This window comes from Corvus hawaiiensis, chromosome 10 (assembly GCF_020740725.1).
Source record: "Corvus hawaiiensis isolate bCorHaw1 chromosome 10, bCorHaw1.pri.cur, whole genome shotgun sequence".
In the NCBI taxonomy this organism is placed as follows: domain Eukaryota; kingdom Metazoa; phylum Chordata; class Aves; order Passeriformes; family Corvidae; genus Corvus; species Corvus hawaiiensis.
The window spans coordinates 4,978,553-5,116,006 of NC_063222.1; the positions used below are offsets into that span (position 1 = coordinate 4,978,553).

Genomic DNA, 137,454 nt, shown 5'->3' on the forward strand with positions numbered 1-137,454 from the left:
ACAGATCCCAACCCCCCCTGGCTGCCCCCTCCTGTCAGGGAGTTGTGGACAGCGAGAAGGTCCCCCCTGAGCCTCCTTTTCTCCAGGCCAAGCCCCCCAGCTCCCTCAGCCATTCCTTGTAAGGCTTGTGCTCCAGACCCTTCACATCTCTGTTTCCTTCTGTGGACACCACTCTCTTCTCCAGCAAGAGCCAGGGGGTGTCTGGGCCTGGTGCTGCAGGACCCTCAGCTCGCTCAGAGCCGCAGTTGCCTGGGCTCCCCAGTGAGCTGCTGCTGAAGCCAAATCACTGCTGCAGCATCCACTGCCTTGGCTGCTGTCCTGGCCTGGCTTTGCTGCTCAGCACATTTCCCAAGGAAAATGGATGCTGGGTTTGTTAACTGAATGTTGTGGCAAATGTGAGTTATGTGGCTGCAAATCCACTGGAGAAGCCCATTCAGGGCACAGAGCATAATGGGAGGAGGAGAGCACCTGGAATGGGGAGGTGGGAAGCACCATCCAAAAGGCTTTTGTTGCCTCTGGTGGGACATGAATGAAATAAAAATTCCTCAATAAAAAGTTCCCCGATTAAAATTCACATGCGGCCCGTGCTGACCCAGGTGCCAGGTTGGGATGTGAAGCATGGAGTTACAAGTGTAAATATTTATTCATGGGCATGAGATGTCCCAGCCAAATCAGGGCACACAGATACGGTTCTTTATGAGGTTCTTACATCCAGCAAGCACTCAGGTGCAACACAATTTCACTGAGCACTGACTCCCACACTAACACATCTCCAACCACAGTAAAACTTGGCAACAGCGCCCTGTTTCTGCTTGTCTATCGATCCAGGTGTCCTTGAGTTCCTCTGGCTGCAGTGACTGACCTGTGACACCAGATGAGGCTGGCAGTGTCTCAGAGCCTGGGATGCTGTGGTACCTTGGTCATGCCAGGGATAAAGCTGTTCTTTACCCCCCAGGGACCGCTCTAAGCCTCCCAAAAGCAAAGCCCTTCTCTCCAGGGCCGGGCTGTCCTTTTGTTTGTTTTACTTCAGCACGAACAATACCAAAGTCTGCAATAAAACTCCACTGCTTCTTTACATCACAGTGTTTAATTAACACATATATAGTATATATATACACAAATTCTGTATACTTGTGTAATAAAAAGGATGCTTGACAGTTAGGGAAGGGATTTTTCACCACATTTACCAAGCCTGCCGCACACCCGGGCCTCCATCAGCGCTGCCGGGCTGCCGCTCCTTCCCGGCAGCATCCAGCCCTGAGCAGCCCCTGCCCGTCACCTCCGCCCGCAGCGGTTCGGGTGCGAGTGTCTCGCCCCTCGTGGGGCTGACGGACTGCGGGCAGTGCGAGAGTGACTCAGCCACTACAGCAAACTCGGGACTTGCCTGGGCGCTGCAGCTCCTCGGCGGGGATTCGCTTCTGCAGCCTGATTTGCTGGGAAGCTGCCAGCCGACTGCCACCTCCTCCTCCTCTCTGCAGGCAGCTCTGCCCTGTTCTCCGCTCGTCGCCTGTGTTTCCAGTGACAAAATGACCCACCGGACTAGAGGGACGCGGGGCTGAATCCCTCCGGCAGGGCACGGAGCGGAGGAGCCGGGGATGCGGCCGGAGGATGCGGCGGGGAAGGTACGGGCAGCCTCGCTGCGGTCGTGCCGGCGGAGGGGAGGCGGGGCGGGCAGGTTCACGGGCAGGATTCAGCCTTGCACCCCGTCCTGGTGGGTGCTGTGACCACCCCGTGCGACCGAGGGACGACCTGACCCCCTCAAACTGGGGGGGGCGGGGAAGGCAGAGCGTGCCGCGGGAGAGGTTCTGTCCTTGTCCCCGAGCCCTTAAGGACAGGTATTCCAGGTGTTGGAGGACCTGGCGTGGGAGCCCTTCCTGCATGGGCTTATGAGCTGCTTGTGGCCATGCCCCAAGCCCCCACGAGCCTGTCTGCCTTGTGGGGCCACGAACAGGAATTAAGAGTGCATTTGACCTTCTTTCAACTGCTCTTTCTCCAAAAATCAGATCTGCTGGGGGTTGTGCTGATGTGGAAAGCCAGTCCGACAAAATCTGCCTCCCAAGGTCAGTGGGGCTGTGTAGATCCTTGAAGGGAGGCTGATAAAATAGCTTTTCCTTGCTGCTCCATGATTTTGCATCAGCACTCCTTGTCCCCACAAGGACTCCCCACCCTTGGGTGAAATGCAGAATTTGGCTCGAAGAAAGCAGACAAAATGCTCCTTAGCACAGACCGCACAGCTTGGCCAGAGCATCACCTGAGCCCGGTGCTTCCTCCATTACCTAATCCCAGCTCTCCTGAGAGGACACCATCCCCCTTCAGGCTCCAGAGACACCCAGGAGCATTTCCACCTTTGCTCCAGCAGCTCTCCCATCTCAGCAAAGGGGGCTGTGAGTGTTTGCAGCCCCTACTTGCAGCAAGCCCATGTGCCTCTTGGGGCTCTCAGGGCACCTTTGCAGGGGACAGAGGACCCCTCCACAGAGGACCACCCGGTCTCTGCAGCCAGCGTGTCCATATTCCCAGATTTTCCATGCAGGGCCATGCTCAGGCTGCTCACATAAGAGACCTAGTTTCTGCTCTCCCTGCTGCCAGAAATATCCCAGCTGCCTGCAGTGGAGAGCAGGTGAGGAGAGGTACAGGCTGGCAGGCTGCAAGTGGTGGGGCCACTTTGTGGACATTGATGGGCTTCCCTGGGGAAGCGTGGTGCATGCTGAGGCTGGTCACCACACACATGGCCCCTGTGTCAGGATTGTGGTGAGGGGATGGCAGGTTTCCCATGGACCAATCTCCACCCAGGGAACAATGGATGGGGCACCTCAGTGCTCTTGGTTCGTGGGCATCCTTTTTGGTTGAAGCCCAGGTTGCTCGGGGCTGGGAGCAACCTGGTCTAGGGGAAGGTGTCCCTGCCCATGGCAGGGAGGTGGAATGAGATGAACTTTAAGGCCCTTCCCAATCCAGACCGTTCTGGGATTCTCTGATTCTCTTCCACTGCCCTCAGGATGGGGATGTTCAGGGGCTCCCAGCCTAGGAACAGGAGAGAGGAGGCTGAGAAGCACAAGACACAGGAGCCATGTCCGCGCGTGGCCGGTGCGCCAAGGTGCTCCCCTCCGAACTGAACAAGGTGTGCCCCAAGAGAGGAGATGAGCCTGCCACACAGCCCAGGAAGATGAGCGACTTTGAGGTGGTGCCCAACCTGCAGCAGAGCAGTAGCAGCGTCTCGAAGAGCAGGCGGAAGGCTCATTTCCCCACTGGCAGCAATGAAAAGGCAAGTTCAGGAGGTGCTGGAAGAGGGCACGGTTGGGCACACACACGAAATAGTGTTCATGAGTGTCTCACTAACAGGAGCATTAATAACCGATCAGGTTAGTTTTAGGGACAGACAGAAAACCTCCAAACATCTGAGGTACGTGGCCAGCACCCATATCCCCTCTCCTTGGAGTACATCTTTGTCCTTGCAGACAGCAATGGAGCTTTCATCCATCACACCCAAAGAAGCACCTATCACCACGGTGTCTGGCCCCTGGCATAACTTCTGGCTCTTTCCAGAAACCCTGACCCCTTGCTGCTTTTCTTGCTCTGTCAGGAAAATCTCATCTCCTGGATTCCTGAAAACATCCGGAAGAAGGAATGCACCTATTTTGTAGAAAGTTCCCAGACATCAGATTCTGGGTAAGTGAGACAGTCCCTCCTTCCCTACCCTGCCAGAAGAGCAGAAGTGAGGGTTGGTGACAAAGTTACAGCACCAGAAAATCCCACCTTTCTGTCACAGGGATTTAAAACCCCTCTTTTAACTGGTTCTCCACCACGTGGTGAGTCATCACACAGCTGAGATTCTGTGTGCAGAGAAAAACCTTTCCAATGCTTTTGCAGGCAGTCATTTCCATCCTAAATATTTCTCTCCCAAATCTCTACCAGTGGAGGGGGTTTTTTCCCCCTTAATTTCCCCCCAAACAATGCCTTTGTTTCTGCACAAGTTCTGAGCTGGAGGAGCAGCTGGGTGGGAGATGTGGACGCCTGTGCTTTGCTTTTCGGGTTTCAACTGTCATCAACCAAGTTGTTGGGGTGTGTTTCAGGAGGATCGTTTGTGAGTGTGGCTATCTCAGGGAACAGCACCTGGACGATGCTGCCAAACTTCCCATCTTCCTGGGGAAGGAATGGGATCCCCGCAGGCACATCCAGGAAATGCCAACGGATGCCTTCGGCGATATCCGCTTCACAGGCCTGGGACAGAAGACAGGGAAGGTGATCTGTTTGTCCCATCTGTGGGTGCGTGGGGAGCCAGTGGTTGGGTCTTGTCACGGCAGATGGCGTGGGAGTATTTACCTCCTGAGTGAGAGGAGGTTGGGAAAGCGTGGAATTGCCCCAAAGGCAATTCAAGCAATGGAAGGGTTGAAACAGGACCCCTTCTCTCAGCCTTAGACCCTTTCTGAAACCACAGGACTCATGATTCAAGGAGTGGCTGTTGCCTGTCCTCATCCTTAGCTTTGTCTGGGGAACGTTTGTTCGAAGGGAAGAGAATGGGAATAGGGTCATGGACAAAGACCTGGACCAGCAGCAGCAGCAAGACTCTGCTGTGGAATGGTGTTGGGAAGCCTCTGGTTCTTTGGTGGGACAGGAGGAATTGTGGTGGGGGTGTCCTGTTACCCTGACCCCGTTGTTCATGCCCAAAACGTGTGCACATCCCTTTTTTCGCAGTATGTGCGTGTCTCCTCGGATACCCCTCCACGGGTCATCTACCACCTCATGACACAGCACTGGGGCCTCGATGCACCCAACCTGCTCATCTCAGTCACCGGGGGAGCCAAAAACTTCATCATGAAGCCAAGGCTGAAGAACATCTTCCGGCAAGGGCTAGTCAAGGTGGCCCAGACCACAGGTAAGAGATCATAGGATAATAAATCACAGAATCACGGAATAGTTTGGGTTGAAAGGGACTTTTAAAGGTCATCTGGGTGCAGAGGGTCTCCCTGCGATTGTACCTGGCCATGCCAGGTTCAGTAAGTTGGGCTGTGCTGGTGATGCTGAGCTGTTTCAGGAGACCTGTAGGTCCCTTACCTGGACCACAATCACCAGGGATGGGCTGCTCCTGCTCAGTCTCTGCCAAGAGGCTCAAAAGGAGCTGGACTCAGAGATGTGCTGAAGAAGGCATTGCATGTGCTGCTAGGGCAGGGAGGAGACATCTTCTGGGGGATGGAGCATCCCCAAGGACACACAGCCATATGGGGGAGGCTGGGAGATCGCTGTGGGCAGAGCCTCTCCCTTCCCATGCCCCTCTGTGACCCCCAGGAGCCTGGATCATCACGGGGGGGTCCCACACTGGTGTGATGAAACAGGTGGGAGAGGCAGTGCGAGACTTCATCCTGAGCTGCAGCCACAAGGAGGGCGACATCGTCACCATCGGCATTGCCACCTGGGGGACCGTGTACAACCGGGACAGCCTCGTCTGCCCCATGGTGAGCCACGCAAGGCTGGAGAGGGGATTGCTTTGCCTGTGCCTGGGCTGTCAGGGACGTCCTGCCAGGCACTGTGGTGGGAACAGGTGCTTCTAGATGTCACTGGGGCTGGCAGCCCTGGAAAACCCAACTCCAGAATGGTTTGGGTTGGAAGGAACCTTAAGGCTCACCTTGTTCCACCCCCTGTCATGGGCAGGGAACCTTTCATTAGACCAGGCTGCTCCAAGCTCCTTCCAGCCTGGCCTCGAACTCTTCCAGGGATGGTCCCAGGCTGGTATTTGCTGAGAAGCCCCTCCACCCTACCCAGTGTCTTGAGTAGGTTCTGTGCTCCTGGGAGGACTCTGGTGGGTGTGAGGGCCAGTGGAGCACGGGTCAAGGCTGATGTGAGCACTGTAGGGGCACAGGGACTGTTTGGCCCCACATGCTGACCCGTTCCTGTCCCCACGTGCTGTTGGCTGTCTGGTGCTCCTCTGCCAGGCTTCTCCCAGAGTGTCTCCTCCTGCACCTTACAGGGGGGCTTTCCTGCTGAGTATGTGCTGGATGAGGAGAACCAAGGCAGCCTGTCATGCCTGGACAGCAACCATTCCCACTTCATCCTGGTGGATGATGGCACCCACGGGAGGTATGGGGTGGAAATCCCCCTGAGGACCAGGCTGGAGAAGTTCATTTCAGAGCAGACCAAGGTGAAAGGAGGTAATGGCAACGCACAGCCCAGCCTGAGGCAGGGATGGCCCCTCCCCCTGGAATGGTGTCCTTCCTGGGCTCCAGCAAGAGGCTGTGGCTTCCCCAGAGGATCCAGGCACAGGGTCTGAGAGGATTGCCATGATAAATGTGGAACCTGGTTCCTCAGCGACACAGATCAAAGAACCTTTCTCTGCCAGACTTACGGGATCACTAAAGGAGTCCCCAAACCTCGTGATGCTGAGCTGATCGGGGAGAGTAATTTCTCCCAAAGGGTCCCAAAGGAGCTTCCAGGCATCATCTTCTCACTGTGCAAAGGATATCCTGTTATAACACATGCACACGTGTGCTCACAGAACCCCAGAATCCCCTGAGCTGGAAGAGACCCATAAGGATCCCCAAGTCCAACTCCTGTCCCTGCACAAAACACCCCCAAAAATCCCACCACGTCTCTGACCTGCCCTGCCAGACAATCCCTGGGCATGGTTCTCCTCCCCTCTCCTGAAGCCTGACACTTCAGGGACAGTGCTCCCACCTTGCCTTTCGCACCCCACCACTCAGAGGAGACCGTGTGGGGGGGATCAGCCCTATGAGAAGGTGACCCTGGATTTTGCTTCCCTGCAGGCGTGGCCATCAAGATCCCCATCGTGTGTGTGGTGCTGGAAGGAGGCCCTGGGACTCTTGATGTAAGGAACCGCTTGTGGCAAGCTGAGGAGGGGGTGGAGGAGGGACAGCTCCTTCCCAGGGTGCTGCTCTCAGTGGTGCCACACTGACAGGAGTGCTGGGAGCAGCGCTGGTGACCCAAGCTCAGAGAGGGTCTGCTGGTGTCTGGGTGGGATCAGGACCAACCTCCCTGCTCTGTTGCAGACCATCTACAACGCCATCACCAACGGGACCCCCTGTGTGATTGTGGAAGGGTCCGGCCGTGTGGCCGATGTCATCGCCCAGGTGGCCAATCTGCCCGTGGCCAAGATAACCATCGCCTTGATCCAGAAGAAACTGAGCATCCTCTTCCATGACACCTATGAGCTCTTCACCGAGAGCAAACTGGTGGAGTGGACCAAGAAGGTGAGTCCCTTGCAGGCTCCTCTGAGCTTTGGGACACCAAAGGGGTCCCAGGGGTCCTGGCCCATGAGCAGCAAGGGTCCCAGCAGGACGTTTAAGGCTCATCTGCCTCCAGCCATCCTCATCATTGTCCTGGTGGGCACCCCAAGGGCTCAAGCTCTGCTCCTCCACTGCCTGCTGCCTTTGGGCACAGAGGGAGTGTTTGTGACCAGCCCTCTCCATGAAGAGGACACAGCACAGGGTTTCTGCAGGCGACGGAGGAATTGCCCTGCACAGTGCAGGGGCCTGTGGGAAGCAGCAGGGAGGAGCTGCTGCTGCTCATTGCTTGCCCACGGCTCTCCTTGTAGATCCAAGACATAGTGCGGAGCCGGCAGCTCCTGACCATCTTCAGAGAGGGCAAATACGGCCAGCAGGACGTGGATGTGGCCATCCTCCAGGCCCTCTTCAAAGGTGAGGCGGGGGAGCCTTCCGGTGAGGATGGGACAAGGTGCACAGGATGGGGGTCAAGTCACCTCCTACTGCTACTGGACTTATGGGGTGACCAAAGAACTGCCCAAACCTTGTTACTGGGGAGAGATGATTATCCAAAGGGCCACACCTCCAAGGAGGCTTCCATGTGGTGTCTTCTCACCGGATGATCCTCTGTTCTGACCCGTGCCCTTTGCATGCAGCATCCCGAAACCAGGACCACTTTGGTCGTGAGAACTGGGACCACCAGCTGAAGTTGGCTGTGGCCTGGAACAGGGTGGACATTGCCCGAAGCGAGATCTTCACAGATGACCACGACTGGAAGGTAAGGCCGTACCTGTGCTGCTTGTCTGGTCAGGCTTACAGCTTGTCAGGCCTGTGGATATGGAGGGCACTTCTCACCTTGGCCATGCCTGGGGAGAATTTTAAAGGGATTTCTCTTGGATCCTGAACTCCCAGTGCATTAACTGGGGCTGTTCTTCAAAAATGCTCTCAAAACCCCGAAGCAGAGCTAAACACACACAAAGACAATTGGTATTTGGTTCAAACCCAGTGTTTTTAGCTAAACACACACAAACGCAATTGGTATTTTGTTCAAAACCAGTGTTTTTAAAGACCCATGTAGAACTTAAAATACCTCTTGACAACTCTGCCCTGTGGTCACTGCTCAAATAGCAATTTGTCTCTAAAATCTCACCCAGCCTGGCGCTTCCCTGTTCACACCTTACTACAGAGTGGGGCAGGGGCCAGCTCTGCCATCCCATGCCTGATCCTGCTGTTGGGAAGTCGAGGCTGAGCAAGGTTGTCTGTCCTTTCTGTTGGGGCTGTGGGACTTGGAAGGGATTTTCCTGTTTCAGTCAACAGTTTGGGTTCCCCCAGCCCACATACCTTTGATAGGACTGGGAATGGCTGGTGGGAACCAGGAACCCAAAAGTGAAGCATTTGAGGATATGTGCCCCATCCCTGGAGAAGTTTAAGGTCAGGCTGGCAACCTGGACACCTGCAAGGTGTCCCTGCCCCTGGCCATGGATTGGAATGAGATGAGCTTCCATCCCAAACCATCCTGTGATTTTGTGATATTCATAAACTTGGGCTACTCTACCCATCCCTCTGCCCAGCAGCCAAGGGGGCAGAGGGCTCCACTGCCAGAGAAGAGTGCCCTCTTCTAACTCCCTGGGAATGTCCCACGAGTTTTAATGCATCCCAGATACTCTTCCACATCCAGGGACTCCTCGTGTGCTCAGGGATAAAATCCTCCCCCCAAGTGAGGAGCAGGGTAGGGTCCTGCTCTGAGACCACAGAGCCCCTCACCTCTGCCTCCGGCCTGCCAGCCCTCAGATCTCCACCCCGTGATGGCAGCTGCCCTGATTTCCAACAAGCCAGAGTTTGTGAAGCTGTTCCTGGAGCAGGGAGTGCGTCTCAAGGAGTTTGTCACCTGGGACACCCTGGTTTACCTCTACGACAACCTGGCCCCATCCTGCCTGTTCCACAGCAAGCTGCAGAAGGTGCTGCTGGAGGAGAGAGAGCACACAGCCGGCTCCAAAATGCCAAGGCTCCAGATGCACCACGTCTCCCAGGTGCTGCGGGAGCTGCTGGGCTGCTCCACACAGCCGCTGTACCCCAAGCCCAAGCACACGGAGCGGCCCCGGCTCTCCATCCCCGTGCCGCACATCAAGCTGAACGTACGCATCTCCAGGTTACCTGGCGGCAGGGGCGCGGCAGGGAGGGGACACTGGCTCAAGGAGCAGTCCTGGGGGTTGCAGCTGGGTCTCTGTCCTCTCGTCTGCTCAATAATCCTGTTTAAAGTGCCTTAAAGCCCCGCCCAAGTCATCTGCCCTGCATTCCAGGTGCAATACCCACCTTCCTACAGCTGTAGCACTGTGTGGTTGTGTGATGCTGGTGCGCGGGACCCAGTGGGGTGGGTGCACAGCTCCACATGATCCCAGCCCTAGAAAAATTACCAGGATGAGTCCAGTCTTGGCCACCCCTCTATCTGGGCAAAGTCCTTTCCATGGGTGGTGGAGGCAGCACCCAGGGTTTGAGTGGCTCTGTGCTGAGGGAGCAGGTCTGAGCACTGCACACCTTGCAGGTGCAGGGGTCAAGTCTCCGGTCCCTCTGCAAGCGCTCTGCTGGCCGAGTCACCTTCACCATGGACCCCGTCCGGGACCTGCTCATCTGGGCCGTGGTCCAGAACCGCAAGGAGCTGGCAGAAATCATCTGGGCCCAGGTATCACAGCTCAGAGCTCCTCTCATGGCTGAGGGGCTCATATGAAGCCACACCTCCCAGCCCCGAGGGGAACAGTGGAAACTGCTGGGATTTGGGATAGTGGGAGAGCTGCCCTGAGCCTGACCTCAGCCAAACAGGAGCCAGCCTGAGGGCACTTGGTGTCCATCCCCTGCCACACCATGAGGCCAGATCCCCCCCTCCCTTCCCAGCCAAAAGGTAGAGGGGATGTGTTGGGCCAGAAGTGGGCTAGTCAGGCTGAGAGAGCACACAGGGACGCGGCAGCTGAGGTGGAGAAGGCTTCCACCCATGAACAGCATTCCGGGACAAGAGACAGTGTAGCTGGTGGCACAGTGAACATGCCAAGGAGTCACTCTGTCCCATCAGCCAAGACATCCCACAAATTCCCCGTGGCAGTGGGTTATCCAGAGGCGAGCTTGGCTTAGCCCTTGTCATGGCAAGCTGTCCATCCTGAGCACCCTTCTGCTTGGGACACCCTCCTTCCCTCCTGTGGGAGCTGGGGAGGGCTTGTCAGGACTTCTGGGACTTGACAGACAGAGTGTCCATGCTTTCCTTATCCTCTTCTGTGCCAGAGCCAGGACTGCATGGCAGCTGCGCTGGCCTGCAGCAAAATCCTGAAGGAGCTGGCCAAGGAGGAGGAGGACACGGACACCACCGATGACATGCTGGCCCTGGCTGAGGAATACGAGCACAAGGCAATTGGTGAGTGGGAGGGCACCAGCACCCCAGAGCTGCTCCTGCACCCCATAGGGCTGGTGAGCTTTACCCAGGAGATGGCTGGGGGGTGATAAATGAGGGTCCCATCCTCACAGTCAGGGCCATGATGCTCCAAAGGCTGTGCCTGCATGGTGGTGGGAGTGCAGCGAGTACCACTGTGTGGTGCAATGTCCCGATCCTGCTCGAAGGGTGACTCTGTGGGTGCTTGGCCCCAGAGCTCAGCCTCATCTTCCTGGTACCGGCCCCTCCAGGCGTGTTCACAGACTGCTACCGCAAGGATGAAGAGAGAGCCCAGAAGCTTCTCACCCGTGTCTCTGAAGCCTGGGGGAAGACAACCTGTCTGCAGCTGGCGTTGGAGGCCAAGAACATGAATTTTGTGTCCCATGGGGGTGTCCAGGTGGGCTCCCAGCAGCGGCCCTTGGAGGGAATGTGCGCAAGTGCCCCCAAGATCCAGAGTTCCTCGTGGGCAGCAGTGGGACTCTGCCCTGCAGCCTCTGTAACCAGCACTCCTCTTGCTCCCTCTTCACAGGCTTTTCTAACCAAGGTCTGGTGGGGGAAGCTGTGTGTGGACAACGGGCTTTGGCGGGTGATTACGTGCATGCTGTTCTTCCCCCTGCTCTACACCAACCTCATCACCTTCAGGTACTCCTGGCAGCAGGGATTTCCTCTGGCTGGGGGAAGCTGCTGCGGCATCCCCTGGGCAGCCGAGCCCACATCCCTCCCTGCTCTCAGCAGGGAGAAGAGGCTGCAGCCCATGGGCTGCCTGACACGTCTCCGAGCCTTCTTCACAGCACCCATCGTCATCTTCCTCATGAACATCCTCTCCTACTTCACCTTCCTCCTGCTCTTCGCATACGTCCTGATGGTTGACTTCCAGCCGATGCCAACCTGGCGGGAATACCTCATCTACTTCTGGCTCTTCTCCCTGGTGTGCGAGGAGACCCGCCAGGTGTGGGCAGGCAGAGCTGAGGCTGGGAGGTGGCAGAGGAGGAGAGACACCCCTCTGGGTGCTCCTGGGAGGTCCCACACAGCTCATGTTCCCATGCTGCTTCTCATGTCACCACCTATTCAGAGAGGTCCCAGCACGTGGGACCACCAGATCCCCCAGCTCTGAGGCCAGGGATTCTCCTTAGCTGCATCTGGCTTGGCCCTGTATATTTGCAGAAGAAAATGCTGTAGGTCTGGTGGGCTTTGCCCAGGAGGTGTCTGGTGTCTGTTTTGGGAACGTCAGGAGATGGAGGGAGCACTTCCTTTGGGTGAATTCCCAGCAGGATTTCCAGGCTTTGCTTGACATTTGAGATTTTTCAGCTTTTGCTTCAACATCTCAGTGCCTTCCTCCTCCAGCCTGAAGAGCCCCAATGTCCCAGGTGTCCCCATGCTCCTTCCCAGGTGTCCCCATGCTCCTCCCATGCCCGTAAAGAAAACCTCATAAGTTCAGGTTACCTTTGGGTCAGCGAGAGTGTCCAGAGATGGCCAGATGATCTGTGTGGTCTCTCTCCTCTCTGAGGCACATGAATATCTTACACCCAGCCCTTCCTCTCTTCCCGACAGCTGTTGTATGACCCAGACGGACTCGGGGTAGTGAAAATGGCTTCCCTGTACATCAAGGACTTCTGGAATAAGCTGGACATCTGCGCCATTCTGGTCTTTATCGCAGGGCTGACTTGCAGGTGAGCTGCAGAGCTCAGTAGTATTTTCATAGAATCCCGGAATCCCAGAATGGGTTGGGTTGGAAGGGACCTTAAAGCTCACCCAGTCCCACCCCCTGCCATGGGCAGGGACACCTTCCACTATCCCAGGTTGCTCCAAGCCGCGTCCAACCTGGCCTTGGACACTGCCAGGGATGGGGCAGCCACAGCTTCTCTGGGCAACCTGTGCCAGGGCCTCCACACCCTCACAGTGATTCCAACCCAAATGATCCTATATGGTTCTATGGTGGCACTGAGGTGTTTCCTTTCCTCTCTCCCGTGTCCAGGCTGATCCCATCAACATTATATCCTGGGCGCATCATACTGTCCCTGGCTTTTATCATTTTCTGCCTGCGCCTGATGCACATTTTCACAGTCAGTAAAACACTGGGGCCCAAGATCATCATTGTGAAGCGCATGGTGAGAGCTCCCCTCTGTCATGCCAGGGTGATGCTGGACCATCCTGCTAGAGCAGCTGGATATGCCACCCATGTTATCCCATCCTGGAGAGGGGCTTGCTCCAGCACACAGCTATCCTTCCCCTCTGTCTTTGCAGATGAAGGATGTCTTCTTCTTTCTCTTCCTGCTGGCAGTGTGGGTGGTGTCCTTTGGGGTGGCCAAGCAGGCTATCCTGATCCACAACGAGGAACGCGTGGAGTGGCTTTTCCGTGGCGTGGTCTATCACTCCTACCTGACCATCTTCGGGCAGATTCCCTCCTACATCGATGGTAAGGGACTCTGGCCTGTGACAGAGCATGGCACGAGCAGGGTGGCTGTGACAAAGCTGATGTACCGAACTTAATGCCCTGTTGGCCCATGGAAGTCCCACACAGTGAACAGAGCACCTGGGATGACGCAGATGGAGGTCAAATCCCTGCCTGGTGCTAAGCTCCCTGGATGCTGGCTACTTTCTGAGAGCAGAATGTGCTCCCCAAGACGCTTGAGGTTTGGCCACCACAGAGTCACGCTGTGCTCTCCCACAGGGGTCAACTTCAACATCGACCAGTGCAGCCCCAATGGGACCGACCCCTACAAGCCCAAGTGTCCAGAGACAAACGCGGACAACAAGAAACCCATCTTCCCAGAATGGCTGACGGTCATCTTGCTGTGCCTGTACCTGCTCTTCACCAACATCCTCCTCCTCAACCTCCTCATCGCCATGTTCAAGTGAGTCTGGGGGGCTCTAGATGTGGTGGAAGTAGTGGGATCCCACTTGGGAATTATGGATGTGGTGGAGGTCATGGCAGGTCAGGGCTGATCAGGGAGGTGGGTGGAACTGGGACACCATTCAGACACGATGTGCCCCCTCATCCCCACGGCATGCCTGACACCTGGGCTCTGCCCCAGCTACACCTTCCAGCAGGTGCAGGAGCACACGGACCAGATCTGGAAGTTCCAGCGGCACGACCTGATCGAGGAGTACCACGGCCGCCCACCCGCGCCCCCACCCCTCATCCTGCTCAACCACCTGCAGCTCCTGGTCCGGCGGGGCTTGCTCCGCCGGCCGGCCACGCACCACAAGCTCAGTGAGGACCAGCATCCCCCTCCTTCCCTTTGCCCCCGCCTCAGGGCATGGTGCCATGTGCCGAGGCACAAGGCTGGGCATACGGGCTGTGGTCCTGGGGTTTGAGATGCCCAGAGATGTGACAGCACTGCCATCCCCTTCCTTCGGCAGAGGAGAAGCTGGAGAAGAACGAAGAAGCTGCCCTTCTCTCATGGGAGATGTACCTGAAGGAGAACTACCTGCAGCACCAGCAGTGCCAGGAGAAGCAGAACACGGAGCAGATGATCCGGGACATTGCACAGAGGTACTGATGCTCCTGAGAAAGGATGTTCTTTCTGTCCTTCCATGTCCTGGGCAGGGAAGAGTTGGGATCAGTGGCTGTCGAGGGTGTTCGAACCAGCCCTGTCCCTCCAGGGTTGATGTACTGGCAGAGCTGCTGGACTTGGACCGGGTGAAGAGGACAGGGGTAGTGGAGCAAAGACTGGGCTCTCTGGAGGACCAGGTGAGGCAAAACGAAGGCAACTACCCAAGAAAGGTGAAATTTTTCCAGGGCCTGAGTCAATCGAACCAGAGCACAAAATCTCTCTGAATCAATACCCTCTGAGACAGTTCGAGTTTCATTGCCATCAGCATCTGAGGGGAAAAGGTTTATAGGAATACTTCTGTTTGACCCCAAAGTAAACAAGATGCAGATGGGATGTGGTGGGATGGGCCACTGCCTCCACTAGCCACCCAAACAGTTAGAGCTGACCCAGCTCTTCTCCTTGGCCTGAGAGGACCCTCCAGACCTCCTGGGGACACAGACTCTCTGTCCCCTCCCTTTGGAGCTGCATGAGCAGTGGGATGCCCAGGGAGCTGGCCCAGCCCTGCCATATCCTGTTTCCATTTCCCTTTCCACCTGCTTTGTAAAAATGTTTCCCTGGAGAAGGTTTTCCAAGGCAAACATCAGGACCCAGCCAGGACCACTGCTGCCCGCAGGGTGCAGCAGGCAGTGCCAAGGGCAGCATTCTCTGCCCGCTGACAGGGCTGAATCCCATGGTATTCGGGGGGCAGTGGGGCCGGGGTGACCCTCTCCTGTGCCCTGCAGGTGCAGCAGAGTGCCCAGGCCCTGAGGTGGATGATGCAGGCGCTGAGGGGCAATGGCTTCAGCTCAGGCGAGGATGTGCCGCCCGTGGGTAAGCGGGGCCCGACTCCTCCCCAGCAGCACCGGGGAAGCCTTGGGCCCTGGACAGGGGCTGAGCAGCCCCTCACACCCCTCTGTCAAGCAGTGAGGCAGAGGTTCCTTTGGTTCTGGGAGGTTTGGTGTCTCCGTGAGGTCATCCAGCCCCTTCTGAGTGCATTCTCACCCTCCCTGGGGTTTCTTCCAGGGCCTGCCAGAAGGGGAGCCAAGGTCCACGTCCCCAGGGGACATCAGCATCCCCATGGAGACACCCAGCCAGCCCCCTCAGCAGAGCCCCGGTCCACAGTGCTGGACTTGGTGCCCTGCTTTGTGGCACCCTGCTGTCTGTGTCTGCCTCACAGGCTCCTCCAAAGCCTTGGACACCAAGGAGATTGACCTGGAGGGGAGACCCGAGGAGAGCCAGCCCCCGTACCACGTGCTTGCCCGAAACCTCCTGTACCCTGGGTCTCACACTCTCCGCTTCCCTGTGCCAGATGAGAAGGTGCCCTGGGAGGTAGGAGCTGTGACGCTGGGCAGTGGGGCTGGGAGGAGGAGGCTTGAGGCATATCCTGACAGTGGTGGGAAGAGGAACCCATCATCCCATTTGAGAACTTTTGTTCTTCCCAGCCCTGGAACCTTTGGCTTCCTGGAGTCACTGCTTGAGGCTCCCCCAGAGAAAATAGCATCATTCCTGCTAGGATCTGCAGTGCTAGGAATGCCTGGGGATGCTTGGTTGGACACAGAGGGTACAACCACCCACCTCTGCATTTCCTGAAGCACAGCTGCCTCAGGGTCAGGGTCCAGGACAGGATCTGGCACTGCCTTCCATGGGGGTGTGAGCCCTCCAGCCAAGGCCCTGAGCTCAGCCCCCAGCAGAGCCTGGAGCATCACTTGGGGAGTGATGCCACAAACTGGGCAGAGGAAGAGACTGGGGCATAAGGTGTTCCCGGGGTCCCAGAACCTGTCTGCTGTGAGAGCAGGGGCACAAGCTGGGGGCTCACACAGCCATGTGTTGTGCAGGTGGATTTCCCACTCTACGACCCCCCTGCCTACTCAGCCGACCACAAGGACATGGCTGTGCAGGACCCCTTCAGCCTGTGAGTCTCCCCCCACGGCTCCGCAGCCCTCCACCCCTTCCCTGGGTGGCACAGCCAGCCCTCCCTGCCGGGCTGCCTCCCATCCTCCAGCTCCTTGGAGTCTCTCCTGAAGATCAACTACAACACCATGGACGGGCTGATCGACCGGCAGAGCTTCCACGGGCTCTACGCTGTGCAGGATGGGCTGCCACTGTGAGTGCCACCGCCACGGGCTCGCTGGGAGCCAGGGGGGAGGCAAAGCACTGGGACACGGAGAGGCCAGGGGTGCCTGGGCACATCCATCCTGTTCCCACTTTCCTACGGCTAATGGTGGGGCAGGGATAATTGCATGCATTGTCCTTAGGGCTGACCCCAAAGGAAACACCCCAAAAGACATGGGGTGCAGCGGCAGGGAAGTGTTATAGGGGTGCACAGAGGGAGTCTGGCGCTGCCCCAGCCCCCTCACTCTCACTCTGGCAGGAACCCCATGGGCAGGACGGGGCTGCGAGGCCGTGGGAGGCTGCACTGCTTTGGGCCCAACCATGCCCTGCACCCTGTTGTGACCCGGTGAGTGTGTCCTGCTCCAGCACGGGGCTGAGGACGTGGCGTGGAAAAGGGGGCATGGGGTCACCTCAGAGACCTGGCCAAACCCCGCACAGCCAGTGTGACCACTGCTGGGCAGAGGGGAGCCAAGTCCAGCTGCAGCATGGCAGGGGCCTCTCTCACAGCTGGAGGAGGAATTTGGATGGGTCCATTATAAGGAAGAGCCTGAAGAAGATGCTGGAAGTCCTGGTGGCCCAATATCCATTGTCAGATGTCTGGGCTCTGCCTGGGGTAAGAGCTGGTGGAAACCAGAGCTGGTGCAGAGGGAGCTGAGGAGATGGGAGAGAGAGAGGGAGAGAGGGAGGGAGGGAGAGAGGGAGGGAGGGAGGGAGGGAGGAAGGAAGTCCCACAGAAAGGGGGAACCACAGGCATGTGGCAGCTGTGGCTGAGGAGGTACCTCTGCCCCTCCTGCAGAGCCTCTGCATGCCAGGGGTGCTCCCTACACACACTCCCCCACCCTGACCTGCTGCCTCCTGCCTCTCCCTGCTCCCCCTCCGCGGCTTCAATCCTTACATGTCCTTCATGTGAGCCTGTTAAGCCAGTGGCAAAACATCCTTTGGCAGACATTGGATCAGGCAAACTCAGACATCCGCTTGGGCAGAGCTGAGGACTTTGGGCAGGAGAGGGAGGATGGGAGGCACCAGCAGACCTCGTGGTATCTTCTGCAGTGGTGGCAGGCCACTGCCTGATGGCCAAGCTGGTGGCAGGGAGGGAGGCTGGGCTGTGCTGATGGCAGGCCCCATAGCTGACATCTGCTTTGGCACAGGGGTCACTGGAGCCGGGTGAGACACTGCCACTGAAGCTCAAGTGGATCCTGCGCCGGGAGTTCTGGCCCCAGTTCCAGAACCTGCTGAAACAAGGCACTGAGGTGGGTGGCACACAGGTGTCTCCGTGGTATCGGGCCACAGGAGGGTTCAGGGCTACAGGGGAATGTGGGCATCACCCCAGCACAGGGACACGCAGGTGTCATGGTGGTACAGGCACATGGGGACATCACCACAGCACGGGGACGTGGACATCGTGGTGTGACCCAGGGTACAGGAGCAGGGTGCGTCACCTCTTGGCAGCAGCTCCCACCAGAGAGGAAGGGCTAGGGGAGGTGAAGACATGCCATAATGCACGTGTGGGGGTCAGGGAGCAGCCCAGAGACCCCGGGGGAAGGCTGCCCACACCAGTGTCTGTGCCTGCCGCAGTGACTCCCCATGGCTCCAGCTGTAGTGGGAACAGGGCTCTGGTCTCCAGCAGGGCAGAAGAGCTGCAGGACAATGCCCCACCCACCCCCAGGGCCCCCAGGGTGCCTTCAGAGAGGTGATGAGGGCTCTGCTTGTGTGGCATCTCCATGCACAGGTACACAAGGGGTACCTCGACGACCCACGCAACACAGATAACGCCTGGGTGGAGACGGTCGCCATCAGCGTGCACTTCGACACCCAGAACGACGTGGAGATGAAGCGGCTGAATTCGGTACAGGGCTGTCACCCCTGAGGGCTCCCTGACCTGGCCCACAGCGGGCCTGGGGTGCAGGAGCCAGATCTCCAGACCCAGATCTCCACAGAACTGGGATTCTCTGGCTGCATGCAGTGGGGGAAGAACATGGGGATGAACGTGGGTGGCACCTCAGTGTGTGCCCTGAAAAGAAAGGGCAGGAGGCTGGGGACTAGAGGTGCTGTTGAGCGTGGCTGGCATGGCCCCTTGCTGGCAGCACGTGCCTGACATCTGTCCCCTTCCAGTTCCTCCAGGGCTGCGACCCAGAGCTGTGCATCCGCTGGCAGGTGCTGGACAAGAGGATCCCCCTGCACGCCAACCACAAGGAGCTCCTGCACAAGGTCTCAACCCTCCTTGGTGCCTACTACTGAGGCCTCATGCACAGGCCAGGGCTCCTGCTGCCCCAGACCAGGGTCTGGCTGGGACCTGCAGCTCCACCCCAGCTCACCTGTGAGAACATGGGAGCTGCTGGAGTTGAGGTACTCTAGGTGCCTCTGTGAATGTATGCTGCAGGTGGCTGGGAGGAAAAGTGTCCCCTCCCTGGGGGCAGGGGCTGCCTGGGCAGTGCATCCCAGTCACCTGAGCCACCAAGCTCAGCCCCAGCTTGTGTCTTGGTGCTTCCACATCAGCCCACAGCACTGGCCCGAAGCTTGGGCCACACAGAGCCACAGGGCTTTTGCTGTGAGATGGTCCTTCTGTCCACTCCAACCTGCTCTTGGCTTTGGGATGGGCACTGAGGGCTCACCCATCCCAGCTATCCCTCTGCCAGAATATCCATCATTGCTCCCTGCTCCTTCTCTGAGCCCTGGCAGCCCCACTGCCACAGATCCCAAAGCATTGCTCTGGACAAGGCTTGGAGTCACTCCTGTGGTCGCTGTACCCATATCTCTGGTTGCCTCAGACCCAACAACATGGTCCTGAGCTGTGATCCAGCACTTCTGAAAGTGTGGGCAGCTCTTGACTCATATACCTATGGTTTCATAGCTCTGCACAGGCCCACCTGCCATGCCCCAAACTGATACGTGATCCTGCGTGTGTATGCTGAGCACTGGCTTGTAGCTAAACTTCCTTCCTCCCTCTGAGCCAAGGCCCCAGCTAAACGTCACCTGCCTGTCCCCATCTCCTCGTGCACATGGATGGAAAGGGGCAGCTTGCTGGGACACGGGTGATCCATGCCCTGTGGTTCCTTGGGCAGGCAGGGACAGGAGAGGGGACATCCCTGTCTATCCCTGCTTTAAAGGGTCTTTCATTCACATTTTCTGTTGCCTGCCATGGGGGGAACAAGGCACAGTGGACACATTTTTTGATCATCCAGAAGAGCCTCACGGTGGCATGTTATGCCTGGGACTGCTCAGGAAGGGATTTCAGGTCCCCCACCTTCTCCCAGTGGATCAGACACTGGCAGCCAAGGCTGCTCATCCCACACTGGTGGCCACCACAGCACAACTGCAGTTTCACCAGTGACGCATTGGGGTTTGGCAAGGGGAGGAGGCTCAGTCTGGCAATGTATTCAACCCAGCTCAATAAACCATGTATTAAACAATTGCAGGCTGGTGGTGTCTTATGGCTGTTGAACCAGGGGCTGTTCCTGGAGGCCATGCAGGCTGTTTGTGGAGGCCACACTTGGAGCTCACTTCCAGGATAAGCCCAATTCCCACCCCAATCTTGTTGTACAAACTCACTTTGCCTGTAGACTGACCCCCAGTGATGGATGAATCACAGAATGGTTCGGGTTGGAAGGGACTTTAATGATCATTTCATTCCAAGCCCCCTGCCTTGGGCAGGAACACCCTGCAGCAGACCAGGGTGATGGAGACGACTTGATCCGTTTAGAGCTGGTATGGGAGCTGTGCTCCAAAGTGATGGCACAGCACCTTCTCCCATTGCTCCTGGACTGTTCCATGCCTGCTCCTGGCCTCCTGTCACCGAGGGAGACAGGAGACCATCTGCTGAGAGCCCACGTGCCCCGGGGAGGTGCAGGCCGGGGCACGGCCGGGGAGGGAAGATCGTGCGGTGCAGCAGCTGATGAAGCTTCCAGACGCGCAGCCCGGACCGCAGCCTCCGAAAAATAGCTGAACTCTCATTAGCAGCACTTAATTTCTGCACATCGGGGCTCCACGCGGCCACTCTCCCGCAGCCCCGAGGGGGTGCTGCCTGGCTGTCCCACCACCCTGGTCCCCTCATCCCCCCGCCCCCTGCCCCCGCACCGCCCCCGCACCGCCCGGTGCCGCCGCGGCGGGACCGCCCGGCCCGGCAACAGGTGGGGCCAGCGCGATCGCGGCCGGACCGCATCACACAGCACCGCACAGCACCGCACCACACCGCACAGCACCGCACCACACCGCACAGCACCGCACAGCACAGCACCGCACAGCACCGCACAGCACCGCACCAACACAGCACAGCACCGCACAGCACCGCACCCGCACAGCACAGCACCGCACAGCACAGCACCGCACCGCACCACACAGCACAGCACCGCACAGCACCGCACCCGCACAGCACCGCACAGCACAGCACCGCACAGCACCGCACCCGCACAGCACCGCACAGCACCGCACCCGCACCGCACAGCACCGCACCCCACCGCACCCCACCGCACAGCACCGCACCCGCACAGCACCGCACCCGCACAGCACCGCACAGCACCGCACCGCACAGCACAGCACCGCACAGCACCGCATCGCACAGCACCGCACAGCACCGCACCCGCACAGCACAGCACCGCACCGCACAGCACCGCACCGCACCCGCACAGCACCGCACCGGACCGCACCCGCACAGCACCGCACAGCACCGCACCCCACCGCACAGCATCGCACAGCACCGCACAGCACCGCACAGCACCGCACCCGCACAGCACAGCACCGCATCGCACAGCACCGCACAGCACCCCACCGCACAGCACAGCACCGCACCGCACCGCACAGCACCGCACCGCACAGCACCTACGGCCGGAGCCGGAGCGAAGCACAGCTGCCCTGGCCGAGCCGGTAAGGGACTCCCGGGCGCCGGGGGACGGTGGGGGTCGGTCGTGCTGCGCGGAGGGGTCCCGGCTCCCCGGCCCCCGGGCAGGGCAGGAGGGCGGGTCGGGGCATCACCCCCGGGGTCCGGGAAGGCTTCAACTCCTGAGAGCCCCTCGGAGCCCTTCCACGCGGTGGGAACCGGCATCGCATAACCCGTCCTTGTTCCCCCGGAGAGACGGAGCTGCCAGAGCTGCCAGAGCCTGGTACATTTTGCAGGGCCAGAAGGATTCCCGGGAAGCTCAGCTTCATCTCCTGGGGCAGAATCCACAGCTCTGGGCAGGGCCGCGGGCAAAGCTACAGAGAGATCCTTCAGGTATGAGCATCCCTCCGGTGTGACCATCCTCAGGGTACCACAGAGGGATGCTCACACCTGAGGGATGCTGCTGTTACCAGGGGAATGCCATTAGCAGAAGGGTGCTGGTACCAGAGGGACAACAACTTGGTGCCCATAATGACATCATATGGGCCACCTAATTCCCGTGAGAAAGGTTCCCATGGCCTCCCACATCTCCCGTCCATGGGGATCTCTTCTCCCAGGATGGCCAAGGCAGCAGGAGGGCCGTGAGCAGCACCAAAGGCAGAGGAAAGGTGTTCCACCTGCTTCATCTCCTGCCTTGCCCCTGGCAGCACTGGGGTGTCCTTTTGGGTTCCTATATCACCACTTTTACTGTGCTAGGCAGTGGCTCCTCTCTTCACCTCCTGCCCCCAGAGTCAGGCTATCAAACCATACTCTTTACTTTAAGAAGCAAACTCGCCTCCAAACACTTCTTTGGTGAAACCCTTGGAGACATGACTTGTACCAATTCACAGACCAGAAGGGAAGGAAAAGGAAAGCAAAAGAGCTCCACATCTTGTTATTTAAAATCCTGGTGGTGATTAAGTCAGTCTGATGATCCTCAGAGTCTGACTCATCATTTTTTTTTAAACACTCAGGGTTGGTGAGGTAGGATTTTACTGCTGCTGTTCTCCAGCAGCAAACTACCACATCCCCCCTGGAAACTGGTAGCAGGATGGGGCAGAGGCTCCCAGGCCCATCTCCACACCTCCATCCTGCCACTCCCTTTGTCCACCTGAGTGGTCTCTGCACAGATAGGGGTAGGGGAGCTGGGGTTTCAATCTCCACAGCTCTATTTCTAATTCAACCAAGTCAAGCTGTCCTGGAAAAGATAGCCAGTGCCACTCCACCCTTGTTTTCTGGTCTCCTGAGCCCAGCCTCTCACCCCTTTGCCAGGGCACACCATACAAGAGCCATACCCCGTGTTCCAGGAAATAATGCCGTGTCATATCCCCTCCACCCACAGCTTCCCTTCAGTGATGGGAGAGGCCTTGCAGGAACACCGAGGGGCCGTCCTGCTGCCCAGGAGCTGCTGCCACCCCCAGGGAGCTACCAGCAGCCAAGCTGAGCTGGCTGGCAGCAAGATGACCCTCACCACCACCACACCAGCCACCAGTGTGGCCCAGGCTTTCTGCCTCCTGCTCTGCATCCCCTGGGGCAGCTCGTGCCCCCCCAGCTGCCAGTGCACAGAGCAGGCAGGGGCAAAGGCTGTCCTCTGCAGCTCCCAGCACCTGGAGGAGATCCCCAAGGACATCCCCACCGATGCGGTGTTCCTCAAGCTGGATGCCAACAGCATAACCAGGATCCCCAGCAATGCCTTCAGGCACCTGTCCCACCTGGAGGAAATCGACCTCTCCAGGAATGCCATCGAGAAGATCGACAGGGCAGCTTTCAAAGGGCTGGCAGCTGGGCTGCGGACCCTCGACCTCTCCAGCAACCGCATCAGCAGCATTCCCAAGGAGGCCTTGCTGGCACTCAACGCCAAGCTCCGGCTGGCCAACAACCCTTGGCACTGCGAGTGTGCCTTGCAGGAGGTGCTGTGGGAGGCACGGCTGGACCCCGACTCCGTCCAGGACATCACCTGCCACACGGCCCCGCGGCAGGAGTACGTGGGCAAGCCGCTGCTCCAGGTCCTGGATGCCGGCGTCAACTTCTGCAGCGTGCGCCAGAGGACCATGGACGTGGCCATGTTCATCACCATGTTTGGCTGGTTCGCCATGGTCATCGTCTACGTGATCTGCTACGTCCGGCACAACAGGGAGGCCGCCTGCAAGCACGGGAATTACCTGAAGTCACTGCCGAGCACCCAGGCCCACGCAGAGACCACCAGCACCGCCCTGTAGTGCAGGGCTGGGGTGCCACCTTCCAGCTTCTTTGCAGGGAGCCAGTGGCCACCTGGTGGGCATCAAAGCTTCTTGGCGGGATTCTCCAGTGCTTTCTTCAGGCAAGTGCCACCAATGTCCCCTCCCCAGAGACACCGGACTGAGTATGAGCAAACGACACGGGGCAGGGATGCCAGGGACACCCCATGCAGGCCTGTCCGTCGAGATCAGGTTGCTGGGGATGAACATGCCCAGCCAGACGCTTTCTCCCTACCAGAGCTGGATGCAGCCCCAGTCACATACTTGTGGTCTGGAGAGAACAAGTCCCTGGCACAGAGAGATGGGAGGAGAGATGGGTTGTGGGGCCAGGAGGTCCCTGGGGTGCAGAGGGTCACTGCAGAGGGGTCACCCCATCCTGGCTCCAGTGAGGGATCAGCCTTGCCGAGGGCAGGACACCCTCCCCGAGGCCCCGCAGTACCTTGGCAGCCTCTGCCTGCCTCCAGCGAGCCGGGGGGAACTCCAAAAACCATTTTTTCCCTCATTTCCTCAATAAAGCCCTGCACTTAGGAAAAGCCCTGAGGGTTTGTGCTGCACTGGGAGCTGAGTGTCCAGGGAGGGTGGTGGTGCTTGTGGTGCCTGGGGGGCTTGTTCCAATTCAATCTCTCCCAAAGCACACCCACCTAAATTCAATGTACCAGCACAACCCCCATTAGGTGCCACCCCCTCCACCCTCAGCTCAATCTGCCTCGAGCGGCGACCAGCTGCCCAAATACATCTGCTCTTGCCTTATCTCACCTTATCTTCCCCTTCCTGATGGAAGCAAATCAAATTCTGCCTTTTCTCACAAGGCAGAAATGGTCCTTCCTGGCAGAGCCAGCTGCAGCTGCACCGAACAGGGAGAGGAGGGAGGGATGCAGAGGCTCACCCTGCAGGTCTGGACCCTGGGAAGGCTCAGGCTGTGACCCACCAGCCCTTCTTGATGGGGCTGGCACCTCCTGAGTGCTCCCCAGTGCCAGGGTGGGTGGCCCAAGCTCAGCAGGAAACCTGGGTCTGGGGAAGGCTGAGAGATGCTCTGGGACACTCAGGTGAGGCAGTGGGTCCTGGGTGGGGGGAACAGAGGGGCACCCTCACCCTGGCACATTGCTGTGCTCAGGGCCACCTTGTCCTCACTGGGCCACTGACAGCCGTGGACATTTGGGGGTGACTTGCTGGGTGAAGGGATGCCTCTGCCATGGGCAGAGCAGCTAGGTTACCCATGTGGGAGAAAGGCTGGGTGCACACAGTTTATTAGAGCTCTGGTTAAGCAAAAGAGTCTCCCAGCAAAGGCGAGGAAAAGAAAAGAGGCCACAGTTTCACCTGAAGTAGTTTTGGGTTTTTCCCATGCCCGTGGGAGCTGGAACGGTCCAAATGCAAAGCAGGTTTTGTCAGGAGTCGCTAACCCCACGCAAAGGTGCACGGACCAGCAAGGACCAGCACTGCTCCTTGAACACACCAACAGGTCTGCACAACACACACAACACTCGTTGAGGGAGACCCAAACCAGCCATGGCAGAGTGGGAGGGTGGGCAGGCACCCGTGGCAGTGGCATGGGATGGCGAGGCCACCAAAGATGACATGAAGAATGGCTGCAATGTCAAACCAGATGGTCCTCAGGAACATCACAGCCCCAGGCAGGCAGAGCCAAGCCTGGACCCACCTTTTTCTGCAATTTCTCACAGGTTTACTCCCCTCTGCCATCCACCCACCCCAGCAGCTCATGCTCTGCTCTGTCTCTTCCTTCCCTGGCTTTGTGCAAGCTTTGACCACAGCTACTGGCAGCTCTGGGTCCCTCCAGGGGACTGCAAATTGCCAAGTGTCACGGTCCTGATAAGCCAGGGGATGCACCTGGGCTCCAGGAACCTTGGGTAGGACATGGAGCGTGGTGGCAGAGCTTTCCCAGGAGAAACAGCCCTTTTGCCAGCCCCTGGACCAGGCTGCAGGGAGCCCCGCTCTCCTTCTCCTCCCCCTCCTCTTCCTCCCCCTTCTCCTCCTCCTCCTCCTTCCCCCTTCCTGCAGAGAGCTCAGCCAGCCACTGCCCAGCTGATGCTGCAGCTATTCCTGGGCTCAGTGGTCCATCTTCACCTGGATGCCCAGCTTGTCCTGGTGCTGGCGATGAGCTGAGCGCGTCTCGGCCGCCTCAGGTGGTTTTCAGCTTGAGCACCTTGGAAAGTGGCTCCTTGGCGCTGGAGTAGAACAGGTAGGAGCCCTCAGCAGTGTGAAACGCCTCCCAGTCTCTACAGCCCACGGTGGGGAGGTGATGGGCTGCCACAAAGCCTTCGTAGCCTTGCCACCTGCACAGGGAAGGCAGTTAGCTCCTGGGGCATGAGCTGGGCACCAGGGAAGGGCAGGGAAGCTGAGGCATGGGGCTGGCATCTCCCATCTCCCTGCTGTGGTTCAGGGTGGGATGTCCCTCACTGGGGCTTCCCACTCCTGCCTGAAAACTGGGATCAATCCTATCCATCCTCCCCGGGCAGATGCACCAGGCTGTGCCCATGCAGGGTTGTTCCTGCTGGGAACAGCCCCCGAGCCCCCCAGGCCTGCCCTCTGCAGTACCTGTAGATGATGCTGTTAACAGAGAAGGTGAAGCCATCAAAGGAGTTTGCTACCACCAGAAAAGAGTCGTCTCCCACTGAGAAGAACTCCCAGTCCAGGGCACTGGGGATGGAAGAAGCAGAGGGGCAGGTGAGGTGACCCCTGTGTGGCCAGTTGAAGGAGGGGCTGTGTGTCCATGGGGCTGAGCCCACCCCACCCCAATCTCTGACACCCTGATGACACACACAAAACCCTGCTCTTCCCAGGCCGTTCCTGAAAGAAATCCACCCTCATTCCCAAATCTGGGGCCTTCTCCCAGCTCCCACCGGGATTTGGTATCAAGGAGCCATCACCCTCCCTACCAGCCCCAGTCCCTGGGAGTGTGAAGCCTGTAGGAACCCTCCAGGAGACAAGTGAGTATAGTTTTAAACTAAAAGAGGAGAGGCCCTGGCACAGGGTGTCCAGAGAAGCTGTGGCTGCCCCTGGATCCCTGGCAGTGTCCAAGGCCAGGCTGGATGGGGCTTGGAGCGGCCTGGGCTAGTGGAAGGTGTCCCTGCCCATGGCAGGGGGTGGAACTGGATGGGCTTTAAGGTCCCTTCCCACCCAAACCAGTCTGGGATTCTAGGAGACCTCTGGGTTGCTCAGGGGAAGGACGTGGACCGAGGAGCACCCTGAGTCCTTGCACAGGTACCTGTAGGTGAGAAGGTCCTGGAATTTAACAAACATCTGGGCCGTGATGTTCAGCTCATAGATGGAGGAGTTGATGGCGTAGAAGTTGGAGGGTGCTGGCATCCCGCTGTCATAGCTGTGGCTGTTGGCAACAGCCAGAAAGACTCTGTCCCCAATATGAAAAACCTCCCAGTCGGCAGCACCGAATGTCTGTGGGGAAGGAGGCCCATGAGAAGCTGGATGTGGCTGCCCTGCCTAAACACAGAGCAGGGACTGAGGAGCAGTGGCCAAGCCTTACCAGGATAGACTGGAAGAGCTGGAAAGAGCCACTGAGCCAGATGTAGATGTGTGAGTAGATCTTAGTGGATGTGCCATTGAACGTGTTAGCTACCGCCAGGAAGGAATATGGTCCGATGGTGAAAAATTCCCAGTCGTAGGCTCCAGAGGTAGGAATGGTCTGGTTAGTTTCAAACAGCCCTGTCCTGGGGTTCCACCTGTATATCACACTGTCTATGTTGTGGTTGTTCCCTGGGGGAGACAGACGGACAGATGTGCACCGTGAGGGAAAGCAATTCCTGGTTTGTGTAAGAAACAAGACCCAGAAACAGGCTTGGCTATGCGACTATTTGCCAGCAGGTCATGAGGCTGTTCACAAGCGAACTATTGCTCCCCAAGAAGTAGCCAGAGAGATTCTACAGCCTCCATCCCTACCTGAAGACCGCCTCCATCCCTACCTAGTGTCTCCATTCCTAGAGCCTCCATCCCGACCTAGAGCCTCCATCCTGTGGAACACACCAACAGCTTGTCCCGAGCGCATGGTGGTGGCTTTGTGGCAGCCCTGGCAGAGGAGGGACAGGCAGGTGCTTTATCCCCACACAAGCAGCACTCCAGAGGCACTGTGCCAGCATCCCAGGGTGGATGAGCTCTGCTGGCTGTCCCACAGGGTGGCCCTGTGTAGTGGGGCCAGTCCCAGCTGTGTCCCTAAGCTCCTGACATCGGGGGCTTCCCCCCAGCCCTGAAGCACGAACTCCATCCAGCTCCTGGGCTCTGCTCAAGCACCTTGACCTCATGTCTGTGTGGGACCCAGCTGCCTTTAAATCCTCATTGCCACAGGGACTTGGGCAAAGAAAGGCCACAGGAAGAATGGGAATGGCCACAGGGATAAGTGGCAGCTGCTCAGGGACTGACCCTCCAGCCCCCTCTAAGGGAAACATTCCCAGTTTGGCTTGGCCACGATGGTCTTGGCCCCTGCGTGATGTGCATGGCTGCCAAAGGGACCACGCTGCCACGAGGGCAGGTCTCACCCAAAGTGGCCCTGATGGAGCCCAACAGGTGACACAGGGAGTTTCCAGCCCAGCTCAAGGTGCCCAAGCAGCCTGCTGCCAGCTCTGAGCCTGGTGCCAGAGGAGCTGCTGCCCCCTGAGCCAGCCCTGATGGCAGGGAAGGAGCCCACTGGCCCATCATCTGCACCCATCTGGGAGCACCCTGGAGTGCTAGGGCTGTGCTATCAACCCATTCATCCTCTGCACATCCCAGCCCAGAACAACTCATGGCCCAGGAGGGGAATGAGGCTGGATCATGTCTGCAGGGTATCCAGGGAGGGATATCAGCAGGCTCTCACTCAGTTTCCTGAGTGCCCACAAGGATCTGGCTTCACAAAAGGCTCAGCCTGGGGTGCTACCAGGTGATGTATTATTGGGGATAAAAATGAAAAGAAGCAGAGAGATTCAGCACAGACACCATCCCCACTCCTGTCCTTGTCCCCCGCAGTCAGAAACCCAGAGGGTGACTGTGTCAGCCACTTCCCCAAAGGCTTTTCTCTCCTCTGCAAGGCTTTGGGTGTCCTGAGGGACCCCACGCTGGCAGCTGTGTGCACACCTCCCTGGCTTTGCCCTGCACCCCGTTCCACCAGAGGATGCACAGGGACCGTGCTCTGAGGAGGGCACCTGCCAGGGTCCCACATACCACCCCAGGGCCTGGAGGGAATATTGAGGGCTGGGTACCTTGTCTGTGGTTGACCACAGCGAGGAAAGCCTCTCCCTCGATGACAAAGGCCTCCCAGTCCCTGGCGCTGTGCGTGGTGATGCGTTGGTAGGTGATGAACTTCGCTTTCCTGCGGCTCCACTTGTATATCACAGAGAACTCCTGACCCCTCTCGTTCTGCTCAAAATTCGCCACTGCCAGGAAGATCTGGAAAAGGAAAAGCCAGGACAGCTTGGTTTTCTCCTCTCAAAGGAGCAGGGACAAGAAAACGCAGGGGGAGGTGGGATGGAGGGCAAGGGATGGAGGTGGCTGGTGTGGGACAAGATGGCCCTGGCTGGGGTCCCTGAGCAGTCCCCAAGAAACACAAAGAGGGGACAGGGATGCAGTGGCCTGTGGGGGTCTTTGCACATGGCAGGGGCACAACTGGCAGCCAGCAGCCTCTTAGGCAGGGGGAGGGAGAGCTGAGCTGTCTCCACTCACGCCCCTCCAGCCCCAGGAATGGTGAGCATGGACACGAAATGCGCTGGGGAAGGAGGGAGGTTCAGCTCACAAACCCTCCTGCAAGGAAAGGCGGTTCAGAACAAAAAAAGACAGGTATGATAATGATAACAAGGATAATAATGATAGCAATTCCCTGAGACAAAACATCTTCCAGACCAAGAAACCCCCGCTCAAGTGTAAGAGACAAGCGTGGTGCAGCAGAGGTGGCCAAGTGCAAGGCAGGGAGCACATCCAAGCTCTGTCGTGCCGGCTCTGTGCCACTCCAGTGCCCTTCAGATGGAGCAGCAGAGATTATGCCCCAGTTTGGGCCACAAAGAGGCACAGGACCACAGCCCACAAAGAAGAAAGAGTCAGTGGGGATGTCTCCTGCCTCCTGGCCTGCACAGGACTCTGCCAGCACCAGCCTGGGGCTTTGTTCAGCCAAGGAGTGGCCATCCCCAAGGACAGGACTGTGCTGAGTCCCCCTGTCCCCTCACAGAAGGTGAATCCCCAGCTCTGCTCTCTCTGCAAGCACCAGTGCAGGGAGCCCCTTTGACGCACCTCCAGAAACAGCTTCAGTAGGAAGAGAAACACCTGGATACATCCCCACAACCCAGGAGTCTCAAGTCCCCTGGTCTGCACCCACAGGGACCCCCAGGAGCCCCCACCCCAGCGGAGCAGCAGCAGATCCCAGGGCAGTAACGAGGTGCTGCCATCCACAGAGGTGCATCCCACCTGCCCCTGTGAGGGGAACCTGGGCTACTGGAATCACCAGTACTGGGGGTGCTGCTGGTGTAGCACCTCTTTGGCCACCATCTCCATGAAGAAACGTGCCAAGCTGACGGGAACCACCTTGAGACTCCCCAGAGTTCCCATCTCCTGCCTGTGAGGGTGCAGCTGGAGTGATGCGGAGCAATGTTGGGGACGTCAGGCACGTTCCCAGCACAAAGCCAGCGCTGCAACACAGCTGCACTTCCAGGCCTTCTACAGAAGCCCAGCATCAGGGACTGTCCCCACCACCACCACACCCCCTTTCAGAGATGGTGCCCAGCATCAGTTCCCACTGCCACCAACAGGGGACATGGCCTGTTTGTACCCAGCCAGCAGGGCTGCCGGTGTCCCCAAGCCTGGAGGCAGCAGTTTTGCCCACCCCTCTGTACCCTGGAGCATGTGGCTGGCAATGGGAGAGCCCTGCAGTCACCCTGGGGACAAAGCCAGGGTGGGTCACGACAGAGGGGGAACAATCCCAGCTTCCCTGGGAGCCCTGCACAGAGCTGGCTCTGGCTTTCCTGGGGCTCCTCCAAAGTGCTAAGTAGCTTCCCAGGGAGAGGAACCAGGCAGATCCTCTGCTCAAGTCCCAAGGCAGATTGCCCAGGGGAGGAGAGGAGGCTCTGAAGTCCTGCAATAATTTAAAGGCAAGCGAGTTTAAAAATGCAGCAGGTTGGACTCAGTGGGTTTCAAGAGGGAACTGCAGGCTCTGGTGGCTCTTTAAGACCACAGGTGGATCTCTGAGATGCAGTTACCTACTGTGCCAGGTGCTGGCAATCACCTGGGTGGATGTAGATGTGTCTCAACAACATAAAAAAACACAGCAGGCAGTCCACAGATGAGCCAGCAGCCCCTGGAGAGCCCCAGATGATGTGCATCAGCAGGACCCCATCAAAGACAGTAGAGAGAGACATTCACCCCTAAACCACGCCCAGGACGCCGGGCTTCAGAGAAGCCAGGGTGGAGCAGCTGCAATTTAATATCCTGAAACGTGGGGGCATCTTCCTGGCACACTCACCTTCTTCCCAATGGTGAAATACTTCCAGGACTGAGCTTGGTAGGTGGGGATGTTCTGGTAGTGCACGAACTTCCCGTCAATCCACCTGTAGATGGCCGATCCCGGGGGCGTGACCCGGTTGGCCACGGCTGCAAACAGTCCCACCTTTGGGATGGTGAAGACCTCAATGCCCATTGTCTCCGAGTTGGTCACCAGGTTTTGGTACTCCTCCACGTAGTCCAGCCTGTGTTGGACTGGGAGCCCATAAAAGAGAGGGATGAGGTTAAAACCAGGTGATTTTAGCTGGACAGGGGCCCCCTGAGGGCTGGCTTGGCAGCACTTGCTGCTGTGCAGAGCAAATGAAGGTCCTGGTGTCACTGGGGGTGAAGGGCCAAACCAAGGGGTGGTAAGAGGCTGATTCCACCTCGATGGGCAGCACATCCAGCCCCATCCAGCCCTGCCTGTTCTCCAGCGGGGAGCAGAGTGTGTCCTTTGGGAGCAGGAAAGAACCCCATGCCACGGATTTCTATCGCTTGGATATACTTATCCTCAAGAGAACGAGGAGGAGATGAGAGGAGGAGAGGTTAGAGAAGACTAAGACAGAATTAATGCCAGAAATTGGAGCAGAAACCTCCAGAGGAGCCCTGATGGCAGATGGATGGGCACTGGAAGGGACAAATGGCAGGAGAAGGGCCAGTGCTGGTGGCACCAAGGGGCACAGGTCACTAAGATCCCAGCATGAGTTCTCCTTGGGGAAACAGGGACACAGTGCCAATCCTGATGACTTCCAGAGGTAGGGAAGGACAGGGGGTCCAGTCACTGCTAGCTCCTGTGAGGAACAAACGGCTCATCCAAACCCACCCTGTGGGTATCAGCAGAAGAAAAATGCTGGGAGAGGAGGGAAGGGAAGGACAGTTCAGTTAGGGCCATATCCCGTCCTCCATGTGCTCTCCAGGGATCCTGGGCAGACAGCCTGGAGCGAGTGGGAGAGTGCCAGTGGATGAAATCCATTGTCATCATTGAAGAACACCCATCCAAGTCAGGCTCTGGTTGCCTTTTCCCCCTTGGTACTCCCACTGTTTTCCTTACAAAGTGTCCCACCAGAGCCTGGATGACATTGAGACCTGTGTCTGCCACCCTCCCAATCCCCCCCAGTACTTCTGGCAGCTGATGGGTCTCTTTGTGTCCCCTTATCCATCCCACAAATGCTTCAGCACCAGGAGCACCAGTGCCTTTGGAAACCCACGGAAAGGAGCACCCCAACTCCCTGAGCATGGCTCTCCATGGGGTGAGCTGTCCTGCTCAGACAGGTCAGGAGCTCATCCTGCCCAGAAAATCCCCAGGGGGGACAGATAATGTGGAGAAGGTGGAGGCACCACAGAGGCACTTGAATCCAGAGCTGCTCTGGAAGTTTCGTGGGCACCGAGAGCAAAGCAAAGCCTGGCCAAGCAGGGGAGAGACAGGGAGACACCCCAGCCCCTCACTCTGCTGCTGATTCCCATCCCAAAGTGGTCTCAAGGGCAAATCTCAGCTCCTGCTCTGCTGCAAAGGTCTCCTTCCCTCCCCACCAGTACCTTCCAGCATGGAGAGCCAGGTGCTGCCATTGCAGAGGTACAGCCCTCGTCGGGAGGCATTGAACCAGAACTGCGCCTTCTCCTGCTTGGTGCAGCGTGGACGGGCCCCCAGGGTCACCTTCATGTCGGTCTCTGGGCACAGAGAGGAGAGAGGCAGGAGCCTCTTAGTGCACAGTGGAGGAGCAGAGAGGCAGGAGGAGCGAATGTCCTGGTCTCATCCTGACGATGGGCACCAGGCAATGGGGGAAATGGAATCCCAGCACAAATCTGGGAAGCCACAGACTGGGAAAACCCTGTGTGGGGCCACTGACACGAGCCCAGCTCTGCCAAGCAACCCAGGCAGGGCCACCCCGTCTTTTCGGGGAGATTTCGGATAGGGATCCCAACACACACACATTGAGAAGCAGGGTGCTGGGAACACCCTCTTTCCCTCTGCTTCGTTCCCAGCCCCATGCAAAGACCCTTCCTCACAGAGGCAGCCAACAGAGCCTGTGCCAGAGGGCACTGACCATAGGGGCACTGACCATGGGGGCACTGACCGTAGGGGTATTTGAGCACCTCGTTGCTCACTGGCTTTGCAGGGACATCCTGGAGGACAGTGGGGACAGAGAGCGTTGCTACTTTGAAGTTCACGGCGTGGCATATCCGAGGGGTGGCATCGGCTCCTGGCAGCAGGACAAGCTGTCTCAGCAAGCCCTGGGAAAGTGGGAGTGGAGGGATGGAGACCAAGTCCAGCCAGATCACAGAATGGGAACTGCAGGGAATTCATGCCATGGATTCCCTGCCTGACTTCCGCTTGTTGCCCTCCCTCCTGGGATACAGAAGTGTCCGTGAGATTCATGCACATTTACCAGATCCCAGATGCCCAGGGGGGCAATCTAACAGCTGATGTGAGGGGAGCACCAGCACAGGGCTTGGAGCTGCAGCTGCCTTTCACCGCCTCCACATGGGAAGGACCCACAGCCACCTCTGCTTCCTGTGCCATGGCCCAAGCCCTGCCAGCGTAGGGGACTGAGAGAGGGCTGTGGGTCATTCCACAGCCACCACAAGCACCCCGGGCACGCCTGGGTACCCCCGACCACTCCACACCACGGGGCACCTACCGTGAACACGCCTTTCCTTCTCCGCCTGTTGCCGAGGTAGAAGCTGGCTCTCCTCACCGACAGCGAGGCTGGAAATGGTGTCTCCACCACCCTGGGGATGGGCAGAAAAGAGGTAGGGGACAATTTCACAGCATCTGCTGGTGGCCGGAGGAGACGCTGGGGGAGGAACATCACCCTGCCCACCCTGCTGAGCCCCCCACCGCCGCCCCCAACCTACACATCCTTGGGGATGCTGCAGTCCACCGTCAAGGAGAAGGACTGGCCGGAGACAGCCAGGACGAGCGTGTGCCACTGGTTGTCGGAGAGGGACACGTTGGGGAAGGTGACGCGGGTCTGCCAGCCGCCGGCGCGCTCCTGGCTCCAGAAGAGGAAGTGCAGCTTGTCGGGGGCGTAGCGCAGCCCCACCAGCACGCTGGGGCTCTCCTCCACCATCAGCGTGAAGATGTACTCGTTCCTCTGCGGGAGGGACGGGCTCTCACCTGCGGGGCCGGGCCGTGCCCGCGCCGTGCCCGCCGGCCGCGCTTACCTTGGCGGGGCCGCGGAGCGCCCGCAGCGTGACGATGATGGAGAATTCCTCGGGGAAGCGGTCGCAGTGGATGAAGAGCCGCGAGGCGGGGAAGCCCAGGGCGCGGGGCCGCGAGGCGGAGAGCTGGAAGCCGCGCACCCCCTGCACCTGGAACACCCGCATGCCGCGGGCCAGCCCCCCGGCCGGCACCGCCTCCGACAGGATGTCCAGCGGGCGCAGGTCTGTGCCGAGAGACAGAGCACGTCACGGCGGGGGAAGCCACGCCACCCTGTCCCGCTGTGGGATGGGGGTACCACAGCTCCGGCTGAGGTGCTCCACAGCAGCAGCATGGCCTGGCGTGCCACGGTAGCCTGCTGGCCCTTGCCTGGGGTCTGCCCCGAGCCCCTGATCCAGGGCCAGAGGCAAGATTTGCCGTTCAGACACGAGGTTGGCATCGCCATCGCCACAGCAGGAACACCAAGTGTGCAGAACCATCTCAATGAAGGATGCAGCTCTGAAGGATGACACTGGAGCTGGGACCTGCCAGCCATCAGCAACCGCAGCCGGAGCCAGGAGAGCAGGCAAGGATCCGGTAGCACAGATTTGCTCGCACGGCAACCCGTCCCCATCTCTGTCCACAGGGCGCCGGGGACAGCTCTGCCCCTGCAGTCCTGGTTCAGGCTCTCCCGACCCAGCCCTAATTGCACACATGCACACGCACTCTCCCAGCAGGCACCAAAACCACTCATTAGAAGCAATTACCCTCTCCCCAGAGAAGAAAACGCCGTGCCCTGCCCCAGGGCATCGCCCCGGTGAGAACACACAGCACAACAGCACCACAAGGTGCCACCCCACAGAACAGTGCCAGGTCCAACGTCTCGGCACTGGAAGGGCTGTGGGGACTTCTCCGACCTTCCTGGCCTTGGGCCGTCCTGTTTCTATTTTTGAATGCTATGCTGGCAGAGAAAGGAGATGATGCCCGAGAGATGAAGCAGCACTTGGCTACACTAAAACATCCCTGATTCCATCCCACCCCGCTGAGACCTGGCTTTTAGCTCCAATTTGTACTAATAAATCCGGGCTGCTGGGGCACAGCAGGAGAGCTGGGAAGGAGGGAGCTGGGAGCAAGTTTCGGCTGTGTGTCTGAATCCAAACCAGCTGGAGAAGGGAAGCGCTTCCTCCGGACACGCCTGGCCAGCCCAGTTCCAGGTGGGCAGGAACAAGGAGGAATCTGCTCATGTGGCTCCATCCAGCCCAGAGCAGGGTGGTCCTTCCCACCCTGGCAGCTCTGTGTGCCCCCTGCCCACCCCACTGCTGGTTTAAGCTGTTCCTAAAGCAAAGTCTTGGCGGGGGAGTTTTAACTGGAACAGCTTATTTCAGAAATGCATTGCTCAGGGAACGGCCAGTTCCTGTTTTTTCCAGCAAAAAGTACAAGCTGAATTCAGGCTTGGATTTGCAGAGGGGTTTAGGAGCCCCTAGTTGCCCCTGAGATGGTGAGGATGAGCTGGGGGAGAGCTCAGCTGCGGCTGGAGGTTGTGGGCCAGGAAGGGGCCAAGTCGTAAGACCAAACCCAAATCCCTAAACCCAAAGATCTGCATCCCAGTCTGCCTCCCACATCCATCACTGCTAAGGCTGGGAGTGCAGGCCCAGCTTGGGCAGCACAAGTGGTGTCAGGGGACCTCGTGCTGGGGTCCCCAGGATGATGCTGGGCTCTCGGCACCCCCAGGATCCCTCCAGCCAAAGCTGCTTGGGGACAGCGAGGACACGCCCAGAGAGATTGGAGCGCCTCGGGGAGGAGGCAGTGGGCAGAAACGCTCCGATCTCTCACATCATCTGGGCTGTAACAAAATGCAAATACAGTTGCCACCTAACTGGGACAAGCCCTAAGCACACAGAGCCTGGGCCCAAGCAGCCCCGAAAACTGAGCTCAGGCTTTGCTGCCCACACAGCACAGGCATGGGGATGGGACGGCAGACCCAGGGCATGGGGATCCTCTTCGGCTCAGGCTCGTCTCGGAAATGCCACTGGAGCTGCCAGCTCCTCGGCTGGGGACGGTGGGACGGGAACTTTGTCTGCCGGGAGGGCGGAGGTGGTGCCTGCCAGAGCACAGAAGAATCCGGGGCAGGAGGGACTTTCCAAAAGGATTTCATGGCTCTCTTCTCCTTCTTCCAGTCCTTCCCCTCCCCTCCCGTCTGCCTCCAGCAGAGCCTGGGACAACGCTTGTGCCACAGGGACAGACCCACAGCTCTTCCCAGAGCTCCGAGAGGGCTGGTTGCTCCCCGGTTGGCATTGCGGGGGCTGCAGGCACAGGAATGACCCCACATCCTGCTGTCCGTGGGTGCTGGCAGGGCTCTGGCAGCACCTGAAGCATCACTTGAGTGGACACCGAGCACCGAAATACTGGGGCTGGGCTGCCAGCGAGAGGCCGACCCACGTGGGGCATGCCCCCCAAAACAGAGCACGCCTTCTGGGGTCTGCCCTGGCAGCGTGGCGAGCAGCCCACCCATGGGGGCACAGCAGTCCCAGCACGTTTCCCAGCAGGGTTAACACCCTGCAGCCAGCCCGCCCTTCGCTCCTACCTGTGCAGTGCTGCCACGTCCGGCCTCCCCGCATGGAGCCCCCGCCGCTGGCCCAGCGGAGGAGAACGACCCAGAGCAGCAGTGCCGCCGACATCGGGGGCCTGGCTTTAGGGGGTCCATCCACTGGGACCCCCCCGCTGTCCACTCCTCCGTGCCCTGGCCGGCGCTGCTCGGCTCAGCGCGCTGGGGGCTCTCCCATGCTCTGCAGCGGGACCCCCCGGGCACCCCGGCACCGCTCCGTCCTCGCCGGGGCCGAGTCACCCCAGGCTGCCAAACCCCGGCTCTGTGCCGGTGCTTTGCCTGGGCATCGTCCCCGGGAGCTGGCGGGGGTCTCCCGGGGCGGCCGCCGAGGCAGTGCCGGCTGCAGCCTGCACACAGACATTTAAATGAGAGGTCGGTGGTGGGAGAGGAGGAGTCCCGGCTCCTCCGAGAGCTTTTATCTTTTGCCCAACCCTCTGGAAGGCGGCTTTGGGGAGGGATTTTTTAATCATTATTTTTTTGCTTGCTTTCTTTGCTTCCTTTCATTTTTGGTGATTCATTTTCCCGGGCTCACGTGGGAGTAGGTGGGAGATTCGCCCCTGCCTGGAGACACCTGGGTGGGAACCCTCCTGCCCCTAAACGCATTGGTTTTCAGCTTGTATTGGATGAGAGACCCTCTGGCCCCTCTGGCCCATTCCACCATGCCCAAAAATAAGCCAGATCCCCAAACCTGCATGTTTCTCCTCCAATATTGTCCCAGGCCGGTGATGCACATCCCATGCCCCAGGCAAGGCTCCATCCCAAGGGCCAGCCACAAAAATGCCACTGATTCAGAAACCCTCCAGGTTCTGCTGTTCCAAGGGGAGCCTCAGCAGTGGGAAAGCTCCCTGCACACAGTGAGCTCTGCTGGGCTCCTCCAGCCACAGAACGAGTCTCTTCCATTCCCCAAACAATTGAAACAGGCTCCCACCCCCCTCGTCCCCAAAGCCTTCCCGCAAGGCGAGCGCTGGAATAGAAAGCGGATGGCGAGGACCAAACGCCAAAAATTGTGTCGCAAACTGGGGGTTTTGTCAGTGAGGAACAGCCAGAGCCAGACCCATGGCCATATTTGCTGCCAGTCTGTCCACACCCCGAAATCAGCCGTGCTGGGACTTAGAGTGCAGCCCAAGGAGTGCAGCCCATGGTGGAGCGCAGCACCATGCACGCACCTCGGTCCCAAATCCCAAGAGGAGCTGTACTGAAACACCAGAACGCTGGTTCCTCTGTCCCAGAGCCTGGGGAGTGGCTGTGTGCCTGTCCAACAGCCTAGCAGGGCAGCGTGGAGCTCCCCCTCTCCAAACAGCCTCCCTTTGGGCATCCCCCAAATTAGGGTTCTTCCAGGATCGGGCTTAAACAGAGCTTAACCTCTCTGCAAGAGAGAGCTGCAGAGGTGAGGCACTGCTGTCTCCTCATCATCCTCATCCTCATGCTAGGGCTGGTGTACAATGGCAGAGCCATAACCAAACCTGGGGGGCCCAAGTGGCAACTGGGGGCCCTGAATGCCAGCTGGGAGTCCCAAATGGCAGCTGCAGGAGCTGAACCCAAGGGATGCAGGAGGACAAATCATCCCATCTCCCCTGACAGGCACAGTCCCTCCTGGTTCTCCCCGCACCCTTGAGGACATCCACCAGGGCTGGGACTGGGAGCAGCCACGTCACTGGAACCCCAAGCCATGGCAAGATGGAGACTGGTGTTCCAAGCATGTCCGGCAGTGAGGTGGCGAATTGGAGGAGAGGCTCCCATCAGGTTGGAACTGCAGAAGGCATCACAAATAAGAATCAGAGCCACCACATTTCCCAGGGTTGCACACATGTGTCAAGTTAAGTGTGGCTTTGGGAGCTGGCAGCGCCGCCCTGAGCAGGGGATGGATTTGGGGAAGGCTCCTGCCGAGGCTCTGCGAGGGTCCAGAGGGAAGGAGGGAGGGAAAGTCCTGGCAGAGATTCCAGGTCGATTGGTTTTCCGAAGGGAATGCAGCCACCTTAGAGTGCTTCCTTGGCCAAAAAAATAGTCAGTGGGGACATCTTCAGAGCCACGGACACAGCTCTGGGTGTCCCCTCCAGACGCAGGGGGATCTGTGGACTTCCAGGCAGGAGGTGGAGGGACTGAAGCCCCCACCAAAGAGCACAGAGGACATGGTGGGCTCAGGCTGCTGTTCAGCCACATTAAGGAACAGTCTCCTGGTCGGGACAGGGATGTTGAAGGTCCTCAAGGGTTTTCCCTTTGCTGGGCTGGGGATGCTGGCATGGCAGAAGATGGTGGAGTGGCTTGGGCAGTGCCCGGCACTTTCCTCCCTGCCTGGGGACCCGAGCTGTGATGTGAAGTAAGGACAGGGACACATCGCTCCTGGCTGCCACACTGGGTCCAGGACCTGCTCCGTGTCCCAAGGACAGTCGGAAGTGGTCTGCAAAATAGTTCCTAAGCACACAGGCACACATTCCTATGTGCAGAAGCAAGCACGAGGGGATGAAATAAAAGAGACAAACAGTGAGACGTTTGCCTAATTCGCATGGGACATAAATAAAACCATGTGGTGGCTCCGAACAAAATGATCCTTGGATGTTCACCAGAAAGGTTTGGCCATCCCTGGGTTAGGAAAGGTTGAGAAACCCATCTGTAGGCAATCCATTGCAAGCAGAGCTTTCACGCAGGGGATGGTGTGAGGAGGGCACCTCATCCATGCCAGGATCGGCTGGACCCTGCACACGGGGGAACGTTCCTGCTCTTCCAAGGCTGTAACTCATTCCTTATTATTTGCAGACACAAAGTCATGTTTCAGGGCTTCATGCCTTATTCATTTCAGTCTTTATTCCTGACATCTGTATATAATCAGAGAATCCTTTAGGTTGGAAAAGACCTCTAAATTCATCAAGTATTTTTTCCCTGAAACGCCGTGCAGGCATCAGCAGGGGCAAAGCTTTGAGGGACCCCATAAGTAACTGACGGACAAATGCCCATCTCACGGTGTCCCCAGCCTTTGCCCACTCTCCTGCCTGCACCAGAAGAGCCAGCAGAGCCTGCCACACTCACATCCACAGGGGTAGAGCTGGAGGTCAGTGGTGAACACGCAGAGCTGGTCTCACCTGCGTGAGCAGCAGGGTGAAGATCAGCCCTTTGGGATCAGTTATGAAGGGGACGGGGGGAATTGTTCTCAGAGTGACATCCCAGATCACAGTTCCCCAAACCACAGTTTGGGTTCAGCAACTGGAACACCATCCCCAGGATGGTGGGATGAGGTCTCCATCCTCAGCTGTTTCCAAGGCTCCTCCCTTTGTCACCTCTGCCCTTTTTCCCAGGCTGAAAATCTTCCCTGTGTTTCCTGGAGCAACTTCAGCCCCCTGAGTCCAACCCACCATCATAAAGCAGAGTTCCGGCAAGAAATCTCCACACCAGGAAACCTGTCAGCATTGTACAGAAGCACAAATGTCTTTAACCCCAACGCCTTTCAAAAGCTGAATTCCCAGAAGTTTTGGAGAGGTTCTGCCAGGAAAAGTTTTGTGAAAGACTGGGAGGATTGCAAAAGGCACCGTTTTTAGGAAAACCACCAAAAAAAAGCACAAAGCCACCCCAACGCAGCAAGTCCTGCTGCCAGCTTCCCAGCATGGAGCTGCCTTCGGGAGCAATCCCTGCCAGGCAGTGGCAAGCCACCAGCATCGCTCGTGTCCCAGGGCCCTCCATGTCCCCACACCCACTGCCAGCCTCAGGGAGCGAAGGAGCCGGGAGCCCCCAGCCTGCTCTGGCCATGGCAGCAGGCCGTGGGTTGCAGCGCATGTCCCCGTCCAGGCAGCCAGGAGGAAGCTGAGCATCCTGCCCCGCATTTGGAGGACACATGGCAGCTGAGCTGGCAGGCTCTGAAAGGGCTCCAGAAAGCAGACACTTAACTTTCGCCAGTCCAAGGGAAGCCAGGCTTTGGGACCACGCTTCCACACCGGAGCTGTTTCGGATGGGGCTGTGCAGCACCCACAGCTGCATCTCCCCTCGGTTCGCCCTTGCCTATGACCAACAGCCCTTCACTATTGCCTGTCCCTTGTTGATACAGTTGGTTTAATTTTTGTCACCTTCCCCCAGTGTGCCCAAACCTGTTGAAGAGGCTGAGCCACCTCCCTGCAGCTGTAGGATCCCCAGACTCACCACTTTCCGGTAGGGCAGCTCTGTATGGATGGACAGCATCCAACCCAGGCAGCCATGAGCATGCCAACTATGGGAACAGTGCTCCGGGTATTTTCTGTAGATTTCAGGTCTACATGGAGGCAAAAGAGCAGGAGAGGGGCTCACAGGTCACTTGGTGGTGGTGCAGGAGATCCAGGAGCTCTGCCTGGATCCCCTGCTCCACCTGTAATGGGAAAATTCTGCTTGGCTTTGAGCTCAGCTGAGATCTCTCCACAAAGGGAATAAACAGCGTTCCCGAGGCCAAGGGGAAGGAGGCAACATTCCTGTTCCATGCTTACTGCCTGTGCTTTAATCTCCTTCAGTGACAGCTCTTGTCCCAACAGCCTGGGGTTGTGCAGAGCAGCTGGGGGTTTGGAAACATCCGAGCTTTCCTGCATCAGGATCAGCAGCTCACCAGGCTGAACAATCACACCTAGGGGCTCTGTGTGTGGGGGAACTGTCAGCTTGGCCAGGCAAACCCCATGCCAAGTGCCCCGTGCTGAGTGTTGCCCAGAGATGTTGTGGACTCTCCATCCCTGCAAATGTTCAAGCCCAGGTTGGATGGGGCTTGGAGCAACCTGGGCTAGTGGAAGGTGTGCCTGCCCGTGGCAGGGGATTGGAGCGAGATGAGCTTTAATATCCCTTCCAACACAAACCATTTGGGGATTCTGATTCTATGATCTCTCTCTGTAGGCTGCCTTGGAGTAACACCTGAGCCCCAGGGCTGGCTCTGGCATGGGGAGAGGAATCTCCCTTGGCAGTGCTGGGGGAAGCCCTCCTCCGCCTTTGCTTGTAGCCCTTTGATCTGGGCAGTGACCGCACGCACTAGCTCTCAACAGGCAGATGGTGGTAAGCAGCACAAAGAGCCACAGCAGGGAAACCCAGGGATTTGCCCCCACATGCTCGGGCCCATTGAGGACTGGCAGGGATAGAGAATGGGAAGCACAGTGCTGCTTGGACCGAAATGGCCCCGTGGCTCCCAGGTTAGGAACCAGTCAGCAACTTCTCTGCCACAAGCCCACCTCAGACCACCCGCCCCGGGAGGGTGTGGGCACCACAATCCCCTCCCCAGTGCTGGCAGCAAATCTGGGCTGTGATCATGGGCTGAGGTCCCTGCAGCAAACAGCAGCTTTAGCATCGTTCTGCCCTGCAGCCCTAAGAAAACCTCCTGCCCCCTGACACAGAATTGCTGGCCAATTTTATCGCTCACTCGTATGACAGCGTCAAGCTTTAATTATTCTACGAGCGACGATTCCGGCTCTGGAGGAGCCGGCAGGCGGCAGAGCGGGCGGTGGGCTCGGCAGCTCCCCGGGTGCCAAGGCGGGAGCGCCGGCAGCCGAGCTCTGCCCACCCGCCGGCAGCCGAGCGCGGCTCCATCTCCTCCGACATCCGGGAAGGAAAGGGAACAAAGGCAGAGAACAATTCCCATTGTTTTCCATGACTTTCTTCAGGGCAGTTCTTCCAGCGCAATGCTGCAGCCCAGGCACTCCGGCTGCAGCACCACGGCCCCCTGCGCTCGGAGCTGTGCAGATGCCGCTGGGGACAGTGGGGACATGGTTCCCGTGCCGAGGTGCCTGCCACCCAACCCTCGGAACCTGGTCTCCACTAGCACAGAGACAGCATTCTCGGCAGGGTTATCCCGCTCACCACAGCTCCTGTGCTACTCCCCAGCACCACTGGGCTCACTGAGATAGGCAGGGGAACATGGCAGTGCTGGGTTAATGGTTTGACTCCACGATCTTAGAGGTCTTTTCCAACTAAACGATTCCATGATGACACCCAGGTTGCTGTAACCGACCAAGGCACGATGCCTGTGGTGGGGAAGGGGCGAGCTCAGCCTGGGCTCAGAGTGAAGGAGATCAGCCGGATCACTTCCATGGGGGAACAGGAGCATCTACAGAAGAATCATAGAATGGCTTGGGTGGGAAGGAACCTTAAAACCTATCTCATTCCACCCCCTACCATGGGCAGGGACACCTTCCACTAGACCAGGTTGCTCCAAACCCAGTCCAACCTGGCCTTGGACACTTCCAGGGATGAGGCAGCCACAGCTTCTGCTCTGAGCAAAGAAGAAGGCATCTAACATGTGAGAGAGAATTCAACTTACGAGTCTTGTTGGATGGGGATGAATGGATAAAAGAAATCAAACGCCCCCTGCTCACTGGCTGGGTGTTGCAGGGACAGACACTGAAAGTATCAAATGCTAAGTGAGGCTGGATGGGGACACTTTGGACAAGTGGCTTCTCCAATAACACAGATGTTTTTGTAAAACCACTCTTCATATAGAGCCTTAAGAGCTCCCTACAGCCCACAAACCCCAGCCCTCCCACCAAGGCCATGCCTAGGCTCTAAGGAGAAGATCCCATATCAAAGCAGGATCTGGCCAAGGACTAAGCTCAACTTCTAACTGCGTCTCCAGACAGAGTGGGTTTGAAAACACTTGGACTCCAGCCTGCCTGTCTGGCATCCTCCTCCATTGCAAGAACTGGTGTGAAAAGCTGAGCTCTGGCTGAGTGAGGCCCCTCTGGAGCCACCTTCACAGCAAGCCTATAGATGCCAAGGAAGGATCTCCAGCCCCAGAAGTTTTTGCTTCAGAACAAGTTCACCTGATCCAATCCACTCTGTATTTCACCATTTCCTAGCTCCCAGAAGAATGAATGGCAAGGGGAAGCAAGGCATCCCTGGAGATGAGCTCTGCTGGTCATTTTCAGATTGGAGACATGGGCATGTCTCTAACACACCTGTCTCACAGAGGGAGATCCCCCAGCACCTGACCTGCTGACCAAGCTTGGAGGGATCTGACTGGGATTGGATTTGATCAGATCTCTGAGGGGTCTTACTCTGACTGGGAGAAGAAGACAGGGATCCTGGTGAAGCACCACACCAGGAGAGGAGTCTGTGTGAGCCCATCCCAGGCAGACTTAGCAAAGAAACCCCTATTCATCAACATCCCCATTCCACCCCAGTTGGGTTCAATCTGCCAAATTATTTTGGCATGGGGAAAATCTGTGTTGGGCCCAAACTCCCATCCCAGCCGTGGGTGGAGAGCCTCCCTACGCCGGGCCCTGCACCCAAGCGCGTGGGTGCCCCCCACCCCCTGCGTGTTGCATCCTGCATTTCTGCTGCTTTGAACCCACCTCTGGTGTCACCCTGCAGCCCCTGGCTGCAGCAGGGGCGTTTTCCTTCGCTCCTCAGTGAGCCCTGTCCCAGGACATCCCATCCTGGCCACCCCCGCAGTCCCTCCAGCCGGGGACACCCGGCTCCGGTCAGAGCTGTGACAGAGCCACAGCCTCGTTCCCCACTCAGGATGCCCCATGCACAGAGGAGGGGGACTCAGGCCAGGATTTAGCTCATCTCCCCCCCGTGCCCTTCAGGGACATGACCAGACAGACCCGCTCCCAAATCCCTCCCGAGAGCTCACACACACTGCTCACCCTGTAATAACCCACAGGCCGTGTCACTGCCATTAATTATGGATTAACACACCCCATCATCTTACCTACTGCCCAGTCCCAACTCGGGGGGTGTGAGCCACCTTCAAAAGCCACCTGGCTGGTTCTCCTGGGGCTCTCACACCACCTGCCCTGGGAGAAGACCCATTGGAGCAGGCTGGGATAGGCAGGAAGATCACCAGGGCTGGAGTCACGGGGAAGGCACACACCTCCCAGCCATCCCACGCTTCCTCCCGTGGGGCCATGACAGCACCAGGCAGGACCACTGAATGTTCAATGGCTTGAACAATTCCCTCCTCAGCAATGGGTTTCATCCCTGCAGCACCAGGGAGCCTGGCACAGCACTTTTGGCGCCCAAGACATCGGGTGGCACCTGGCACCAGGAGAGGGGACACCAGGAGCTCTCACTGGGGCTGGCAGCTCAGGCCTTTGGATGCTAGAGGAATTCTCCAGATGCCTGCACCTTCCCCTTCCTGTGCTACCCCCAACCCTGCCTCCAGCTGGCAGCAAGACCCCCAGCATCTCTTCCCTCACACTCCTCCTTCCTGAAGCGCAGGGATTTTCTTCTTCCCCTGAGCCAGGGAAATCTGAAAGAGAAAGCACACAGGACATGTGACCTGTGCTGTGTCTTGCCAGGGTACTGTGAGGGCCTCCCATGTTCAGCCTCCGTCCCTGTCCTGGCACAGCCCCACACCACGGGACAGGGGAGGCTGCTGCACCAATCCCACATCCCAGACAACCCCAGGATCAGCAGCACAGCTGGCGTTGGGGACATTTCAGACCCGGGCTGCTTCTCCTTTCCATTCTCACAGGGGTAAAACACACAGAGCATGCCCACCAAGACACAACTTCAGGAAGACAGCAAGGGCCTTCCCAAGGCACAGAGCTTCCCTGTTGCATCCATCCCAATGCACAGCACCACCTTCCATTCAAGATACCGCTCCAGAAAGGCAAAAAAAAAGTTGGCAGGGAGCCCGGGGCTGGCTCTGCCCCCAAGCTGCAGCCGTTTCATGTGGCTCCAACGCCTCTCACACTTTCAAAGGCACACCAACCCAGCTAATGGATGTCTCACAGCCCACTGTGTGTGTTCTGACACAGCCCCTCTGCCAAGGAAAAACAACAGTGAGCGTGTGTGGATGTGTGTATATACAAAGGCTTTAAAGAGGATGTTGCTTGCATTTTTACAGCTTTGTTGAAGGGTTTGGTTGGGGTTCTTCTTTTAATACAAAAGGCTAAAGCAAATACAATCCAGAGAAAAGGATTTAAAAAAAATCTTTAATACTTTACCTACATGCGTAATACCTGTAGAGCTCTGACACTCCCCAAGGAACATGTTTTATAAGAAGTGTTTCAGGCTGAAAAATGACAACTGCTCAGAAAAACATTGCTACTGGCCAGTACTGCACATCCTGCCAACATGAGTGTTCATTCATTCAGGGACACGATGAAGTCTTTCAGGGAAGTCTATCCCAGGATCCACACACCAGCTTTACAAGCTTTACCTTTCAGGTGTTCCCCACCTGCAGGAAGGTGCCAGTGCCATGAGACCCTCTCAGCGGGTCACAGCAGGAGCCCACACACCTCCACTGTGTGAGCTGAATCCTCCTGCTTTATGCAAGGATTTTTAGTTTTAGTTCTTTCTGGCAAATAGAAACAGGAATCTAACATGCCAAGCACACTGCCACCTTTAAACCTTTCACAGAATCCCACAATGGTTTGGGTGAGAAGGGAACTTAAAGCCCATCCAGTCCCACTCCCTACCATGGGCAGGGACACCTCCCACTATCCCAGGCGGCTCCAAGCCCCGTCCAACCTGGCCTGGGACACTTCCAGGGATGGGGCAGCCACAGCTGCTCTGGGCACCCTGTGCCAGGGCCTCACCTCCCTCACAGGGAAGAATTCCTTCCAAAATGAACACAATGAACAACCAACTTCTTTTGATGAACACAAATGCTCACCACTGGCTTCAGCTGAGTAAATAGCCACCAACTAGGACAGTTCTCGTGCCAACACCAAGTTTTAGTCCTCTGAGGTGAACTTCTGCCTACATTTTGTCACCTTCAAGACTGCGAGGTAGGTATGGTCACTGGGTGGTTTCAAACGCCCATGAGCAAGCCCACTGCATGTCAGTCACTGAAAAATAAAGGATTTGTATTTCTGAACAGAGATTTGGGGACTATGGAAGCTCTGAGTAGGAACTGGACATCTGAGAAACCTGGCCAAGTGGAAGGCGTCCCTGTGCATGGCAGGGGGGTGGAATGAGATGCTCTTTAAGGTCCCTTCCCATTCAAACTATTGAGTGATTCTATGATCTACGTGTCCTCCTCGAATCCAAGGGCTGATATCAGCACATTCTGAATGAATTCACCTGTTGTATGTTCACAAGAACTTCCTAGGCCAGGCACATGGATATAATAATGTTTCTAAGGAGCAAACTACAGCACATCTGCTGTAGTTTTTTACAGTTTTCTTCGAGATTTTTACAGTTTTCTTTGAATTTACAGTTTTCTTTGAATTACCCAGCCACTGCCAGCATTAGGGGCAAGACATTTGCCTGGAAAGTCCATGCAATAATGTCAGCTCTTCCACTCCTCCTAAAGTATCCCAAGTTTTAACTGGGTTAGAATAAACCCCTCCACTCCTCTGGAGCAAGTCTCTTGGCTGGGTGGTCACCCATATACAACACTCATTGCAATACATTTGTGTACAACTATAAAAGGAGAAAATAGAATCACTTTATTTTCAGTATACAGACTAAATCCCACCATAAAATCAAGATAATGAGCAAGCACACATGAATAAAACACTCTGCACTTAAGCAAACCCCACTTTTGCCATGTGTGTGTTTCTGCAGGGGTTCTTGCAGCTCTCTGGCTGCAGCACTCCAGGAGCAATCCTCCCTCTCCTCCAACTCAAAAAACACTCCCAGTGTTCGTAAAGTGCTACATTTTCCTGTATGCCTTGAAATACTAGTTAGGTACAACACTATTTCATCATCTCTGCTCCCAAGCTATGTCCAGTCCCACTCCCACCCTTACATCAAAGCCACAATTATTTCTACAAGGAGGTAAAATCAGCAGGTTGTAGCAATACAACTCTTCAGAGGGGCAGAACGATGGCAAAGCGTGATCTGCAGCACAGACAGCAAGACAGAAATGCTCAACAGTTGTACCACACACATGCACATGATCACCTGTGTACAGCCTTCTTCATGGTGTGACTCCTTCCACGTCACACGCTTCTTTCACATTTAAAAACAAAAAACAGCCCTTGTCAAATTTAGCCCGTTTAAAGCTGCCAACAAAATTGGATTCCGTGTGCTATAAATGGGCATGTTATTGCTTGTAGTAAACTGGAGAAGTTTGGACCTATACATGAGATTGGCTTGCACAGCGGCAAGGTCAGCAGAGGCCCCTCAGCAGTTTTAGGAAGGGACCAGCTGGTATTTCCTGCACCCTTCACACTGGCTACAACACTGCAGTCCAAAACACACGTCGTACCATCCTCGAGCAAACAGCCCGTCTCCTCTGGCTCCTATTTGATACACAAGAGTGGCACAGGTAATTTTTGTATGTCCATCATGCTCATCTTGGCTCGGTCACCTGAAAATGGGTGGCGAGGCTGTAATGGCAAAGCAGTGCCAAATCTTCCCAGCACTCGTGTGTCACCAGAGCGAGCCGATATTCCTGCAGAGTTATGAGTTATCCAGCAAACACATGCTCACTGGATTTTCCAACTGCCAATGACCTACCTGGCCCAGGTGAACTTGGACCAAAGTGTTTAACAATCCAACCTTTACACCTTGTGCCTCCGAGTGTAAAGTTTACAACTCAGTGTCTTCAAGGAGTAATAAAGCAGCTCTTGGGATTTCTGCCAAGCCAACACTGACTCAAAGGCTCAGTACAAACTCATAGTGGTACAGGGTGACACCAGCCCATTCCAGACCCCCAGCCAGTCCTCACAGCTCACTCCCCAAAGTTCCTTTCTTTGCTAACACACCCTGACTACAACCCTGCTTTATAGCCTCTCCTGCTAACTATACTCTTCAGATCTGATTGCAACTGCTGCCCTTAACCTAACAAATATCATAGAATGGAGAGATTTTTTTCCTGTCTACTGCTGCTCCAGATGCAATGCTATCTATAAAACCACAACTAATTCTTCCAGCAGATGATCCAAACCAGCACTGCTCTCCCACAGGACATGGGTGAGGGAGGGCTGCAGATTGCCAAGTCTCCAGGCTTTCTGCACCACAAAGTAAGGCAGCAACAAGCAGCCTTTGAAACAGCATCGTCTCTGTATTTTTCTCTACCATCAAATCCATTTCCCACATAATTTAGTGAGTGAACTAGAGGCTTCTCCGGAGCAGTGGGAAAAAAGAGATGGTAAATAAATAACAAATTATAAGAACTAGGCCAATAGTTTTACAAAGTTTTCCTTTTTGGTACCAGCACTGAGCACTGCTCGTTTCCAGATGGAGAGAAATATAAAACACTTCAGTCTCTCTGTGAGCTTAAAGTCCAAGTGACTTCTGCACAATCTGCTTGGCAATTTTGTTAAATTGTTCTCTGTCTTCCCGCCACATCTTGGAGGCGTCTACATTGGCTCCACTTTCATCATTTGGCTCTGAAACGAGAAAGACAAACGCAGGTGGGCAATGGAGCTTCTTGCTTCTTCAAGAATGCCACTTCCCCAAGGCTTTCATACAATTCTCCTCCTTGAGACTACAGAAACACTGCTAAGGCAAATCCAATGACAGCTCCTGGATTCCCAAAAGGCTCTGATTTAGCTGACTATAAGAGAAAGGATATCACAACAAAGTCGAGTTTAGGCAAGAAACAAGTGGCAGAGGAGCAGGACTTTCTTTTGTTTGTGCTTTCAGCAGTGGAGCCCCACCATGCACATGGCCAGCACAATGTGGCACCCCCAGGGTCAAGGGCTTTTAAAACCACATGTTTCTCCCTGCAGAACGTTTTTTTGTCTTGTTCTCCAGCTTCCCAGACACAAAGCCCCTCCAAGCAGGCTAGCCAAACAGGCTGTCACTTGTTGGGATGGCTTGTTCTATTAAAAACCAACAAAACAATCCAAGGAAACCCATAGAACATGCTTTCATTTCTGCAACATCTTTCACCCAATGATTTCGGAACGCTTTCCAAAGCACAGGAAGTGCTGCAGTCCCAGGGACTCCCCATTTTGCATGGAGGTAAGCAGAAACCCAGGATTTACCAGGTCTGTGGGCAGCACACAGCAGGATGCTGTCCCAGGGTTCCACAAGGCACTAACACACTCTACCCACTTCCCTTGACACACCAGTCCTCACCCACTCCAGCCCAGTTCATGGCAGTATCTCGGGCTCCCATCCTTCTCCACACAATCCTGATGGTCCCCCTTAAAAACCAGCAGGTGTGCAGGTCACCCAGTCTGGTAAACTTGGGCTTACATTACCTGCAGAGCCAGGGCTCAGAGTTTTCCAGTACCCTGAAAGAAGCTGACCACTGGTGTTTTAGCCTAATTCCTCCAAAAGCCATGGGAAAACAGGATGCACAGGCAGAGAATGAGACCAGGTGACTCCCACACTTACCAGTCCAGGTAAGGCTGCACCACAAACCAAGCTCTTGGAAGCCATGGGAAGCCCATGGGGTGCTATCTGCCTGCACAGCTTCCCAACAGCAGGTTGCTATTCCAAAGCTAAAACAGTCCCATGTAGGAATCTGTTGCTTGCTCTTTGGTCAACGTTGCAGCTTCTAAACCCATTTATCCTTCAAAACCAGTTCTAAGGGACATGGCTCTGCCCTCTTCAGGCAGTTCAGTGGCTGTGTCCACGGTGTGGAAAATGATCCATCTTTCAGAGAGCTGATCCCTAGCCCTTGTTAGATTTAGGGAAAACCATCTGAAAGGCTCCACAAAAAGATTTTCACCCCAGGTCTCTTCTCAAGAAGCCTTCCTCTGAACCAGAGATGGCAGAGTGGGGCACATTCCCAGGCTGGGAATAACAAAGAGAAACAGAGTGTGCTGGCTTCTGAATCAGAGGCCATGGACTCCAATGTACTGTACTGGTTAGGTTTGATAACCCTTCAGCTGCCAAAGCCAAATGCAACATAGGCTGTAATTCACAGCTTTAAGAGCTGAATGGACAGCACAGCAAATACAGAGAGGGTTTTGTCCAGGAGCAAGGAACCAGCTGAGCCTCTAGACCCACCTGACCCATCACTACTGGCTTGGCTGCTACCAACCTGGAAGGAAAGCCTTGCAGTCACCCCCAAACAGGAACACCTGTTACTAATTCAGCTGCATTTTTTCCAGCTCTTCTCAGAGCACTGGTTTACTAATAAATAAAGAAATACCAGGGCTTCAAGAACTGTGGTTGCTGCTGAGCAGCTTTCCATGTGCTTCGCTCAGTGACCAAAGCAAGAAGCAGGAGGCAGTTCCAGCTCACTCAGGAAGTGCAGACAGGACAGCAGTGCTCACCTGCCAGCATGCTAACGACAGACAAGAGGATCTTCTCCACACTCTGCACGGGACTCCACCGCTCTGCACTGCTCTCATATCCCATGGGATCGTCCCCAGGAGCATGAAGGATAGAGATGCAGACTCTCCCATCTGGGTAAACTGCACAAAAAGTACAGAAGAGTGGTTGTTACTCAGTGGAAATGCTCAGCATCTTCAAATCAGTTCTGAGCATAGATCAGCCTTGAGACTTGGCTTTTCGATGACTAAAACTAAATCCAGGTTTAAATTTCCTCTTTAGGCAAGAGGACACAAAATTTGAAAGACAAAAACCTAGGAAAAAGCTTCTTTAAGCAAATCTAACAAACTCCTTCCCCACCAGAAATCTGCTGGGAGCGCTTGTGTCATTTAATAACCAGTGACAGGCTCCATGGGAAAAATGAACGATGCAGCCTGGTGGAATAAAGCAAGGATTTATGCACAGACACAGCTCCAAGCAGGTAACCAGTCCTACTTAAATGGAAATGAATGCACTGAATGCACATTGGAGTCCTCCACTGGACTGTGACCATGAAAAGGATTGCACAAAGGACGGAAAAGTGTTATGTTATATATATTATAAACCTGAGAATAAATAAAGTGTTATGTTAGATATATTATGAACAGTAGAACTGATCTTTTTTTGAACATTACAGAAGAATTCCCACTTTTTTTTTTTTTTTTGCTTAAAGCTCAGCTGCATTAAAGCACCTGGAAACAAGGAAACCTATGAATTAAAGATCCAGGTGCTTCCTCTCCCACCTTTAGCATAAGCAATGTGTCTGCAACAGTACAAGTTGTCTTCACAGAGACTGGACTCTACTGACTTGGTAATGAAACCAAAGGCTGAAGAGGCACCACAAAAGAAAACACTGCTCTAGCAATGTGGCCTAATTCTACAGCCTCCTGAGGAACGACAGCTTTAGTGCAATGATGTCAGGGCTTCTGTTCCTCAGGTGACCAAACTGGTGCCATTGCCAGGAAAGCAAGACAAAACAAAGTGGGAATGACTGCTGGAAGCAGCTGTGCTCATTTCCAGTTCCTTCCATTCACCCAGCTATGTCTGCCCGAGCACGTAAGCACCGTGGAGGACTTTTATTTACAGTCCTTCCTGCAGCCCCAGGCTGGGGACTGGAGCTGGTCTAGCCATAGCTGGAAGAGGTGAAAACAGCAGGTGCTGAATCAGCACTTCTTGCAAGTCAGGAACCCTCTGGTAGGAGGTATTTCAGTGGTGAGGGAGTCTCCTGTTTCTGTGCAGTGCCTCATTTAAAACAGCTGGAACACAGCGGCACAGTCAAGACATCAAAGGCTGATTCCAGGAAGACGTATGGATCTTCTCTCCCTCTGTTCAGGTGAGACCTGCCCCTGTCCAGCTGTGGGGCCCCCAACCTAAGGACGTGGAGCTGTTGGAACGAGTCCAAAGGAGGCCACAGAGAGATGCTCTGGCAACAGGCTGGGAGAGCTGGGAACGTTCAGCCTGGAGAACAGAAAGCTCCAGGGAGACTTCAGAGTCCATTCCAGTGCTTAAAGGGGCTCCAAGAGAGCCGAAGAGGGGCATTGGACAAGGGGCAGGGGCTGCACACTGCCAGAGGGCAGGGTTAGATGGGATATTGGGAAGAAATTTTTCCCTGAGAAGGTGGTGGGAACCTGCCCAGAGAAGCTGTGGCTGCCCCATCCCTGGAAGTGTTCAGGTTGGATAGGGCTTGGAGCAACCTGGGCTAGTGGAAGGTGTCCCTGCCTGTGGCAGGGGGTGGAATGGGATGGGTTTTAATGCCCCTTCCAACAATCCCTCCCAAACCTCCTATGATCTCCCCACGCTGACGCTCAGTACCAATGCAAGCAATGCCATTAATCACTACTCAGTTATTTTCACCAGAGCATCCAAGGAGGTCATTTTACTTTAAGAGAAGACAGTTCTGTGGTATCTCGATTCCCCCTCCACATAACACAAACTGCAAACATGAGGGAACACACCAGACTTTTTAAACATTTTCATTGAGATTCCTCACAGGGAGAGGAAAAACCAGAAAAAGCACAGCCTGGCCACCCCTTTCTGCAGCCTCACTGGGTAGAACCAGCCCACCACAACCCCAGCTAAGAAGAAAGATTCAAGTGTCTACTTCAGTGATCTCAGCTTCAGGTTAAGAAGACTCCAAGTCACAGGACTCTAAAGAGCTGAGCTGACCATCCAGTATGTTCCAATTATCCCATGGAAGAAAACACCCATGTGCAAAACCACTCTTTAACACAAGAGTCAGGCAATTTGTGCTTCTCCACACCCCACTCCTCCTGGCAGTGCTGCACACAACACAGCTGCGAGCAGTGAACCTCAAGCCAAGGCCACAGCTGGAGCTGCAGGCACAAGGATTTGCTCAGGGAGACCAGTCCTGGCAAGAAGTTTGGGTAAATTAGTCCAGCTGGAACAAGGTGCTGACATGGCTACAACTGCTTCCAAGTGCCAAATGCTGCCCTGCTGTGAACATCAGAGCTCCAGAGGTGATGCCACATGGCCTTGGGCACGTCCACACAGTTCTGTGCTGTGACATGCAGGTGTGTTTTCCACAGGAGAACAGAAAGATGTGGATTAAATGGGCAAGAACCTGCAGTGCTTCCAGAAGGGAATAACAGAGAAACTTCAAGAAACTGCAAAATTCCTTGTATATAGGATGAAATAAATTGATTCCCAGCTGAGATTATGACCTTTGTTTTCCAAGTGCAAGAATGTCAGCTGAAGAGGAAGCACTGGGCAGGAGCACAGCGTTTGCCTTTTCCTGCTCTTGAGAGTCAGAGACCTGACAGCCTGAACACAGATCGAGCCCATCAAACCCAGGTAGTAATAAACAACCTTTGCACAATCCATGTTGATTCAGCAGATGTCAAAAGCAATGATTTTACACAGAATTCCAAGGCTGACTCCAGAAAGTAGCAGTCCAGGCTGCAAACAGGGACTTCAAGGTTTTTTCATCCAAGGCTCAAACCTTGCAATTACTCCCACTGAATAATAACGTCACCATCATAAATTCACTAAGGTTGGAAAAGATCTTTATGATCATGGAGTACAACTCAATCAGTACTGCAGAGCAAAGGCCAGCAAAGTTTTAATATTAAACACCTGCAAATGTGTTTGCTTGGACAGAGCACTGTGTATTTCAGAGAGATCCCCTCAGAAATGTTAAACAAACCTAAGATTCCCTGGGGCAAAAGCCATGCTGCCTAATAAAGCTGCAGCCATGAACAACTTTTCAGTCATTAAAATAACACCAAAAATACCCAAATACAAGCCATAGAGCAAGACCGGGTTCCTGGTGTGTTGGGAACCAATGCTCCCAGGCACATGGTGGGATTCTTGGGGTGTCCTGCACTGAACACCATGATCCTGATGGGTCCCTCCAAACTCAGCAATACTGTATGATTCTGTGTCTGGAAAGAGCCTGTATTAATTCACTAAGTCTCACATCCTGTACAGAAGATTTAAAGGCAAGGAATTTGCTGGAATCCTTATTGGACTGTTTATGAGCAAAAGGTTTATGAGGAATAATGGGATAAAGAGAAAAGGACCCTAAGACAGAGCTGAACTGCCGGGCAGCTGAATGCTCATCCTGCGTGCTCAGGGCTGGAAAGGGAGAGAACCACCCTCAGGAAGGATGCTGGCTCTCCTGCTGCAAAAGCTGCTTTTTAAGTTGCACAAGCAACCCACTCCCCCGTGCATCCTGCTGCATCAGACTCACTGTTGGGATGGAACATCTCGCACGTGAACCTCATCTTCGGAGGACTCAACGGGTAGTCGAGTGGAAAACTCAGGATAGCAGGGAAAACCCCATACTCGAAACAGGTGTCTTCAGGACCCCTAGAAACAGATAAAATGTTATTCACCGAAGTTTTAACCAGCTCTTTCACCCAAGTTCTTGTCTAATGAGATGTGTGAGGCGTGGGTTATAGCATCTTCTCCAGGAAACAAAGAGTTAAGGTGCTCTTACCCCACACCTCATAAACTTAAATCCAAATATGAGGCTTGGGAGGCAAGGGGGAAATCAAAGCTTGCACACTAAATTACTAGGAAGGTCACAACACTGTTTAATTAGTAGGGTGTGTCTGGATATAATTGGAGTATCTGGCTCCAAGGCATGTTCCAGGATTTGAGTGTCTGCACGTCAAGCGAAAGCAGAGGCAGGTGTGGGACTCCTGTGCCTTTGAAGATACTGTTATGCTCTACAAGACAGAGATGTCAAATGCTGGAGCTCAAAATTAATTTATAAACCCCACAGAGATCCCAACTGCCAGCATCTAGCACAACCACACAAACACTTATCACTGTCTGATGCAGAAGACACAGCAAAGGTTTGTAAAAATAAAAACACAGCTCAGAGTCCATAATTGTCAGAGGAGAGGCAAGACAACAATGTGTCTTTGCAGACTTCAGGTATTGAGTCTGCCCTCGCTCAAGTGCAGGTGGAGAACAAATGGCTTCACCAGGGTTCTTGTAGGAACATTTCCTTATTGTGTTCAGAATCTAGTTCAAAGTGCAATCGAGTTGAGAACATAAAGACAATTATTTTACCCTGCCTACATAAAACACTTGTGGAAAGTGAGCAAAAAACAAGTTTATTAGCCACGATTTATTCCAACTTGATGAACCATCTGGAAGTTGTAACACAAACATGATCTCCCTTGATTGGAAAGATGACGAAAAAAGCTTCAGCACTGAAAACCGTAGCCAAGGAAACCTCATGTATTTAGTAAAAAGGCCTTCAAACAAAGGTTCCACTGTCTGGGAAATAAGGGTTAGGAATATATTCATGCCTCCTCCTCCCAGTCCCCATTCTCTATGCCAGAAAGAACATTAAAGTTGGAGAGCAGCAAATCCTAAAGCCCTAGAAGACTTACTCTCTCAAACTTCGGGAATCAAAAGACTTGGCTGGCAGATAAACACAAGAACTATGTGATTTAAACATGAATATTGACACTGGCAGGTAAGCTAAGAGAAATGCATCAACATTCTGCAAGAATGAAAGCTAAACCATCTCAACCACTTTGTTCCCTTTCTGTCTTTTTCCCTAAATTTAGTCAGGATTCAATTCACATCTGAGAGTAAACTGACTGCATTTTTTCATGACCGTTTTAATTCCAGCTGCATTTTAAAGGCTTATTGTTGAACTTCTGAGAGTATGTACATACAGGCATTGAAAAGCTGGTGGGTGTCTATGTTCTGTTTTGAGAGCAAACCCACAGCCTTAAGGGCTCTTCTGTCAAATACACTCAACCCAACATACTCCATTTTAGGCCCTGCATTATGTGAGCAAAATGCTTTTGTTTTAGCCACTCAGTGCTGCCAGGATCAACTTCAAAGAAATTACTAAAGTTAATCCAAGACAGCATTTGCAACTACAAAACACTCAGCATTTGAACTTGACAGCATCACTTTTAGCTCACAAAGGACATTGGCAGGGCCAGGGAGGTAAGAGCATGGCAGCTTCTGCAATCACCCCCCTGCTCTGCAGTGATTCCAAAGCTGACAGAAGATGGAGCATGAAAATGAGAAGCTCTGACCTCCAGGAGCTGCCTGTTACTCATGCAAGGGGCAGAGAAGCGCAGTGGGTATCCACCAAATAGGAGAGAGAAGTACCTTGAGGAGGACAGCTAATAGGAATTGTTTAGTTTGGAGAAAAGGCTCCTCAGGGGGACCCTTCTCCTACATGGAGGGTGCAGCCAGGTGGGGGTTGGGCTCTGCTCCCAGAGAACAAGAGACAGGTCAAGGGGAAACAGCCTCAAATTGCAACAGGGGAAGTTTAGGTTGGATATTGGGAAAAATTTCTTCCCTGAAAGGGTTGTTCAGCCTTGGCACAGGCTGCCCAAGGCAGTGGTGGAGTCACCATCCCTGAAAGCATTCAAAAAACATGTGAATGTGGCACCTGGGGACATGGTTTAGTGGTGGATTTGGCAGTGCTTGACAAATGGTTGGAATTAATGGTCTCAGAGGTCTTTTGCAACCTTAATGATTCTGTGATTCTAATTCAGGTCCACATACATCTGCAAATGGCTTATTTGTAAAAAGATGCTGGAAAAACACCAAACCCCACAACCAAGATGCCCAAAAGGGGAATGGAAACAAAAGTCATAAGCCTAATTATAGATCTAATTACCTTTCTAAACAGCTTTGTGATATGTTGACTTCAATTTATACTGTTTAGTTTTCTTTGGGCTAATAAAGTTCTTAACCATCACATGCTTTTGTGTCTTTTGGGGATAAACTTTAATAGCAACACACACTTGTACATGCCAACCAAAGAGGGCAAAACTTGGCCCTGCAATGTTAAATCCATGAACACAACACAGCCTGAAGCACCTCATGCAGTGCTAGGGAATTGAGCAACATAAGGCAAACTCTCCTGAAATGATTTTGCAAAGATCTGGCTTTCAAGAATACTCCCCACCTCCGGCCTTCAGAAAGGTTTTCACGTGGTTTTTTCGGTTCTGTGCCCATTACACTCACTTTGGGAGTGTAAGATCTGTTCTCCCCTTTAGAGATGTCACTACAGCCATAACATTTGTATGATTCACATTCCTCCAGCATTGCTGCTGCAGGCAAGAAGACTGGAGAAACAAATTGTTATTTCCATTATTTAAAAATGCATTATTTTATCTCCAAGCCAAGCTCTTACATCAATCTGTGTAACATTACCCAGCCTACCTTTGAACTGATAAATGAGAGATGTCTTTTCTCTCTTAAGTCTCTTTTTTTTTAAAGTTATGTGCCATTATATGTGCTCTAGCTTTATATAAATTGGGTGAAGGAAAAGTATTCTGTTCTTTTCACAATTATGTTACTTACCTTTTGCACTTCATCTATCTAAAATTTTGAAGGCAGCTTTACTCTCATTTTCTCATCTGCACACCTCATTCCCTGAATCTCACACAGCATATTTGAGATTACAAAACACTGGAGCAGATCACCACAGACAAATACAAACAAGTCATGTAACTTGCTTTTCAAAGGTATTGCAAACACTGCTACTAACAGGGTTTCTAAAGGGATGAAAGTAACCAAATGTGTTTAGGGCAAACATGTTTCCATTGTATCACAGCTTCCAAATTGAGCAGATCTTAAAATATAACTTTATTATGACACACACACAATACAGAAACCAAAATTAAAGCACCTCCGCCTCTCATTTTACGCTGACAAAGACCTGAAGCTCAACACTCAGCACTTTAAAGAGCTTTCAAGTCTGCAAGCAGCTCCTCTGCTCTTTAAGGATGTGATAGGAAACATCAGAAAAGGTATTTTCTAGGCGATTCAGAAGTAATTCTGAGTGTCCCTCAGGAAACCTCTACTCAGCCACACCACCTCTGCTGTGAGGAAGTACCAGTAAGCAGGAATTTCCTTCCATATTCCAATAAGTGCATTAAACCCTCTGGGATTTCCACACTCCCAGCAATCACAGCTGTCTGACCCCAAAATCTGGCCCATTACGAAGCACAAGTGCTGACTATGCCTCTCACAGAAAGCATAAGACCCTGCAGCCAAAATCCCTGGTGTCAGGCAACAAAACAACCTATTTCCATGCTAAGCGTTTATTTTCAGGGGACTGAGCTACCAGGAAGCACAACCTGTTATCCCAGGAGAAATCACTGCACATAAGCAGAGGCATTTGCCAACTCTTGCCATCACTGAGCAAACAAGCAGTGGTAATCTAAACCTCCACTTACCAAGGTCTAAAATAACTCAGAGGCTCTCGCTTGCCGTGCAGCAGGATCACCCACACAGCCGGCTTGTGTGGAATAGGGAATTCGCTACAGCTCGCCATGCTTTTGTATTGGTTGCATGCCTGAGCCCAAGAGACAGAAATCTTGTTTTTCATCCCTAGACAACACATTCCAAGCAAACCAAGCTAGGAAAACTCTGCCACCCACGCCAGCTGAGAATCTCATCAGTCAGCACTGGTGGCTGGAGGGAAAACCTGCCCAGATCACAGCAGGCACGGAGCGAGTGGGGCCACAGCCACTGCCTGCTGCCCCCAGAGTCCCCCGGGACAACCCAGCCCTGGCTGAAGGAAAGGAAACCACTGGTTCTTACCAAAGGAATCCTGAAATACAGAACCAGGATCTACCCTAACAACAGACCACCAGCTTCAAGGTGGACTTGGTGGTCTGGAGCTTCTTCATGTTTTAATTGTGCGGTATTTGCATAAATTGTCAGATGTGAGCGACAAATGTCTTTCTTCCTCTTCCCTACCATTTTAGAACTTTATTTTATAAAAAATCACCAGTTATTCCATGTACTCAAAGTTCCCAAAGAAGGTACAGCACGAATAAGAGCATAAGCAAGAGAGAAGACAACCTGTAAGATAGCCGGGCAAAAAGATTTTGTCTTTTCATGGTAAATTTTGCTACCAACAACCACACCCATCAGTTGGGGAGTGGAAGAGAGAGAACACAGCTTTGTAAAGGAGTCTTCATCACCCCCAAAACACAGCAGGTCACAATCAGAGCTATTCACCAACAGAAGAATGCATCTCTTTCCACACAAAACCACTGCATCCAACTCTTGACAACACCAACCAATTCACGAAGTGTAAAGAACTTCAAAAGAATTTTTGCTTAAATTTTAATACTTTTTCTGATCAAAACTTTTCAATTTTTCCTGAAAAAATTTGAATAGTAAGTAAACTAATTTTAGACATTGATTTTTTTTCTCCTGTCACTAATAATCCGTGTATTTTGCTCCACTTAAAAGCTGTCCTGCATTTGCAGTTAGGCAGCATTCCAACAGGTCTGTGTGATCTACAAGCAACTGTTTGTTTCCTACAGTGTTTCTAAATGTAATGTATATCCAAGGGAACCCAAATGAGGATTCCTGGCAGATTTGCAAGCTTATTATTATGACACCTGTACAAAAAGTTACCCTAACAAGTTGTACACATCACCAGTGCTGCTTCTGTCATGCTGTTTAAAGTCCAAATGTAACTCCCTGTTTGGATCAGAGGAGTTTCCAGCCCCAAGGCAGGCCAATGCTGATGTCATGCAGAACTGATAGTACCTTTTTACATTCTTGCTCTCCTAGAAGCTCATCACAGCAACTGCTGATTTAAGACACCAAACAGTATTAACTCACATGATCAGGGCTTCCCATTCGAAGAAGTTCTCTTCATTCATGGGACCTGTGAAATAAACCAGAACAATGCTCAGTGCTACCTGAACACAAGGTAACAGCTCCAGAGTGCACAAACCCTGCTCGGCTCCTCACCTGCCACAATCCCTTCTGGTGGGTTCAGGGTCAGCTCTGCAAAAACAGAAACACAAGGAAGATTGAGGTGACCTGCGAGCCCAAACATTTCAGGGGGTGTTTGAGTTGCCACAGCTTAGCACAGGGGCCCCACCACCATTGCTTAATGCAGAACAGTGTTCTAGACAAAATTATTTGGCACTTTGGGGTTTTGCAGGCTCCTAGAACCAGCCTTGGAGTCACAGAATTGTTTAGGTTGGAAGAGACCTCTAGGATCATCGAGTCCCCCATCTTCACAGAGGCAATAATTTAAACCTGAGAAGGAAGACAAAACTCTTTTCACAAAGCCTGGGAAACACTCTTCTCTTGCACCTCTTTGCTCTCTGCTGGATACTATAACAGCCTGAAGTTTGTACTCCTGTAACCTCTCTGCACCCATTCAGGCTTGATGCACCTCAGTGCAAAACCCAGAACAACACAAAAACAGGTGAAGCAGACACAAGAGATTTGACAAGCAGCTCTGTTCCCCAAATTCTATCCAACTCCTGAGTGGCCTGGAAAATGTGAGTAAAGAAAAAAAAAGAAGCAGCAATAAAACAGCCACGGCTGCACACAGCACCTCTGGATTCATCAATCCTCACTTTCTCTAGGAAACTGATACAATTCCAAATTTGTGAAATAACCTTTGGCATCAGCACCTTATTTCAAGCTGGTGAAGGCCAGTACACCACGTGCTGATAAAATAACCACCAGATTTTCTCCTATCTAGTGGACTGATCATCAGTTTCTAGTTTCTGATGTTCTGCAGGGAGGCAGCAGCAGCTGAGGCACAGCTCAGCTGCTAACATGCAACCAATGGGCCAGCAGTCCCAGGGGCTCAACACCAGCCCCAAGGCTCCAAGAGAGCCATGGGGCAGCCACTGGAACTGGTGGCAGGAGGTGACGCTCTCACCTGCTTCTCCAGCACTGGGTTCCTAACCAGTGGCCTCTGGAACACCAGTGGCCAGTAACACACACATAACACAGCCATAAGAACCACCACATGCATCCCCACGCAGGAAAACAAGCAGGAACACGGACCCAGGGAATATGTGAAGTCACAAACCAATAAATGAGACACTTGACCTAGTTTCTGTTTAGGCTGTAGGTGAAAATGGTGGGTAATGCTGTGAAGAACAGATTTTTGTCTTAAAACAGCTCCTTTACTGCAAAGATGATGCTGAGATGCATTGCCAGGAGAGATCATGAAACTCTTCTGTTTGCTCAGGGTGCCCTTAACCTTGGCACAACCCTCTCTGAAGTTCCAAATCCCAGCAGCAGATTGAAACTCAGCCTTACGGTTTTCCTGGCATTCCATGGCAGGTTTTTCCACGTTCACAGGAGTCTCCAATAGCTTTTGTTGTTGATGTTTTTAGACAGAACGAGGGAGATGTCAAACACAGGAGCTCCTGGAATCATTTTGCTCCATCTTGTGGCTCTCTCTAAGAAGAGGATCCCTCCGATGTTTCCTATGATTTCCCTGGAAAAGCTGGCAGCAGTCCCTGTGTATCCCCTGCGGTGGGCAGCCACATGGAAGTGTGTCATACAGCACTCTGCTCCAAGGAGAACAGGGGCAATGGGAAGAAACAGCCAAAGCCCAGAGGGCAAAGGGTCATCATGAGGACAGAGGGTCAATTCTCCACTCCCCTGCCCAGCTTTCCCCTCAGAGAAAGAGGTTTCCACCCTTAAGGATCAGGTGAAGTAGAAACAGGGCATTCAGGGACACAGGAGCTTTGATTCTGAGTGGTTGCTGGTCACTGAGAAAGGAAAAACCCCTTTTCCAGGGGGATGGTAACATCCTACCCTGTGATTTCTCTAGAGTTGTTCAAAAGGAAACTGTGAGCCCAGTTTTTGGAGAGGCACAACATGAACTGCTGGGAGCTGACACAGCATCAGCTGCTACAGCTCACCAGAGCCTCCAAAACAGGGTCACTTTAATGGAATGTTAGACGGGGTGTGGCCACTTACTTGTAAGTGAGCAGCAGAAAGCAGTGAAAGGCTAAAACCAATGCTCTGATCACACGCAGAGCGACTCTTGACAGACCAGCTAGGCCAAACAGTCCCACTCGGTGAAGAAATTTTCCCTAAAAGCCAATCTAAACCTCTCCATGTCCAACTTTTTATTTGCTCCCTGGGAGCAGAGCCAGACCTCCACCTGGCTCCACTCCCCTGTCAGGGAGTTGCAGAGCACCCCCAGCTCCCTCAGCTGCTCCTGGTGCTCCAGCCCCTTCCCAAGCTCCATTACCCTTCTTTGGATAGCAAGGAGCTGAGCCCTCTGCCCATGCTGAGCAGAGAGAGTATCCAGATAGATCCTGTTGGAAACAGCTTACCAGAGGTTAACAGTCCATGGAACCTCAGTGGAACGTGGAGAGCTCTGTAACAAGTCAAACAGCACAACCCACACTGTTCAGAAATGTGTTGTGCAGCTTTAGATAACCAGGGCAAAAAACTACCCCATGTCTGGTCCCTAAAGACCCCCAAGAAGACATCAAGGTGAAACCAGCTCTCCATCAGTTTGTGTATTTCTGGCTAACATAGCATCTTGAGCCATGCATTCATGTTAAAGTGGAGTTATTCCCTGTGAATCCAGTGCTGGAATATAGTAATGCCTGCTTCTGAATACTACATTGGTGTTAAGGAGTTTTATTCTGGATTTTCGGGGACATTCCTACAGAGCAAATGCATGAGCAACAACATCTTATTAAGGGGTTCCAAAAGGCAGAAGGACAAGCAGTTAATTTGGAAAAAGAACAAACCAGCAAACTAGGAGAGGAATCAAGTTTGAAAGACGTAAAGGGGAAGGCCAGGAAAAGTCTCTTCTAAGTCTTGCTTGTAAGCCTAAAACAGAGCTGACACTAGACAAGTGTGATGCTTCTATTATGAATTCGGGGCAGATTTGCTGCACACACTCGATCAATGCCTTCCTTTCCATTTCACTGCTCTCTGTGGAGTCATTATCAGCCAATTACACCTTGGAGATGGTTCTCAGGAGAACTGAAAACATACCTTCTTGATAAAGCACTGAAGAGACTGAAAAGATCATCCTTAAAAGAGAAGTTCAACAGTATGTTTCCTAAAAACTGCGGCCATTTAGCAAACTTCCAAAGGGATTAAAAGCCCAGGACTCAGGAAATACGGGCACATGCTCCCTGCAGTATCTGACAGCATCTGGACTGAGATGCCTGAAAACAATCAGTTTTCTTCTGACTCCACACAACTCTCCCCAGGCAGAAAGGATAGGAAGTACCCACTGAAGCACTGCCAGGTTCAGAAAGTTTATTATTCCTGTGGCTTCCCAAATCTCACAATTAACATAAATCTCTTATTTTCAACCCGACAGCACTTCCAAAGAAACCCATTGGCATTACAATCCACTGCTCTGCTCTGTTGCCTGTTTGTACCAGGAAGGAAATACAGTGCATACAATCAGGCACTACAATTCTCGGGTCTCTAGAGATTCAATTCTTTCAGGGTAACCCATTTTAGATTCAAAATTTCAGCCAGCATAAGACATCTTTAAGATCTTACATCAAGAAACAGTAAACACAGGAAAAGAAGGTTTCCATCTCTTAATTCTCACAAATATAAGCTACTGAGAGACTTATGTCAGGCCTTAATACTATTATACATCTAGAATTAATAACAGACATATGCTCTAATAAAAATTATGCTCTTTTTTATATCTGATTTTTTTTGTTTTTAAAGCTTTAGCCAAACTAGTTCTGGCAGAGTAGATAATAAATCTGAGAAAGCAAAAAGCCAAACATGCAAAGATCTAAATGAGGACAAAAACCCCAGTGGGTGTCATCTGGATGTCCACAACCACCTTCCCTTTCTTCTTTAAAAGGAAAGAAAACCAGTGCAATTTCACAGCCTCTCCCAAAATGCAGTAATATATCTGGGCTCCAACAGGTAGAAACTCCTCACAATGTCAAGAATTTTTCACAGAAGGAAACAACAGATCTTTACTTAAAGACTTAAACATGTGTGTGCACACTCACAGAAAAAATCAAAGACAAAAACTGAAGAAGAAAAAAAGGGAAAGAATTAGAAGTCTGGTAAGGAAAATACATCCACCAGCAAGGCACTGACTGCCAAACACCACTGTCATGACTAGAAGTAATTAAAGGGAAGAGATAGAGGAGAAGAGGGAAAGTAAAGCAAAGAGACTGTGCCCACAACTTTGTACATAACACATACAAGATTTCATCCAAGGTGGGCAGTCAGGAGCGGGTCACTGAAAACCATTTCCATGCCCACATTCACCCAGGGCCTCGCAGTGCCCACGTCCACACCAGCAACACGCATCATCAGGAGGGAGAAACTTCACACTGAGCTGAACCTCAGACTCCAGCCCTGTCCCAAGGTAGGACTTGCTCTTCTGCAAAATGAAGCAGCAGAACTACCTATAACCAGGAGCTACTTTTACTTTTCAAAATAACTTTTGCTGAAAATCTCTACAGGGCTAAGAGCTTCTGAAGAGCTACAACTAATTGTCAGTCTTTAGTGAAACACTAGGGAAGGGGTTGTAAGTCAGGCTCAATTCTGGGGTTTGTAGCAAGGTTTGATGTGCTAAAGGAAAATAACAAAGCGGGACGTGCAGCAGAGGGGAATCCACAGACACCAAAATGTCTGGCTTACTGCACTGCTGCAGCTCAGGTTTCCAGAAAGCACTGTGCAATTAACAACTGCGAGTTGCATTCATTTTTCACAATACTGTGTTGTATTGGACATGGGAAAGCGTTTGTAAAGGCAGATCACAGACAAAACGTTATCTCTGTTCATGACTAGTGTTACCCTGGGAAACCAGGCAGAGGAGATTCACCTCATGTCTGCCTGTGGCATTAAGTCAAAATCTTTCTGAGGTCATTTCATATTATTTTTCCTAAAGATTTCATTCATACAAGACACTCCAGTAAGATCTCTGTGCTCCCCAACAACACAGGATCATAAATGTTTTTTTGAGACTTAGGGGATAGATATGAGAGGACAGAAGCAGTGCCAAGTCTTTCTGTGGTTGTTTTTCAGGTCACTGCCTCTGGATTACACGGGAAAATGCAGATTTCTAGGACACGCTCTGTCAGCACAAACTTTACCCACGCAGCTGCGGAGCTCGCTCACCACCCCCAGCTGTCAGTGGCAGCAGCCCGAGCACTGGGTGTGGGGCCCTGGCCACCCAAACATCTGTGTGACAGCTCAGCTTAGAGACCTGTGCTCTGCAGAGCAGCCTGAGAACAGGCACCGTGTTGGCAGGAAATGTGTGTCTATAAATACTCTCTTTTACACAGGCTGGAGTCTTCCACTAAATGATGACAGAGGGAAACAACTCCCCATCCCTGGACAGTCTGGGGAGCACAGTAAGTGATGTTCCTTGGAGCAGAAGGCCAGTTCTTAGAGCCCAGCTCCCTCCATCCTCACCAAACATTTCTTTTCTCCATTCTACTTCCTCGCTGTAAATAAAAGCCAGAGCATCAAAGCCCAAAAGCACCTAGGTAAACAAACAAATATTGTTTGCCAACAAAAGGCACCTTTGGACACCTCTCAAACTCATCAGGGAGCAGATGAGCCATCCCAGAAGAACTGGCATTCCCAGCCTGTCTCTGCTCCCTGTGGTGGGACTGGTGAGGATCACTGTTCGCCACCCCCTGCAGTCACGTCTCACTCTGATTTTTAAACAAACAAGTCTATATCCTTGGTTACTAAATCCGAGTTTAAATCCTCTTACTAACCACTCTGCTTCCATTAAGGACTTCACAGAATTACAGAATTGTTCAAGTTGGAAGAGACCTTAAAGCTCATCTCGTTCCACCCCTTGCCGTGGGCAAGGACACCTTCCACTAGCCCAGCTTGCTCCAAGCCCCGTCCAACCTGGCCCTGGACACTTCCAAGGATGGGGCAGCCACAACCAGAAGGTATTTGTCCTGACAAACAGCCCTAAGTATCTTTGATGTAACAGAGCTCTGCATCAGAGATTTCCATACCTGTATCCTGGTCCATCTGGAAAATTTAAGAGGGAAAAGCATCATAATAACTGGCCACTTGCCCAGGCTTCCCAGCCTCCCCGTTCACTAAGCTCCCGGAGCCACGGAATCCCAGAGGTGCCACCCGCACACCACCCTCCCCTCGGTGTCCCAGCGGGAGGGTTCCGGGCAGGACCCCCTTCCCACAGCCTCCTCAAAGCCGGCAGTACCCCGTACCCGCCCGGTGACCCTCACCCCCGCCCCGGAGAGCTCTATCCGGACGCAGAGAGGACCCTGCAGCCGGCGGGGGAAAGAACAGCGGCCGGCGGGGCACGGGAGGGAGGCCAGCGGCCTGGCCTGGCCTGCCCCCCGGCCGCCACGGCCCCGCCCGGCCCGCGGGCCCTCCCGGGCTTTGGCAACGATCTTGCCAGGAGGGCAGCGCGAGGGGCCCGGGGAGCGCGACTCACGCTTGTACTCGGCCATGAGCCGCTTCAGCGCCGTCCCCGCCATGGCGCGGCCCCGCCGCCGCTTCCGGGTGCGCGGCCAGAGCGGCCGCCGGCTGGCAGGGGGTGGAGGGCGGCGCTCTAGCCCGCCGGCTTCTCCTCTATGGTAGCGCCCAGTCCTCCGACCGGCACCACGCGCGGTAGGAACGCACCGGGAATTCGCTGTGGGAAACGACGGGAACGCGGCGGTGGGAGGACAGAGGAGAATACGCAAAATGCCCCACGGAGCGGGAGTTGTGCGGGTTTGTAGCTGGGCACACCCTTCGGATTCCCTGGAGCAGTCCGCACGCCGCCTTTCCCGCAGGGATGGGCCGCAGAGAGAGCGAGGCAGGAGCCCCAGGCCCAAACTGGGTTTGCTGTGGGCAACACCAAAGCGCGGCACGTGGATGTGTAAATCCGGGAACACACAGCGGGATCCGCGGGATATCCCACCCCATTGAGGACTTCACGGAATTCCAGAATTGCTCCCGTAGGAGGAGATCTTAAAGCTCATCTCGTTCCACCCCTTGCCATGGACGGGGACACCTTCCACTAGCCCAGCTTGCTCCAAGCCCCGTCCAACCTGGCCCGGGCTCACCGAGAACATGCAAAAGAAAACGGGGGCCTTTCCTGCGAGATTTCAGCAAGCAGAAGCATATCTAATGCGAACAAATGGAAAGAGAAAAGGCTGATTATGATTCCATGGGGCAGCAGGACAACCTGAATTAAAATTTCTCTGGAACAGGCTTCATGGACGCCAAACCACCACACAAATCATTAAACCTCAGCAAGGTTGGAGAGGCAGGAGAGCAGTTTATTACTATTATTATTATTATTATTATTATTATTATTATTTTGAAGACACCTAAATGTCTCTCCTCACTTAATAGCTCTTCTGCACAGTTTGGTGACATTAAAAGGCATTTTTTCCCCCCTCATTTACCAAGTTTATCTACCAAAAAGAAGTACTAAAAAGAAAACTGAGGCCACAGACTTCCAGTACCCACAGAGAAAGAGCTGAAGTTAAGGGAGCAGGATGAAGGGACAGATGCTGCCCAGCCCTCAGCAAACAGCTGGAATTTCAGTGATGGGATTTTTATAAGCTTGTACAACAAAAAAACCCACAGCTACTCTATCACAAGCATAAGTTTTTGAGCCAGCTGCCCTGCTACCTCCAATTCTGCAATAGTGCAGGACAAAAAAAAAATCCCATTTCTGCATTAAAAAAGTATATTTTGGACAACTTTATCATAATATGAAAAAAGACATATAAACCTGAAGTATTTAAACCCTATCCTAAGCACTGTATCGTGTTCCAGCCCCATGTCAAGGGCGTGACGCTGCCCAAGGGATTGACTGAATTTGCAACACAAGCTAAACACTTAAAACCTGTATCTCTGTTCCTTCTCTCAGACACATCTTAAAAGGAAACTTTTATGCTCACAACTGGCATGAAAATACACTGAATTATTTACATCATTTGAATTAAAACAGAGGGGCAAGACCAACTAGAGCCAGGAATGAACACTCCATGTCCCAACACATGGATGAATGCTTAGGGCACAGGGCTAAAGAAGAAGAAAAAAAGATAATACAAACAGTACGTTTTTTAAAAAGGCTAACAACAGAGAGACAACTTAATCTCAACTTAAAATGGTTCGATTCAGACACAGCTCAATCCCTGCAGATACAGTTTTGACTTGTGCAAGCAGAATGTCAAAGACAACAAGCAACTTTGGTAAATACCCTCTGAAGTTTCAAAGAACCCTGTGGGACTGGCATGTTCATTAGTTCACTAATAAAACAGCAAATCCAAGGACAGACGAGAGAGTGAGGTGTGACGAGCATCCTTAAACTGTTCTCCAAAAGATGCTGTGTCTTAGCACCCTCCACCTGGCTGCTGCTGGTACACTTCAATCTTCATCTTCCATCTCTAGCTGTGGGAGTAACACAGGAATTATTTTAACGTTTTAAAAATACAGAAATTAAAAGTAATACAGAAAACTTGAAAGACACATGGTGACAAAAGCACTTGGCTGTCTGCTCATAGAGCCATAAAGTACTTCAGGAATAACTTCAATTAACTAACACATGAAACACTTTCCATCAGTCACCCTGAACAAATTTGTTAGAACATGCTAAACTCACAGCAACTATTTTGGGATCATTTTAATTTCCAAGTCCCTTTGATCATCACTCAGACATCTGAATATCTGTGTAGCAATTTGCAGTAAGAGTGTTTTTCATACCTGTGCAGGTGTGTCTGCTTCTTTAATTGGTTGTCCATCAAACAGGAACATAACCTGCCTCATTGACAAGCCTTGCAAGTTCAAAGTTATTAATATGAGAAACCACACTTGTGTTTCTGAATCCAAACTATGTATTCATGGATTTACTGTCAGAGCACATGTTAACAAAATTAACACTCAAAAGATGAGGGGGATGGCAGAAGATAGATTTAAATTAGGTAATAGGACGAAATTCTTCCCTGTGAGGGTGGTGAGGCCCTGGCACAGGTTGCCCAGGGAAGCTGTGGCTGCCCCATCCCTGGAAGTGTTCAAGGCAAGGTTGGACGGGGCTTGGAGCAACCTGGGCTAGCAAAAGGTGGCCCTGCCCATGGCAGGGGGTGGAACAAGATGGGCTTTAAATTCTGTTCTAACTCCAAGCCATTCTGTGATTCTATTATTAAGATTTAACTATCAGGACACTGAGGGTATTTGTCTTGCTGTCTACACTGAGGAAGGTCAAATGCTGGTAACTTTATGTTGCCCTTAAAACCTGAGTTGCCACACGACTGAATCCTGTTCTGACAACGTTTAATCACATGAGAAAGTCTTTATTCCCTGCATCAGGGATTGAGGACCTTGCTCTGCCCTCTAAAATCCTTCCAAATCTGTGATTCACACTTCTGTCACACTGAGGAATGCTCCCTGTACCTCTCCAAAAACCCAGAGAGCCGTCAGGGTACAGCAGGCACAGAGCAGGGCAGAGTGTAAAGTTTGAATAAGCAAGAAAGGATCCTGAAAGTAACAGACAAGGGGAAACACCAGCAAACAAAATCCAACTCCGTTTCCAAAGCCGTTCAGATGCCCACCCTCTGCTCTGCATAAAGCAAAGGCATCGGGAGCTCCAGGCTCAGGAGCTGAGCTGTGGGGATACATCCTTCTCCTGTTCAGTTCAGGATGGCACTGAGGAACAGCCTGTGACACAGAGCAGCCAGTGAACACCTGTGGAACACAGCGGTCTCAACTGTGCAATAGGCAGCAGGAGACACAGGAAGGGAGAAGGAAAAAATCCAGAAGGAAGCTGTGGCACAGAGAATTTATTTTGTGCCGTTTTCCAAACAGAAAATGCACTCCAAGTTGATGAAGTTTTTGGAGATGACAGGACTAAGAGTTAGTGAATTGTGTCAGAGCCAGGATCGGAACTGGAGGAATTTTGGTAACTGTCACGGGACATTAGGGAGCACCTGAGGAGAAGAGGCACCTTCCATGCACCGATGAGAAGAACTCCACACCGAGGAGCTGCCAGCATCCCAGCTCCTCACTCTCCCCCACACCTGGATACCCTCGCCCTGCCCACAAGCGTGTTCTGCGAGCCGGGCAGAGAAGCAGGAGGGTTCCACCAGCACGGGGATGCTTCCCCGGGGAGAGTGGGGGCAGCCGGGCTGGCGGGAGCCCCCCGGGGCCGCGGGAGCCCCCGGGCCGTGCCCGCGCCTACCTGTGGGCAGCAGTACGCCTTCCTGAGCTTGCTCAGCGGGCTGTGCCGCTTTATCCTGAGCTGCACCACGGAGCCGTCCTGTCCGGCAGCTTTCAGGTCGATGTGCTCGTTCTCCGCTTTCCCGCCTTCCTGGACGGAGAACCGCAGGATGCGGCGGCTCAGAGCCGGCTGAGCCGCGGGGTCCCGCTCGGGCCGGACACCGCCCGCCCCGTCCTCGGCCGGCCCCGCTCCTGCTCCCCCCGGCCGGGACGCCTCGGCGGCCTCGCTCCGCGGGCGGGGCGGGGCCGCACCGCAGCCGCGTCCCGGGACACGGAGGGGCGGCCGCCGCTCCCCTCCCTCCCCTCCTCCCTCCGGCTCCTCCCGCTCCTCTCCTGCCTCACTTCGGGCTTCTCCTCCGACGTGGCCGGGGCTCACCGGGGCCCGCGCTGCGGGGCGCGGCCGGCGGCCAAGGGGGCGCTGAGCCGCACGGGGGCGCTGTGCGCTGGCGCGGGAGCGGCGTGAGGGGGGCGCCCGGGACAGCCCTGGACAGCCCTGGACAGCCGCTGGACAGCCCCTGGACAGCCCAGGACAGCCCTGGACAGCCCCTGGACAGCCCCTGGACAGCCCTGGACAGCCCCTGGACAGCCCAGGACAGCCCTGGACAGCCCCTGGGCAGCCCCTGGACAGCCCCTAGACAGCCCAGGACAGCCCCTGGACAGCCCAGGACAGCCCTGGACAGCCCCTGGGCAGCCCCTGGACAGCCCCTAGACAGCCCAGGACAGCCCCTGGACAGCCCCTAGACAGCCCAGGACAGCCCCTGCACAGCCCTGGACAGCCCCTGGACAGCCCCAGGACAGCCCCTGGACAGCCCTGGACAGCCCTGGACAGCCCCTAGACAGCCCTGGACAGCCCCAGGACAGCCCTAGGACAGCCCCTGGACAGCCCTGGACAGCCCCAGGACAGCCCCTGGACAGCCCAGGACAGCCCCTGGACAGCCCTGGACAGCCCCAGGACAGCCCCTAGACAGCCCCTGGACAGCCCAGGACAGCCCTGGACAGCCCTGGACACCCCGGAACAGCCTCCGGACACCCCAGGAGCCCTGTCTGAGCACCCCCGAGACACCCCGGAACAGCCGATGCTGGGGTGTTCGGATCCCCTGAAGGGGAGAAGAGGCAAGTTTGCCTTGATCCACAGTTGCAGAAAGAATTCGATTCTAAACATACCCGAAAGCAAAATTAAAACACAAACGAGGTTAAATGTTGGGATCCAAAGTGATATTTCAGCTTTTTTGCCCTTTAAAAATTTTTTTTAACTTTATTCTTCCATAAAAGAGAAAAGAAAGAAGATTGAAAAGTGGGAAAATGCCAAGAATAATGACGTGAAGCACAGGAAAGGGGTTCCCGCCACCATGGGTCCAGCGCTGGCTTACAGGGTGCAATGGGTCTTTCCCCGGCAGAGTCCCTCCGACAGCGGCCCAGCGAGGGAGCAGAGCCAGGCAGCAGCACCAGCGCTGTGGGAAGGCACGAGCAGCCTCACAGGAGCAGCCGGGCAGCCGCGGGCAGCACACACAGCTAAGACTCCCACACTCAGTGGATTTAGCAGCTGCAGCTTCTGTGGCAGGCTAGGCACTTCATGATAGGGTTTTGAGAGTGGCAACGTCATGCCCACCTCAAAGCAGCAGCTCGTCCGTGGGCAGATTCATCTTTGCTGCCTTCAAGTTCATTGGCTGCTCGTTGGAATCCAGGTGAAGTTCGCCTGACCTATCAAAAAATTTATTGCTTGCTTTTCTCATGTATCAAAGCTTTGCTGCTTGGTCTCCCGATGTATCAACTGCAAGCTCTCTTCGTCACTTCGAACAGGGTTTATTTTCCAAAATAAAGCAGGAACTAAAGTTTTTGTTAGAGGCAGTTTAAAACTTTAATTTTCAAACTTCAATCTTCGAAGAGGCAATGAAGACACATTCCTTACTCTTTACTCGTTCACTACATGGGGCCGGGTGAGAGGAGGCAGCGGGGCAGGAGGTTGGTGCTGCCGGAGGTGCCCCTGAGGGTAGGAGTGGAAAGGGCTCCGGACTTCTTCAGAGGAAACCCCCTAAATATGAGGTCCATCCCACCTGAGTCCACTTCTCTCACAGGCAGCGCTTTCAGCTGGTGGCTGTGCCAGGGCTGCCTCCTCCAGCCTGGAGGGCCTCCTTGGGGTTGAAGACTTTCCCAGCACAGCAGTATTGTGGGGCCAGGAGAGAGGAGGTTCTGCCCCAAACCTCCATCTCAGCCTGGCCGTGAGGAAAGCAGATACTGGTCCCTTCAGATTATGCTCCAAGTCTCAAGGGATTTTCCCTTTTCCATTCCCTTTCCTGGCTGCACCCCCTCAGAGATGAGCAAAGTGGCACAGAAGCAACCAAGAATGGCCCCTCTCTTCCACTTCCAACATCCACATTCCTCCACCTCTACCAGTTCTTCAGCCATATTGATACTATTAAAGTATCAAATAGCACATCCTGTGAGCTCCAAGAAACATGAACGGTGGCTCTACAAAACCACACAGCCTTAGATCATCTGCTTGCAAGCCAAAGAAAAATGTGTGCTATTATAGGACAGGAATGTTGACCTTACATCAGTGATGGGTTTGAAATCCAACAGTCGGGAATCACCTCAGTAGAAAGAGCAGTAGAAGGGCGGCAGAAAGAAGAAAATTCTTCTTGGTGGGAGTGGCTTATCATGGCTGCCAAATTGGAGACTGCTATGAAATGCATTTGTGGCAGTCACCGTGTCGTGGTTTGGCTAAAAGCCAGGCACCCACGAGAATCGTAACGAAGGGCTCGTGAGTTGAGATAAGGATTAGGAGAAAAACACCTTAAGGGCAAAACAGGTTCGAAACTTAAACGGTATAAAGAAAATTTATTATTAACAGAGTCAGAGGAGGATAATGAGGAATAAAATAAGCCTTTTGAACACCTTTTTCTGCCCAGTCCCTCCCTCCTTCCCACCAACAGTGCAGAGAGACAGGACACGAGAGGTTTGGTCAGTTTCTCACTCGAAAAATCTTTCTTCAGTTCGCTTAGGGAAAGGAGTTGCTTTTTCTGCTGTGCTGTGGGGTCCTTCCCACGGGAGACAGTTCTCTGTGACCTTTTCTAGCGTGGCTCTAATTTTCACAAACAGTAGTCCCACCCGACCTGCTGTAACGTGAGTCCCTCCCGTGGGCAAAACAGTCTTCCCAAAACTGCATAGCGTGGGTCATTTAGTTCATGGGGCGGAGTCTTTTAAGGACAAGGTGTTCTGGTTTTGAAGCAAAAGCTCTCTTTCTCTATCTCTGGAAGCAAGGGTCTTCTCTCTCTGCTCGAATTTCCCACTGGATTACAGCTTTTTAGCATCCACCCGCTCCGGTGTGAGCACGTTTTATCACGGGCGGTGAGTGGATCTCTGCATCCCCCTGTGCACTTCATGGATTATAGGGAAACAATTTGTTGTATTATAGTCCTCACCACAGCTTGCAGAGAGATCTCGACTCTGACACCTGGAACACCTCCCCCCTCTCTTCCTTTGCACTGACCTTGGTGTTGCTATGTTGGTTTTCTCCATGTGTCCTCACTTTGTCCTTTTCTCTGACTAAGAAGAAAAAAACTGCTGCTCCCAAGTACCACTGGCAACAAATTCCACCAGTTCAAGGATTTCTGTAGGATTTTGCAGCGCTGAGAAGTTGATCTCATCTGGGTTCTGTGCTGGGGAATTGCTCACCATGTTTTCGTCGCTGGCCACGTTGTCCCCGCCGGCACCGCACGGGCGCCGGCTCCATTCAGCGCCTCTCTGTATGCGGAGCGCCGAGAAAGAGAAACCGCTGCCGCCGCCTCTGCCCTTCTGCTCGCAGCAGCAGCTCAAAGTAATATTGAAGCACTCGGTGAATGTGACCACCAGACACCCCTTATGACAACCTCCAGGACCAAAAAAGGACTTCCAGTAGAAGGCAAATGCATGCAAATTAGTTCTAGGAAAGTGGTGTTTGTGTATTAGCTGGGAGGCACATTGTGATGGATAGGTGTGATCGGGACGGAATAACAACGGACCCTGTTATGAAGTTTCACCACAGACGTCAGATTAAAGGAGATATTATTCCGTGTGTCCGGCGCTAACAAAGAATGCCTGCTTTCTAATGCTTCAAATGAATGAAAAAGTTTATTTACAGCTAATTTCCCTATCAGTATCCTACTCTCTACACAAGCTCCTACGACTATATGCTTTCCCTCCCACAGCTCCCACTCCCTCAAGCAAGCAGGCAGAAGAAACCAGGCGAAGCCCTCGGTGGCATCCGGGCTTTCAGTTCACACGGGCCATGGAGGCTGCCCATCGGGGGAGCACGGCGGGGCGGCGCCCGTTGTCCCCTCCGCCCAGCGCTTCCCGTTCGCTCCGCGGCCACCTGCTCTCCTCCTGCCCGTTTCTGTCCAGCTCCTCCAGCTCTCTCCGGGCACGCTGGCGGGGCACAGGGCTCGGCGGCCGGTCCCCATCAGCCAATCTTCGGCGCCGGCCACCTCCAGCAGCTGCCTCCTCCTGCTGCTCCTGCTGCTGCCGCTGCCGCCACCGCGCCACGAAGGGATGGAGGCGGCGGCGGTGGCGACGCGGGGCCGGCCCGGCACGGTTGTCCTGCCCCTGCAGCAGGCGGATGGCCCCAATGGGCTCTTGGCAGATGGGGCAGGTGGCAGCGGCGTCGGGGGCAGCCCGGGGCTGGATGCAGGCGTGGCAGAACACGTGTCCGCAGGGCTCCACGGCAGCGGGGCTGCGGAGGGGATCCACGCAGATGCGGCAGATCCTGACGGCTCGCGGCGCTGCTGGCTCTTGCCTGGCCTCCTCCATTGCTGCTCCCGGACCTGACTCCTCTCAGCTGCTGGCAGGACTCGAAGGCTTGGCTTCCACTGGTGGCACTCAGGTGTTCCTCGGCCTCTCGTGGGACTCACAAGCTCCTCGGTCACTGGCAGCACCCAGAGGCTCCTTGGTCGCTGGCAGCACTGAGAAGCTCCTCACACACTGGCAGCGCTCCGGCTCCTCACACGCTGGCAGCACTCGGAAGCTCCTCGGCCGCCAGCGTGTCCCAGGCTGAGTGCTGTGGCACTGCCCAGCGCTGGTGTCCATAGTTACCTCCCCACTGCAAGTGATGGCACAGTGATCATGACTGGTGACATCACAGGGCTCTAAGGGGCACACCCAGGAGCTCCCCCATGCCCAGAGACGGACCCTGTGGCACAAAGCCGACCTGGCCGTGGGCTCAGTGCTCACCCAGCTGCCTTCCAGGCGGTCTCTGCTGGGGTGGGGCTGTGCCAGTCACACTCGCCAGGAGCTGCTCTGCAGAGCTGCTTTCCATGGTGTGTCCTGGTGCCTGGGGCTGCACCTCGCCAGGGGCAGGACCCTGCATAGCCCTTGGTTGAACTTCAGGAGGTTCCATCAGCCCATTTCTCCAGCTTGTTGAGGTCCTTGTGGGCGCAGAGTCATCCTCTGGTGTCTCTGCAGCTCCTCCCACTGTAGGAAATTCAGCAAACTTGCTGAGGGTGCCCTGGGCCCCATTATTCAGGCCACTATCAAGAAGGAAGGCCCAGTATTGATGCCTGGGCTACACGTGTCAGAGACTGAAATATTATAGTTTATGGCTTAAACATTTGCATGAAGGACTTTAAAAACTGTATTACAAAAGCTGCAGAGAAGACTACCATGCCCTGAATGGGGCTCTGAGAGGCCCATCACCACTCAGGGCTGGGGACATTCACAAAGCACAGGCTTAACACCTCCAAGGTGGAGAGCACAGCCCCAGGCCTATCAGCTGCCAGGCTGGCCCAGACCCTGCACCAAAGGGTGGAGGGAGAGAGGCTTTGGATGCGTGTTGGAAAAGCCTCTGGGCAGAGGCGCAGTGACTGCCCGTCCTCCACTGCGCAGAGGAGCCCAGCTGAGGGGCCCCTTCAGCCGGGGAAAAGCCGCAGCCGTGGGAAGGACAGCAGGGGGGCTGTCATGGCCCATCCAAGGCCCCCCAAAGGGGCCCTCAGACCCTACACCAGAGATGATGCAACAAATCCACAGTGTTGGGAGGGACAGTGTCAAACTGGGCCCTGCACGGGAGCCACGTGGGCATTCCCACCTGGCCCAAAGTGGGCATTAATCCCTGGGATTCTGTACCCTCCGGCGTGTGGCAGCGTGGTGCAGCGTGGCGCAGTGTGGCGTGGCACGGCGGCAGGGGACCCTCAGCACCGAGGAGACCAGATGGAAGGGAGCAACGAGACGTCACTGGGACTCTCGGAAGAGCGATACGCTTCCTAACCCTGTCACCTCTCTCCCTGTCCCCCTCCCCCTTTTACTATTAAATAAAATACATCCATTGTTTGGCACCAACATCTAACCTCCTTTGGTTTTAATCTCATTTTTGGATGTATTTTGAACCTTTCAAGTTCTTTCCGGTTTATAGGCATAATTTTTCTTTGCTCTTCTGGGTCTAGACTGGATCGTGACAACACTGCTGATGATCGGCCTCCACCTCAGCTTCACGCTGCTGATCAACACCTTCTACTTAAAAACCCGGAGTACCAACAGTTAAAATCACTTGCTCACAGGGCAGAGCCTATTTGCAAAGTTCCACCTCCCCCAAGCCTCCTGCTTTCTCCGAGCTCATGAGAAATGTCTGGGTGATCATTTATCAGCCCCAGTGAGCATTTTTCCCTTCAAATACAGCAGCTTTGGAATACAACATAGAATCTGTTCAGTTGTTTGCCTCTTCCTCCACTTTTCCTGAAAATACCATTGTAGCACTCCACACCGAAACCACTGCAAGACACTGAGGTTGTTTGGCAGAGACTCTCCAGCACCAGGCACCTCCAGGGCCCTGCTGCTGCTGCCGCCATCCCTGCCACCACAGCCCCGCTGTGCAGGGAATGGAAGAGGCTGTGATGACAACAGGCCACCCCAGCACAGTTATCCACCTGCAGCTGGGAGGCCTGTGGTCGCTGCGCTGCTCCCAAGTACCACTGGCAACCAATTCCACCAGTTCAAGGATTTCTGTAGGATTTTGCAGCGCTGAGAAGTTGATCTCATCTGGATTCTGTGCTGGGGAATTGCTCACCATGTTTTCGTCGCTGGCCACGTTGTCCCCGCCGGCACCGCACGGGCGCCGGCTCCATTCAGCGCCTCTCTGTATGCGGAGCGCCGAGAAAGAGAAACCGCTGCCGCCGCCTCTGCCCTTCTGCTCGCAGCAGCAGCTCAAAGTAATATTGAAGCACTCGGTGAATGTGACCACCAGACACCCCTTATGACGACCTCCAGGACCAAAAAAGGACTTCCAGTAGAAGGCAAATGCATGCAAATTAGTTCTAGGAAAGTGGTGTTTGTGTATTAGCTGGGAGGCACATTGTGATGGATAGGTGTGATCGGGACGGAATAACAACGGACCCTGTTATGAAGTTTCACCACAGACGTCAGATTAAAGGAGATATTATTCCGTGTGTCCGGCGCTAATAAAGAATGCCTGCTTTCTAATGCTTCAAATGAATAAAAATGTTTATTTACAGCTAATTCCACTATCAGTATCCTACTCTCTACCTAAGTTCCTATGACTATATGCTTTCCCTCCCACAGCTCCCACTCTCCTCAGTCTTGCGGTGACAAGCAAGCAGGCAGAAGAAACCAGGCGAAGCCCTCGGTGGCATCCGGGCTTTCAGTTCAGAGGGGCCATGGAGGCTGCCCATCGGGGGAGCACGGCGGGGCGGCGCCCGTTGTCCCCTCCGCCCAGCGCTTCCCGTTCGCTCCGCGGCCACCTGCTCTCCTCCTGCCCGTTTCTGTCCAGCTCCTCCAGCTCTCTCCGGGCACGCTGGCGGGGCACAGGGCTCGGCGGCCGGTCCCCATCAGCCAATCTTCGGCGCCGGCCACCTCCAGCAGCTGCCTCCTCCTGCTGCTCCTGCTGCTGCCGCTGCCGCCACCGCGCCACGAAGGGATGGAGGCGGCGGCGGTGGCGACGCGGGGCCGGCCCGGCACGGTTGTCCTGCCCCTGCAGCAGGCGGATGGCCCCAATGGGCTCTTGGCAGATGGGGCAGGTGGCAGCGGCGTCGGGGGCAGCCCGGGGCTGGATGCAGGCGTGGCAGAACACGTGTCCGCAGGGCTCCACGGCAGCGGGGCTGCGGAGGGGATCCACGCAGATGCGGCAGATCCTGACGGCTCGCGGCGCTGCTGGCTCTTGCCTGGCCTCCTCCATTGCTGCTCCCGGACCTGACTCCTCTCAGCTGCTGGCAGGACTCGAAGGCTTGGCTTCCACTGGTGGCACTCAGGTGTTCCTCGGCCTCTCGTGGGACTCACAAGCTCCTCGGTCACTGGCAGCACCCAGAGGCTCCTTGGTCGCTGGCAGCACTGAGAAGCTCCTCACACACTGGCAGCGCTCCGGCTCCTCACACGCTGGCAGCACTCGGAAGCTCCTCGGCCGCCAGCGTGTCCCAGGCTGAGTGCTGTGGCACTGCCCAGCGCTGGTGTCCATAGTTACCTCCCCACTGCAAGTGATGGCACAGTGATCATGACTGGTGACATCACAGGGCTCTAAGGGGCACACCCAGGAGCTCCCCCATGCCCAGAGACGGACCCTGTGGCACAAAGCCGACCTGGCCGTGGGCTCAGTGCTCACCCAGCTGCCTTCCAGGCGGTCTCTGCTGGGGTGGGGCTGTGCCAGTCACACTCGCCAGGAGCTGCTCTGCAGAGCTGCTTTCCATGGTGTGTCCTGGTGCCTGGGGCTGCACCTCGCCAGGGGCAGGACCCTGCATAGCCCTTGGTTGAACTTCAGGAGGTTCCATCAGCCCATTTCTCCAGCTTGTTGAGGTCCTTGTGGGCGCAGAGTCATCCTCTGGTGTCTCTGCAGCTCCTCCCACTGTAGGAAATTCAGCAAACTTGCTGAGGGTGCCCTGGGCCCCATTATTCAGGCCACTATCAAGAAGGAAGGCCCAGTATTGATGCCTGGGCTACACGTGTCAGAGACTGAAATATTATAGTTTATGGCTTAAACATTTGCATGAAGGACTTTAAAAACTGTATTACAAAAGCTGCAGAGAAGACTACCATGCCCTGAATGGGGCTCTGAGAGGCCCATCACCACTCAGGGCTGGGGACATTCACAAAGCACAGGCTTAACACCTCCAAGGTGGAGAGCACAGCCCCAGGCCTATCAGCTGCCAGGCTGGCCCAGACCCTGCACCAAAGGGTGGAGGGAGAGAGGCTTTGGATGCGTGTTGGAAAAGCCTCTGGGCAGAGGCGCAGTGACTGCCCGTCCTCCACTGCGCAGAGGAGCCCAGCTGAGGGGCCCCTTCAGCCGGGGAAAAGCCGCAGCCGTGGGAAGGACAGCAGGGGGGCTGTCATGGCCCATCCAAGGCCCCCCAAAGGGGCCCTCAGACCCTACACCAGAGATGATGCAACAAATCCACAGTGTTGGGAGGGACAGTGTCAAACTGGGCCCTGCACGGGAGCCACGTGGGCATTCCCACCTGGCCCAAAGTGGGCATTAATCCCTGGGATTCTGTACCCTCCGGCGTGTGGCAGCGTGGTGCAGCGTGGCGCAGTGTGGCGTGGCACGGCGGCAGGGGACCCTCAGCACCGAGGAGACCAGATGGAAGGGAGCAACGAGACGTCACTGGGACTCTCGGAAGAGCGATACGCTTCCTAACCCTGTCACCTCTCTCCCTGTCCCCCTCCCCCTTTTACTATTAAATAAAATACATCCATTGTTTGGCACCAACATCTAACCTCCTTTGGTTTTAATCTCATTTTTGGATGTATTTTGAACCTTTCAAGTTCTTTCCGGTTTATAGGCATAATTTTTCTTTGCTCTTCTGGGTCTAGACTGGATCGTGACAACACTGCTGATGATCGGCCTCCACCTCAGCTTCACGCTGCTGATCAACACCTTCTACTTAAAAACCCGGAGTACCAACAGTTAAAATCACTTGCTCACAGGGCAGAGCCTATTTGCAAAGTTCCACCTCCCCCAAGCCTCCTGCTTTCTCCGAGCTCATGAGAAATGTCTGGGTGATCATTTATCAGCCCCAGTGAGCATTTTTCCCTTCAAATACAGCAGCTTTGGAATACAACATAGAATCTGTTCAGTTGTTTGCCTCTTCCTCCACTTTTCCTGAAAATACCATTGTAGCACTCCACACCGAAACCACTGCAAGACACTGAGGTTGTTTGGCAGAGACTCTCCAGCACCAGGCACCTCCAGGGCCCTGCTGCTGCTGCCGCCATCCCTGCCACCACAGCCCCGCTGTGCAGGGAATGGAAGAGGCTGTGATGACAACAGGCCACCCCAGCACAGTTATCCACCTGCAGCTGGGAGGCCTGTGGTCGCTGCGCTGCTCCCAAGTACCACTGGCAACCAATTCCACCAGTTCAAGGATTTCTGTAGGATTTTGCAGCGCTGAGAAGTTGATCTCATCTGGATTCTGTGCTGGGGAATTGCTCACCATGTTTTCGTCGCTGGCCACGTTGTCCCCGCCGGCACCGCACGGGCGCCGGCTCCATTCAGCGCCTCTCTGTATGCGGAGCGCCGAGAAAGAGAAACCGCTGCCGCCGCCTCTGCCCTTCTGCTCGCAGCAGCAGCTCAAAGTAATATTGAAGCACTCGGTGAATGTGACCACCAGACACCCCTTATGACAACCTCCAGGACCAAAAAAGGACTTCCAGTAGAAGGCAAATGCATGCAAATTAGTTCTAGGAAAGTGGTGTTTGTGTATTAGCTGGGAGGCACATTGTAATGGATAGGTGTGATCGGGACGGAATAACAACGGGCCCTGTTATGAAGTTTCACCACAGACGTCAGATTAAAGGAGATATTATTCCGTGTGTCCGGCGCTAATAAAGAATGCCTGCTTTCTAATGCTTCAAATGAATAAAAGTGTTTATTTACAGCTAATTTCACTATCAGAATCCTACTCTCCACCTAAGTTCCTATGACTATATGCTTTCCCTCCCACAGCTCCCACTCTCCTCAGTCTTGCGGTGACAAGCAAGCAGGCAGAAGAAACCAGGCGAAGCCCTCGGTGGCATCCGGGCTTTCAGTTCAGAGGGGCCATGGAGGCTGCCCATCGGGGGAGCACGGCGGGGCGGCGCCCGTTGTCCCCTCCGCCCAGCGCTTCCCGTTCGCTCCGCGGCCACCTGCTCTCCTCCTGCCCGTTTCTGTCCAGCTCCTCCAGCTCTCTCCGGGCACGCTGGCGGGGCACAGGGCTCGGCGGCCGGTCCCCATCAGCCAATCTTCGGCGCCGGCCACCTCCAGCAGCTGCCTCCTCCTGCTGCTCCTGCTGCTGCCGCTGCCGCCACCGCGCCACGAAGGGATGGAGGCGGCGGCGGTGGCGACGCGGGGCCGGCCCGGCACGGTTGTCCTGCCCCTGCAGCAGGCGGATGGCCCCAATGGGCTCTTGGCAGATGGGGCAGGTGGCAGCGGCGTCGGGGGCAGCCCGGGGCTGGATGCAGGCGTGGCAGAACACGTGTCCGCAGGGCTCCACGGCAGCGGGGCTGCGGAGGGGATCCACGCAGATGCGGCAGATCCTGGCGGCTCGTGGCGCTGCTGGCTCTTGCCTGGCCTCCTCCATTGCTGCTCCCGGACCTGACTCCTCTCAGCTGCTGGCAGGACTCGAAGGCTTGGCTTCCGCTGGTGGCACTCAGGTGTTCCTCGGCCTCTCGTGGGACTCACAAGCTCCTCGGTCACTGGCAGCACCCAGAGGCTCCTTGGTCGCTGGCAGCACTGAGAAGCTCCTCACACACTGGCAGCGCTCCGGCTCCTCACACACTGGCAGCACTCGGAAGCTCCTCGGCTGCCGGTGTGTCCCAGGCTGAGTGCTGTGGCACTGCCCAGCGCTGGTGTCCATAGTTACCTCCCCACTGCAGGCAGAGTTCACTGCGAGCTGTGCCGAGATGGCGCCGGCCGCACGGTGCCGGCCGCTGGCCGCTCCCGGCCCCGGGAGGGCCCTGGCCCACGCGCCTCCCCACCCCTCCGAAGAAGAAGGACTGCGTGCGTTCTTGTCCTTCTTCAATATGTCATCACAGAGGTGTTACCAACGTCTCTAATTAGGCCAGCAACATGTCCATCGTCAGAGCCTTCAGGGATTGGCTCTGCTGGACAGAGTAGAAGCTTCGAGCAGCTTCTCGCTCAGAAGCTGCCTCTGGGGCTTCCCCCGCCCACCAAAAATAAACCCCAGATTGTTTTAAACTAACACACACCTTAATCATTGTATTGTGTGTACTCGCTTGTATTCAATGTTACGGTTGTTGTAATACTGTGCTGGAAAATGAAGTATGGAGACTTGTCTAAAAGAGAGTCTCAAGAAAAAGGGAGACTTGATAAATAAGACAGAGAACAGAAATTTTCAGGTCCCCTGAAGTTGCTGAATAGAGCTCTAAGACTAACTAGCAAAAAAGATAAAAGGATGTAAAGGTATGCACAAAGGAGGATAAACGTAGGTGGAACCAGTGGAGAAACTGATAAAGAGGACTACAGAGAGTTTTTTTAAAGTTAGGTAACAAAAAGCAGCAGTGCATGCCCAAAGAAAAAGTTCAAAGAAAGGTCACCTGCAATATTGAAGCACTCGGTGAATGTGACCACCAGACACCCCTTATGACGACCTCCAGGACCAAAAAAGGACTTCCAGTAGAAGGCAAATGCATGCAAATTAGTTCTAGGAAAGTGGTGTTTGTGTATTAGCTGGGAGGCACATTGTGATGGATAGGTGTGATCGGGACGGAATAACAACGGACCCTGTTATGAAGTTTCACCACAGACGTCAGATTAAAGGAGATATTATTCCGTGTGTCCGGCGCTAATAAAGAATGCCTGCTTTCTAATGCTTCAAATGAATAAAAATGTTTATTTACAGCTAATTCCACTATCAGTATCCTACTCTCTACCTAAGTTCCTATGACTATATGCTTTCCCTCCCACAGCTCCCACTCTCCTCAGTCTTGCGGTGACAAGCAAGCAGGCAGAAGAAACCAGGCGAAGCCCTCGGTGGCATCCGGGCTTTCAGTTCAGAGGGGCCATGGAGGCTGCCCATCGGGGGAGCACGGCGGGGCGGCGCCCGTTGTCCCCTCCGCCCAGCGCTTCCCGTTCGCTCCGCGGCCACCTGCTCTCCTCCTGCCCGTTTCTGTCCAGCTCCTCCAGCTCTCTCCGGGCACGCTGGCGGGGCACAGGGCTCGGCGGCCGGTCCCCATCAGCCAATCTTCGGCGCCGGCCACCTCCAGCAGCTGCCTCCTCCTGCTGCTCCTGCTGCTGCCGCTGCCGCCACCGCGCCACGAAGGGATGGAGGCGGCGGCGGTGGCGACGCGGGGCCGGCCCGGCACGGTTGTCCTGCCCCTGCAGCAGGCGGATGGCCCCAATGGGCTCTTGGCAGATGGGGCAGGTGGCAGCGGCGTCGGGGGCAGCCCGGGGCTGGATGCAGGCGTGGCAGAACACGTGTCCGCAGGGCTCCACGGCAGCGGGGCTGCGGAGGGGATCCACGCAGATGCGGCAGATCCTGACGGCTCGCGGCGCTGCTGGCTCTTGCCTGGCCTCCTCCATTGCTGCTCCCGGACCTGACTCCTCTCAGCTGCTGGCAGGACTCGAAGGCTTGGCTTCCACTGGTGGCACTCAGGTGTTCCTCGGCCTCTCGTGGGACTCACAAGCTCCTCGGTCACTGGCAGCACCCAGAGGCTCCTTGGTCGCTGGCAGCACTGAGAAGCTCCTCACACACTGGCAGCGCTCCGGCTCCTCACACGCTGGCAGCACTCGGAAGCTCCTCGGCCGCCAGCGTGTCCCAGGCTGAGTGCTGTGGCACTGCCCAGCGCTGGTGTCCATAGTTACCTCCCCACTGCAAGTGATGGCACAGTGATCATGACTGGTGACATCACAGGGCTCTAAGGGGCACACCCAGGAGCTCCCCCATGCCCAGAGACGGACCCTGTGGCACAAAGCCGACCTGGCCGTGGGCTCAGTGCTCACCCAGCTGCCTTCCAGGCGGTCTCTGCTGGGGTGGGGCTGTGCCAGTCACACTCGCCAGGAGCTGCTCTGCAGAGCTGCTTTCCATGGTGTGTCCTGGTGCCTGGGGCTGCACCTCGCCAGGGGCAGGACCCTGCATAGCCCTTGGTTGAACTTCAGGAGGTTCCATCAGCCCATTTCTCCAGCTTGTTGAGGTCCTTGTGGGCGCAGAGTCATCCTCTGGTGTCTCTGCAGCTCCTCCCACTGTAGGAAATTCAGCAAACTTGCTGAGGGTGCCCTGGGCCCCATTATTCAGGCCACTATCAAGAAGGAAGGCCCAGTATTGATGCCTGGGCTACACGTGTCAGAGACTGAAATATTATAGTTTATGGCTTAAACATTTGCATGAAGGACTTTAAAAACTGTATTACAAAAGCTGCAGAGAAGACTACCATGCCCTGAATGGGGCTCTGAGAGGCCCATCACCACTCAGGGCTGGGGACATTCACAAAGCACAGGCTTAACACCTCCAAGGTGGAGAGCACAGCCCCAGGCCTATCAGCTGCCAGGCTGGCCCAGACCCTGCACCAAAGGGTGGAGGGAGAGAGGCTTTGGATGCGTGTTGGAAAAGCCTCTGGGCAGAGGCGCAGTGACTGCCCGTCCTCCACTGCGCAGAGGAGCCCAGCTGAGGGGCCCCTTCAGCCGGGGAAAAGCCGCAGCCGTGGGAAGGACAGCAGGGGGGCTGTCATGGCCCATCCAAGGCCCCCCAAAGGGGCCCTCAGACCCTACACCAGAGATGATGCAACAAATCCACAGTGTTGGGAGGGACAGTGTCAAACTGGGCCCTGCACGGGAGCCACGTGGGCATTCCCACCTGGCCCAAAGTGGGCATTAATCCCTGGGATTCTGTACCCTCCGGCGTGTGGCAGCGTGGTGCAGCGTGGCGCAGTGTGGCGTGGCACGGCGGCAGGGGACCCTCAGCACCGAGGAGACCAGATGGAAGGGAGCAACGAGACGTCACTGGGACTCTCGGAAGAGCGATACGCTTCCTAACCCTGTCACCTCTGTCCCTGTCCCCCTCCCCCTTTTACTATTAAATAAAATACATCCATTGTTTGGCACCAACATCTAACCTCCTTTGGTTTTAATCTCATTTTTGGATGTATTTTGAACCTTTCAAGTTCTTTCCGGTTTATAGGCATAATTTTTCTTTGCTCTTCTGGGTCTAGACTGGATCGTGACAACACTGCTGATGATCGGCCTCCACCTCAGCTTCACGCTGCTGATCAACACCTTCTACTTAAAAACCCGGAGTACCAACAGTTAAAATCACTTGCTCACAGGGCAGAGCCTATTTGCAAAGTTCCACCTCCCCCAAGCCTCCTGCTTTCTCCGAGCTCATGAGAAATGTCTGGGTGATCATTTATCAGCCCCAGTGAGCATTTTTCCCTTCAAATACAGCAGCTTTGGAATACAACATAGAATCTGTTCAGTTGTTTGCCTCTTCCTCCACTTTTCCTGAAAATACCATTGTAGCACTCCACACCGAAACCACTGCAAGACACTGAGGTTGTTTGGCAGAGACTCTCCAGCACCAGGCACCTCCAGGGCCCTGCTGCTGCTGCCGCCATCCCTGCCACCACAGCCCCGCTGTGCAGGGAATGGAAGAGGCTGTGATGACAACAGGCCACCCCAGCACAGTTATCCACCTGCAGCTGGGAGGCCTGTGGTCGCTGCGCTGCTCCCAAGTACCACTGGCAACCAATTCCACCAGTTCAAGGATTTCTGTAGGATTTTGCAGCGCTGAGAAGTTGATCTCATCTGGATTCTGTGCTGGGGAATTGCTCACCATGTTTTCGTCGCTGGCCACGTTGTCCCCGCCGGCACCGCACGGGCGCCGGCTCCATTCAGCGCCTCTCTGTATGCGGAGCGCCGAGAAAGAGAAACCGCTGCCGCCGCCTCTGCCCTTCTGCTCGCAGCAGCAGCTTCAAAGTAATATTGAAGCACTCGGTGAATGTGACCACCAGACACCCCTTATGATGACCTCCAGGACCAAAAAAGGACTTCCAGTAGAAGGCAAATGCATGCAAATTAGTTCTAGGAAAGTGGTGTTTGTGTATTAGCTGGGAGGCACATTGTAATGGATAGGTGTGATCGGGACGGAATAACAACGGGCCCTGTTATGAAGTTTCACCACAGACGTCAGATTAAAGGAGATATTATTCCGTGTGTCCGGCGCTAATAAAGAATGCCTGCTTTCTAATGCTTCAAATGAATAAAAGTGTTTATTTACAGCTAATTTCACTATCAGAATCCTACTCTCCACCTAAGTTCCTATGACTATATGCTTTCCCTCCCACAGCTCCCACTCTCCTCAGTCTTGCGGTGACAAGCAAGCAGGCAGAAGAAACCAGGCGAAGCCCTCGGTGGCATCCGGGCTTTCAGTTCAGAGGGGCCATGGAGGCTGCCCATCGGGGGAGCACGGCGGGGCGGCGCCCGTTGTCCCCTCCGCCCAGCGCTTCCCGTTCGCTCCGCGGCCACCTGCTCTCCTCCTGCCCGTTTCTGTCCAGCTCCTCCAGCTCTCTCCGGGCACGCTGGCGGGGCACAGGGCTCGGCGGCCGGTCCCCATCAGCCAATCTTCGGCGCCGGCCACCTCCAGCAGCTGCCTCCTCCTGCTGCTCCTGCTGCTGCCGCTGCCGCCACCGCGCCACGAAGGGATGGAGGCGGCGGCGGTGGCGACGCGGGGCCGGCCCGGCACGGTTGTCCTGCCCCTGCAGCAGGCGGATGGCCCCAATGGGCTCTTGGCAGATGGGGCAGGTGGCAGCGGCGTCGGGGGCAGCCCGGGGCTGGATGCAGGCGTGGCAGAACACGTGTCCGCAGGGCTCCACGGCAGCGGGGCTGCGGAGGGGATCCACGCAGATGCGGCAGATCCTGACGGCTCGCGGCGCTGCTGGCTCTTGCCTGGCCTCCTCCATTGCTGCTCCCGGACCTGACTCCTCTCAGCTGCTGGCAGGACTCGAAGGCTTGGCTTCCGCTGGTGGCACTCAGGTGTTCCTCGGCCTCTCGTGGGACTCACAAGCTCCTCGGTCACTGGCAGCACCCAGAGGCTCCTTGGTCGCTGGCAGCACTGAGAAGCTCCTCACACACTGGCAGCGCTCCGGCTCCTCACACACTGGCAGCACTCGGAAGCTCCTCGGCTGCCGGCGTGTCCCAGGCTGAGTGCTGTGGCACTGCCCAGCGCTGGTGTCCATAGTTACCTCCCCACTGCAGGCAGAGTTCACTGCAAGCTGTGCCGAGATGGCGCCGGCCGCACGGTGCCGGCCGCTGGCCGCTCCCGGCCCCGGGAGGGCCCTGGCCCACGCGCCTCCCCACCCCTCCGAAGAAGAAGGACTGCGTGCGTTCTTGTCCTTCTTCAATATGTCATCACAGAGGTGTTACCAACGTCTCTAATTAGGCCAGCAACATGTCCATCGTCAGAGCCTTCAGGGATTGGCTCTGCTGGACAGAGTAGAAGCTTCGAGCAGCTTCTCGCTCAGAAGCTGCCTCTGGGGCTTCCCCCGCCCACCAAAAATAAACCCCAGATTGTTTTAAACTAACACACACCTTAATCATTGTATTGTGTGTACTCGCTTGTATTCAATGTTACGGTTGTTGTAATACTGTGCTGGAAAATGAAGTATGGAGACTTGTCTAAAAGAGAGTCTCAAGAAAAAGGGAGACTTGATAAATAAGACAGAGAACAGAAATTTTCAGGTCCCCTGAAGTTGCTGAATAGAGCTCTAAGACTAACTAGCAAAAAAGATAAAAGGATGTAAAGGTATGCACAAAGGAGGATAAACGTAGGTGGAACCAGTGGAGAAACTGATAAAGAGGACTACAGAGAGTTTTTTTAAAGTTAGGTAACAAAAAGCAGCAGTGCATGCCCAAAGAAAAAGTTCAAAGAAAGGTCACCTGCAATATTGAAGCACTCGGTGAATGTGACCACCAGACACCCCTTATGACGACCTCCAGGACCAAAAAAGGACTTCCAGTAGAAGGCAAATGCATGCAAATTAGTTCTAGGAAAGTGGTGTTTGTGTATTAGCTGGGAGGCACATTGTGATGGATAGGTGTGATCGGGACGGAATAACAACGGACCCTGTTATGAAGTTTCACCACAGACGTCAGATTAAAGGAGATATTATTCCGTGTGTCCGGCGCTAATAAAGAATGCCTGCTTTCTAATGCTTCAAATGAATAAAAATGTTTATTTACAGCTAATTCCACTATCAGTATCCTACTCTCTACCTAAGTTCCTATGACTATATGCTTTCCCTCCCACAGCTCCCACTCTCCTCAGTCTTGCGGTGACAAGCAAGCAGGCAGAAGAAACCAGGCGAAGCCCTCGGTGGCATCCGGGCTTTCAGTTCAGAGGGGCCATGGAGGCTGCCCATCGGGGGAGCACGGCGGGGCGGCGCCCGTTGTCCCCTCCGCCCAGCGCTTCCCGTTCGCTCCGCGGCCACCTGCTCTCCTCCTGCCCGTTTCTGTCCAGCTCCTCCAGCTCTCTCCGGGCACGCTGGCGGGGCACAGGGCTCGGCGGCCGGTCCCCATCAGCCAATCTTCGGCGCCGGCCACCTCCAGCAGCTGCCTCCTCCTGCTGCTCCTGCTGCTGCCGCTGCCGCCACCGCGCCACGAAGGGATGGAGGCGGCGGCGGTGGCGACGCGGGGCCGGCCCGGCACGGTTGTCCTGCCCCTGCAGCAGGCGGATGGCCCCAATGGGCTCTTGGCAGATGGGGCAGGTGGCAGCGGCGTCGGGGGCAGCCCGGGGCTGGATGCAGGCGTGGCAGAACACGTGTCCGCAGGGCTCCACGGCAGCGGGGCTGCGGAGGGGATCCACGCAGATGCGGCAGATCCTGACGGCTCGCGGCGCTGCTGGCTCTTGCCTGGCCTCCTCCATTGCTGCTCCCGGACCTGACTCCTCTCAGCTGCTGGCAGGACTCGAAGGCTTGGCTTCCACTGGTGGCACTCAGGTGTTCCTCGGCCTCTCGTGGGACTCACAAGCTCCTCGGTCACTGGCAGCACCCAGAGGCTCCTTGGTCGCTGGCAGCACTGAGAAGCTCCTCACACACTGGCAGCGCTCCGGCTCCTCACACGCTGGCAGCACTCGGAAGCTCCTCGGCCGCCAGCGTGTCCCAGGCTGAGTGCTGTGGCACTGCCCAGCGCTGGTGTCCATAGTTACCTCCCCACTGCAAGTGATGGCACAGTGATCATGACTGGTGACATCACAGGGCTCTAAGGGGCACACCCAGGAGCTCCCCCATGCCCAGAGACGGACCCTGTGGCACAAAGCCGACCTGGCCGTGGGCTCAGTGCTCACCCAGCTGCCTTCCAGGCGGTCTCTGCTGGGGTGGGGCTGTGCCAGTCACACTCGCCAGGAGCTGCTCTGCAGAGCTGCTTTCCATGGTGTGTCCTGGTGCCTGGGGCTGCACCTCGCCAGGGGCAGGACCCTGCATAGCCCTTGGTTGAACTTCAGGAGGTTCCATCAGCCCATTTCTCCAGCTTGTTGAGGTCCTTGTGGGCGCAGAGTCATCCTCTGGTGTCTCTGCAGCTCCTCCCACTGTAGGAAATTCAGCAAACTTGCTGAGGGTGCCCTGGGCCCCATTATTCAGGCCACTATCAAGAAGGAAGGCCCAGTATTGATGCCTGGGCTACACGTGTCAGAGACTGAAATATTATAGTTTATGGCTTAAACATTTGCATGAAGGACTTTAAAAACTGTATTACAAAAGCTGCAGAGAAGACTACCATGCCCTGAATGGGGCTCTGAGAGGCCCATCACCACTCAGGGCTGAGGACATTCACAAAGCACAGGCTTAACACCTCCAAGGTGGAGAGCACAGCCCCAGGCCTATCAGCTGCCAGGCTGGCCCAGACCCTGCACCAAAGGGTGGAGGGAGAGAGGCTTTGGATGCGTGTTGGAAAAGCCTCTGGGCAGAGGCGCAGTGACTGCCCGTCCTCCACTGCGCAGAGGAGCCCAGCTGAGGGGCCCCTTCAGCCGGGGAAAAGCCGCAGCCGTGGGAAGGACAGCAGGGGGGCTGTCATGGCCCATCCAAGGCCCCCCAAAGGGGCCCTCAGACCCTACACCAGAGATGATGCAACAAATCCACAGTGTTGGGAGGGACAGTGTCAAACTGGGCCCTGCACGGGAGCCACGTGGGCATTCCCACCTGGCCCAAAGTGGGCATTAATCCCTGGGATTCTGTACCCTCCGGCGTGTGGCAGCGTGGTGCAGCGTGGCGCAGTGTGGCGTGGCACGGCGGCAGGGGACCCTCAGCACCGAGGAGACCAGATGGAAGGGAGCAACGAGACGTCACTGGGACTCTCGGAAGAGCGATACGCTTCCTAACCCTGTCACCTCTGTCCCTGTCCCCCTCCCCCTTTTACTATTAAATAAAATACATCCATTGTTTGGCACCAACATCTAACCTCCTTTGGTTTTAATCTCATTTTTGGATGTATTTTGAACCTTTCAAGTTCTTTCCGGTTTATAGGCATAATTTTTCTTTGCTCTTCTGGGTCTAGACTGGATCGTGACAACACTGCTGATGATCGGCCTCCACCTCAGCTTCACGCTGCTGATCAACACCTTCTACTTAAAAACCCGGAGTACCAACAGTTAAAATCACTTGCTCACAGGGCAGAGCCTATTTGCAAAGTTCCACCTCCCCCAAGCCTCCTGCTTTCTCCGAGCTCATGAGAAATGTCTGGGTGATCATTTATCAGCCCCAGTGAGCATTTTTCCCTTCAAATACAGCAGCTTTGGAATACAACATAGAATCTGTTCAGTTGTTTGCCTCTTCCTCCACTTTTCCTGAAAATACCATTGTAGCACTCCACACCGAAACCACTGCAAGACACTGAGGTTGTTTGGCAGAGACTCTCCAGCACCAGGCACCTCCAGGGCCCTGCTGCTGCTGCCGCCATCCCTGCCACCACAGCCCCGCTGTGCAGGGAATGGAAGAGGCTGTGATGACAACAGGCCACCCCAGCACAGTTATCCACCTGCAGCTGGGAGGCCTGTGGTCGCTGCGCTGCTCCCAAGTACCACTGGCAACCAATTCCACCAGTTCAAGGATTTCTGTAGGATTTTGCAGCGCTGAGAAGTTGATCTCATCTGGATTCTGTGCTGGGGAATTGCTCACCATGTTTTCGTCGCTGGCCACGTTGTCCCCGCCGGCACCGCACGGGCGCCGGCTCCATTCAGCGCCTCTCTGTATGCGGAGCGCCGAGAAAGAGAAACCGCTGCCGCCGCCTCTGCCCTTCTGCTCGCAGCAGCAGCTTCAAAGTAATATTGAAGCACTCGGTGAATGTGACCACCAGACACCCCTTATGATGACCTCCAGGACCAAAAAAGGACTTCCAGTAGAAGGCAAATGCATGCAAATTAGTTCTAGGAAAGTGGTGTTTGTGTATTAGCTGGGAGGCACATTGTAATGGATAGGTGTGATCGGGACGGAATAACAACGGGCCCTGTTATGAAGTTTCACCACAGACGTCAGATTAAAGGAGATATTATTCCGTGTGTCCGGCGCTAATAAAGAATGCCTGCTTTCTAATGCTTCAAATGAATAAAAGTGTTTATTTACAGCTAATTTCACTATCAGAATCCTACTCTCCACCTAAGTTCCTATGACTATATGCTTTCCCTCCCACAGCTCCCACTCTCCTCAGTCTTGCGGTGACAAGCAAGCAGGCAGAAGAAACCAGGCGAAGCCCTCGGTGGCATCCGGGCTTTCAGTTCAGAGGGGCCATGGAGGCTGCCCATCGGGGGAGCACGGCGGGGCGGCGCCCGTTGTCCCCTCCGCCCAGCGCTTCCCGTTCGCTCCGCGGCCACCTGCTCTCCTCCTGCCCGTTTCTGTCCAGCTCCTCCAGCTCTCTCCGGGCACGCTGGCGGGGCACAGGGCTCGGCGGCCGGTCCCCATCAGCCAATCTTCGGCGCCGGCCACCTCCAGCAGCTGCCTCCTCCTGCTGCTCCTGCTGCTGCCGCTGCCGCCACCGCGCCACGAAGGGATGGAGGCGGCGGCGGTGGCGACGCGGGGCCGGCCCGGCACGGTTGTCCTGCCCCTGCAGCAGGCGGATGGCCCCAATGGGCTCTTGGCAGATGGGGCAGGTGGCAGCGGCGTCGGGGGCAGCCCGGGGCTGGATGCAGGCGTGGCAGAACACGTGTCCGCAGGGCTCCACGGCAGCGGGGCTGCGGAGGGGATCCACGCAGATGCGGCAGATCCTGACGGCTCGCGGCGCTGCTGGCTCTTGCCTGGCCTCCTCCATTGCTGCTCCCGGACCTGACTCCTCTCAGCTGCTGGCAGGACTCGAAGGCTTGGCTTCCGCTGGTGGCACTCAGGTGTTCCTCGGCCTCTCGTGGGACTCACAAGCTCCTCGGTCACTGGCAGCACCCAGAGGCTCCTTGGTCGCTGGCAGCACTGAGAAGCTCCTCACACACTGGCAGCGCTCCGGCTCCTCACACACTGGCAGCACTCGGAAGCTCCTCGGCTGCCGGTGTGTCCCAGGCTGAGTGCTGTGGCACTGCCCAGCGCTGGTGTCCATAGTTACCTCCCCACTGCAGGCAGAGTTCACTGCAAGCTGTGCCGAGATGGCGCCGGCCGCACGGTGCCGGCCGCTGGCCGCTCCCGGCCCCGGGAGGGCCCTGGCCCACGCGCCTCCCCACCCCTCCGAAGAAGAAGGACTGCGTGCGTTCTTGTCCTTCTTCAATATGTCATCACAGAGGTGTTACCAACGTCTCTAATTAGGCCAGCAACATGTCCATCGTCAGAGCCTTCAGGGATTGGCTCTGCTGGACAGAGTAGAAGCTTCGAGCAGCTTCTCGCTCAGAAGCTGCCTCTGGGGCTTCCCCCGCCCACCAAAAATAAACCCCAGATTGTTTTAAACTAACACACACCTTAATCATTGTATTGTGTGTACTCGCTTGTATTCAATGTTACGGTTGTTGTAATACTGTGCTGGAAAATGAAGTATGGAGACTTGTCTAAAAGAGAGTCTCAAGAAAAAGGGAGACTTGATAAATAAGACAGAGAACAGAAATTTTCAGGTCCCCTGAAGTTGCTGAATAGAGCTCTAAGACTAACTAGCAAAAAAGATAAAAGGATGTAAAGGTATGCACAAAGGAGGATAAACGTAGGTGGAACCAGTGGAGAAACTGATAAAGAGGACTACAGAGAGTTTTTTTAAAGTTAGGTAACAAAAAGCAGCAGTGCATGCCCAAAGAAAAAGTTCAAAGAAAGGTCACCTGCAATATTGAAGCACTCGGTGAATGTGACCACCAGACACCCCTTATGACGACCTCCAGGACCAAAAAAGGACTTCCAGTAGAAGGCAAATGCATGCAAATTAGTTCTAGGAAAGTGGTGTTTGTGTATTAGCTGGGAGGCACATTGTGATGGATAGGTGTGATCGGGACGGAATAACAACGGACCCTGTTATGAAGTTTCACCACAGACGTCAGATTAAAGGAGATATTATTCCGTGTGTCCGGCGCTAATAAAGAATGCCTGCTTTCTAATGCTTCAAATGAATAAAAATGTTTATTTACAGCTAATTCCACTATCAGTATCCTACTCTCTACCTAAGTTCCTATGACTATATGCTTTCCCTCCCACAGCTCCCACTCTCCTCAGTCTTGCGGTGACAAGCAAGCAGGCAGAAGAAACCAGGCGAAGCCCTCGGTGGCATCCGGGCTTTCAGTTCAGAGGGGCCATGGAGGCTGCCCATCGGGGGAGCACGGCGGGGCGGCGCCCGTTGTCCCCTCCGCCCAGCGCTTCCCGTTCGCTCCGCGGCCACCTGCTCTCCTCCTGCCCGTTTCTGTCCAGCTCCTCCAGCTCTCTCCGGGCACGCTGGCGGGGCACAGGGCTCGGCGGCCGGTCCCCATCAGCCAATCTTCGGCGCCGGCCACCTCCAGCAGCTGCCTCCTCCTGCTGCTCCTGCTGCTGCCGCTGCCGCCACCGCGCCACGAAGGGATGGAGGCGGCGGCGGTGGCGACGCGGGGCCGGCCCGGCACGGTTGTCCTGCCCCTGCAGCAGGCGGATGGCCCCAATGGGCTCTTGGCAGATGGGGCAGGTGGCAGCGGCGTCGGGGGCAGCCCGGGGCTGGATGCAGGCGTGGCAGAACACGTGTCCGCAGGGCTCCACGGCAGCGGGGCTGCGGAGGGGATCCACGCAGATGCGGCAGATCCTGACGGCTCGCGGCGCTGCTGGCTCTTGCCTGGCCTCCTCCATTGCTGCTCCCGGACCTGACTCCTCTCAGCTGCTGGCAGGACTCGAAGGCTTGGCTTCCACTGGTGGCACTCAGGTGTTCCTCGGCCTCTCGTGGGACTCACAAGCTCCTCGGTCACTGGCAGCACCCAGAGGCTCCTTGGTCGCTGGCAGCACTGAGAAGCTCCTCACACACTGGCAGCACTCGGAAGCTCCTCGGCCGCCAGCGTGTCCCAGGCTGAGTGCTGTGGCACTGCCCAGCGCTGGTGTCCATAGTTACCTCCCCACTGCAAGTGATGGCACAGTGATCATGACTGGTGACATCACAGGGCTCTAAGGGGCACACCCAGGAGCTCCCCCATGCCCAGAGACGGACCCTGTGGCACAAAGCCGACCTGGCCGTGGGCTCAGTGCTCACCCAGCTGCCTTCCAGGCGGTCTCTGCTGGGGTGGGGCTGTGCCAGTCACACTCGCCAGGAGCTGCTCTGCAGAGCTGCTTTCCATGGTGTGTCCTGGTGCCTGGGGCTGCACCTCGCCAGGGGCAGGACCCTGCATAGCCCTTGGTTGGACTTCAGGAGGTTCCATCAGCCCATTTCTCCAGCTTGTTGAGGTCCTTGTGGGCGCAGAGTCATCCTCTGGTGTCTCTGCAGCTCCTCCCACTGTAGGAAATTCAGCAAACTTGCTGAGGGTGCCCTGGGCCCCATTATTCAGGCCACTATCAAGAAGAAACTCCCAGTACTGATGCCTGGGCTACACTTGTCAGAGACTGAAATATTATAGTTTATGGCTTAAACATTTGCATGAAGGACTTTAAAAACTGTATTACAAAAGCTGCAGAGAAGACTACCATGCCCTGAATGGGGCTCTGAGAGGCCCATCACCACTCAGGGCTGGGGACATTCACAAAGCACAGGCTTAACACCTCCAAGGTGGAGAGCACAGCCCCAGGCCTATCAGCTGCCAGGCTGGCCCAGACCCTGCACCAAAGGGTGGAGGGAGAGAGGCTTTGGATGCGTGTTGGAAAAGCCTCTGGGCAGAGGCGCAGTGACTGCCCGTCCTCCACTGCGCAGAGGAGCCCAGCTGAGGGGCCCCTTCAGCCGGGGAAAAGCCGCAGCCGTGGGAAGGACAGCAGGGGGGCTGTCATGGCCCATCCAAGGCCCCCCAAAGGGGCCCTCAGACCCTACACCAGAGATGATGCAACAAATCCACAGTGTTGGGAGGGACAGTGTCAAACTGGGCCCTGCACGGGAGCCACGTGGGCATTCCCACCTGGCCCAAAGTGGGCATTAATCCCTGGGATTCTGTACCCTCCGGCGTGTGGCAGCGTGGTGCAGCGTGGCGCAGTGTGGCGTGGCACGGCGGCAGGGGACCCTCAGCACCGAGGAGACCAGATGGAAGGGAGCAACGAGACGTCACTGGGACTCTCGGAAGAGCGATACGCTTCCTAACCCTGTCACCTCTCTCCCTGTCCCCCTCCCCCTTTTACTATTAAATAAAATACAGCCGTTGTTTGGCACCAACATCTAGCCTCGTTTGGTTTTAATCTCAGTTTTGGATGTATTTTGAACCTTTCAAGTTCTTTCCGGTTTATACACAGAGACATAATTTTTCCTTGTTCTTCTGGGTCTAAACTGGATCGTAACAACACTGCTGATGATCGGCCTCCACCTCAGCTTCACGCTGCTGATCAACACCCTCTACTTAAAAACCCGGAGTACCAACAGTTAAAATCACTTGCTCACAGGGCAGAGCCTATTTGCAAAGTTCCACCTCCCCCAAGCCTCCTGCTTTCTCCGAGCTCATGAGAAATGTCTGGGTGATCATTTATCAGCCCCAGTGAGCATTTTTCCCTTCAAATACAGCAGCTTTGGAATACAACATAGAATCTGTTCAGTTGTTTGCCTCTTCCTCCACTTTTCCTGAAAATACCATTGTAGCACTCCACACCGAAACCACTGCAAGACACTGAGGTTGTTTGGCAGAGACTCTTCAGCACCAGGCACCTCCAGGGCCCTGCTGCTGCTGCCGCCATCCCTGCCACCACAGCCCCGCTGTGCAGGGAATGGAAGAGGCTGTGATGACAACAGGCCACCCCAGCACAGTTATCCACCTGCAGCCTGTGGTCACAGCTTCGTCTGTCCCAGGGATTTCACCTCTCAGAGTGTTGGCTCTTTGTCCCACCTTTCCTATCACATGGTTGGTATTGGCCCAGTGTCAGCTTTTTGTGGCCTTTCTGTGCAGGGCTGTTGAACTCTTCTGTGGCTCAGAGCCGAGCTCCCTGTTACATCTCATTAACCCCTTCTTTCCAAGTTCCCTTGTGCACCCTCCTAGTGCCCATTGCAGGTGCTGGGGCACTGTCCCACTCCTCAGCTCTGGTGTTCCCATCGCTATCTGCTCCCCCACCCCAGTCAGGACAGCTTTCCATCGTGGCAGCCTTGCAAAGGACCAGTCAATCCTCATGAAGTGACTCCTTAGGTGCCAGGCTCCGCTCTTGGTTACGCTGCAGATGCTTCTTCCCAGACCTGAGCAGGCACCTTGGCCACACAAGGACACAGCTTCACCTCAGTGCCATGGCCCAGCCAAGGCAAAGGGTTGATCAGCTTGGCAGTGCATCAGCCACCCGATCCCCGCACACAGCAACCTTCACAGGAGGAATCAGAAACATCAGGAGTAGCTCCATCCCAGGCTATGGGAGGCAGCCCCTGGGATGAGGATGCCGGAGCCCAGGATGAGCTCAGGATGAGAGCAGAGGACACGGTGCCTGTGCCCTGGGACACTGGGTGCTGCCCTGGCAGCATGACGTGGCCTCTGCTTGTCCCCAGGGCACGGCCACGTTCCATGCAGCAGGTCCATCCCAGCAGCTCTGTCTGCTGCCCTGGCTCAGCAGAGGAGGACAGAGCCAGTCACAAGTGGGGTCTCAGGAAGTGGAACTTGCTTGCAGGGGTCCCCCATCCCTGGTGGGTTTGGAGGCACCACCCCTTAGTGCTGGGAGCGGGGCCAGTGGAAGCACTCAGGGAACCCAAAATGGTTATACTGGTCCCAGTCCCAGGGCAGGATGGGGCCCGGAGCCTGGGGCAGCCCAGCAGGGGAAAGGCAGCTCCAAAGGCTTTAGTGCCAGCTGTCCCTGGCCATTGCTGGCTCTCAAACAAAGCCCCCACAGCTTCCCCCGTACCTTTGGTTGGCCCACTTTGGGCCAGTGCACGCAGGAAAGCCCAGGGCACAACCGGGACCCTCATCAGCACTTTCCCTTCTCTTTACAAGGCTCCACAGTTCATCTTCAAGCACAAGGAGATTCAAGCCAAACGGGGATGGATCCCTGAATCATCATCTCCCTGCCGTGCACACGCGGAGACGCCGCTGGCAGCGCCAGAACGCAGCCCCTGCCCGGACAGCCCGGCTGCCTCGGACAGAAGGTGGAGAGCAGCCACCACGAGAGCTTGGCAGAGTCCATCCCTTTGTTCCTCCCACCCGAGTCTCTTCTGGCAGCTGTCAGAGACAGTCTGAATTAAAAGCCACCTGCAAGTCCTGCCCTTGGAGCGTCCTGGCAGCAGCAAAGGCCTGGCACGGTGCAGCCCGGGCAGCGGCAGCAGCGAGGGCTCCCGGCCACCTCAGCTCCTCAGGTGCAGCTGGAGCAGCTTGTGCTGAGCTCCACGGGCCCGGCCGTGCAGAGGGAGGGTTTTATCTGAGCCCACGGCAGCCTGGGGAGCCGCCCCTCCTGGCAGGAGCCACAGGCAGCTTTCCTCAGCCCAGACCCTCCCAGTCCCTGCACAGGGGCCTGCGGGGGCCCCACAGCCAGCCCTGGGCGGGCACCGGACCCCGCCAGAGCAGGCAGCTCCATCCTCCTTCCCCACCCCAGCTCCCTCCCAGCTCCGTCTGAGCCCCCAGGCCACCCCAGTACATGAGGGCTCTCTCCTAGAGGTGCCAGGGCACAACAGGCCAGAAGCTCTTGCCAGGACACCCAGCTCCTTCCTTAGAGAGCAGCCTAAGTTCCAGCCCAAGCTCTTCCTTACACCTGAACATCTCTGGGAACAGACTCCTCCTTTCAAGCCCAGCAAGAGCCCAAGGCAGCCTTGCCTCTGCCTCCCTCAGCTACCCCGTGATGAGTCAGAGCCATGTAACAGTGACAACTCCATCAGCCACCACTGCCAATCTGTGCCTGCAGTGGAAGCAGAATTAAACTCTTTCAGACCAGAACAGTAATTGAATCAGTTTAATATACAGTCAGCATATTGTAAATGCACTTGAAACTTACAGTATTGCTAACAGACGTGGCCATTGAGCCCAAGACCACCTTTCTAGAAAGGCACAGAGAGGTAGGAGAGTTGGGGCATTTCCCCAAATTAGTTGCAAGTGAGAAGGTGCACATAAGACCTTCCTCCTGGAAGCACCAGATCACCAGAAACTTGTGCTCATTGAGAGGACTGCTAATGTGCTGGGGTAAGTGCAGGCACCTGGAGTGATAGCCAAAGCCTCCTGCTGACCCATGCATCAGGAAACTCTTGCTGGCTTTTGTATATACGAAAAGAAAAAAAAAAGGGGGGGGGGGCAGAAGAGCCTAGCTCTATGTGCATGAAGTGTTCTTGGTGAGGCAGGGGTGAGGGAGATGTGTGATGTTGCTTTCACGCTTGGCTGAGACAAGGACTCTTACGTGCATTGCTTTGGACCACAACCACCCCAGGGGTGAGTGAGAAGAAATGTGCCATCCTCCAGTATTGCTGCCATGGTTTCTTGCACCAGTGGGGCAAGAGCAAAGCTCTGGCCAAACCAAGCATCTGGAGTGGGGACAATGGTGTCACCAAGCATTTGGCTCATCCTCTGTGGTAGATGAAGTGGCACCATGGTGGTGGGGGGAAGCCTGGAGACTTTTGGCTCTGCAGAAGGCACTGTTCACCAGGGCGGGTGGGTGGGTGGGTCTGTGTTACAGTGTGGGGATTACTGCAACACGAGAGAAGCGGCAGGTCTGGAGATGCTAATTCTCAAATTTTGCATAAGGGTTCTCTTCTTTGAACAAGCCTAGAAGAGAGGAGAGATTTGTTCAGACAGCAGCTCCTACACTGGTCACGGCCAGCAAGAAAACCAGTCCTTGGAAACAACTCTTTGTCATTTGAGCATCCTCCAGCCTCCTGGCTGCCGTACTCCCAAAACACCTCCTCTTACCTGAGCTGTGCCCACGGTCAGCACTGTTTCCCTCTCCCCTTCTGCACAAGAGGAGACATCTATTGAGAAGCTTGACCTGATGGCAAACTCCTGTCCCAGGCAGTCCATGTACAGTGCAGGTAAAGCAGCCTGGCTAATCTTGCAGAGCACTCCCTCCGCACACCCTTTCTGTCAGATTGGACGTGCTAGCAGAGAGCCCAGACCCAAATTAAATTAAAACTGTTCTTAGACTTGCTTCTCTGCTCCTGCATTGAGACTGGGAGACAGCAAGGCAGGGTGTGAGGCTGACTTCTGGACTAGCAACAAGCCATGTGTCATACTGTTTGCTGCTTTCCCAGCCCAACAGTTCTGAAGAACAGCCAGAAAGGACAAGGGTTGCAAACTCTGGGGTCAGGCTGCAGCAAGACAGAACCCTGACATGGCAAAACAGTCCCAGAGCACAGCTCTTCCACAGGCAGGTGCTTCCCCCACCAAGAGCTCCTTCAGGCACAGCTTTGCCTGCTCTTTCTTCCCCAGAGAAGCCAACCCATCCAGAGCCCCTGGGATCTCCTGCCTACCCTGGACCTGCAGCAGGCAGCAGCTGCAGACAGAGGAAAAGGACTCTAGCTTTCCCTACAGCTCCCCCAACGCCAGAGACCACCAAGTGCAGCATGCATGAGCCCAACTGCTGCACAGTCAGACACTGGCAGAGCCCCCGGCAGCCCCAATGGGCAGGCTGGAGGGACCTTCCCCTGCACAGAGCAACTGGCTGTTCCCTGCTTCCTTCCAAGCTGATGTTCCCCTCAGGTAGGTCCAGACCTGGCCCAGGTCCATGGGACTCACCTGAGGGACAGTCCAGCCCCAGGAGGGAGGCTGTGCACTCCCGTCCCCAGGGGACTGAGACACCTCCTGGGGAACCGCTGCCAGCACAGAGGACCAGTGGGATTGGGAGTGGGGTGGGACTGGTGCCTGCTCTGTGCTCCTGCTCTGTGGGCATTCTGATTCCTACCTGGCCCCACACCTCAGGCTGCTGGCTCCCCAGCCACTCGCTCACCACAGGGCTACTGGAGGGCTGTACCTGAAGGGTAACAGCATTATGGTGGTGCTGTCTGCCAGCTTCTGCTTCTCCCTTCCAGTCAAGCTCCATCAGCTTCTCCCACATGCCAAGCTTGGAGGACACAGGTTCTCGGGAACATTATACACTTTGTCTTCCCTGCTCAGGAAGAACAGCCCTTGTGTGGCCTCAACCACCAGCATCTCTACACTTGCTCTCAGAGAGCAATTCACTGAGCCAAGAGAAGCAGAGACCATATTTTCCCTGCTGGCCAGGTCCCACCTACAGCTGTAACCACAGCAAGGAGCACAGTTACTGAGGCTGCTTCATCTAAAGCTTAGTTTGAATCACTCATGTCAGCACTGTACCGTATTTTCTTCGGATTTCATCATGCCGTGATTTCATCTCTGCTCTCCTGCACGAAGCAAACAGAAAAGCCATGAGTCAGTAACTGGCGTACAAAACCAAACAAAAAGCACCACAGCTCCTTGCTTAATCCCAACCAAGGGAGCTCCAGGCTGGCAGGTTTGCTCAGCCTCCCACCTCCTGGGGGCACCGGGGACCACCAGAGCCCACACACGTCAGCAGCCCTCAGGGAGTTGCATACACAACACTTGTGATGCTACACCCACGAGTCGCCACAGCATGACATCCTCATGAGGCTTGTGTGTGAGCTAGGGCTGAAGCAGCCACTGACTGCATGTGCTGAGCCCCATGTGCCTCCTGGCGTCATGTTTGACAGCACAGACAGGAGCCAAATCATTCTGCAGCCTGAGGGCCTGTGGTTCAAACTCACCTCTCCTCCTGCCGCACCCGCCTCTTCTCCCGCTCCCTGGCTGCTCTCTCGTCATCCTTGTCTGGCCTGGCAGACAGAAAAGTCCCTTAAAGCACTCAGTTCTGCAGCAGCATGTGGCTGCATCTGAGCTGCTCCACACAATCAGGGGACCTGCCCAATACTTGCCTTTTGCTCTTTTTCTTACAACAGCAGCAGCAGCAGCAGACCCCCAACATGATCAGGAGTGCTCCTCCCACCACGGACATTGCAATGATCAGGGCTTCAAAGTTCACTAAAGGATTTGATGAAACACATTTAGCACACACAGACACAGCTGCCTGGAGTTACAATACAGCATCATAGGATCACAGAATCATTAAAGGTGGGAAAGCACTCTAAGATCATCAAGTCCATTTGTTCCCCCAGCACTGCCAGGTCCTCCAGTAAACCATGTCCCCAAGTGCGACAGCTGCAAGTTTTTTGAACACTTCCAGGGATGGCGACTCCACCACTGCCCTGGGCAGCCTGTTCCACTGTCTGACCACCCTCTGAATGAAGAAATTTTTTCTTAATATCCAACCAAAACCTCCCCTGGTGCAACTTGAGGCCGTTTCCTCTTGTCCTATTTATGAACATACAACCACTGTCACCAGCAGCTTCAGTCACTGGGCTGGAGACGTGTAACCACCTGGGAAAGCAAACTGACATTTTTAGCTGTAGTTATACCAAGTGTTGGTACCCACAAATACACACCAGCTGAGTGTGTGTAGCTGGTAACAGGAGTGCTCAGTTACTGGCTATGAAGAAAGGCAAGGACAAACACACTCAGGTCAAACTCCTCTGGCAGAAAAAGCTACCTTAATCACTAATCCAGGTAAAAAGTAACCATCAAGGGAAAAAAAACCCAACAACTGAAGGCTTCAGGGCTAAGGAACAACCTCTGACAGGGAGGAATTACTGCCTGCAGGAGCCAGCCTCAGAAGCCACCTCTGATGAGATGAGCTGACACTTATAGGTGTCTGGAGTCCTTGGGCGAGAGATCAACAGAAACAAGATCTGTTGGGATTTATCAGCTTGGAGCCAGCAGTGCAGCAGCTGAAGGCCAAGTGCTGCTTCCTGCACCTCACTGCCATGTCTCCCCAGGGCTGGGGGGATCTGCTTGCCCACACACAGAACAAAACCTGCTGGAACATGGTGGTGAAGCAGCAGCCGCGAGCCCTGGGCCCTGCTCATCCTTCCCAGCTCCTGCAGTAATGGCAGTAGAGACACCAGCCAAAACTGACACATCTAGATGCCAAGGCGACAACAAAGAGGAATTTCTTCCAAGTATGATTCAGACTGTTCAGGGACTTGAGCCTGTGGAATTATTTGTTTAGGAGCCACTTTATACACAACAGCTAGGTTACAGAAATCCCAGTGCACCTCAGCCTGCTCAGAGCACTTCTGAAGGTCATTTAGTCCAACCTCCCTGCCATGGGCAGGGATATTTTTCACTAGACCAGTCTGCTCACAGTCCCATCCAACCAGACCTTGAACGTTTCCAGGGATGGGGCACTCACCATCTCTCTGGGCAACCTGTGCCACTGCCTCATCACCCTCATTGTAAAAAAACATCTTCCTTTTATCAATTCTAAATAGATCCTCTTTTAGGTACTCCAGGCTCAGCTGACTCCACCACTGGACTTGTTTCCAAAGCTGCAGCAGCATCAGTGCTTCTGAAACCCTTTCAGGGGTTCAGGGTGAGCCTGGGGCTCAGCTCCCCCCTTCCCATGCAGAGAGGTCTGTGGCAGAGCACCAGGCACTCCTCCAGCTGATCATAGAGGCCAAGTCACACATACCAAAAATGCAGACTCACGTAAGAGCTAATCTCCCACATGACTAATCTTCTCTAAAGCAAGTTTTGCAAGCTAAGGAATGTGTTCTTCTATAATGAAACCTTTTGTGAAGCTTCTTACATCCAAACTAGTATTTCAAGGTCTTACAGAAGTTTCAGAAAAGCATACCACAGGGCTCACAAAGAGGAGATTCTTCCCCCACAAGCACAGGGGCAGTTTGAACTCTTGTGGGCAGACAAGAGAGCCCAGCCTCAAGCACAACAGATGACAGGCAATGACAATTCAGCTCCAGGCTCCTCATCAAGGGGGTGGGTGAGAGCAACCAAGCCCCAGCTTGCTTCCCTTCCTGCTCCAGCCCCCAAAAGTTGGGTCCTGTCTGAGCATGAACATGCACTAAGCTTGGTCTAACCAAAACAAGGTACCAATCTCTCCAGAAATCCTTCAGAAAACAGAGCAGCAGGGAGGAGAGGCAGCCAAGAGCAAGCTGTCCACCAGAAAAAGCTCCCAGAGGAGACTTGCATGTGCAGGGGTAGTTTTGGAAGAGGCTTTTTCCTCAGGTGGGTAAAAGCTGAGCAGGACTACGGTACATCCAGCACTAGAAGCACACACAGGCCCCCAGAGAAGTCACCACACTTCTGATTGCAGGAGCCCACCAGGGACAGCAGCCACGTGCAGAGCCAGAAGCGGTGCACGGAGCAACATGCCAGCTGCAGAGGAGAGAGCTTCTGGGATCCAGACGCCAGGAAGGGCTGCACAGGCCCACAGAGCACCTTCCACTCCTGTTCCCAGGCGCTAGCCACGTCTGGAGCCTCCATCACACCAAAGCATAAGGGATGTATTTTGGAGTAGCTAAATCCTCACGGGTCCTACTTGCCAGAAGGCAGGGAACTGCTCATACTCCGCTTCCCCACCCACGCTTCAGGAAGTTTGCAGAACCCTGACTGACTTCAGCCTGTCATTGCTACACTGGCAGAGAGATGGGGAGGCAGGGGAACCTCCCACCAGCAGCAAGCACTCACACAGTCACCATCCCAGGCTGGCACTTACCCCAGCAGACTCCCCAGCGCGCAGAGCGGAGCTCACACAGGTCGGCCGGGGGGAGGATTCTTCGGACGGGGTATTCCATGCACCTCCTGCTGCTGGCACACCACAGGCACTGCAACACAGGAACCAGGCAGCACAGCATTACTGGAGCACGGCCGTGCTGCCAGCGAGCCACACTCTGCTTTGGGAGCTGCAGCATGGGGCCGCTGCTGCCGGCTCTCAAGAAGCAGATACCACCCAGCAGCAACAGGGTGCTCAGGAGTAAGAGCTGCGTCAGCACAGACTGCAGCAGGAGAGGCAGCCGAGGGGAGCACAGAGTTCTAGAGCAAGTAAAGATGCTGAGAATCCTTCTCCTGGCTGAGAATGGTAGACTATCCTGAGTTGGAAGGGACTCACAAGGATCATTGAGTCAACTACTGGCCCTGCCCAGGACAGTCTTAAGAACCCCACCATGGCTTGCACAATTTATAACCAAGTCCTTTACATTTATTTTTGGGATAAGAAGAAAGCCTTTGAGGCAAAGCACTCTACACACACAAAATTGATGAGCAGGAGAGGTGTGTGTGTGCCCAGCCACTACCAGACTATCTGCAGGGCTTTGCACACTCCTCTCCTGGTGGCTCCAACCCCCAACCCCAGCATTTGGTAGAGTTTGGTCAAACTGGTTCTGGCTACATCAGCTGCAAGATCTGACTCAAGTTCAAGTTTGCTGATATCTGAGATAAGGCAGCAGAGACTGGCAGGACACCAGTACACATCCTGCTTCCACCCAGTGCCACAGCACAGACAGACTGGTGGAGAGGCATCTTGACCAGCCAGTCCAGCTCATTCAGTCCCTTCTCCAAGCACGTCGCCCATTCATGAGGAAGTAGCCCAGCAATTCCATTACTCTAATCAAAAAGCACACAGCAAAACCCACCCAGTTTCCAGCAACCTCCTTCCAGAGCACCAGAGAGGGATTGCCCTCTCACCCTCATAGGTGGGTGGAATTTGCAGCATGTCTGGGACAAGAGCAGGGGGCCAACGCCCCTTCCAGGAGGGAAACTGCTCCGTAAGAGCATTACACTGTCAGGCAGCGTGAGAGGTTGGGAGTCTTACTGCTGCTACTCACGGTGACATTTTTCAGGCACTCTTCACAGCTCCTGTTCGTATACTGGCGACAATCTGCAGGAAGGACAAAAGACACCTCAGGGCTTTGAAGATCTTCAGTGGTTTAAAACTCTGGGCTCCCCCAAGCCTGCTTGTACCCACCACAGGACCAGCAGCAATGCGTGCTGCTGCTGCAAGAGTTGCCAGCTTCAGCACGTGCTCTGTGTCATGGTGGGAGGCCCAAATGGAAGTGAAAGTTCATCTGCCTTGCTCTGCTGACAAACCCCTGAGCTGTGAGTTCCTCTCTTGGGTTGTATTTTCCTAAAAGCCTAAGCATCTGCTATGGCAGTAGGGCAGCCAGAGGACACAGCTGGGGTTGGTCTGGGGGGGCCCTATGAGGATGAGGGCAAGCACTGGGTAGGTGGTACAATCCTGCAGCACCAGGTGATGGAGCAGCTTGAGCAAACAAGCCCCAGACACGGAAGTTACTACCAGGAGAAGCAGAGGAGCACATGGGGACACGTACAGCTACAGATCCTGCGGGAGGCCTCCTGCTGCACATGAGGGCTGTAGCCGACCCCAGTCAGTTCATCCAAATCTTCCTTCAGCAGGACACAGTCCAGGCGATGGGAGCAGCACTGCAGCCAAAATCTGTGCCCATGTTCAGAACCTGTTTCCACCCCCATCTGGCAGAGGAAGACCCCAGTTCTGTAGACACAGGTGGCTCTCAGGACCAGTGCCACCGTGGATGATGGCATCCCCATGGGATGGATCCAGCTGGGCAGGGGAATGGATAAGGTCTGAACCTGAAGACACAGGACAAGCTGGCCCAGTCCAGCTCCATTCTGGGCTCAGCTACAGCTCGCAGTAGCGCTCTTGGAGAAAGTCTTCCTACAGGATATTCACCTGCAATTCATTGGTGTGTTTCCCCAGATCCTCAGGAACGGGGATTTGCCAAGCCCTCAAGAATGAGCTATTTAAAACTCACCACTGCTTAAGAGTCTAAGCACCAGCCTGTTAGACAGTGGTTTAAAAAAACAAGGAAAACTGAAACCAATTTGCCTGACCACTGACTGCTGGATGAAGGATCACTGCTTTGCAGCTGTCGTAATCAGGAAAAAATCAATCCCAGAGGTGCTTGTTTTCCACCCTCACAATCAGCAAAGCTGCATTTTCTTCCTCCAGCTGGCAGGAACCCTCAGCTATGACCCACTGTCAGCAGTCACATGCTCTGTGCAGCCCTCCAAACAACTGGGCAATTGATTAACATAGCTCTGATAAGGGTGTTTACACACCCGGAGAGGCTGAGATTGCAGATTTTAAACACTCTGTGAAGCTGCATCTTCTCCATTTCTTCAACTGAGGCAGGAAAAGCACAACAGTTCCTGTGCTGCCCTGGAACTGTTTCCTTACCAGAGTCACAAAACACCCTCCCACACCACAGGAGGCCAGTGGTGGGCAAAAGCAGAACGTGTGGTTTTAACCGGCCTCTGCTTTCCCCTGGGGTATCCCCTCTCCTGGCACCCCCAGCTGGGGATCATCCTCCAAGTCATTAAGTCAAAGCCACCCACTTTACAGCTGTTTGGGAATGGGCTGCTTCCAGGACACCGCAGCCCTTCAGGATTCGGTCTGTACAAATGCCCCATCTCAGGTGACCAGACAGCTCACAAGGGATGGCACAGGAAGCACTGCAGTCCTCAGGGACAGAGATGGGACAGCAGCTCTTGCTGTGCTAGAAGCCACCTGGATAACGCTTTTGATAGCTGGCTACAAGAGGAGTGAAGTGAGTGGCTTGGGGTGGAAGGAAGAGCAAAACGTGCTGGTCCTTAATCTCCTCCCTGCTAGAGCCACCATGCAGATGTCATCACATGGAGAACAGTTCGTGGCTTGGAAGAGCAGGCAGACTTCTTAGGACACTCTGAAGGCAGTCCTCCTCATGCTTTGCTACAGCGTCTTCTCCACCTGGTGCAGCACCCATGGGGCCTATGCTCCATCCCCCACCCATGAAGGAGGAGTAGCTGGACACCCACTGCTCCCCACCCATCCATATCTGACAACACCCATCTTCTTCCTGGTCTGAGGCTGCCCCAGCCAGTCTCCCCTGTCCTGAAGGAAAATCTCCTCCAAAGGGCCATCAGCAGGAACCTGGCTGCGCAGTGAGTGTCCCCTGGTCAGGACAGCTGTCTCACCTGAGCTGTTATCATCACTAAATCACGGAATCACAGAATGGTTTGAGTAGGAAGGGCTTTAAGCCCATCTCGTTCCACCCCCTGCCATGGGCAGGGACACTATTCCAGATTGCTCCAAGTCCCGTTCAACCTGGCCTTGGACACTTCCAGGGACGGGGCAGCCAGAGCTCCTCTGGGTATGGAAGTTCCATTGCAGTGGAAGCTGGAAAAGCAGCGAGCAAAACTCCACTTCCAGCCCCACTCAACCTTCCCGAACTCGAAAGGACACACCACGCTGCACCGGATCCCACTCTGCGGAACTCCCAGCGAGGGACAGGGCCTTTCCTCCCATCTCTCACTGCCCGGCCCCATTCTGAGTGGCCACAGCGCCCCGGCCAGTGGCCACCCGCACCCAGTGGGTGCCGGCACGGAGCCCACGGGGTACCCACCTCCTTCGCGCACCAGCCACCCCACAAAAAACGCGGTCCAAAGCCGTGATGTTGGAGTGCTGTGCGAGGAGCATCGGCCGCCCGGACCCCCCCAGCCCCACGGCGGGGCAGCGGTCACCGCTTACCTCCGGCCACGTCCTGCGCGGCGAAGGCGGCGGGCAGCAGGGCCAGGGCCAGCGCGCAGAGCCGGAGCGCCGGGGCCATGGCGGAGCGGGCCGGGACGCGCCGGGGGCGGCACCGCCGCTGTGCAGGGCCGGCCGGGGGCGGGCCGGGGGCGGCCCCTCGGAGGGGCACCGAGGCCGCCGTGCCGATCCGGCGGCGGGGCAAGGGCTTGGGGGGCGGCGGGGGGAGCAGCTGTCCCGGGCGGAGAGACCCCCGGGGCTGCCGGAGCGCACCGGGCGGGGGAACCGCGCAGCCCCGCGCCCGCCCGCAGGAGGGGGCCAGACCCCCGCGGGAGGAAGGGGAGAGAGCCGGCCTTTCCACAGCCTCCGCGGGTTAATCTCCCCGGCACACACCCGCAGCCTGCCCCTGCGCGAACCGACCCCAAAGGGTCCCGCACCCCTTCCCGCAGCGGTTCATCAGTCTTTATAGCACGGAAGGACGTTAAAGGTAAAATACATATTAGTTCTCATGACACACCGCGATGTGATGAGGTAGTGGAGTTTTATTGCAGACTTTGGTATTGTTCGTGCTGAAGTAAAACAAACAAAAGGACAGCCCGGCCCTGGAGAGAAGGGCTTTGCTTTTGGGAGGCTTAGAGCGGTCCCTGAGGGGTAAAGAACAGCTTTATCCCTGGCATGACCAAGGTACCACAGCATCCCAGGCTCTGAGACACTGCCAGCCTCATCTGGTGTCACAGGTCAGTCACTGCAGCCAGAGGAACTCAAGGACACCTGGATCGATAGACAAGCAGAAACAGGGCGCTGTTGCCAAGTTTTACTGTGGTTGGAGATGTGTTAGTGTGGGAGTCAGTGCTCAGTGAAATTGTATTGCACCTGAGTGCTTGCTGGATGTAAGAACCTCATAAAGAACCGTATCTGTGTGCCCTGATTTGGCTGGGACATCTCATGCCCATGAATAAATATTTACACTTGTAACTCCATGCTTCGCATCCCAACCTGGCACCTGGGTCAGCACGGGCCAGGCATGAATTGTGTGACACACAGCGTGCTAGGAGCTCCCTCCTGGGCAGAGCCAAGCAGCCCATGCCTCACACCCACGTGCTTCAACATTCAAGACATGAGAAGCTGCATCAATATAAGTGAGGATTTTCACATGCTGTAAGTCAAGAGTGAACTGGGCACTCCCCTGGCACCCCCAAATGCCCCCTGCCCCCCTCGAGGGGCAGGCAGGAGCAGGCAGCCCAGCACAGGCAGCGGGGTGGAGACGCGAGTTAACCTCGTACTGGCACTGTGGCCAGACACTCCCTTGGTTTCGGTGGAGGGACAAAGATCTGCACCCGTGTTTCTCTGTGGGAAAGCTGGCTGGGTTTCGGAGGGCAGGTGTGGGGTGGGGGGTGGTGTGAAGGTACTCAGAGGTGGGGGTGGGAGGCAACTCTGCAGAGCAAAGTGTGAGTGCCAGGGGAAGAGCTCTGGCTTGGAGAATCACTGACTTCTCAGCAAGCAGGCAGCTCAGGGAGAAAGAAGAAAATATTTTAGATTGCCCTAAACAAAATGAAGATGATAATTAATATTTTTCAGCAAAACCCCAAAGAAAGCCATCCCATAGCTGGAACAAGCAGCAACACTGGCCACCCCTGCCGCTGCCAGCTGCATCGTGGGGCTCATCATCCATCTGCTCAGAAAACTTTGCTCTCCCTGCCGTGTTCTTGGTGTCCTTGAGAGCCAGATGGACTGACTGCTGGTGACAGAGCTCCTGCAGGCTGGGAGCATAAGTGGCCAAAGGCACTCGGTCGGCTGAACCCCGGGGTGTGGGAGCTGAACCACGGCATGCGGGGGCTGAGCCTGGCATGCGTGACACAGAGGTGCCTTCCTTCCACCGCCACAGGCGAGCGCTCTGATGCCAGCAGCCGTCTCTTGCCTGTGCTTCAGATTTTGGCAGCTCCTCAGGAGAAACACGGGGCTCTTCACGTGTGATGGGGACTTGGGCTGTCAAAGACATGGAACCTGTGCATTTGCTGCTCCAAAAGCAGCTGGTGCTTGAAGTTGGGCAGGCACTAATAATCACCTCGGCGTTCACTGGCGCAGGGGAGTCTCCCTGAAGCCCCCTCTGGGGCTGAGCACTGCCGTGACACCAGAGTCACTGCTGGATGGTTTGGGAAGCAGGAGGAAGCATCAGCTGTTTGCAAAGCACCTCATTCCTTTGTCCTGGTCTATCCATGAAGCGACACCTGGGCTACAAATCATCCTGGTGGCATGGGCAGGGAGCCAGGCAGCGGGAGCAGGCAAAGAGCTGACAGGAAAGCCAGGGGAGAACTGGAATGCCACTCTGATCCCAGTGGCCTTTCCTTTCCCTCTCCTTATTTGTCTCTGAAGGGGATTTTCAAACCCTTCAAGATGGCCTCAAGTGGTTTCCAAGGCGACGGTGCTAGAGTCATCACTGCCATGGAAACCCTCTCTTTGGCATCATATAAATATTTCCCTTGAAGGAGGCTGGATGAGTGGGCGATGCACTATTTTCTAGCACTCCCTGGCTGCAACAGGACAACCTCCAGGAGATGGGAGGGAGCTTAGGAGGTTAAAATTAGCTTGCCATGCTGGCCAGCAATGGAAAGAGGTGATTGCTGATGTTTCAACCCAAAACCTGGGGTTATTTGTGTCAGCAGGATCCAAATGAAAAAGATTTACTCTGTAGGAAGACAAAAATGAAAAACAAAAAGGGGGGGGGGGGGGCAGAGTAAGGTTGAAAACTTGTGCTTTTTGCCCTTCTCCAAAGTTTTCCCTTTAATCCAAATTCCATGTCCTCTTGGGTCAGTGCAGGCAGATGGGGGTCTTGGAGTACCTCACCCTCTCCTGGGAGCATGTCCAAGGCCGAGGTGTTTTGCTTTGCTTTTAATTGCCTCCTTTCTGTCTCACCAACTCACCAACACCTTCACATGAGCACAGGGAGAGGTGTCTGCCTGCAGCCCTGCGCGTAGGCAGTGGAACAGGAAACCCCAAAATACCCTCTTGTGCTGTGGTGTCCCCACACCGGCACTGCCTACAAGGCCAGTGGCTCTGCCATCAGCTCCAGCCCAGCAGCCCCTGCAGCCCCCTGCCCAGCCAGGGTCCTCTGGCTGCTCAGCACTAGGGCACAGCTCCGGAGAGGCTGCCGGCATTCCCAGTGCTCCGCATGGCAGGGACACCCACCGGCCCCAGCACATGGCAGTCCCGCTGCCACCCCACCATGCCAGCTCCCGTCAGCCAGGATGGATTTCTGAGCTGTCCTGGGAGCTCCCAGAGCGGCAGAGCTGGTGTTTTCATAAACAAAGTCTGCCTTCATCGCCGGGGCCAAGCTCCGAGCAGGGCGGAGGTGCCAGCAGCGCGATGGGAGCCGGGGCGAGGCTCCGCAGAGCCCGTGTCTGCCCGGGCTGGCGTAAACACCTCCTGTCCCCGAGCAGATGGCTCCTCTCACATCCATGCTCCAGGCAGATACCAAAGGGCTTTCCTGACAAATAAAGCACTGCCTCACGCAGGCCCGGAGTGCTTCTGGCTTTCCTGGAAGAAGGGGATGCTCTCTCCTTGTTGGACTGCCCCGGCTATTTTTAGACCTCCATAGCAACCAGAGGATGGGGAGACACGGTGTCCCCCTGCCACTCTCACCTGCTGGCTGCTGGCCTCTGGAAGGGGCTGGGGCTGGGTCCTGGCTGGACTGGAGGATAGGGGTTCATCTGATGACCCCCCAGCACCACCCCAAGAAGTCTCCCAGGAGGCAAGGAGCTGCTCCAAGACCCATTTCCTCTCCCCACTCTGGAAGGTGCTGGCAAGGATATCGGGAGACCAGCAAGGTCAGACCCCAGCACCTGCTTTGCTCTTTCTGCCTTTAGAAAAAAAACCCACCCTAAATCCAGAGCAAACAATTAAAATGTTCCAGCTGCTGGCTCAGAGCAGCGATCCCAGATAAAACCCCAAGGATCTGCCAGCTAAAAATAGCCTGAGCCCCATAAATTAAACAAAAGCTTTTTGCCGGGCTCTTGGAAAGCCAGTTCCAGTGCAGTTTTCTCTATGTAAGGTATAACTCCAACAGTATTTTTATTATTAGCCCTACCTCCCCCATGTCACCGACCTTCCCAGCACCATTGTTTAGGAACAGGAATTTTACAGAGCCAGACTTCTTCCTCCTGGCAGCTACTCTGCTGGAGTGGGATCACACCTCAGCCACTTTCCTGCCTTTTTATATTAGTTTAAACCTTTTTTTTTCCCTCTTGGGCAACTGATTATTCGATACTAAGACATCCTATGTTTTGTAGGGCCACCCTCATTTAAGGCCTGTCTCAGCCATCTGCTTAATTTTCATCCCTATCAGCTGTCCTAGGAGCTGTGGACCCTTAAATAAATTCCTGCTTGGAATGCAAAGATATTGGGCAGCCCTTTGCAGATAACTGTGCAAGCCAACATGCATGCAGGGGCTTGTCTCACCTCCTTTCTGTCATCAAGCCTATCACCAATATTTTCTCATATTATATATATGTAATATGTGATGTTAGACAGCCAATGACTTCCAGCTTTCTGGGAGTTTTTTCCCCCAACCCTTTAAAGAGCTTCCAGCATCCCGGTGCCTCAAGCACACGTGTCTGGCTCATGAGAATGAGTTCTCTCCACTTCCCCTCCAATGCTTCTTCCCAGCACTCCATGCTGGGTGTGAGGAGCACATCCAGCACCTGCTTTTCCATCCCAGGTATTTAGGCTCTGTTGCTTTTTCTATGGGCTTTTGCAAAAGTATTTCACTTACTGCACCTGCAGCAGCTGCATCCCAAAGCCACTGAGATCCCTTGCTCCATCCTGGTGCTGGGCTTTGATTTTGTTGCTGCACTTGCCAGTAGTTCTGTGGCTGAGTAATCCAGCCCACATCTCCAAAAGGTGTGAGCAGGGCTGGCAGCTCAGAAAATCCACACCGCCTTTTCCAAGTGAAAGCACCATCTCCTTGCTGAGTTTTTCTCAGCTTTCCATCACTCCTGACTCCCAGCAGCGGGACTGGCTCTTCTGAAACCACCCAGCAAAGCTTCTCCTTGCTGAGCCACGTGCGAGTGACTTTCCACAGGTGCCACCCACTTGTCTTGTCCCATGTCGTCATGGGCCCCACATTTTTTGGCTCCCTGCAATGGTTTTTAGGCTGATAGACCTTTCTGGGCAGTGTGTGAGGAAGAGAACACCTCCTGGTTTCTCCCCAAGGGCTGGAGACAGCCTGGGTGCTCTGCACCTGCATCCACTCCACCCTCAGGACCATTCAAGGGTGGGCAGGAGGAAGGGTGAGGTTCCCATCCCACCGTGTCCTTGGGTTTGTAACTGTGTTTGTAAACATGTCTCTACCTGCCCCCTCAGCAGGGCACAAAAAAACCCTCAACATGCTATTTTAAGTGAACTCAAACCAAGAAAAAAAAAAAAAAGAAGTCAACTCTGAGGCTGTCATGTCTATATTTAGTTGGAACTTTTCTGTCCAGGATTCAGACTCTATTTGGAAACCCTGTGCCTTGGCATGCAGCCAAGCATCTCATTTTTATACAGTAATCCCTCAGCATATGGCAAACGTTTCTCTTCTCCCGGTGACTGCGGCAGCGGCAGCCTGGCATGGAGGGGTTTCAGCTGAACCCAAGATGAGCTGTCTGGCTGTGGCTCAGGATTCACATTGGAGACCCAGAAAGTCTTTTAATAGCAACATCTTTTTTGGTGTAGCTTTGGAAAAAAAATCACTCAGGGTGCCCCCTGCCCCAGGCCCCAGGGCCAGGAGGGCATTTTGGGGGTGCAGACCTTGGGGCATCTCTACTGGCTGCTGGTCTGGGGTGATGGGGACAAAGATGTGGGATGTGCCAAGTCATGTCCCCAGGTCTCTCTGGCTGGTTCTGCTGTCAGTGTGGGAAACAGCTTCTGGCTCATTTTGCCTCTCTCTCCACTGAAAATGTCATGAAAATTCCCATCCATTATTCTAAGATTTCACATGCCAGTAGTTCTGGGATTGACACAACTGTTGCCCAGTGCATGGTGTAGTTCCTGGTATGTGTTTTGTCCCAGATGGTGTTTCAGTGTCAACAATTTTGTCCTGACAGTTTGCAGGTGTCTGACGGATGTTCGGGGAAGCAGCATCCTCGTGAACCCTGCTCCTGCTCCTTCTCCTCTCCTCTCCTCTCCTCTCCTCTCCTCTCCTCTCCTCTCCTCTCCTCTCCTCTCCTCTCCTCTCCTCTCCTCTCCTCTCCTCTCCTCTCCTCTCCTCTCCTCTCCTCTCCTCTCCTCTCCTCTCCTCTCCTCTCCTCTCCTCTCTTTCAGATGAAACAAGTCTTGTGACAGCACCTGTCATGAAAATTTGAGAAAGTAACCGAGAGTAAACTTGCAGGTTCCTGAGTGCCACGCACATTTACCAACTCTGTGGCAGCTGTGGGATAGAGAGAGGCAGGAGCCAGATGAGAGAAGGTGATCACACAGTTATTTATACAGCCCTTCCAAATATTTGAGGCTGGTGACACGCATGATGATGTATAACAAAAATATCTCCTTCAAAAACCTTCCAAGTTAAATCCCACATCCGTATTTTAATTCAGGAGTTCAGGGGACTTAAGGAAGTATATACTTACTGTGATTCTTATCGCTCACGGTGAGGAGCTCTCCAGCCGGTCCTCACGGACAGTGGAGCAGGGTTGGGGACACACCTGCAACCCAGCACCATGACTCTGGGGAAGAGGAGCCTCAGTGGGCACACAGGCTGGACCACCTGTGGGAATAACATGAAGGGCAAAGGTCTCTGTGAGCCTCTGTGGGGATGCACAGGATCAGCACCTTTGATTTGGGGACCCCCCAATCCCCGGCAAAGGGGAGACTCACTGTCCCCTGCGGCCTGGTGCTCCAGACTGCTCAATGTAATAGGGTTTCTAATGAGGTCAGTTTCATTTTGCTCACTCAGGAGAGGCCAAACCATCTAAGGGAGCACTCAGAGCTCTGCAGGGCCCAGGAGCTGGGGGTGGCAGGGCTCCTGGCACCAAACATCCCCTGGGCAGGGCTGTTACGGCAAAGCTCAGTTCACACCAACATGCCGTGCTGGGACCACATGCTCCATCCCAAGGTGATGCCATGAAGATTTTTGCCTTTTCTTTTATACCCCTGTTATACCTTTTTACAACTTCTGTATTCCTGGTGCTTTTTGCCTACATTCTTGGACTTGTTTGTCAAGCTGAGAGACTCAACATTTTAGAAGCTTCGTAGGTAGGGATCAGTGTGCCCCAGACCCCAAGGTCCTCTCCAGAACACATTCTGTAACCTGAGATAGAACCATCCAGGGGAAGGTTCCTTGGGGAGGGGGGCTCACTTGAGCCTGTCATTGGGGAATCTTTGATAGATCTGCTAATTAGTAAAACGTATAATGTTATACCCAATGTTGGGGGGACACACAGACACAGAGATCGACTCGGCGGGGTGCATCTCGATGCATATGACCTGGACGTGTGCACCTAAGGATCCTTAAAATAAATACCAAGGTAAAATCCCTTTTCCCCTTCTAACCGTGTATGACTCTTGATTTTAAGACCAGGAAAAGGCATCAAAGGCATCTGCAAGTCCCTTCCCCTCCTTCAGGGGTGTCAGTGTGCAGGGGACCCCCATGGACACCGTGGTGTTCGGTTCCCCTTGACCCCACAAAGTATCCCCAGCTCTGGTGGGAAGATTCTCGGAAGAGGCAGCAGAGCACGTTCCTGCGTGCCCAAATGTCTGCCGCAGCTGAGCCAAGCTTTACAGAGGGTTTTAAACACCCACCAGCGTGTTCCCTGCAGCCCTGTGATTCATCAATAGCCACTTGACTCAGCTGTACCCTTTCATCATGCCCGAATGTGGCATTTCCCAAATCACATGGGCTTTTTCTGCTGCTATTCCACACCTACGGGCCCAGCTGCTTCCTCCCAGACGCGCTCTGTGTGGTGCCATCCTGCGCTAGGAGTGCCCGCTACCCAGTGACACGTGCTGCCCTGAGATGGCACGTGGGTTTGGCACAGCAGATTTTATCCCCACAGCATCCCCACAACCCTTCTTCCCACAGACAGGGATTTCCTTCTCACAGTTATTGTCCCACGCAGCTGCCTGTGTCCCTTGGGGTGCAGCAATGCAGGACAAGAAGGATGAAGATTCGGATAAGGGTCTGGTGGCTCTTCATGGTTGAAAGGCTGGTGGAAAACCTGTTCAGCCTTTTGGTTAAGGATGCAGGATCCATGTGCACGTTCCCAGGTAAGATGGGTGTCTGTGGGAACCAGGTACACCACCAGAAGTGACCCACAGCTGGACCAACACATCCCAAAAGACGTAACGAGTTTCCCAGGAGCTCTGTGCTCCAGTGAGGATTTTTGTTACAATCCTGATTTTCTCGCTCTCATCCTGGGATGTTTGAGCTCGTGGTGCCAAATGCTGCCCCAGCGTGTTTATTAGTGCTGATTGTAGAACCTTGGCAGTAGCATTTACAATGGGGGCTGCAGAAATCCTACTGGATCCGCTGCCTTCCAGACAGATGGGCCTTATTAAGAGGTGTCACACTGCTAACAGCATCTGACAGCTCCTGTACTCCCTTCCCTGCTCTTCTCCACACACTCTGCGAGCGAGGCAGCAGCCAGAGACGGAGACAGGAGGCAGGATCCCTCTGTTGCCATGCCTGCCCCAAGGGCACAGAGCTGGGGCTCTGCCTTTGCATGGATTCCTGCACCCCAAATTTGCCCCATGCTTGTCCCTTGCCCTCCTTTTCCCACCTCCCTTCTTCATGATGGAGGCACCCAGCTGCACCCATGGGCGTGCAGTGAGGTGTCACCCCCAGCTCTGGGTGCTTGAGGTTGCAGATGATATGTCAATATCTCTGTACAAGAGGGAGTTTTCCATGTGTTTTGTAAAATTTGGGATTTTTTTTCACTAGGCTAAAAGAACCTGCTGCTCTCTGCCAATGGGTTCTGACGTCGTGATGCTGTGACACCATCATGTTCTGAGCTGTGGCATTGTCACTGTGGTCATCTCAAGTCTAGAAGAGGCCACAAAGTTGGTTGGAGGGATGTAATCCCTCTCCTATGAGGAAATGCTGAGGATTGCTCAGTCTGAGGAAGAGAAGGCTCCAGGGAGACCTTATTGTGGCTCTTCAGTACCTAAAGGATCTCCAAGAGAGCTGGAAAGGGACTTTGGACAAGGACAGGGCTAGGTGATAGGACAAGGCAGAATGGCCTTACACTGACAGAGGGCAGGGTTAGACTGGATTTGGGGAAGAAATTCTTCCCTGTGAGGGTGGTGAGGCCCTGGCACAGGTTGCCAATAGAAGACATGGATGCCCCCTCCCTGGAAGTGTGTCAGGCCAGTTTGGATGGGGCTTGGAGCAACCTGGTCTAGTGGAAGGTGTCTCTGCCCATGGGGATGAGATGTTGGAACTGGATGACTTTTAAAGTCTCTTCAAAACCAACCCATTCAGCGATTCCATAATTCTATGATCACCTTCTAACAGTTCCAGGTCACTCGAGGGGAAACAGGGCAGGGACAAAATGCAAGGTACCCATGGGTGCTCTGACTTGCCCCATAACACCCCTCTTGGTCTCCCAGCTCCCTCTCTCCTGGGTTTCCCCAGTCTCTACTGAGCTCCTGCACTCAGAGGTAGCGATGGCTCACGAGGCTCCATGCTCGAGTCCTCCTCCAGCCTCGGGAAGACGCTGCTTCGCCTAAATCCCTGACTCACAGCATCTTTCCCTTACAGCAGGCTGGCTCTGCGATTGGAGCTGGGCTTGGGCAGGAGCCACACAGCCCTGGAGAGCTGCTGTTGGCACTGCTACATATGTTCCCTCCAACTGCTTTGCTGCAACTCTCACTTGCTTCCTGTCAGCCCCATGGTTTCCCAAATCAGAATTATTTCACCCTCCAGAAAGTCATCCTGCCTAGAAGTCATGCTCTGCGGGAGAGCCGTGCAGGCTGTTCTCCCGGTGCAGAGGCAGGGATGGAGTCAGCTGGCAGCCAGCAGCTGAGTTGTTTCCTCTGTGATGCTCAGCACCCCAAGGCTTGGGAAAAGCCTGCTGGGGTGATACCAAGTTCTTTGGGAAAATCTACAGCAGTGAAAGAGCAAGTGACTGTCCTGCCCTGCCACCGGCTCCTCTCACTGCCTGCAGGAGCCTCAGCACCATGCCCAGGGACACCCATACCCCCATGACTGGCAGCTGGGAAGGGGCCAGTTTGGCCACTTTGGCATCTCCTGGCTCTTCAGTCGAGTCCCTCTCGGGGGACATCCCATCCCTGCAGCGTTTTCTAATTGCCAACCTAATCTACCTCTCTCCAGGCTCACTGAGACTTAATATAACACTGGCAACCACCCATGAGCTCATCCTTCTCCCAGGGAGCAGAACTGTACTGAGCAGAACTGTACAAAAAAAATCATCCCGGAAATTTCTTGTGGTTTTATGGGGTTTTTATCACCTTTCCTGTGATCACTGAGAAATAACTGGGCTGTGAAGGGCTTCCCAAGCAGCTGTTTGTCTTTGGAGCAAGAGCTGGGACTGGGGGAGCCTGGGCTCATTCTAATCGTATCTTGTCTGCAGTGCTCATTGCTCTGCAGTTCCCATTTGTAATCACACGTTCAGTAAAATAATCAAGTTATAATTGCTTGGGATTCCTTCTCTCCTACGTCACAGAGCCCAGGAGGGGAAGCAGTGCTACAACTGAGTCAGCAGCCAGCCTTGGCGTTGCCTTGGGCCAACATTTCAAGGGAAAATTAACAAGAGTTAAAGCAAGAAGAGAGCTGATAAAAATCTCCCAAATCTGCCCAGCTGATGAAAAGACATTTTTAACCTCTCCTTTACTTGTCAGACTAAAAAAAGCATCTTCCTCCCCTTGAGTGCCCCCAAAATAAGGCTGGATCAGTGTCCATCCTTTGCAGAGCAACCACCTCTGTGGGAAGCTGGGTGTCCAGGGTGATCAGGGAAGGAGCTTCAGCCCCTTCTCTGCTGATCCCTGCTGGGTTTGGGCTCTGCCAAGGGAAACCAGGGAAAAGGAAGAAATCTCTGAGCGTCAGAACAAGGAATCGTGAGTGACTCAGGTTTAAGGAGAACAATTTTTGCCAGGCAAAATGTAATGGCTTTTTTGGACAGGGATAGAAAACGGGGCTGCAGCTCTCCTTAACCCATCACTCGCCTCAGTCTGGAGAGCAAGACTCAGGGCTTGAGGCACAGGGCTTGGCAGAGGTGCTGTGCCAAGGGGCACCTGCAGACACAGCTGTGGACTGTTTGGTGGGTGGTGGGCCATCCCAGGGAGCCACTGGCACAGCAGGGAGAGTATTGAGGAACTGGCAGGGACCAGGAAGGCATTACAAATCCCCAGGGTAGCATCCCATTGTCCTTCCTGCTTCTACAAACTGGGCTTTTTCTCCTGCATGTGCGGAGGCAGCGCTGAGAGGCTTCACAGCTCCTGCCAGCACCCCTGGCTCGTGGTCACTGCCACCCCAGCAAAGGGATCCTCCTCCTCCTCCCTCAGGTATGGAGCATGGTCAGGGCTTCCAGGCCTGGATATCAGTGTTAAGTAGCTCTCATCCTCCCAAAGCTGAGCCCAGTGTCCCACTAAGGGAATCAGTCTGGGGGGTGAGTCTGCTGCTTCAGCTCTTTTAGGGACTGGGAGTGTGTCAGGACACAGCACACTGGTCTGCAAGAGAGAGACATCATCACCGGGGCTTGTGCCTAATCATCATAATTTGGTCTTTCTACCCTTTTAATTTACTAATTAAACCCTGGAAGGGGTACTTACTTGGATGAAGGGAAAGAATTAAAGTCTCTCATCTGGGAGTACTGAGAATTCCAACAAGAGCCCTGGCAGAGCATTAGCCAAGTGGAGGCAGAGCGGAGAAGTCCAGCATCTCACTGGGCTAGCAGCTTCTCATGACTGAGCTGGCCACTCTGCCTGGAAAAAATATTCATGCCCCACTCCCGCAGGGCCATTCCAATGGCTGGAAGACCTGTGAGAACTCCTGGCCATCTGGAAAGCCCTGGGAGACTGCTGCTGGCTGGAAATTATTGCAGGAGGTAATAATGCATCCCCAGTGCGTTGTTCCCATGTGGGCTGGGATCAGCCCTGAGCTGGGCAAGGTCATCTGGTGTGAGTTTCCTGTTGGGAAAAGGGTTCTGTGTCTGCCAGCTGAGCCCTTGCAGGAGAAATTTCACCAGCCCTGGCCAGGTCTCTTCCTGCCCAGCCCAGAGACCACGTGCCCTGGGACCCGGGATGTGGACAGCAACAGGCCAGGAGACTTCTTCTTCATCCTGCTCCTCCTCCTCCTCTCACCCACATGTTGGATAAACTGTTGCCTCCCTGCAGTAGTTGGTAATAAATGATAAAACTAATTTATTATGAATTTCCCACCCTGCCTCCCCCACGGTGGCCGCGCTTTCCCCACATCCCACCAGTGTGCCCTGAGGCCCCACTTCTCCATCCTCATCCTGGTCCCAAACCCAATCCCCATCCCCGGGATGGAGAAGTAAGCCACACAGGATGAGGGCAGGGCTGGGACGTTCAGGGGAGAGGAGATGTCACCTGCTTTGGCTCAGTGTTGACACAGGTTACAGCTTCTGAGGGAGATGGTTGGCATGGATGGGAGCAGAGAGCTCAGGGTCCTCTTCCCACTGCTCTGGAATGTGAGACTCCTCTGTGCTTTGGCACAGCCCATCATCAGAGACCAGTTAGTTCTTTGAGGGGATGCTCCTCCTTCCCAGGCACAGATGACAAGTGCCACCATTAAAAGTTAATGGTTGGACCCTGTAGGTTACGGGGGTTCTGGGGTCCAGTCGGGACGGCCGGACGTAGACGGTGACGGATGGAGACGAGAGATCTCTATAGGCAGGTCTTGGGACACAGCCGGTTTATTGTAAAGGGCGTGGGTATTGGGGCACTGCTCAGAGCTGGTAGACTCAGCTCTGAGCAGGCCCAAGAGAGCAAGAGAGTGAACGGGTGAGAGAGAGAGAGAGAGAGAGAGTAGGAGCATGAGTGGAAGTGGAAGAGAGAGAATGAAAATGTGAATGAGTAGAAGAGAGAGAGTGAGAATTGAGAATGTCTGAAGTCCTGGTTACAATACAATAAATCATCTTCTGTACTGAATATTCTAATTGTCACTAACCAATCTAATACAAGATACAAATCCTATAGCATTTACATACAGCCTATAAGAGTTCTTATATTACCATAGAGTGTTACATCTTAACTTCTAAAAACTACTCTTTGGACCCCTTCTGCTGAGCTAGTAGGGTCTGCTCTGACCCTTGGACCTGTTTGCAAGCAGAGGGTATTGTTCCATCAAGAGGGGATTACTTCAGTCGGCCATACCATTGTTTTCTAGTTGTTCAGTAACTAAGACCTGGTATTTCAAAAGTGGCTTTCATTTCGATGTTGCCTGTAGTTTTCATATTCCCAAAATCTTTTGTCAGGCAATCATATTTCCAAGGCTTTCCTGTTTCATCTTCCCCAACAGGACCCAATCTTAGGGGTCTTTTCCCACCTAAATGATTCCATGATTCCATCTCCCCTAAAACTGGTGTGGCTCTGGGGACTCCGTCATTCTCAGCATCCCAGCCAGGAACCCCAACCCATCTCTTTGGGGTCGCAGCCAGAAGGGAGGGAGAGAAAGTGGGGCTGGGACTGGAGAGATCCCCTATGTAGAGCAGGAACATCATCTGGGACTGGCATGCAGTGCACAGCTATGGCTGTGGAACCCGCTCCTGTTTCTCTCAAGAAAGTTCAGTCCCAGCTGTCAGTCCCCTTCTCCTGCTTTTTTTGAAGTTGGAGAACTACGCACATGGATCACGTCTCTAATTAATATAAATATAGTGAAACATAAATAATAGACATGCCTGAAATAGTGTCACTCCCAAGCAGGCAGGCAGACGCGTCATGGAAAGAAAATAAAAATGCTTTTTATCTGTTTTGGCATTTTTTGTTTGTTTGTTTTCAGCGGTTTGTTCTGTTCCTGAGGAAGGAGCAACCTTTGCCATGGGTGAAACTGTTTGAAAGTGAGAGACCGAGGTGCAGGCGGAGGGAAGGCCCCAGGGAAGAGAGCGAAATGGGAACTGGGGTGAGGACAGAGGGGGACGGGGACAAGGATGGGATGAAGATATGGCTTGGGATAGGGATGGGGACGGGGATGGGGACATGAAAGGGGATTGGGACATGAACGAGAATGAAGATGGGAACGTGGGCGGGGATGGGGACGAGGATGGGGTAAGGGATGGCGATGGAGACAGGCACGGGGACGGAGACAGGCACGGGGACAAGGACAGGGGCGGGGATGGGGACAGGCAGAGTCGGGACTGCGGGGCAGCGCGCCTTGGTCATCGCGAAGTGGGGAAAACCCTGCCGCTGTGGAGAGGTGGGAATCCATCACAGATGAGTTCTATCGTGGAATCACGGCTCCTGCCGCCCCCGCAGCCGGCTGCTCCCGCCCCGCTGCTCCCCGGCGCTGCCCCGGGCCCGGGGAGGGGCGGGGGCGCGGTCGGGGCCGCCGGGCTCTTCCCTCCAACTCCTCCTCCTCGTCCTCCTCGTCCTCCTCCCCCTCCCGGCCCGGCCGCCCGGTGCCGGCGGAGGCGGGCGGAGCGGAGCGGCGGGGCGGGCCGGGCCCGTTCGCATCCCCCCATCCCCGCCCCGCCGCGGGAGCGCGGAGCCGCCGGGCTGCCCAGCGTTCCCCGGCATCGCCAGCCCCGGAGCCGCCGCCGGAGCGCCTCGGCCGGTCCCGCCGATGGCACCGCGCTGCCGCCGCCAAGTAAGGGGACAGCGGCGGGGGGACGCGGGGGGGCGGGGACGCCTGCGGGCTCACCCCTTTCGGTGGTGGGCAAACCCCCCGATCCACTCGGGACCCCCCACCCCACGCGGGACCGGCTCGGCAGCGCACGTCGATGCCCGTCTGCTGCCCTCGGAGCCCGCGACCCTCCCCCCGGGCCAGCGCTGACCCCCTTCCCGAGCGGTTTAGGGAGCTGAAGGAATGGGGCAGCGCTGGGGTTGGGGAACCGGGGTTCCCAGGCGTGTGGCTCCGCTCCTGGGAAAAGCTTACCGAAGGCTGGAGAAAGGAGAGGGCAGCATATACCCTTGTCCCCAGGGTGAGGAGGATGGCAGCCAGCCCCTAAAGCAGCCCAGGGGGCTACACCACCCTACACCACTTTCACTGGTGTCTCAGCATGTGTTGGTTCTCAGCCTGGCTATAGAACCAGCCGTCCCTTGGCTGGGCAGAAGAACAGCCCAATCCAGCTGTTCCTCTGTGTTGCCAGGCCGGAAAAGCTCGTTAGTGTCTTTCTTGTTAAGTAAAAATTGCCGGGGCCATTGGCTTTGGAAGCCAGGAGGACTGAGGAGGTGCTCGGTGTGGCTGGCCTGTGGAAGGAGGCTGGATGTGACTTGTTCTGCAGGTTGTGTTGGGGGATGAAAGGGAAGAACGTGGTTCAAAGCTACCAGGAAGCAGTGTTATCCCATGCAAGGTGGGGTTAACCCACGGGACCCGTGGCCACAGGGTTCCCGCAGGCAGAGAGAGCCAGGGCTTCCATCTGCCAGGTTTGGGGGTGTCCTGAAGTCCTGGCCTTATCCGTGCAAGGTGGTGGAGGTGGGATCCTGGTGAGGATCCCAGTCCTTAGGCTGCAGGGCCAGCATTTGCTTCCCTGTCTGGTGTGGGAAAGGGCTTTTCCATGAGACAAGATCTGGTTTGACTGGGACCTGCAGGGGTGATGGCAAGGGGAAGGGTCTTGCTCCGAAGGTATCCTAGCTCAGATCCAGTCTGCTCTGAACTCAGCCAGCAAAATTGTTCTCTAAAAATCCAACAACGGTTAAGTCAGGAAGTTGTTGGTGTCTCTGGGGTATGAGCTGAGCTGTCCTGACCCTGGCGGGTGGGCGAGTTCCAAGGAAGGCTGGGTCCCTGCTGTCACAAGGCTGAGCCAAGCCCTCCCAGCACCCAGTTGGGAGTTGGTACAGCCACAGCCCAACCTTGGGGCTGGAGGGCTGGCTACGGCCACCCACCTCTCCCTGTGTCACTGTGAGGGAGAACACGGATGCTCCGGGCACCCCTGCCAGCACCTTTTATCGCCCTGGTGCCACGAGGGTGCTCAGCACCCAAAGCAAAGCCTTCCTCTGTGTGGGTGGGTGGTCAGAGGGTTAGGGGGATGTGTAGACTGCAATAGGTTTGGAAAATGGAAAAAGCCGATCCTGAGTGTCCTCTTGGGCTGGCAAAATGCAGAAAAGCTCCTGTCACTGCAGAAAATAGTTTGATCGTGACTTGGTTGGGGTTTGTTTGCTGCAGTGGGACAGGAGGGATTTATACTCCACCCACCGCCTCAGGGGCCTCTCCCCATCCAACACAAAAATAGGCTGATCTTTCCAAAAGATGTGGGGGGAGACCTGGAAAATGCCATTCCTGCAGGGACCTGCCATGCTTCTGCCCCAGGAGATGTGGCACATGACTGTGGCTTCTGCAGGCCCGGGCAGGGATGCAGGGAAGAGCCCAGCATCGTGTGTCGTGCTCTATCCCTCTGCTGCCAGGGAGCCACGGCCTCTGCACGTGTGCCTGTGCTCAGCACGAGCGTTGCCTCCTCGTGCCACCTCCTGCAGCTCAAGGAGCCGATGTTTTTCCTTCCCAAAGGGCATCTGGAGCAGGAATCTACTGTGGGGCATGCGCTGCAGCCCCATCCACACACGCCTGTGAAGCTGATCAGAGGCTGGGGGCTCTGCCAGCACCTGGAAGCTGCCAACCCGTTGCCTCTGGTTCTGTGCCCCAGCATGGGCAGAATTAGGTCCCCATCAGCAGCTGTGGTCCTGTGGGGGGCCAGGTGGGTGACAATGGAACAAGCCCTCCCAATCCTATGGTGACCCCCAGAGCACTGTGCTGTGGGATGGAGGAGCTGGGTCCTCCATCCACAGCAGCCCTGGGCAGCCAGCGGCTGGGGGCTGGTGAAGAGGCTCCTGACAGGGATGTCTGGCTGGAAAAGCAGCTCCTCTGCCATCCCATCGCTGCTTCTGGGAGTCCCCCATCCCTGGATACTGAAGGGACATGGACACTCCTACCTGGACAGCCCTTTCTTAGGGATATTGACATGTTCTTCTGCCCGTGGCTTGGTCCTGCCGCATCTCCAGGCTCCACTTACCCTTGGGAACTGGCCCATGGCTACCTCCCGCCTGGCATTTCCCGTGTTGATGTGTTTCAAGCCCTACATGGCTGGGCCCTGGCTCCCATGGAGCTGCACCTCTGCTTGCACCCGTCCATGCTCCCAACAGCACCTCCTTCATCCCCGGAGCTGGCAGGATGTTCCATGCAGCTTCCCAAGAGCTCCAGCACCACTTATTCCCCCGGGAAGGTTTGGGAGGCTCTGAGATCCCCCCTCTCCATCCTCTCCAAGCCACTTTGGCTGGCCCGAGTCACACCACGCCGGTGCCCACACCGGTGCCCACGCCGGTGCCGGCGGAGCGGCCGAGCCCACGCACGCGGCCGGCGGGCACGGAGCGAGGAGGGGGAGAGGGGCCATGTCCCGGTGAGTGCCTTCAGGCAGGGTAATCCGGTGTTATTTGTAACACTAGTAGGGAGCTATTTTTAGCGAGAGGCAAATTTGATTTAATAGAACATAATTTGCAGCTGACAATTCAGAGGGCGGCCAAGCGAGGAGCAGCTGGATTCCTAAGGAGGCTTTTTCCTGCCCTTCCTGAAATCCAAGGCTGACGCGCCAGAAGTGGCATTTGTTATTCCAGCAACTGCTGGGGGAAAGCCCCTTGGGATGGCCCAATTAGCTCTGCTTTGCTTTCCTTCTGGTGCTTTGTGCTGCCCTGTCACCCCGCCCCGTCACCCACCATTAAAAGAAGCGAGGGATATTTTTGCTGCCCTCTGTTGTGGGAGGGCTCAGTGCCCCCAGACTCCTCCGGGGAGCTGGAGCCAGCCAGGTCCCCCACTTGGCCTTTTCTTCTAGTTAGTTCTGCACTCTCAGCCTCTCCTTGGATAAGTTTAGGATAAAAAAGAGGCTCTGGTCGAATCAAACAGCTTGTTTGCCAGGAAACATGAAGTCTTTGTGTGTGTTCCTAGGCATTTCTTACAGACTGAGTTCTTCTGGACCAGCCTCGGAGGTACTTTGGGGCAAACCCATCATCCAGGATAGGAGCAAACACCGTGTTCTTGCTTGTGCTTTCACCAAGATGAAGATCCCCACAAAACCAGTGTGGGAAGACGTTGGATAGTTCTTTCCCAGCCCTACCACTGTCACACCCAGCCTGTCCCCGGTTGGTGGCGTGGGGACAAAGAGCTGCCAGCATGAGCTGGGATAGTCACAGGCTGGAGGCGAGTTGCCGTGGGGCTGCAGGGCCCCAGTGAGGGTGGGAAGGTGAGATTTTCCCTGGATTGTATGTTATCCCGCCATGGGTGCCCCAGGGCAGAGCAGTGAGGGCACTGCTCCCTAATCCTGGGACAGCCATCGCTCCACCCCTGGGCAGGAACAGCATCTTGTGGGGTCCCCAAGCCCCAGAGCCCTCCAGGCAGCCTCAGAAGCAGCCGAGAAGTCCCAGGCCATGGAGGGGTGGAGCAAGAACCCAGTGACTTTGCCCTCCTGGGAGGAAAGGACTGAGCAGGACTAAGGGGAGTTGTGGCATTTAACTCCAGCAAGTGTGTAGCCAGGGTTTGGCGGGCTCCTCTCTCGGTGTGCAGTCACTCCTTGCAGCTGGAAAACCCCTCGGCAGCCATCTGGGTGTTTCCTCAGAGCTGTCACCATCCTCCCCACAGCCCCAAAGAGGGTTTGCTCCTTCCTCTGCCAACATCAGGCTTTGTCCCTGGGACCACACCTTGCCCTGGAGCACTTTCAGCAGCTGAAAATAAAGCCAAAATAGCATTTGTAAAGACATGTGGGGGAAGCCCTGAGTATGAGGGGTTAAGAGACTGCTCCTGGTGCACACCGTATGTGAATGTCCCTAGGGACTCTCTGTGGGGTTGGTGTGGCATGTGGGACCTGACTGCTCCCCAAAATTACCTGTTCACCTTAACCAAAGACCTTTTTCTGGGAATGGAAAGGTGCAGCCAGCTGGGGGATGTGGGTGCTCGCCAAGCATCATCCCAAGTCCTGTGACCTTTTCCAGCTCATCCTTGCTCAGCTTTCTCCAGTCCATCAGCTCAGGCTGGTGGAAACTGGGAGCCAACATTTAGCAGGGAAACAGCCCTAAAATGGAGATCAAACTCCTTGGAGAACAACCACCTCCTCCAAATGCTGCCCTTTGCCTGATTACCAATTCAGTTAAATGAAAAAAGCGAATAAATTTTGAAGCCTTTAAAAGGGTGGGCTGGAGAGGGCCCTTTGGTCAGGGTTTTTCTGTGGCACAGGTTTGGTCAGGGTTTTTCTGTGGCACAGGTTTTTCCCTTGTGTCCAGTTTTGACTGTAGATTTTCATTTACAGCGGTTCTCTGGAAGTAAGCACTGGCCTCAAAGGTGCAGGAGTAAGCTGGAAGTTTCTACTCTCTTGTATTCCCTGCCTCCAGTTTTTGCATCTTCTTTAAATAATCGTGCCCTTCCTTCTGCTCCCCCTTCTGCTGGGTTCCCCTGGAAAACGCTGGGGGTGACAACTCCCTTTCCCTGCCTGAGGCGTTTGCTTGACCTCTGTCAGCCACACCCTCTGGCCACTGAGAGCTGTGGCTATTGTGGGTGGCTCCATGGCAGAGGGGCTTCCCCACGGACACGGAGCCCTGAGAATGGTCACACAGCGAGGTGCCCCGTGCTCCTCCTTGTGCTCACCCCTGTTGCACTGCAGCCCACACACTCCTCTCCCTGTTCCCTGGAGTACGGATCCCCCACGTCTGCAGTGGGGCGTCCTTCCCAGCTGGGAAAACACCCTGGCACCCCATTTCCAAGCTCACCACCCCCTGCCCCACAGACCCCACTACGGAAGGTGACTGTCCCCACGGAGCCGTGGCAGCAGGACCCAGTCTCTGCCTTCCGCTGACCCCTCTCTTTCTGTCCCCTCCAGGGAGAAAGGTGCTGACCAGGTGCCCTGAAGCTCTGGGGCTGGCTCCTCACAGGCTCAGCGGGATGATGCCAGCAGTCCGAGAGCCCCCCGTGCCCCTCGCCGTGCCGATGTGACCGAGCCCTGTGTGGCACCTGTGGCACTGAGCCTGGCACGGCAGCACGGTGGCTGGTGGCCCCCGTCACAGGCCCTGCTGCCCAAAGATGAGCGATGGCATGTGGATCTCGCTCAGCCCCGCTGAGTTTGCCCAGCTCCAGCAGTACACGGACTGTGAGTACCCTGTTGATCTGTGCTGGACTGGTGTCCTACCTTTCCTTAGTGTCCCCCTGGAGAACCAGGTGGTTCCTTAGATTTTGGATGGGGAGTCTGGAAAAATCCCTGACCCCTAACACCGGCTGGTTGAGGTCCCCATGCCTGCCTGCCCGGAAGGATTGAGCTGAGCTTTGGGGGCCAGACACGTGAGCTGGGCTCAGTCCTTCTGAAGGCGGCCGGCTCCCACGTTCCTTAGCGAAGTGAAATGCCAACCAGGAAAGCAGACTGGCTTTTCCCAAACACACGGAGCTGCTCCATGGCTCGCTTTGGGCTGCCAACCCTCTGCAGTAATTTTCCTTAGTGCTTTTGCAGAGCAACACTCTGCTGCAGCTGCTGCTGAGAAGAGGAGATTTGCAGCAGCACCGAGGGGGTCCTGGGGCTGGGAGAAGCTGGAGAGAGAGCCTGGGCAAAGCCCAGGGGTCCGAAACCAGGTCCTTGAGGTCCTGCTTGCCAGAGAGCTGGAGTGTGGGTGTGCTTTTTCCAGCATTGATGGAGAAGCGGTGCAGCCCGCAGAGGTGCTGAGAGGGGCAGGGCAGGGTGGGCAGGAAAGCGCAGCCAGGACCACGGGATGAAGGGAGAAGGGGTGTAAAATCACAAGGGTGTTGCTTTGCAGAACTGGCATGACCCTGGAGTGAGCAGGCTGGGTGGGAGATGCCTGAGAGGCCCTGTGAGCTCTCTGAGGCTGTCCTTGGGGACATTGTACATCAAAAGGGTGAGGCTGGGGACAAGTTCCTCACCACCTCCTGCCCACCAGCCAGAGGCCTCAGGCAGGGCTGCAGGCAGCGGCGTGTGTGCAGTATCCCTCTCTGCATCTCATCCTGCCTCTGGAGGATGGTGAGCTTTGCTTTCCTGAATCCCAGACCATAAAGCACCATCTGTAAGGCTGGGCTCAGAACACTGATAGCATCTTTGTTTTGTTAATCAAAGTGTGGCCAGCATGGGTAGCTGCCTTCTCCCTGGGAGGATGGCTTGGCACTGGGCTGGGGAATGGGGCTTGGGGGTTCTCCAAGGAGGGCCAGGATCCCCCTCCTTGAGTGCCCCAGACATCCCACAGTTGTGGTCCTGTGGCAAATTTTCTCCCCAGCAGAGGGCTGGGGGGATCAGAGCCAGCACAGCCCCCACTTGCAGAGGATTTCACAGTAATTAACAAGGCTGGTGTGTCCAAGAACCTTTTAAATGCCCGTGCCCAGAGACATGTGTGAAGGTGAGGGCTGAATGTTCTCTCACCTTGATCTTTCTCTTTCCACTTTTCCCTTTTTTCCTCTATTTTGAAAGGATGAATGTCCCTCCAGACACGCCAGCCCTAGGAACACTCAGCCAGGGAAAGTCTTCAGTACTTGTGTGGAAGTTTGCATGGACCAATCCAATGATAGGGCAAGAAGGAGTGGCCACAAGCTGCACCAGGGGAGGTTTAGGTTGGATATTCAGGAAAACTTCTTCCCCAGAAGGGTAGTCAAGCACTGAAACAGGCTGTCCAGGGCAGTGGTGAAGTCACCATCCCTGGAGGGATGCAGGTCATGCAGATGTGGGACACTTCTATCTTAGTGGTGAACACAGTTGTGCTGGTTAATGGCTGGACTTGATGATCTTGAGGGCTTTTCCAACCTAAATGATTCCATGATTCTATGAATACAGTTCTATTTCTCCCTCCTGGCACCTCCTGGAGATGCCAATGGGCAGCCCGAGGCAGCCTCTGGGATGTCTGGGCCTGCCAAGGGGTGCCAGCAGCCACCTGCATGGGGGCAGGGACACCCAGGGGTGTGCTTAGCACAGCAGAGCAGCTGGGACTGGAGCGTGGTCCACGCCTTCCTTGCTTTGCTCTGGCTCTGTGTTTATTTTCATACTGGCAGGAGGAAGCTCTCTATGTATGTAAAGCTCCCAGGCCAGCTTTCCATATCTGCCCTGCCCTCTGAAGGCGGAAGGGGAAGCAGGGCATGGGTGGCCTCTTCCAGGCACAAAAGGATCCAGAAACTGCATATCCAGCAGATAAACCCCTCTGCACCACCCTGCTGGTGGATGACAAAGGCGGCCCAGTGGGGCCATACTCAGCACGGTGCCTTTGTCTCCCCAGACTCCACCAAGAAGCTCAAGGATGTTCTGGAGGAGTTCAATGGGGATGGCGTCCTCTCGAGGTACAACCCCGAACAGGTATGGCCCTGTGCCCGCCAGTGTCCCCCCTGTGCTGCTGGCAGCTCCCAGCCCCCCACAAGCTCCCCCAGCCCAGCTCTCCCAGCTGGAAGCAGCCAGGAGAAGGCAGGGCTGGGTGGCTGGCCCCCATCTCTCCCCATGGTTTTGCTCCCAGGACCTGATTCCCATCAAGGCCATCCCGGGGCCATCCCACCCCATCCCGCTGAGAGCTTTTTGGGGCATTGCCTTGCCAGGCAGAATCCGGGAGGGATTTACTGTCCCCCTAAAAGCAAATGACTTGGCCAGCATGGGGATGGGATAGCTCTGTGCCCTCTCACTCTCCTCCAAAGAAGGCTGGGATTATTTTTTCCAAGCGGTGCTTTCCGAGAGACCTATTAGTGTGCCAGCAGGACAGAGCCTTGCGTGGAGGCTGTAATCACTAGAATCAAGGCAAAATGAGAAAAATCAGTGGGCTGAACATGGCAAGGAGGGGCATAAAGCTACCCTGCTATTCCAGGGCACCACAGGACCCTCACTCCAGCTGGGGCCACAAAAGCCATTGGAAAACATCGTCCTCATGCAATGGCAGTGCCCAGCGGGGAAGGAGGAGGCACAGAGTCCTCAGGAGGAGGATGGTCCCCATGGGGCTGAGGCTGGGCTGGGAGGTCCCACTGCTCTGCACTGCTCTGCCCTGTCCTGCCACTCCCCCAGCTCCTGCCCTGGCTGCTGTCCCTGCTCCCAGCTCGCCTGCCTCAGCCACGCTGGCACTGGGCATTTCTGGCCCTGCTGCCTCTGGGTCCCTTTAGGTTACCTCGAGCCACTGGGATTTGGGAAGCCAGCGGTTTTGGGGAGGGCTCTGCAGCTGCTGTGCCCAGTGAGGGGGGCCCAGGGCATGAAGCCCCACACCCACTGGCAGCTCTACACCCTCATGGTGGCCTGGGGCACCTCCATCCTCCTCCTCCTCTGCCCACTCCCCAGCCCATCGACTACGAGGGCTTCTGCCTCTTCATGAAGACCTACCTGGAGGCAGACGTGCCCGAGGAGCTCTGCCAGCACCTCTTCACTTCCTTCAAGCGGAAGATCTGCCAGGCCTCCCCCGAGACCCAGCACCAGAGCCCCGCTGTGTCGCAGCCCAGCACCCTCGGTGAGCCAGCCCTGTCCCCAGCTGGGCACCAGCGTGGCACGGTGGGCCCGCTCCCACCCTGCCCGCGGGAATGAAGGTTGGGGGGTGGCACCTGCGGTGGGTGGCATCGGGGCCAGCTCACAACCCAGCTCTGCCCCATCTGTCTCCCAGGGCCCTGTGCTGCTCCAGGGAGGGATTTCTCTAGGATGCAAGGGCACGTGCCCTTTCCTCTGCACGGTCAGAGCCCGAGTCACTCCGTGTCAGCATCTCCATGCAGAGCAGTGCCCTGTGCCTCTGTCACGGGTACTGGTGCAAGCAGCCACCCTGCACTTGGCAGCCCGTGTGGGCAAGGCACCTAACTCTGCCTCCCTCAGCCCTTCCCGGGTGGATTCATGGCTCGTGGAGACATCTGCTGAAAGGACTACAAATTGCAAAAGGAAAGGGAGGACCTCCCCCAGCTCTGACTGGTGATGGAGGAGCACATCCTTGCTGTCCTGAGCACTGTGGTGTCCATCACCCAGGGATGGCAGCACTGCTGGGAGCTCCTGGGCCAGGCAGGAGGGTGAGGGGCCGCCTGTGGTGCCCATCAGAGAGCCCTGGGGCTAGGATGCCGGGGCAGAGAGGCACGGGGCTAGCAGAGAGGACCCAGGGCGAGCACCCAGCAGCAATTCCTGGAGCAAGGGGCATAGACACCCTGGTGTCATCCTGCCCTTGGGCATGTGTCTGCTTTGCAGGGATCAATGGGAAAACACTTCGAAGTACTCTGGGACGACATGCTCCCGAGCCCAAGAGCTGCCACAGCAGCACAGCTGAGCCGCAGCCAGCATCCCTCACCCTGGCATCGATCCCCAATGCCTCCCCCAGCTGGTCCAGATCATCCTCCCAGAAATCCACCACTGGCACCACTTCTGCTCACAACTCCTCGGGCTCTTCCAAGATCTCCTCCGTGTCTCTGCTCAGCCCTCAGTCACCAGGTGAGCTTGGCTGGGGCTCCACAGAGAGACACGGGCAGTGACAAGCCTTCCTCATTTTCTGGTCAATTCCCCAGCATGGTGACCTTCCAAACTCACTGGGTTCCTGGCATCCTGACACCTTTGCTTGGCAGACTTGAGCGACCGATCCCATCCCACAGAGCCCCCACCAGTCACTGTCTTAATTACCTGGCAGCATTTTGCAGGGAGGGGGAAATGGGGCGGTGAGTCACGGCTGGCCCTTGCCCCAGCCCCTGCCAGCCCCCGAGGAAGGGCCCTCTGCCAGGAGCATCCCTCTGCCGAGGGCTGCTATTGGCACGGGCATCAGTGAGCGTGGGCTGTCCTGGCACCCTGGCAAGCTGCCTTGCTGCCCACTGAGCTGCTCACTCCTTCTGGGTGGGTGCTTGTTCCCAGCAGGACACGTTTCCATGGGCTCCAACTGTTCATCCTGCCCATAGCTGCAGTGATGGAGGTGTGGGAGTCTGCACCCCAGGGACTGAGTGGCACTGCCCAGCCCTGCGCCTGTGATGGCACCAGTCCCAAGTGCCCTTTTTGTGCCCATTCCTGTGTCCCATCTGTGTCCCCGTGGTGTCACTCAGTCCCACGCTGGATGGGTCCCTGTCCCAGAGTTCCCATGTCCCACCTGGTGACAACTGGTCCCGTGTCATCCCTGTGCCTGGCCTCTCTCCCTGCCCACAGGCACGAGGACAGTGGAGAAGAGGTTACCCTTCAGCCTGCGGAAAAACCCCAGCTCCCAGAAAGCCACCCCGCCTCCTCCTCCCACCCCCTTGGCCCAGGTGGTCCACCTGAAGGACATTGTCTGCTACCTGTCCCTGCTGGAGAGGGGACGAGCAGAAGACAAGCTGGAGTGTAAGTGGGACCCTGGGCTGGTGCTGTGCAGAGGGGGGAGCAGTGGCTCAGGGGTTTGCCCGAGGGCGAGTGCAGGGCTGGATGCTCCCGTCCACTTGGGAAAACCACTCAGCTTCCCCTTCTGCTCCTGCCTGTGTCACCCACGTCTGGCCAAGGGGCTTCGATACCCCACAGCCCTGGGGTCACATCTCTCCCTGGCTGAGGCAGCACAGTGCTGCTCCCACCCTGAGGCTCCAGCAGCCTGGAATAGGGTGCCTGGGGCACCCCAGGTTGCCCCTGGGCTGGGCTCTAATTATCAGCAGCTTCTCTCCTCCTTCCAGTTATGTTTCGCCTCTATGATACTGATGGAAACGGCCTTCTGGACAGCTCGGTGAGCCTTCCCTCGGGAGAGAAAGCAGGGGCTGCTCGGGGGGCTGGAAACATGCAGAACACTGTTGGGGTGCCCACCACCCTGCTGAGGTGCTCCAAAATGGGCAGAGATATGGGAAGGGAGGAGGAAAGCAGCAGCTGGACTGCAGAGCTGGGGATCACATGCCAGCTCTGCTGCATCCAGCAGGAGCTAGAAAAAATCCACCCACCAAGAACTGTAGCTCTGCATCAGGTCATGGTATTTCAGGGAAGAAAAAAATCACGCACAGCTCCTTCTCCTATGATGTTTTCTCTTTGTTCTTTGGGTATCGTCCTTGAAGGCTGTTGCAAATAAAATCTGGTTTATCAGAATAGTTTTTCCCAAGGAAAACCCCTTACAGATTTTCTTGCAGGTTTTCAGGGCAGAAGGCCCTGAAAAAAGAAGGAGCACCCATTGAGGGCTGGGGTGTTGCTGCCCCCCCTGTGTGGGTGGGGACTGGGGTAGCCTGGGGCTATGGGAATGTAGACCTTGGGGGCTTGGGGCTGGACACTCTGCTCATGCCTGGAGCTATCCCTAACATCGGGCACTGCTGTCTCTCTGTGCTCAGGAGCTGGATCGTATCATCAACCAGATGGTGCACGTGGCCGAGTACCTGGAGTGGGACTCCACCGAGCTGAAGCCTGTGAGTGCCTGGAGGCAGCTGGGGCAGCTGCAGGGACTCTCAGCCAGAGCCCTGGGTGGCATCACCGTGTCACCACATTTTCTCCTTCCTCCAGATCTTGAAGGCTATGATGGAGGAGATCGACTACAACCACGACGGGACCGTGACGCTGGAGGAGTGGATCCGGGGTGGCATGACCACCATCCCCTTGCTGGTCCTCCTGGGGATGGAGACGGTGAGTGTCCCTGTGGACACCTGCTTTGGCTGCTCCAGCCCACCCCCAGCAACAGACCGCGCGCTCACACGGCACCACACAGCCCCACGCTGGCTCCCAGCCCCTGCTGACACCCCCACCCTGCCCCCTTCACCCCCCAAAGCTTTCCAAGCTCACTTTTGAGCTGCAGCCACTGCCAGCTGCTGTGCCCAAGCAGGCTGGGCTTGCTCCTTGCTGTCGCAGTGCACTCCAGTTCCATGAACATTTAATCAAAACCTGAAATGAGTACCTAAAAATGGCACCTCCTCTTGTAGAGTGAGGTTTGAAGAGCAAAGGTGGGGTTGTTGGGATTCCCCCTTGTTTCTCTGTCTTGTTTTTCCATCCTTTTGGCCTTCATTTCTTTCAAGTGCATCCCTGGCCGTCAGGTAATAGTTTGCAGGGAAAGATGGTTTTGCTCATGGTACCCATGGTTCCCCTGGAGAGGTGGGGGGGAGGACAGGCTTTCTGGCAGAAAAATTCAAGAAAGCAGGGAATTTTAACTGGCTCTTGCAAGGCACTCATGCCTGGCCCCAGATGTAAGAGGTTTGTACTTTTGTCACCCCGTGGTGGTGGTGGCAGCTTGGCCCCAAATGTGAAGTCACCTTCCTGTCAGCCACCAAGATCCTCCCTGTGGCTGGGCTGTGCCAAGGGTCCGTGGGAGCTGGACGTGGCAGGGAGATGCTCTGGGGAACACCAAGAGAGAAGGGGAGTAGGGGGAGCCCATGATCCTGCTGGGAGCAAACTCCCAGAAACACCATGGGGTTTTTAGGGGATGAAAAGTTGATCAAAATGATGGGCTGAGGGGGCTGGGGCTCTTGGCAGCAGGGGAGTGACCCCCTCACCCTCCACTCTCCTGCCCTGCAGAACGTGAAGGATGATGGGCAGCATGCCTGGAGGCTGAAGCACTTCAAGAAACCTGCCTACTGCAACTTCTGCCGCACCATGCTGCTGGGGGTCCGCAAGCAGGGCCTCTGCTGCTCCTGTGAGTCCTGGATCCTTGCCAGAGTGTTGCACTCCCAGGCTGGTGGCTGCTGCCACATCCAGTGGTGCCCTGGGGAGGGAGGACTGGTCCCTGTTAGTGCTGAGCCCCATGGGTGCTGCAGGCTGAGCGGGGAGGGGGCAGCTCCCTGCTGCTGACCACCTTCTTGGTGGCACTTGGGTTAGTGGTGCCCTGGTAGTGTTGGGGTAACAGTTGGACTCGAGGGTTTTACAGGGCTTTTCAAACCTAAATGATTCTGTGGCTCTGTGATTTTTCTCTCTCACCAGTCTGCAAGTACACAGTCCACGAGAGGTGTGTGTCCAAAGACATTGCTTCCTGCATCAGCACCTACGTTAAATCCAAGAGAAACACAAGTGTAAGTAGGCAGCTGGTGCATTTCTGAGCCAGCGGCCGTCCTGGCCCCTTGGTCTCCTGCTCTGCTTCCCCATGGCTTCTTCCCCTGGCTTTTGCCCCTCACATCCTGGGCAGCAGCTCACGGGCATTCCCAGCATCCAAAGCCTTGCAGGATGCACCCCATCCCCAGGCCCCAGGCACCCACATGACCTCCAGCCCCAAGGTTTGCCATGGCTCCACATGGGGGCTGGATTGGATCAGCAGCATCCCTTCAGGACAAGCTTCCAAAGCCCTGGTGGCGCCCTCAGCAGGAGGGAGATGCCGGGGGTCAGCGGGTGCCGTGCCGCAGTGTCCCCATGCCTTGCAGGTGATGCAGCACACCTGGATCGAGGGCAATTCGCCCGTCAAGTGCGACAGATGTCACAAGAGCATCAAGTGCTACCAGGGCATCACTGGCCTGCACTGCGTCTGGTGCCAGGTCACGGTGAGTACCCAGGGCTGGGGCACAGCCACGGTGCCTGCAGGGCCAGCTCTGGGCTGCTGACCAGGAGAGGGCAGGTGTCCTCTGCTCACCATCCCTTCCTGCCCTCCTCCAGCTCCACAACAAGTGTGCCTCCCATGTGAAGCCAGAGTGTGATGGGGGCCCGCTGCGGGACCACATCTTGCTCCCGTCCTACATCTGCCCAGTTGTTCTGGTAAGTGCCCCCCTTGTCCTGGTAAGTGCCCCCCTCCTCGCTGCCAGTGACAGGGGCCCAGCAGGGCATTGCCAGGCCCGCCTGCCTCCCCTGGCTGCTGGCACTCCCTCTCGGGCACTGTGGGCATCCATGCTCGGTTCCCCAAAGGACAGGCAGTCCCACTGCCGACGCTCGGAGAGCGACTCCCCCGCCAGCACCAGCCCCGAGGACACCCAGGGCTTCAAGTTCAACTCCACCACAGTGGATGGGCAAGGGCTCCAGGTAGGTTCCTGCACCGGGCTGCAGGTGAGCTCTGCCACTGAACTCGACAGCAGGCAGGAATTCACAGCGGCGTTTTCTGCCCTCCAGATCAGCCCTCAGCCCGGGACACACCCGCTCCTAGTGTTTGTGAACCCCAAGAGTGGAGGAAGGCAAGGCGAGCGGTAGGTGGGGTCCTGCCTGGGAATAGCTTCCCCCCGGGGTTGGGGGCTGCTGGTGCCTAGGGCATCACTCCCAGTGTGGGATCACCTTCATGGCATTCCCTGTTCCCAGGGTCCTTCGGAAGTTTCACTACCTGCTCAACCCACGCCAAGTGTACAACCTGGACCGCGGCGGGCCCACGCCAGGGTATGGAGTTGCTGCAGGTGATCCTCTGCCCCCTCCCGCCGGGCGCTGCTCTCCCACGTCACCCCTTGTTTCTCCTGGCTTTCTCCAGGCTGAACTTCTTTCGGGACACTCCAGATTTCCGTGTGCTGGCCTGTGGAGGGGACGGCACAGTGGGTTGGATCCTGGACTGCATAGGTGAGCAAGGGACAGCCGTGTTCCTGCAGAGCATCATCCACCTGCATCCTTGGTGATCAGCCACAGATTCCCGATATTCCCCCAGTGAAAGTGGGGTGGTGGTCCTGCCAG

The 137,454-nt window shown here is 55.3% G+C and overlaps 6 protein-coding genes and 1 long non-coding RNA gene across 13 annotated transcripts in view; 3 read left to right on the forward strand and 4 right to left on the reverse strand.

Annotated features, from left to right (window-relative positions):
- The first annotated feature begins 1,360 nt into the window (after nucleotides 1–1,360).
- On the forward strand, nucleotides 1,361–19,681 carry TRPM2 (transient receptor potential cation channel subfamily M member 2). 5 transcript variants are annotated; one of them, XM_048314707.1, is made up of 33 exons: nucleotides 1,361–1,622; nucleotides 2,993–3,259; nucleotides 3,578–3,663; nucleotides 4,068–4,236; nucleotides 4,690–4,870; nucleotides 5,281–5,447; nucleotides 5,960–6,140; nucleotides 6,753–6,814; nucleotides 6,996–7,196; nucleotides 7,541–7,643; nucleotides 7,865–7,986; nucleotides 8,993–9,343; nucleotides 9,751–9,888; nucleotides 10,479–10,608; nucleotides 10,875–11,020; nucleotides 11,153–11,265; nucleotides 11,359–11,572; nucleotides 12,175–12,293; nucleotides 12,599–12,731; nucleotides 12,868–13,039; nucleotides 13,295–13,478; nucleotides 13,659–13,837; nucleotides 13,987–14,119; nucleotides 14,230–14,317; nucleotides 14,903–14,990; nucleotides 15,337–15,488; nucleotides 15,995–16,071; nucleotides 16,162–16,263; nucleotides 16,531–16,617; nucleotides 16,710–16,884; nucleotides 17,420–17,521; nucleotides 18,001–18,117; nucleotides 18,384–19,681. In XM_048314707.1, exons 2-33 carry the CDS (start codon nucleotides 3,065–3,067, stop codon nucleotides 18,507–18,509), a joined length of 4,593 nt encoding a protein of 1,530 aa, XP_048170664.1. In that variant the 5' UTR covers nucleotides 1,361–1,622; nucleotides 2,993–3,064; the 3' UTR covers nucleotides 18,510–19,681. The 5 variants fall into 5 exon arrangements, with proteins under 5 accessions (XP_048170664.1, XP_048170663.1, XP_048170668.1 ...); XM_048314706.1 differs by having other exon boundaries at nucleotides 1,362–1,622; nucleotides 11,356–11,572; XM_048314710.1 differs by having other exon boundaries at nucleotides 1,363–1,622; nucleotides 16,779–16,884.
- Nucleotides 19,682–19,865: 184 nt separating this feature from the next.
- On the reverse strand, nucleotides 19,866–42,716 carry LOC125331026. The gene is made up of 2 exons (XR_007205821.1): nucleotides 42,677–42,716; nucleotides 19,866–19,913 (listed from the first exon to the last, which is right to left on the reverse strand). It is a non-coding gene; the product is annotated as an uncharacterized LOC125331026 (long non-coding RNA).
- Nucleotides 21,876–36,940, reverse strand: TSPEAR (thrombospondin type laminin G domain and EAR repeats). Of its 2 annotated transcripts, XR_007205820.1 has the most exons (13): nucleotides 36,551–36,940; nucleotides 33,993–34,213; nucleotides 33,684–33,922; nucleotides 33,467–33,557; nucleotides 32,903–33,059; nucleotides 32,364–32,495; nucleotides 30,811–31,043; nucleotides 28,565–28,751; nucleotides 26,860–27,089; nucleotides 26,584–26,771; nucleotides 25,914–26,015; nucleotides 25,443–25,651; nucleotides 21,876–23,266 (listed from the first exon to the last, which is right to left on the reverse strand). XR_007205820.1 is itself a non-coding variant. In XM_048314867.1 (12 exons), exons 1-12 carry the CDS (start codon nucleotides 36,642–36,644, stop codon nucleotides 25,498–25,500), a joined length of 2,028 nt encoding a protein of 675 aa, XP_048170824.1. In that variant the 5' UTR covers nucleotides 36,645–36,940; the 3' UTR covers nucleotides 25,351–25,497. The 2 variants fall into 2 exon arrangements, 1 of the variants encoding a protein (XP_048170824.1); XM_048314867.1 differs by lacking the exon at nucleotides 21,876–23,266 and having other exon boundaries at nucleotides 25,351–25,651.
- LRRC3 (leucine rich repeat containing 3) lies at nucleotides 22,479–24,047 on the forward strand. The gene has a single exon (XM_048314868.1). The coding sequence runs from the start codon at nucleotides 22,479–22,481 to the stop codon at nucleotides 23,340–23,342; it is 864 nt and encodes a 287-aa protein (XP_048170825.1). The 3' UTR covers nucleotides 23,343–24,047.
- Nucleotides 42,717–46,881: 4,165 nt separating the features above from the next.
- UBE2G2 (ubiquitin conjugating enzyme E2 G2) lies at nucleotides 46,882–66,425 on the reverse strand. The gene is made up of 6 exons (XM_048314447.1): nucleotides 66,342–66,425; nucleotides 59,897–59,932; nucleotides 59,765–59,810; nucleotides 54,381–54,499; nucleotides 50,635–50,775; nucleotides 46,882–48,792 (listed from the first exon to the last, which is right to left on the reverse strand). The coding sequence occupies exons 1-6, from the start codon at nucleotides 66,382–66,384 to the stop codon at nucleotides 48,680–48,682; spliced, it is 498 nt and encodes a 165-aa protein (XP_048170404.1). The 5' UTR covers nucleotides 66,385–66,425; the 3' UTR covers nucleotides 46,882–48,679.
- Nucleotides 66,426–98,435: 32,010 nt separating this feature from the next.
- Nucleotides 98,436–108,020, reverse strand: LOC125330987 (PTTG1 interacting protein). Its single transcript, XM_048314779.1, has 7 exons — nucleotides 107,915–108,020; nucleotides 105,195–105,247; nucleotides 104,087–104,195; nucleotides 101,391–101,496; nucleotides 101,226–101,291; nucleotides 100,798–100,844; nucleotides 98,436–99,252 (listed from the first exon to the last, which is right to left on the reverse strand). The coding sequence occupies exons 1-7, from the start codon at nucleotides 107,991–107,993 to the stop codon at nucleotides 99,209–99,211; spliced, it is 504 nt and encodes a 167-aa protein (XP_048170736.1). The 5' UTR covers nucleotides 107,994–108,020; the 3' UTR covers nucleotides 98,436–99,208.
- A 14,530-nt stretch (nucleotides 108,021–122,550) lies between these two features.
- The window catches only part of LOC125330896 (diacylglycerol kinase gamma-like), a 25,334-nt gene continuing 10,430 nt past the window's right edge, over nucleotides 122,551–137,454 (forward strand). Inside the window, exons 1-17 of one of the 2 annotated variants that reach the window (XM_048314647.1) lie at nucleotides 122,551–122,666; nucleotides 127,873–128,139; nucleotides 130,253–130,329; nucleotides 131,287–131,452; nucleotides 132,166–132,405; nucleotides 133,102–133,272; nucleotides 133,593–133,642; nucleotides 134,229–134,303; nucleotides 134,398–134,517; nucleotides 135,400–135,517; nucleotides 135,802–135,890; nucleotides 136,236–136,352; nucleotides 136,465–136,563; nucleotides 136,711–136,824; nucleotides 136,912–136,985; nucleotides 137,095–137,169; nucleotides 137,258–137,343. In XM_048314647.1, the coding sequence (XP_048170604.1) occupies nucleotides 128,073–128,139; nucleotides 130,253–130,329; nucleotides 131,287–131,452; nucleotides 132,166–132,405; nucleotides 133,102–133,272; nucleotides 133,593–133,642; nucleotides 134,229–134,303; nucleotides 134,398–134,517; nucleotides 135,400–135,517; nucleotides 135,802–135,890; nucleotides 136,236–136,352; nucleotides 136,465–136,563; nucleotides 136,711–136,824; nucleotides 136,912–136,985; nucleotides 137,095–137,169; nucleotides 137,258–137,343 (1,738 nt within the window). In that variant the 5' untranslated portion in view covers nucleotides 122,551–122,666; nucleotides 127,873–128,072. Of the gene's footprint in view, nucleotides 122,667–127,872; nucleotides 128,140–130,252; nucleotides 130,330–131,286; nucleotides 131,453–132,165; nucleotides 132,406–133,101; nucleotides 133,273–133,592; nucleotides 133,643–134,228; nucleotides 134,304–134,397; nucleotides 134,518–135,399; nucleotides 135,518–135,801; nucleotides 135,891–136,235; nucleotides 136,353–136,464; nucleotides 136,564–136,710; nucleotides 136,825–136,911; nucleotides 136,986–137,094; nucleotides 137,170–137,257; nucleotides 137,344–137,454 lie in introns of those variants that run through there. The other variant, XM_048314648.1, reaches the window with a different exon arrangement.

What these genes read in the sequence shown, in the direction of transcription:
- TRPM2 (XM_048314706.1), top strand. Translation starts at nt 3,065, where the DNA reads ATGTCCGCGCGTGGCCGGTGCGCCAAGGTGCTCCCCTCCGAACTGAAC. An exon ending in CAGAAATCATCTGGGCCCAG is followed by an intron (nt 9,889 to 10,478) that starts GTATCACAGCTC and finishes CTTCTGTGCCAG; the next exon opens with AGCCAGGACTGCATGGCAGC. An exon ending in ATCGCAGGGCTGACTTGCAG is followed by an intron (nt 12,294 to 12,598) that starts GTGAGCTGCAGA and finishes TCCCGTGTCCAG; the next exon opens with GCTGATCCCATCAACATTAT.
- LRRC3 (XM_048314868.1), top strand. Translation starts at nt 22,479, where the DNA reads ATGGGAGAGGCCTTGCAGGAACACCGAGGGGCCGTCCTGCTGCCCAGG.
- TSPEAR (XM_048314867.1), bottom strand. Translation starts at nt 36,644, where the DNA reads ATGTCGGCGGCACTGCTGCTCTGGGTCGTTCTCCTCCGCTGGGCCAGC. An exon ending in ATTTCACCATTGGGAAGAAG is followed by an intron (nt 28,752 to 30,810) that starts GTGAGTGTGCCA and finishes TTCCTTTTCCAG; the next exon opens with ATCTTCCTGGCAGTGGCGAA. An exon ending in GTTAACAGCATCATCTACAG is followed by an intron (nt 25,652 to 25,913) that starts GTACTGCAGAGG and finishes TTCCCTGTGCAG; the next exon opens with GTGGCAAGGCTACGAAGGCT.
- UBE2G2 (XM_048314447.1), bottom strand. Translation starts at nt 66,384, where the DNA reads ATGGCGGGGACGGCGCTGAAGCGGCTCATGGCCGAGTACAAGC. An exon ending in CGAGATGTTCCATCCCAACA is followed by an intron (nt 50,776 to 54,380) that starts GTGAGTCTGATG and finishes CTTTTTGTGCAG; the next exon opens with TTTACCCAGATGGGAGAGTC. An exon ending in TGTCGTTAGCATGCTGGCAG is followed by an intron (nt 48,793 to 50,634) that starts GTGAGCACTGCT and finishes TTCTCGTTTCAG; the next exon opens with AGCCAAATGATGAAAGTGGA.
- LOC125330987 (XM_048314779.1), bottom strand. Translation starts at nt 107,993, where the DNA reads ATGGCCCCGGCGCTCCGGCTCTGCGCGCTGGCCCTGGCCCTGCTGCCC. An exon ending in AGTGCCTGAAAAATGTCACC is followed by an intron (nt 104,196 to 105,194) that starts GTGAGTAGCAGC and finishes CCTGTGTTGCAG; the next exon opens with TGCCTGTGGTGTGCCAGCAG. An exon ending in TGTAAGAAAAAGAGCAAAAG is followed by an intron (nt 101,292 to 101,390) that starts GCAAGTATTGGG and finishes TCTGTCTGCCAG; the next exon opens with GCCAGACAAGGATGACGAGA.